Source organism: Coregonus clupeaformis, chromosome 12, assembly GCF_020615455.1.
Source record: "Coregonus clupeaformis isolate EN_2021a chromosome 12, ASM2061545v1, whole genome shotgun sequence".
In the NCBI taxonomy this organism is placed as follows: Eukaryota; Metazoa; Chordata; class Actinopteri; order Salmoniformes; family Salmonidae; genus Coregonus; species Coregonus clupeaformis.
Window position 1 is genome coordinate 27,468,813 of NC_059203.1, and position 144,179 is coordinate 27,612,991.

Below are 144,179 nucleotides of genomic sequence, written 5' to 3' on the forward strand. Positions count from 1 at the left end.
CTGATCTGTTGTAATTCTCGTTATGAGGAAGTTAATGCGAGAATTATGATAATATAAATATACATTCTGCCAGTGTCAATATGTGACAAGGTGAGAGTTTTAACTTTGAATGAAGGAACCAAGGTGACTAACTAAGAATTGTCATTCTAAAGTTGTTTTGGGTAATTAATTTGATTATGATTAGAAATTATAAGTGGACTGATTGATCTGAATAAGTTATTAATATTAATGCCTAATAATGTTGACATTGCAATTAATGGATTAGATATTTATATTGATTATTTTGATTGTAATAATACTTGTGATATGGGTGAAAAAGGTTATGTAAGCTAAAGATGTTGACACCATTCTTAACATGTCCTAGATATTATTGTTAAGACAAAGTTGCATATTTTGATGTGTTAGGATACTAACACATATATGGGAAATGCTATAACTAAACAAAAGTGGGGAGCAATGTTTACAAAGAAATACATCCAGTTCAGGGAGCTCCAGGACAGTATGTTAATAAATATGGGAAACCTTGTAATGTTAAAGGAGGACCAATGGACTGTCCATTCGGGAATCCTGAATGTCTGTATGGTGTTGTTCCTGGGGGTGGATGGGCCTGCCATGGTTACAAAGCTCAACAGAAACACTTGGAGGTTAATTTAGAGGAAAACCTTTTAGACTTGTATCCAATACCTGACTGGGCTCTGGGTCCTCATCAGGATGGGTCTAACAATGAGGAAGATATATTGGTTTAAAATATACATGTAAAGGTAACCACATGTGGCAAGGCTAAGAATAAGTAAATGCACAGGCTTACATTTTAAAGTTAATCTTTGTACTTTTGGGACTTTGTTGGAAGTCCCAAAGGGGGGAATATATATAAATATGTTATGTATCATTAAGGCAAAATGTTGGGAAATGTCAAAGGTAAAATATAGTAAACATGATTGATATTTTATAATCCAGATGCATGCCTAAATAAGGAATATAATCAATGCAGTGTTTAACCGTGCTTTAATGAATGTATGTATATTATTTTTTAAGAAAGTGTCTGAGCCACGCCACCAATATAATGAGATAAGGGAAAGAGGCCTCATATGGAAAAGTGCCCATGGCCTTTTGGAGTAAACCACATGTGACATCTGGACGTTGAAAGATAAGGGTAGAGTGGCACTAAAATAAGTTAATCATTTACCCTAAGGGGAGTAACTGTATATGCTATTGTCAAGTTGCGTCAATTCAAATCTGGTATAGGAACAAAAAGAGGTCAATACATGTCTTCTAAAATAGACTAATGTTTTAATTAATGCAAACACTTGAATGGTAAATATGATTTTCGTATATACGGGCCCACTGAAAAACCACGCAGGGCAGTCAGAGAACTGAGCTTTTATTATAAGTTCTTCTTTAAATACTCTGACAGAGATAGTTCCCGCTCCCTGCTGGGCCTGTCAGGATAGAGGCTGGGCGTGGTTTAATCTTACCCAGCCTATCGATGGCGCACAGGCTGGTCCCAGACCCTTGGCGCTTCACTGTTGCCAGGCATTAGTTGTTATCTTCACAACTTCTCTCGAGTCAGCAACCCCAGACACAGTTTTCTTCTTCATGTTGCAGTACTTTGTCCTTGAGCGGTTGAACAAAGAGGCAGTGTGTGTGTATGTGAGTCACAAGTCTGTCTCAGCCTACCCCCTAACGGTTCCTCACATTAATCACAGCTTGTTATGTTAAACAATCTATATCAGTACAGTACAAACCTATTATGTTTAATCATTAATATATTCTTTCTAAGCTAGGCATCACATCTAGTTGTAAGAAAATAGATCCCCACAATCTCGTTCTGTCTCCAGTCTCCATCGTTTCATCTGTTCATGTAGATAGGCAGCTGGATTCTCAGTTTCTCCCAGTGTCCCCCCTTTCAGTGACTTGGGGTCAATTCTTGCCGGATATTCCAGTCTCAGTGCTCGCCAGACTTCAGGGCGGTGTGAATCAAAGTCCATCCCATCTCCTTGTGGGTCACTCACTTCTCTCCTCAGGTCACTGTTCCCCAGTATATCCTCAATTTTTGCCTTTCCAACCACCCTTGCCAACAGTGCCTTCAGATCCCCCACAGCCAGCAGTTTCCCCATGGTTTGTTCCTCAAAAATCTTTATCCATTTTCCTGCCCCATCATGCAAATCTGGCAGACGGGCAACCAATCCTTCCAGGTCCTGTGATCGCCACGGAACATAGTGAGCCTGGGTACCTTTTATTAGAATTGAATATTGTCCCTTGTATTTTTCAGGTCTTCTCAATGTTCTCCTATTCCACAATCTTTCTTCCCTTACGCCTTGATTGCAATCTCCCCATATTTCAGCTGCTGCTCCTTCTTCCTCCTCTAGCTCTCTGCCTGTCCGCTGTCTTACCTCACTCTGCTCCCTCTCTATTTCTTCCTTTCCTCTCAATATTCTCCTCATCCTGTCCATTTCTTTCTCTATTAGTTCGTTTGTTGCTTCAATACCTGCCATTTCTTCATCTGAGAGTTCTTCATCATCTCTCTTCGTCACTTTCATTCTTCCCTATGCTTCCCTCAGCTCTACATAGCAGTCCAATCTGTTTGGCTTGATTTCTGCCCTTTGCTTGATTCCTTCTGTTTTCTTTTAGTCTTTTTCCATCCTTTGGGAGGATATAAACAAAGGTCTTTCTTCTTCCATTTCTATTTCTCCTTTTATTGATACTACTCCAGACACCTGGGGATATTGTCCACCAACATATGGTGGAGGTCCCACAGACCAATCTGCTTTCTTTTTGTTTGTTTTCTCATCATCTTTTCTCAACGTTTCTGGCTTCTCGCATGTTCTTTAGCAATCCTTCTCCTTCCATTTTGAACATGTTGAGTACTTATTTTTCTCTTTTTCTTTTGGCGCTTCTCTTCTTTCCTGTGTCTTTTGGTTTATGGTTCTTTATCAGTGTTTCCATTTCCTCACACACCGAGACATCAAATGTTCCTCCTTCTTGCCATTTGGTGCCCATTTTCCTGGTGCGTTTCTCCCATTTTTTAGATGTTTTCGCTATTTCTTCCTTGCCTAAGGGATACCTAGCACTCAGTATTTTACCACCGTTTTATTCATATTTATGGCCTATATTTTTTACTTCCTTTTTAATCTATTTTAGTATTCGTCCAATTTATTTATTTCTCCTTCTTAATTATTTTTATATTAGTATTTGCTTTTTATTGTTAAACTATTTGTGCTTCTTTGATTATTGTTTGGTCAGAACTTATTTATTATTAATGGATATTTGACAGTCTCTTTATGTAATAATAATATAATATCTCCTGATGTCCACTTTTCTTTTGTGTGGAACACCTCATGAATCTTTCGCTTGCTAGTGTTTTTTCTTAGCTTTAAATCACTCAGCTATATTCTTTATGTAATAATAATATAATATCTCCTGATGTCCACTTTTCTTTTGTGTGGAACACCTCATGAATCTTTCCCTTGCTAGTGTTTTTTCTTAGCTTTAAATCACTCAGCTATATGTGTGTTTCTACCCCTATGAGCATTCACACACCATTCAGTCTTCCTCTCCTGGTGCAAGACCGGGTGCATCCTTCCTACCAGGTTACACTTAAGTAACGGTCCAGGAAAGGTGCGCCAACCTTTCTCCACTAAAGACAGAAACTTAAAACTACCTCAAATACAGTTTCTCTCCTCAACACAGAAAAAAAGCTATTATCTGCAGTATTTCTTATTATTCTCATTCATACAGATGAGTAGCCACCTGCGCCCAAATGAATCAGACAGTTAAATGACTCACAGTAGCCCAAGCAAACCACTCATCCACATGAGATGATCAGACCTACTCTATCTAACACTTTCTCTATATTTTGAAGCCTTAGTGGCTGTTTAACTCGTTCACCTACTCAGGATGACCGGTGTTAACTCCAATTTATGTCACCTACTCCGGATGACCTATCTTTTTACCTGATCGACCCTTTCTGATTCACTTTCTTGACACAAGAAAGACGATTTTATACAGGATTTCTATCTACCTATATAGCCCTCTAGGTATTCACTTCCTCGACACACCCTTACTGGACTTCTATCTTACGCTTTCCTAAGTGACCTGTACATTTGGCCCTTTCTTCTGACACAGAAAAAAGCGGTATTACACAGGATTTCTGCCTACCTAAGCGGCCCTCTAAAGATACAATTCCTCGACACGTTTAGAGCGGTATCTGTAGGACTTTTACCTATTTATTCTCTGATCATTCAAACAGATGGACCGCCGCCCGTGCCGAAATGACCCAGACAAAGTGATCAGCAAGATGAATCAAATGAATCGACCGAATCGAACAGACACATCAGATGAGCAGCCGAGCGACCCCGATGACTGAATGCACGAATTGAGCAATCAAATCAAACAGATCGATCAGACCGTCCAGATGAGCACCCTGAATGAGACAGATGAATCATCCAACCCAACCACAACCAATTGAATCACATTGGCTTAAACAGAATGACCAGCAGGAGAAACAAATGAATCAGATGACCTGAACAGACGGTCCAGACTAACAACCGAGTGACATTTGACGGGTACAAGACACGTCAGACAAAACAGTCAAATTAGTCAAACAGATGCAATCACACTGACCGGATGATCAACCCAAACGAAACAGATAACTCACCCTACCCAACCACAATGAATGAACCACACCGACCCAAACAGAGTGCCCACCCACTCGGTCCGAGCAGATCTACTCTTACTATTTTCTATGTATTGCAACCCTCGGTTCTTAAATTTGGAGAGACCTACTGGTTCGATCCGGGCCCCGGATCGAACCACACAAACTTTATACTATATAAGTAAGAACTTGGCTTACCTTTTTAAATGTGGCCGCTTTTGTTTGTATGGTCCATCCAAGCCGTTTCACAACTGCAGATGTCCACCGTCTCTGGTCCCTGTTTTCAACTCCTGGCAACGCTCACCATTTATGTCGTAGAAATATTTGATTCAAAAGTAGTTAACTCAAAAATATCTCACAAGAAACTGGAGCTTGTGAATCCAAAAATTAGACTTTATTATTGCGTAACAAAGCCGAGCTGCTCCATGGAACACCCGCTTGCCCTTGGCTTAAAGATCTCCTTTTATACACATACAAATGCATAGTCATGCTTACATATAATATACAGTTACTCCCCCTAAGATAAATGATTAACATATTTCACTGTCAAGCCACTGTTATCTTTCAAAGTCCAATAACACATGTAGTTTACTCTTACAAGAGCTATGTGCGCTTTCCTGTTGAGGCTTCTTTCCCTTATCTCTTTATATTGGTGGCGTGACTCAGACACTTCCTTAAAAAATAATATACATACATACATTGATTAAAGCATGGTTACACACTGTATTGGCTATATTCCTTATTTAGACATACATCTGGATTATAAAAATGTCAATCATGTTTACTATATTTTACCTTTGACATTTCCATACATTTTGCCTTTTATATACATAATTTATTTCTATACCTGTTGTTGAAAAAACGTATTTGTTATGGCTTTTCAACCTCTGCCATATCATGGATTCAGAGCTATCTATCTAATAGAACTCAAAGGGTTTTCTTTAATGGAAGCTTCTCTAATGTCAAACATGTAAAGTGTGGTGTACTGCAGGGCAGCTCTCTAGGCCCTGTACTCTTTTCTATTTTTACCAATGACCTGCCACTGGCATTAAACAAAGCATGTTTGTCCATGTATGCTGATGATTCAACCATGTACGCACTAACCACAGCTAATGAAGTCACTGAAACCCTTACCAAAGAGTTGCAGTCTGTTTTGGAATGGGTGGCCAGTAATAAACTGGTCTTGAACATCTCAAAAACTAAGAGCATTGTATTTGGTACAAATCGTTCCCTAAGTTCTAGACCTAAGCTGAATCTGGTAATGAATGTTGTGGCTGTAGAACAAGTTGAGGAGACTAATTTACTTGCCGTTACCTTAGATTGTAACTTGTCATGGTCAAAACATATAGATTCAATGGTTGTAAAGATGGGGAGAGGTCTGTCCATAATAAAGAGATGCTCTGCTTTTTTGACACCACAATCCAAAAAGCAAGTCCTGCAGGCTCTAGTTTTCTCTTATCTTGATTATTGTCCAGTCGTGTGGTGGAGTGCTGCAAGGAAAGACCTAGTTAAGCTGCAGCTGTCCCAGAACAGAGCGACACGTCTTGCTCTTCATTGTAATCAGAGGGCTGATATAAATACTATGCATGTCAACTTACACACAGCTCTGACACACACACTTACCCCACCAGACATGCCACCAGAGGTCTTTTCACAGTCCCCAAATCCAGAACAAATTCAAGAAAGTATATCAAATCTAATCAAATTTATTTGTCACATGTGCCGAATACAACAGGTGTAGACCTTACAGTGAAATTATTACGTACAAGCCCTTAACCAACAATGCAGTTTTAAGAAAGAATACCAAAAAAGATCACACAAAAATACAATATAAAATAATACGAAATAAAAGTAACAAATAATTAAAGAGCAGCAGTAAAAATAACAATAGCGAGGCTATATACAGGGGGTACCGGTACCGAGTAAATGTGCAGGGGCACCGGTTAGTTGAGGTAATTGAGGTAATATGTACATGTAGGTAGAGTTTTTAAAGTGACTATGCATAGATAATAAACAGAGAGTAGCAGAAGTGTAAAAGATGGGGGGGCAATGCAAATAGTCTGGGTAGCCATTTGATTAGATGTTCAGGAGTCTTATGGTTTGGGGGTAGAAGCTGTTTAGAAGCCTCTTGGACCTAGACTTGGCGCTCCGGTACCGCTTGCCGTTCGATAGCAGAGAGAACAGTCTATGACTAGGGTGGCTGGAGACTTTGACCATTTTAAAGGCCTTCCTCTGACACTGCCTGGTATAGAGGTCCTGGATGGCAGGAAGCTTGGCCCCAGTGATGTACTGGGCTGTACACACTACCCTCTGTAGTGCCTTGCGGTCGGAGGCCGAGCAGTTGCCATACCAGGCAGTGATGCAACCAGTCAGGATGCTCTCGATGGTGCAGCTGTAGAACCTTTTGAGGATCTGAGGACCCATGCCAAATATTTTCAGTCTCCTTAGGGGGAATAGGTTTTGTCGTGCCCTCATCACGACTGTCTTGGTGAAGTATTATATAGAGCCATTATTACATGGAACTCCGTTCCATCTCATATTGCTCAAATGAACAGCAAACCTGGTTTAAAAAAACAGATAAAGCAACACCTCACGGCACAATGCCTCTCCCCTATTTGACCTAGATAGTTTGTGTGTATGTATTGGTATTGATATGTAGGCTACGTGTGCCTTTTAAAACAATGATGATTGTTTAAGAGAAAAGCAACAGCCACTCACTCACGGAAACACATTTTCCTTATAGCACGATGTTCAGTTAAATTCCAGTCAATTCAGGAAGTACACTGAAATTCAAACTCTTTTCAATGTTATGAATGAGGAAAATTTGGAATCAGATTTGGAATTTGGTTTGCTTTCTGAATTGACTGGAATTGTCACCTACTGTGTTGTTGCGTCACATATTGTTGATACATTTATAGGCTTCTTACTCTGCAATAATGTCAGTTACCCAGAAGACAAATTCTCACAACAACCCAGCAGCAGGACTGCTACCTCCGCCTTTGTGCAAGGAGGAGCAGTAGGAGCACTGCCAGAGCCCTGCAAAATGACCTCCAGCAGGCCACAAATGTGCATGTGTCTGCTCAAACGGTCAGAAACAGACTCCATGAGGGTGGTATGAGGGCCTGACGTCCACAGGTGGGGGTTGTGCTTACAGCCCAACACCATGCAGGACGTTTGGCATTTGCCAGAGAACACCAAGATTGGCAAATTCGCCACTGGCGCCCTGTGCTCTTCACAGATGAAACTAGGTTCACACTGAGCACGTGACAGACGTGACAGAGTCTGGAGACGCTGTGGAGAACGTTCTGCTGCCTGCAACATCCTCCAGCATGACCGGTTTGGCGGTGGGTCAGTCATGGTGTGGGGTGGCATTTCTTTGGGGGGCCGCACAGCCCTCCATGTGCTCACCAGAGGTAGCCTGACTGCCATTAGGTACCGAGATGAGATCCTCAGACCCCTTGTGAGACCATATGCTGGTGTGGTTGGCCCTGGGTTCCTCCTAATGCAAGACAATGCTAGACCTCATGTGGCTGGAGTGTGTCAGCAGTTCCTGCAAGAGGAAGGCATTGATGCTATGGACTGGCCCGCCCGTTCCCCAGACCTGAATCCAATTGAGCACATCTGGGACATCATGTCTCGCTCCATCTACCAATGCCACGTTGCACCACAGACTGTCCAGGAGTTGGCGGATGCTTTAGTCCAGGTCTGGGAGGAGATCCCTCAGGAGACTCCCGAGTGGCGCAGTGGTCTAAGGCACTGTGCATCGCAGTGCTAGCTGTGCCACTAGAGATCCTGGTTCGAATCCAGGCTCTGTCGTAGCCGGCCGAGACCGGGAGACCCATGGGGCGGCGCACAATTGGCCCAGGGTAGGGGAGGGAAAGGCGTTTGCAACGCCAGGGTTGTGGGTTCGATTCCCACGGGGGGCCAGTATGAAAAAATATATATATAATGTATGCACTCACTAACTGTAAGTTGCTCTGGATAAGAGCGTCTGCTAAATGACTAAAATGTAAAATGAGACCATCTGCCACCTCATCAGGAGCATGTCCAGGTGTTGTAGGGAGGTCATACATGCACGTGGAGGCCACACACACTACTGAGCCTCATTTTGACTTGTTTTAAGGACATTACATCAAAGTTGGATCAGCCTGTAGTGTGGTTTTCCACTTTAATTTTGAGGGTAACTCCAAATCCAGAACTCCATGGGTTGATAAATTAAAAAATTTTGTCAGCATATTCAACTATGTAAAGAAAAAAGTATTTAATAAGATTATTTCATTTATTCAGATCTAGGGTGTGTTATTTTAGTGTTCCCTTTATTTTTTTGAGCAGTGTATATTCACCCCCTTTGCTATGAAGCTCCTAAATAAGATTTGGTGCAAACAATTACCTTCAGAAGTCACATAATTAGTTAAATAAAGTCCACCTGTGTGCAATCTAAGTGTCACATGATCTGTCACATGATCTCAGTATATATACACCTGTTCTGAAAGGCCCCAGAGTCTGCAACACCATTACACAAGGGGCACCACCAAGCAAGTGGCACCATGAAGACCAAGGAGCTCTCCAAACAGGTCACGGACAAAGTTGTGGAGAAGTACAGATAAGGGTTGGGTTATAAAAAAATATCAGAAACTTTGAACATCCCACGGAGCACCATTAAATCCATTATTAAAAAATGGAAAGAATATGGCACCACAACAAACCTGCCAAGAGAGAGCCGCCCACCAAAAGGAGGGCATTAATCAGAGAGGCAACAAAGAGACCAAAGATAACCCTGAAGGAGCTGCAAAGCTCCACAGCGGAGATTGGAGTATCTGTCTATAGGACCACTTTAAGCCGTACACTCCACAGAGCTGGGCTTTACAGAAGAGTGGCCAGAAAAAAGCCATTGCTTAAAGAAAAAAATAAGCAAACACATTTGGTGTTCGCCAAAAGGTATGTGGGAGACTCCCCAAACATATGGAAGACGGTACTCTGGTCAGATGAGACTCAAATTGAGCTTTTTGGCCATCAAGGAAAACACTATGTCTGGCGCAAACCCAACACCTCTCATCACCCTGACAACACCATCTCCACAGTGAAGCATGGTGGTGGCAGCATCATGCTGTGGGGATGTTTTTTTATTGGCAGGGACTGGGAAACTGGTCAGAATTGAAGGAATGATGGATGGCGCTAAATACAGGGAAATTCTTGAGGCAAACCTGTTTCAGTCTTCCAGAGATTTGAGACTAGGACGGAGTTTCACCTTCCAGCAGGACAATGACCCTAAGCATACTGCTAAAGCAATACTCAAGTGGTTTAAGGGGAAACATTAAAATGTCTTGGAATGGCCTAGTCAAAGCCCAGACCTCAATCCATTTGAGAATCTGTGGTATGACTTAAAGATTGCTGTACACCAGCGGAACCCATCCAACTTGAAGGAGCAGGAGCAGTTTTGCCTTGAAGAATGGGCAAAAATCCCAGTGGCTAGATGTGCCAAGTCTATAGAGACATACCCCAAGAGACTTGCAGCTGTAATTGCTGCAAAAGGTGGGTCTACAAAGTATTGACTATGCATGAACTGCCAACATTATTACGCATATTAATTGATAATGATGGAAAATAAGATATGCAAGATATTTGAATAAATATATATTTTTAAATATCTCTCTCTCTCTCTCTCTCTCTCTCTATATATATATATATATATATATATATATATATATATATATATATATATATATATATATATATATATTGAGGTGAGAGGATTGGAAATGCTTTCGGCGGTTGACCTGCTTCTGTTTTGTGGGTGGCACTGTGTGCTGTTTTCGATGCATGGGTCCTGGCCTCTCGGGGCCCTAGGGATCCGGAGGGACGGGGGTGGTATGCCGAACACCGGGATGACGGCACAACTTGGGATGGGGAGGGGCTTCAGCGGGGGAATTAGTGGAGAACAATTGGAGGGTTACTTAGTAGCAATGCAAATATCATGGTACAGCTATTTGGAGACTCAATCACTATGGTATTTTTTATTTGAAACTTGTATCTCATTATGGTACAGTGGGGGAAAAAAAGTATTTAGTCAGCCACCAATTGTGCAAGTTCTCCAACTTAAAAAGATGAGAGAGGCCTGTAATTTTCATCATAGGTACACGTCAACTATGACAGACAAAATGAGAAAAAAAATCCTGAAAATCACATTGTAGGATGTATAATGAATTTATTTGCAAGTGATGGTGGAAAATAAGTATTTGGTCAATAACAAAAGTTTCTCAATACTTTGTTATATACCCTTTGTTGGCAATGACACAGGTCAAACATTTTCTGTAAGTCTTCACAAGGTTTCACACACTATTGCTGGTATTTTGGCCCATTCCTCCATGCAGATCTCCTCTAGAGCAGTGATGTTTTGGGGCTGTCGCTGGGCAACACAGACTTTCAACTCCCTCCAAAGATTTTCTATGGGGTTGAGATCCCGAGACTGGCTAGGCCACTCCAGGACCTTGAAATGCTTCTTACGAAGCCACTCCTTCGTTGCCCGGGCGGTGTGTTTGGGATCATTGTCATGCTGAAAGACCCAGCCACGTTTCATCTTCAATGCCCTTGCTGATGGAAGGAGGTTTTCACTCAAAATCTCACGATACATGGCCCCATTCATTCTTTCCTTTACACGGATCAGTCGTCCTGGTCCCTTTGCAGAAAAACAGCCCCAAAGCATGATGTTTCCACCCCCATGTTTCACAGTAGGTATGGTGTTCTTTGGATGCAACTCAGCATTCTTTGTCCTCCAAACACGACGAGTTGAGTTTTTACCAAAAAGTTCTATTTTGGTTTCATCTGACCATATGACATTCTCCCAATCCTCTTCTGGATCATCCAAATGCACTCTAGCAAACTTCAGACGGGCCTGGACATGTACTGGCTTAAGCAGGGGGACACGTCTGGCACTGCAGGATTTGAGTCCCTGGCGGCGTAGTGTGTTACTGATGGTAGGCTTTGTTACTTTGGTCCCAGCTCTCTGCAGGTCATTCACTAGGTCCCCCCGTGTGGTTCTGGGATTTTTGCTCACCGTTCTTGTGATAATTTTGACCCCACGGGGTGAGATCTTGCGTGGAGCCCCAGATCGAGGGAGATTATCAGTGGTCTTGTATGTCTTCCATTTCCTAATAATTGCTCCCACAGTTGATTTCTTCAAACCAAGCTGCTTACCTATTGCAGATTCAGTCTTCCCAGCCTGGTGCAGGTCTACAATTTTGTTTCTGGTGTCCTTTGACAGCTCTTTTGTCTTGGCCATAGTGGAGTTTGGAGTGTGACTGTTTGAGGTTGTGGACAGGTGTCTTTTATACTGATAGCAAGTTCAAACAGGTGCCATTAATACAGGTAACGAGTGGAGGACAGAGGAGCCTCTTAAAGAAGAAGTTACAGGTCTGTGAGAGCCAGAAATCTTGCTTGTTTGTAGGTGACCAAATACTTATTTTCCACCATAATTTGCAAATAAATTCATTAAAAATCCTACAATGTGATTTTCTGGATTTTTTTTCCTCAATTTGTCCGTCGTAGTTGACGTGTACCTATGATGAAAATTACAGGCCTCTCTCATCTTTTTAAGTGGAAGAACTTGCGCAATTGGTGGCTGACTAAATACTTTTTTCCCCCACTGTATATGGTGAAATAAGTAAAGCCAGTTATAATTGTAATGGTTAGCAGATAATAACAAAAGAAGAACAATATTTACTGTCACGCCCTGGCTCTGGGGACTCTTAAATGTTGAGCCAGGGTGTGTATATTTCGTGTTGTGTTTATTTCTATGTTTAGTTTCTAGATCATTTAGATGTATGTTGGCCAGGGTGGTTCCCAATCAGAGGCAGCTGTAGCTCGTTGTCTCTGATTGGGGACCATACTTAGGCAGCCTTTTGGCACCAGTCAGTTGTGGGATCTTGTTCCGTGTGAGGTATGTTATTTTGTCTACCTTGGACTTCACGGTTCGTTTGTTGTTTTGTCGTGTGTTCAGTACGTAAATAAATATGAATACATATCACGCTGCGCCTTGGTCCTTCTCGTTAATGAACGATCGTGACAGAAGATCCCACCAATCCTGGATCAAGCAGCGTGATGAGGAGAGAGGATGGACTTGGGAGGAGATGAGCGAGAGTCTGGCAAGAGGGATGGAGGCCATGATCACGGGGGAGAGACAAGCCCCAAAAAATTTTAGGGGGGGGCTCACGCCGTGGACGACGAGGCAGCAGGAGGCCGCGATAGAGCGGTTCAGCCGTTTAGCAGAGGAGGCCGCCAGATTAAGGGGGTCATTGGTGCAGAGGGAGCAGAAGGAAAGTGTAGAGGCACGGCGAGAGGAGCTGGTTAGGCAGCAGAAGGAGCGGGGGTTAATGAAGGAACCCAGTCCCGCTCCTCGCACCAATCGAGTGGTGCGTGTCGCCAGTCCGGTCCGGCCCGTTCCTGATTCCCGCACTAAGCCAGTGGTGGGTGTTCCCAGTATGGTCCGGCCTGTTCCTGCTCCCCGCACCAGGCCAGTGGTGCGCGTCGCCAGCCCGCCCGGCCTGTTCCTGCTCCCCGCACCAGGCCAGTGGTGCGCGTCGTCAGCCCAGTCCGGCCCATTCCTGCTCCCCGCACCAGGCCAGTGGTGCGCGTCGCCAGTCCGGTACGGCCCGTTCCTGCTCCCCGCACCAAGCCAGTGGTGCGCGTCGTCAGCCCAGTCCGGCCCGTTCCTGCTCCCCGCACCAAGCCAGGGGTGCGCGTTGTCAGCCCAGTCCAGCCCGTTCCTGCTCCCCGCACCAAGCCAGTGGTGCGTGTGTCCAGTCCGGCACGGCCCGTGCCTGTTCCACCGGTGCCTGGTCCGGCACCGGTCAGCTGTTCCACTCCGGAGCCAGAGCAATCCGCTCCACCGGGGTCCAGTCCAGCTCCGGTCAGCGGCTCCACTCCGGAGCCAGAGCAGTCCGCTCCACCGGTGCCTGATCCAGTTCCGGTCAGCGGCTCCACCCCGGAGCCAGAGCAGTTCGATCCACCGTCGTCGGGTCCAGCTCCAGTCAGCGGTTCCAGTCCAGACCCAGACGTCAGCCCCTCTCCAGGTTCGGGGTCTCCCACACCAGGGTCCAGACAGGGCGAGGTACTTCGTGGGAGGAAGGAGAGAGGAAGCAGCGCGCCAAGGTCCAGACCAGACCAGGGGCGCAACGGGGAGGTGGAGAGTAAGTGGTGGTTACACCCGGAGCCGGATCCGCCTCCGAGGCGGAATGCCCACCTGGCCCCTACCCTGTTAGGTTTATGTGGCGCGGTCGGAGTCCGCACCTTTGGGGGGGGGTACTGTCACGCCTTGGCTCTGGGGACTCTTAAATGTTGAGCCAGGGTGTGTATATTTCGTGTTGTGTTTATTTCTATGTTTAGTTTCTAGATCGTTTAGATCTATGTTGGCCAGGGTGGTTCCCAATCAGAGGCAGCTGTAGCTCGTTGTCTCTGATTGGGGACCATACTTAGGCAGCCTTTTGGCACCAGTCAGTTGTGGGATCTTGTTCCGTGTGAGGTATGTTATTTTGTCTACCTTGGACTTCACGGTTCGTTTGTTGTTTTGTCGTGTGTTCAGTACGTAAATAAATATGAATACATATCACGCTGCGCCTTGGTCCTTCTCGTTAATGAACGATCGTGACATTTACATGGCTCAAAGAGAAGGAATATAATATATATTTTTTACAGGAAACTCATTCAACAATTCTAGATGAAGTTGCGTGGAAAAAGGAATGGGGAGGCGAAATATACTTCTCCCATGGGCAAAGAAACTCAGAAGAGGTGATGATATTAATTAACAGTAATTTCAATCCGAATGTGCAAATTGTCCAAACAGATACGGAAGGTAGATGGATTATTTTAAATATGTTATTGGACCATAAACAGATATGGCTCATTAACCTTTACGGACCAAATAATGATGATCCACACTTCTTTGACAATATATATAATAAATTATTAACCCTGCAAGCAATTTAAAACTCTATTATTATGGTGGGAGATTATAATACCGTTTTAAACAGCTCAATGGACCGTAAAGGAAATCACACTACAAACAATCACCCTCATGCTTTTAAGGAAATCGTGAATGTCATGAATATACATGGCGGAGACTCAATCAAGCTAGTCGTCTATACTTCTTTCTTATGTCATTCTTGTTGGCACCAAAAGTTTAAAAAGTGTTGATAGGGGACAGAATGCGGTCGGACCATCATATTATTGGCATATACATTACTCTTACTGAATTTCCACGTGGGCGAGGATATTGGAAATTTAATCAAAGCCTATTGGATGATAACTTGTTTTTAACTAGGACAGAGGAATTTATAACTGATTTTTTTCCGACATAACGTAGGTACAGCAAATCCCCTTATTGTATGGGACACCTTTAAATGTGCCTTTAGAGGCCATACAATTCAGTACTCATCTCGAAAACAAAAGCAATTTAGATCAAAAGAGTCCATACTAACAAAGGAAATAGAAGGTCTAACAGAACAGATAGATAGCAATAAAAACTGTAACATAGAGGCTCAGAATAAATTAGAGGGAAAAACAAAAAGATATGGAGAAATGTATTCAAGAAAGATCAAGTGTGATATATTATAAAAAGTTAAGCAAACTGGATGGAATATGGGTAAAAATGCACCAAATTATTTTTTAATCTTCAAAATAGGAATGCTACCAAAAAGAATTTACTGAAACTGGTTACAAATGACGGAGTCACCCATGATTCACCAAATTATATTTTGAAGGAGGAAACAAAGTACTTTAAGCATATGTTTTCGTTTCAGTCGCCTCCATCTCCTCTAACTGAAGCTAATTGTAGAGATGTTTTTTCTATTGATAATGTAAAATTAACAGCCATACAGAAAGACTCATGTGAAGGTGAAATTACAGAGGAGGAACTTCTGGATGCAATTAAAGACTTTAAGTCATTATTACTGAAACAGGATACAAGTGGAAAATATAAAGATCCATTAAAAAAATTGGAGGCCCCTTACACTTCAGTGTTGTGATGCAAAAATTCTATCAAAATGTATAGCGCATAGAATTAAAAAGGTATTTTCTGACATTATTCATTCTAATCAGACAGGTTTTTTACATGGAAGATACATGGGAGATAATATAAGGCAAGTACTGGAAACAATAGAACACTATGAAAAATCTGGGAAACCAGGCCTGCTATTCATAGCAGACTTTGAAAAGGCATTTGATAAAGTACGACTGGGGTTTATATATAAATGCCTGGAGCATTTCAATTTTGGAGAATCTCTTATAAAATGGGTTAAAATCATGTACATTATAGTAACCCTAGGTGTAAAATAGTAAATAATGGCTATTTCTCAGAAAGTTTTAAACTGTCAAGAGGAGTGAAACAAGGTTGTCCACTATCGGCATATCTATTTATTATGGCCATCGAGATGTTAGCTATTAAAATCAGATCCAACAATAATATCAAGGGATTAGAAATCCAGGGCTTAAAAACAAAGGTGTCATTGTACGCTGATGATTCATGTTCTTTTAAATCCACAACTTGAATCCCTCCACAGCCTCATAGAGGATCTAGATACATTTTCTAACCTCTCTGGATTACAACCAAATTATGATAAATGTACTATATTACATATTGGATCACAAAAAAATACAATTTTTACATTACCATGTAGTTTACCAATAAAATGATCTCACTCCAATACATTTTTATAGAAAGTTAGAAAAATAGATAAGATCTTGCTACCATGGAAAGGTAAATACCTGTCAATTCGTGGAAAAATCCCCCTGATTAACTCTTTAGTATTATCCCAGTTTACCTATTTGCTTATGGTCTTGCCTACGCCTAGCGAACAGTTTTTTTAATTATATGAGAAAAAAATATTCCATTTTATTTGGAACGGCAAGCCAGACAAAATTAAAAAGGCCTATTTATATAATGAATATGAATTCGGAGGACAGAAATTATTAAATATTAAAGCATTAGACATATCACTAAAATCTTCGGTCAAATGGTTCTCTAGCACATTAGTAAGATTGTCTCACCCAATGTTCAAGAATGGCCTTTTTCCCTTTATTCAGATTACAACCTCTCACTTTCAGTTATTTGAAAAGGAAATAATCTCCCAAATATCACTATTTCTAAAACAAGCCATAGAAAGTTGGTTGCAATTTCAACTTAATCCTCCAGAAACAACAGAACAAATAATGCTACAAATATTGTGGTTAAACTCAAATATACTAAACTTTTTTGGGGACAAAATGTTTAAAAAAGGTATAATCTTCGTAAATGATATCATCGGTAGGACTGGTGGAATTATGTTGCACATGCAGCTAACAAAAACATATGGAAATGTCTGCTCTACCCAAAATTACAACCAAATAATTGCAGCATTACCGCAAAAATGGAAGAGGAAAGTGGAAGGGGGAAAAAGTAAGGAACTTGTCTGTCGGCCTTGCATTAAAGAACATAATTGGTTAAAGAAAACTGTGATTTTGCTGCGAAGAGACAGAATCATTAGATCATTTGTTTTGGTACTGTCCATTTGTAGCTTTATTTTTAACACAGGTCCAGGAATGGCTAAAGGATTGCAATATTTACCTGGAGCTAACCCTGCAGATAGCATTACTGGGTGATCTGAAAAGTCATAGTCAATCGATCAATAATAGAATAATACTTTTAGCAAAAATGTTTATTTTCAATTTACAATCTGTAGAAACAACTACTTTTGTAAAACATCACAGTACAGTTGAAAAATATATGGCAAATAGAAATCCAATATGGATGGTGTTAAGAGATAGATGGGTGGTGTTGAATGGAGTTGAAGGATTGGACTAATAACAACTAACAACAACTAATAACAACAAGATAACTAATAATGTAAGCATACTGTGTCCATAATAAGTATATAGGTTATAGGTTGAGAGCTTTTGTGAAAGAGCACAGTTAGAAAGATATGGCATATAGAAGCAAACCGGATGGACATCATGAAAATGATCGGAGAGGTTGAGGGTAGAGGAAGTTCAGGAGTAAAAAAAACAAAATATAATTATTGTATAATTGACTGTGTCCATAAAATGTATATAGTATGTATAAGCTGGAAGTAGAGGCCTAAGCATTGTTGTTCACTAGTTTACTCCAATTAGGGAATTTGGGGTACAAACAAACAAAAAAGTATTGACTTTGGGGGGAGTGAATAGTTATGCACGCTCGAGTCTTCTGTTTTTATGTCTTATTTCTTGTTTCTTTCACAATAAAAAATATTTTGAATCTTCAAAGTGGTAGGCATGTTGTGTAAATAAAATGATACAAATCCCCAAAAAATCAATTTTAATTCCAGGTTGTAATGCAACAAAATAGGAAAAATGCCAAGGGTGGTGAATACTTTCGCAAGCCACTGTAGAGAGTGCACTACTTTTGACCAGAGCTCTATATATGGGCCCTGGTCAAAAGTAGTGCACTATAGATGTAATAGGGTGCTGTTTGGGATGCAACCACATGCAGTTTTCTCAAGGCTGCTGGTTCCAGTCCCACGGGTGTCGGTGTGACAGGTGTCTGAAGGCTGAAGAATATTTCTGTCTTGTCCTACTGACTGTGTCATGAGGCTGTGTGTGTGTGTAGCGGGCATGAGCTGAGGAATAGTTGTTCATGGTCACGTGAAGGTGTAGCCCCGCCTGCGACTTCGTATCCTGCCTGTCGTGTGAGTGAATAGAGTTATGGAGCGTTATGTTCTGTGTGTGTGTGTGTGTCATATACTTACTGTTGAGCAATTACAATATCCTAAAGATTACATACACACAGACACACTCTTTGCCCCTTCTCACACTAATCTTCCTCATTAACAAAACATTTTAATGAGATCGGAGAACACATTGGGAGGGATCTTAGACCATTCCTCCATACAGAATCTTTTAAGATCCTTGATATCCTTTGTCTGTGTTTATGGACTGCCCCCTTTAATTCAAACCACATAATTTCAATGGGGTTCAAGTCCGGACACTGAAATGGCCATTGCAAAATGTTGATTTCGATGTGTGCTTGGTGTTATTTCCTTGCTGGAAGATCCACTTGCGGCCAGGTTTTTAGCTAAAAAGTCCTGGTACCAGGTAAAGTTCATGATGCCGTTGACCTTAACAAGGGCCTCAGGACCAGTGGAAGCAAAATAGCCACATAACATCAAAGATCCACCACCATATTTCACAGTAGGTATTGCGTTATTTTCTTCTTATGTATCTTTCTTTCAACGCCAACCACTGGTGTATGTGGACACAAAGCTATTTTGAAATCATCCAACAAATCTAAAACCCTGGAGATCGCTAAGCTGCATTGGCACTTGGACTGGAACCTGTCTGTCCGGCTCTGTTTGAATGTGGCTTGATGGGAAAAAAGTTGTTCCTCTTGGGGGTGGCCGGCAGCGTAGGAGACAGCGCTTGTATTAGTGTGTGTGTACTTGTGTTTGAGTGAGTGGGTGTTTACACACCGGGGCCATACTTGCAAACATAAGCAGGCATTTAGTTGTCAATGGCCCCACCATGTTTACCCACAGGGTTTCCAGTAAAAACATGCCCTGTTAAAACATCACATTTACATGTATTGATTTATTTGTATTACATTTTTAAAAGCAACATAAAGAGACAGCAACAACCACTCTTCCACAGTTACATTCTCCTAACAACATCAAGAAGAGCACACAGTAGCCTAATTTAGAGGTGACTTCTTAGAAACTCTTCTCAGAAACTCAGAAACAATGGGAAACTCAGCAACAAGCCCAGAGACGGCTGCATCAGCAGCAGTCACACAGATTTTCAACACCAATCCCTGAGATTTGGGAATCGACAATACTTTCCAGACATTCTTCAGCCCGAACGCCCTAGATAACCTGTACAAGCTGTACAATTAACAAAAATTGGAAGTAGGCAGCTATGCACCAATGTGGACTAAGGGCCTAGTGACAAACCTAGGGGGACTCACCCGTATACCAAAGGTAGCAGGCTTCGGGGCTTTAGTCATATCTATAGTGATAGACATAGTCACAGCTTCCATCAAGAACCTGATCGCAGAAGAGAACAGCACAGACATTCTGCGCCGCATGTTTGCAGAAGAGAAGGCGTCCACTGTGTACAATGAAATGGAGGAAGCCCTCAAGAGATGTACGATGAACATACATAATGAGGCAAAGATGAAGAGCGACATAGTGTATGTGGAGCGTAGACTTAGTTCTGCGCGGACAACTCTAAAGAACTCCATGCTAGATGGCCACATGAGGACTCGTTCTCTCAAGATCTGGGTCAACGGAGCAGCCTTCCATGTCCAGATGCTGATTCACCTAGCTCGACTGGAGGAGGGGGGTGACAGCAGCCAAGTGCTAGCAGCCATCTCAATCTACCAGAAAAACCTGGAGCAGCTGCTCCTTAAGTACAAGGAATCTACACTGAACAAAAATATAAAGGCAAAATGCAAGGATTTTTAAGATTTTACTGAGTTACAGTTCATATATGGAAATCAGTCAATTGAAATGAATTAATTAGGCCCTAATCTATGGATTTCACATGACTGGGAATACAGATATGCATCTGTTGGTCACAGATACTTTTTTTTTAAAGGTAGGGGCGTGGATCAGAAAACCAGTCATTATCTGATGTGACCATCATTTGTCTCATGCAGCGCAACAGATCTCCTTTGCAGTTGATCAGGCTGATGATTGTGGAATGTTGTCCCACTCCTCTTCAATAGCTATGCAATGTTGTTGGATATTGGCGGGACCTAGAACACGCTGTCATACACGTCGATCCAGAGCACCCCAAACATGCTCAATGAGTGACATGTCTGGTGAGTATGCAGGCCATGGAAGAACTGGGACATTTTCAGCTTCCAAGAATTGTGTACAGATCCTTGCTACATGGGGATGTGCATTATCATGCTGAAACATGAGGTGATGGCGGCGGATGAATGGGACTAAAATGGGCCTCAGGATCTTGTCACTGTATCTTTTTGCATTCAAATTGCCATCGATAAAATGCAGCTGTGTTCGTTGTCCGTAGCATATGCCTGCCCATACCATAATCCCACCACCACCATGGGGAACTCTGTTCACAATGTTGACATCAGCAAACAGACAGCCATACACGCTGTCTGCCATCTGTCCGGTACAGTTGAAACCGGGTTTAATCCGTGAAGAGCACACTACTCCAGCGTGCCAGTGGCCATGTGTTCTGCGGTTGTGAGGCTGGTTGGACGTACTGCCAAATTCTCTAAAACGATGTTGGAGGCAGTTTATGGTAGAGAATTAACATAAAATCATCTATCTGGCAACAGCTCTGGTGGACATTCCTGCAGTCTGCATGCCAATTGCACACTCATTCAAAACTTGAGACATCTGTGGCATAGGGTTGTGTGACAAAACTGCACATTTTAGAGTGGCCTTTTATTGTCTCCAGCACAAGGTGCACTTGTATAATGATCATGCTGTTTAATCAGTTTATTGATATGCCACACCTGTCAGGTGGATGGATTATCTTGGCAAAGGAGAAATGCTCACTAACAAGGATGTAAACAAATTTGTGCACACAGTTTGAGAGAAATAACCTTTTTGTGCGTATGGAACCTTTCTGGGATCTTTTATTTCAGATCATGAAACATGGGAACAACACTTTACATGTTGCAGATTTTTGTTCAGTGTAAACCTAAAACCATTGTGTCAAAAACGTGCCTAAACACAGTCCAGGCCCTATCATGTACAGTATTATGGATGAAGACATTGGTAAATCTTTTTGGAGTGGATCTTTTTCAACTCATCCATTTGATTCAAACCCTTGGCTTCATCCACAAGTAATACTAAAGGCATTGGTTGATTATATTTTTTTTAATCCACAAATTATACAGGTGCGAGAGCATTTCAGGGTGGTCAGGGAAAATCTGTCTGAAATAATCAGTCAGAGAGAATACTTCATTCAGAATACTTAATACTTCAAGACAGACAAGATGCGCAGCGGTCTAAGGCACTGCATCTCAATGCTAAAGGTGTCACTACAAACCCTGGTTCGATTCCAGGCTGTATCACAATCCGGCTGTGATTGGAATCCCATAGGGCGGTGCTCAATTGGCTAAGTGTCGTCCGGGGTAGGCTGTCATTGTAAATAAGAATTTGTTCATAACTGACTTGCCTAGTAAAATAAAAAATAATGTCTGACTCCGGATCTAAGGCCAGCAATCTACTGTCCAAATTGGAGATTTTTGGTTCCAACCACCGTGGCTTTGTGAGACGCGGCGTGGGAGAACGGATGATCTCCGCATGTGTATTTCCCACCGTAAAGCATGGAGGAGGAGGTGTTATGGTGTGGGGGTGCTTTGCTGGTGACACTGTGTGTGATTTATTTAGAGTTCAAGGCACACTTAACCAGCATGGCTACCACAGCATTCTGCAGTGATACGCCATCCCATCTGGTTTGGGTTTAGTGGGACTATCATTTGTTTTTCAACAGGACAATGACCCAACACACCTCCAGGCTGTGTAAGGACTATTTTACCAAGAAGGAGAGTGATGGAGTGCTTAGATGACCTGGCCTCCACAATCCCCCGACCTCAACACAATTGAGATGGTTTGGGATGAGTCGGACGGCAGAGTGAAGGAAAAGCAGCCAACAAGTGCTAAGCATATGTGGGAACGCCTTCAAGACTGTTGGAAAAGCATTCCAGGTGAAGCTGGTTGAGAGAATGCCAAGTGTGTGCAAAGCAATCATCAAGGCAAAGGGTGGCTATTTGAAGAATCTCAAATATAAAATATATTTTGATTTGTTTAACACTTTTTTGTTTACTACATGATTCCATATGTGTTATTTTATAGTTTTGATGTCTTCACTATTATTAAACAATGTAGAAAATAGTAAAAATAAAGAATAACCCTTGAATGAGTAGGTGTGTCCAAACCTTTGACTGGTACTGATATATATATATATATATATATATATATATATATATATATATATATATATATATATATAGAGAGAGAGAGAGAGAGAGAGAGAGAGAGAGAGAGATAGTTGAAGTCAGAAGTTTACATACACCTTAGCCAAATACAATTTAACTCAGTTTTTCACAATTCCTGACATTTAATCCTAGTAGAAATTCCCTGTCTTAGGTCAGTTAGGATCACCACTTTATTTTAAGAATGTGAAATGTCAGAATAATAGTAGAGATAATGATTTATTTCAGCTTTTATTTCTTTCATCACATTCCCAGTGGGTCAGAAGTTTACATACACTCAATTAGTATTTGGTAGCATTACCTTTAAATTGTTTAACTTGGGTCAAACGTTTCAGGTAGCCTTCCACAAGCTTCCCACAATAAGTTGGGTGAATTTTGGCCCATTCCTCGTGACAGAGCTGGTGTAACTGAGTCAGGTTTGTAGGCCTCCTTGCTCGCACACGCTTTTTCAGTTCTGCCCACACATTTTCTATAGGATTGAGGTCAGGACTTTGTGATGGCCACTCCAAAACCTTGACTTTGTTGTCCTTAAGCCATTTTGCCACGACTTTGGAAGTATGCTTGGGGTCATTGTCCATTTGGAAGACCCATTTGCGACCAAGCTTTAACTTCCTGACTGATGTCTTGAGATGTTGCTTCAATATATCCACATAATTTTCCTTCCTTATGATGCCATCTATTTTGTGAAGTGCACCAGACCCTCCTGCAGCAAAGCACCCCAACAGCATGATGCTGCCACCTCCGTGCTTCACGGTTGGGATGGTGTTCTTCGGCTTGCAAGCCACCCCCTTTTTCCTCCAAACATAACGATGGTCATTATGGCCAAACAGTTCTATTTTTGTTTCATCAGACCAGAGGACATTTATCAAAAAAGTACGATCTTTGTCCCCATGTGCAGTTGCAAACCGTAGTCTGGCTTTTTTATGGCGGTTTTGGAGCAGTGGCTTCTTCCTTGCTGAGCGGCATTTCAGGTTATGTCGATATAGGACTTGTTTTACTGTGGATATAGATACTTTTGTACCGGTTTCCTCCAGCATCTTCACAAGGTCCTTTGCTGTTGTTCTGGGATTGATTTGCACTTTTCACACCAAAGTACGTTCATCTCTAGGAGACAGAACGCGTCTCCTTCCTGAACGGTATGACGGCTGCGTGGTCCCATGGTGTTTATACTTGCATACTATTTTTTGTACAGATGAACGTGGTACCTTCAGGTGTTTGGAAATTGCTCCCAAGGATGAACCAGACTTGTGGAGGTCTACAGTTTTTTTCTGAGGTCTTGGCTGATTTCTTTTGATTTTCCTATGATGTCAAGCAAAGAGGCACTGAGTTTGAAGGTAGGCCTTGAAATACATCCACAGGTACACCTCCAATTGACTCAAATTATGTCAATTAGCCTATCAGAAGCTTCTAAAGCCATGGCATCATTTTCTGGAATTTTCCAAGCTGTTTAAAGCCACAGTCAACTTAGTGTATGTAAACTTCTGACCCACTGGAATTGTGATACAGTCAATTATAAGTGAAATAATCTGTCTGTAAACAATTCTTGGAAAAATCACTTGTGTCATGCACAAAGTAGATGTCCTAACCGACTTGGCAAAACTATAGTTTGTTAACAAGAAATTTGTGGAGTGGTTGAAAAACAAGTTTTAATGACTCCAACCTAAGTGTATGTAAACTTCCGACTTCAACTGTATATATATATATAAATATATATATATATATATATATATATGTATATATTGTTAGGGTGTTGGGGTAGATTTATGTCATCCTGTCTTCTGGAGATTTTATTATCTCTTTACTTTATTTAGTCTGATCAGTGGAGTAATTCTCATTATTAACAATGGCCTAAAATATAGGGTAATTACTGTGCTTGTCAGCAAGAACACTACTGTTATTCCCCAAACTTATTTTATTATTCCACTTCCCACTTGTGCCAGAGTAATAACATATTTGAAATCTGATATGCCTACTTGTGTCTTTGAAAATGAATGATATGAGCTGCAGCCATTCATGGACAGTTTTGAATAAGTAATACAAAGAAGTATTGGATATTAAATGCTCCAGGCCTCAAATATAATTTTTGACATTTTAGTTTTGTGCACATGCTAGGCAGATATGGTAGAGGGACTCACAACTGAAATTTCATCCCCCCCAAATCTCAAAGTAACAAAGTCGTTGAACTGTAAGTATTCATTTAATGTCCAAAGCATCATGAATACACCTGACCTGTTGTTTAAAAAAAAAGTATTCTCCACCCAAGTCATATGGCTAAACAATGTCAAAATACGTAGTATTGCAGGAAATTAGCTTTAATTTTATTGGGGGTGGTGCCTGGGGGCAATGAAATTCACATAGCAAATAGCTTTCTTGAAAAGTTGACAGCCCTGTATTTTAGTGCAATTTAGGGAAAATTGAATTCTAAGCATCACTCAAGTCAGAAGAGGCTCAGCGAAGGTTCGTGTCATTCATTTGCTATGTCATCGCCCTAGTGTTTTAGCCCAGCCAACGTTCTTTGGCGGTTTTTCAGCCTTGGATGAATTTTAACTCGTTCTATTGCATAGCCTACTTGTGTTGCGCAGCCAGGAGGAACCCGGCGCCGGCGGACGTGTTGCTCTCTTGTGGTGTGTGGAACATATATATATATATATATATTTAGTATTACTGGTAACTAATTAGCTTTATTCAATCATTTTGTTGTCATTGCGTTTGTATGTAAGGGTAAATCGTTAACTGGAAGTGAGGTGTGAAACGTCTTAGTTAGCGAGCCTCGTTGTAATCAGCCAGCTAACAGTAGCTAGCTAACTAACGTTAACAGCCAGACAGCTAGCTAGCTAGCTATCTAACGTTGGTAGCCAGGACAGAGTTTGGCCAGGCCTTTGAAGTGTAACGTTAGTTGCTTGCATCGACTCATTTTTAACCAGATTCGAAAGCTAGCTAGCTGTAACATTAAATTACAAGCTAACTAGTTAATGAAAATGACCACCCAGTTCATCTAACGTTAACTAGCTAATTACCAAACGGTGACAGAGTAACGGCAACTAGCTAGCGCTAACGTTAACTAACTTAGCTAGCTAACTATTTGCAATACAATGGCAAGTGACTATTGTTTTCTATTGTTTAGCTAAGCTAGTTAGCTTGTCAGGTAACTTGGCGTTGGCGTATGATAGTCAGCTAACGGTATCTTAGTTAAGTTATTTTGATGTGTGGCTAGAAACAGTTCATACAGTAACGTTAGCTAACTAACGTTATCTACAAATGCTAGGCCTGTTTTAGTGACCTGTGGTATCCTCATTTGGAACATTATTTAGTTTAAATCATTAATTTTGTGGGGTAAAAATAGTTAAGTAAATGTTCCAATACATTTAGTTTTTTCAGTAACTACCACGCACTGAAGATTAAAATCTTATTCGCACAGTTATTCTAGTAGCTAATTCGTCTTGCTACACTGAAAATATAAAGGCAACATGTAAAGTGTTGGTTTCATGAGCTGAAATAAAATATCCCAGAAATGTTCCATACACACAAAAAGCGTATTTCTCTCAAATTTTGTGCACAAATTTGTTTACGTCCCTGTTAGTGAGCATTGCTCTCTTGCCAAGATAATCCATCCACCTGAGAGGTGTGGCATATCAAGAAGATATAAACAGCATGATCATTACACAGGTGCACCTTGTGCTAGGGACAATAAAAGGCCACTCTAAAATGTGCTGTTTTGTCACACAACAAAATGCCACAGATGTCTCAAGTTGAGGGAGCATGCAATTGGCATGCTGACTGCAGGAATGGCCACCAGAGCTGTTGCTAGAGAATGTAATTTGGCAGTACGTCCAACCGGCCTCACAACCGCAGACCACGTGTAACCACGCCAGCTCAGGACCTCCACATCCGGCTTCTTCACCAGCAGGATCGTCTGAGACCAGCCAGCTGATGAAACTGGGTTTGCACAACCAAATAATTTCTACACAAACTGTCAGAAACCGTCTCAGGGAAGCTTATCCGCATGCTCGCCATCCTCACCAGGGTCTTAACCTGACTGCAGTTCGGTGTCGTAACCGACTTCAGTGGGCAAATGCTCATCTTCGATGGCTCTTCACGGATGAATCCCAGTTTCAACTGTACCGGCCAGATGGCAGACAGTATGGTGTCGTGTGGGCGAGCGGTTTCCTGATGTCAACGTTGTGAACAGAGTGCCCCGTGGTGGTGGGGTTATGGTATGGGCAGGCATAAGCTACGGACAACGAACACAATTGCATTTTAATGATGGCAATTTGAATACACAGAGATATTGTGACGAGATCCTGAGGCTCATTGTCGTGCCATTCATCCGCTGCCATCACCTCATGTTTCAGCATGATAATGCATGGCCCCATGTCGCAAGGATCTGTACACAATTCCTTGAAGTTGAAAATGTCCCAGTTCTTCCATGGCCTGCAAACTCACCACACATGTCACCCATTGAGTATGTTTGGGATGCTCTGTATCGACGTGTACAACAGCCTGCCAATATCCAGCAACTTTGCACAGCCATTGAAGAGGAGTGGGACAACATTCCACAGGCCACAATCCACAGCCCGCTCAACTCTATGCGAAGGGGATGTCTCGCTGCATGAGGCAAATGGTCACATCAGATACTGACTGGTTTTCTGTTCCACGCCGCCATAGCCGTGGGAAGGAGGGGTTGTCTTTCTTCTACTAGTCCTGTATTAGTGGACGGATATAACGGTCTGTAGCACATGCAAGGATTTCTTTTTCTTCCGATTTCCTTATATGAACTGTAACTCAGTAAAGTCTTTGAAATTGTTGCATGTTGCGTTTTATTTTTGTTCAGTGTAATTTCTTTAGTGTTTTATAATTTTATGTTTTAAGCTGGGATGCTGTATTAAGCTGTTTAGCTACTTACATTATTTGAAATGCCTGTCCTTGATTGTAAGATAAGAGTACAGTATGTTACTCCTCTGTTGCAAACCCATTTTGAGACCATCCAAGTTGACAAGATGTTGTGGGGGCCTCTGGACAGGTGTCAAATGATGCACAATATACAGTTTCACATTAAAATTCCAAATGTAGTACATTAAATGTGAAGGAATGGGTTGATATCCAAATGTATCAAGTAGTAAGCGCTGATTTTAGCTCCCAATAATGGATTATATAATACTCAGTTGTGTAGTTAGTCCGTTATGGTAAAATTCAGTTTGACCTATGCTCTATCACACGGTATTGTGGATGGTGTTGGCACATCCTTGTCATGTTCTACATTTCCTCTCTTGTTACACTTGGGTGAGAAACTGCAGTTCTGATATTTGACTGTTTGCAAGTCTCTGTCCTGTACTCAAACCAGTTTCTGTTCAGTTTTCCGGGGGAGTGTTTGTTTGATTTAAATCTAGGTTAAGAAGCAGCTTCTTGTCCATTCATTTAGATCTTTGGATGGGGGATAGAGTTTATTATAAAGAAAAGTAGATTCACAGAAGACATTTTTTTCATTCATTGTCGCCTGCTGGAATCCCTAGAAGCCCCACCCCACCTATATTTTTCTACATCATCCCTTGTGAAGAAGTTGACAATTTTTCTGAACCTATAGTTTTTTTATCTCCTGCCAGTTTTTTTGGATGATTTGCTGGGAGCGCAATCCCTCACTTCTCTCTCACATTTATTCCCCCCCATAAAAATAAAAAAAAGGACGTTCTTGCATCATCCATCTATAATGCTTAGCAGTCTGGCTGGAAGGAGTCAGAAGGAAGGTCATAGGACGACAAGTGTCTCTGGACCTCCCCTTTCCCTCTTATCTCACGGATCGAGTGTTCCTTCAGGACCATTATTGCCACAGAGACACCCTATTAGAAGTGCTTGAGGAAGTGAGGAATCTTCTCAGCCACTCCAGGTGAATTTAGCCGAACAAACCTCTGAAGCAGAGTCTAATTTCTCTGCAATTTATACTCTGGGTCACTTTCCTGTCGTGGACATATGTCACAATGGACCACAAAGGAATTCTAATTATTAAGAATTAAACTCTGTAGAGTTATGTTCAGTCCCTCCAGGATTCAGCGATTCTGTTGTCGCTAATTCTTTTGCAAAATCACCAATACCGCACATTATGCGAGGGCTTACAAATTTGACCAATCACTGCACTATTCCTCCATTAGACAGTCAAATCATCGCAATATTATTGCATAAAACTGACCCATCACTGCAGTACAAAGAAGGCTTGCAATTTCAACCAATCACCACACATTTACTGCATAATATGGTTCAATCAAGACACACGTCAACACTTTTTCCCTCGTCAGTGCATTTGTGACATTTGACAATCATTGCATATAGCCATGCAAAATGTCAGAATTACCACAGCAAAATCAAGCATTTTTGCCTGCAAATATCACAAAGAATCCCTGCGAAATCCTGGAGGGTCTGTTGCCGCCACAGTGAAGAAATCAAATCCACTCATGCCAGAGAAATGACCATGGCTCCTGTTTCACTGTTGCCAGCCCAGGGAGAGTCCTGTTGGCCCTGAAGAGAACACCCCTGACCCAGACGTGAATCCAGTAGACCAGCCTGAACATGACTAACCATAGAGATGACTGCTATTTCTTCTACTACTCCAACTGTGCTAAAGTAGGGGTCATAACAAAAACAGCATCGGGCACTAGCATTTTATTGCTTTTTAAATCTTTTATAAATGGCAGTAAATGCAGCTCAGATGTGTAAGTATTGACATGGTTGTGTTTGCATTTCCTGGTGCAGGGTGACCGCTGCCCCTTCAGACACTGTGATGCCGCCAAGGGCAGTGAGGTTGTCTGCAGCCTGTGGCAGGAGAGCCGCTGCTTCCGACAGGTCTGCAAGTTCCGCCACATGGAAATTAAGGTAAGGATCGGTCTCCTCACTCTGTCTCTGTGTGTGTGTGTTTAGACCATCTTTGCTCATTATTGCCTGAGTTGTCACACAAACAAAAACAAGTATATAGGGAATATCCCCTTCAGGTTTGGGCGGTATCCAGATTTTCATACCGTTTCTGTACCATACCGGGGTATACGGTATTACCGAATGTGCACACAAGGGGCGCTATTTCAAAAAACCCACAAAACAATTTAGGAAACAGGGATCTTGATCCAGAAGGGGATTGAATGTCTCTGCTGTAACCAAGAAGCTTGATCTTGACATCTAGCCACTTAGTTAGCAAACAAAATGCATAGCTGGAGCCCTGAGCTGGATATCATTTTTTACATCTTAGATTTCTTAGTTATACGTAACTTAGTTATAAGCAGTGGCATAGCACGCAGCCCCCCTCAAACTTTTTTTTAAACGGTATTGAAAATCCTACCGTTGGTAATTGGAAATACCCCAGTATATGGTATAAAGTAGGGATGTGACAAATGAACACATTTTCTTATCGTTTAAACTGCCATTTTGAAAGGTTATCCGTTAAAACACAAAAACATCATGAAATTCCAGGTCAATTCACAATGCAGAATAATGGTCCTATTACGTATGTATGACCTCTAGGACCGGGTTAATGAAGTTCTATCTACTGCGACCCTTTACAGACATAGAACCAGCTACAGCAACATGTCGATAACTTTTCAGACAATTAAATGTGCCGCGTTAGAAGCATCTGTACCCCTGCTGACCCAAAGATACTGTAACCCGGTCTAAGCTAGGTTATTCTACATTCAACAGACCGAAGACACATTCGTGTCATTAGCGAAGAGAAAGAGCAGGCAGGCCAGCGCGAGGGAGAGAGAGGGGCAGGCAGAACCGTGCGCATATGTCTTGGTAATCTGCATCTCGCAATGTCTTAATTGTCTTGCATGCCTCGTAAATTCACCAAAGTAGCCTAAAGTTCGCCTCTTCCTCTCTGGTTTTATTGAAATTACACAACTTTCCCCAGTCCTTTATAGTCTTGTTGGGCTATAACACGGAAAATAATGTTTTGTGATAACTGCAATATGATTTTAATTATGTGGGGGGGGAAGTGTTTTTCGGTAGACATTTTTCTTAAGGTTAAGGATCCCAACTCGTTTTAAACATTTTAACGTTTAAACGTTCACACCCTTACTATAACGGGTATATCGCCCAAGCCTAATCCTTTTAAAGCTTTTCCCGCTCTAAGCTGTGTCTCTCGAGTGGCCTTTACAGAGGAGTAGAGAAACACCCTCTCTTAAAACCTGGGTCAGGGGCTGTGCCTCTGGACCTGTCAGGTGGGACATTTGAATCTCTTGTTGGTCTCCTCACACCATGTTCTCCAGTTTTAGACCTGGGCATTTTGTCATAGAAAGGGTTGATCTTCATTTTATTGTTTTCTAAAGTAAGCGTTCACAAAGACTTGAATGTTTAATAATACAATTTTGTTGCAAGACATGCTACTACGTGTTCTGACATGCCCCCTCTCTACCTCTTCCTCTCATACAGAAAAACAGGAAGGAGATGGCATGTTACTGGGAGAACCAGCCTGCTGGCTGCCAGAAGCCTCACTGTGCGTTCCACCATGAGAAACCACGCTTCATAGATGGCAAATACGTACCGCCCAACAAAAGTGAGTAGGCACTCTGAAAGAACAGACTCTGACCCAGCCACCGTTAACTTGCTGATCTTCATCTCCTCAGCATCGCGTGACATGATTTTCACTTGACATGATATTGTGTATCAGCAGAACAAAAATATAAACGCAACATTTCATGAGCTGAAATAAAAGATCCCAGAAATTTTCCATATGCAAAAAAACGACTTATTTCTCTCAATTTGTGAACAAATCTGTTTACATCCGTGTTAGTGAACATTTCTCCTTTGCTAAAATAATCCATCCACCTAACAGGTGTGCCATATCAAGAAGCGGATTAACCTCTTAAGGATCAGACCTTTTTTGTCCAAATTTTCGCATAAAATGACATACCCAAATCTAACTGCCTGTAGCTCAGTACCTGAAGCAAGGATATGCATATTCTTGATACCATTTGAAAGGAAACACTTTGAAGTTTGTGGAAAAGTTAAATTAATGTAGGAGAATATAACACATTAAATCTGGTAAAAGATAATACAAATGCAAGAGAAAGGCCACAATATAATATTGCAGTTTAGGCGCAATCTATATTTTGGCCACTAGATGGCATCAGTGTGTGTGCAAAGTTTCAGATTGATCCAGTAAAGCGTTGCGATACTGGATTATTTTGTATCAAGTCTGCTCAAATGTGCCGAATTGGTCAATTGATACAAGTACATAACTATAGAGAACATACATTTTGTATTACCATATCATTTTTGTAAGTTTACACACTCCCAGGAATGTCATACATGATGGATCATTAGCTTATACACTAACTTTCACATATATAGTTGGCCGGGTGGGGTGGGTGTGGAGCCAGAGACAGCAAGGGTTCAAACTGTAAAACCCAGTTCCTACATTTGAATAAAAAAATGTATTTTATCAAACAAAACTGCTACATTTTATCTCTTGGACCCTCAGGATGACAAATCAGAGCAAGATTACTGAATGTAAGTACATTATTTACCTTCAGAGGTAAATGTATAAAATCAGTTGCCGTGATAAGTTTTTAGTTGTTGTGCACTCTCCTCAAACAATAGCATGGTATTTTTTCACTGTAATAGCTAATGTAAATTGGACAGTGCTGTTATATTTAAAATAATTTAAGCTTTCTGCCCATATAAGACATGTCTATGTCCTGGAAAGTTTGCTGTTACTTACAACAGTCATGCTAATCACATTAGCGCACGTTAGCTCAACCATCCCGTATACGGGACACCGATCATGTTGAGGTTAAACAGCATGATCATTACACAGGTGCACCTTGTGCTGGGGACAAAAGGCCACTAAAATGTGCAGTTTTGTCACACAACACAATGCCACGTGCGTCTCAAGTTTTGAAAGAGCGTGAAATTGAAATGCTGACTGCAGGAATGTCCACCAGAGCTGTTGCCAGAGAATTGAACGTTCATTTCTCTACCATAAGCCGCCTCCAACGTGTATGGCTTTGTGTGGGCGAGCGGTTTGCTGATGTCAACGTTGTGAACAGAGTAGTAGCGGTGGGGTTATGGTATGGGCAGGCATAAGCTACAGACATTGAGCACAATTGCATTTTATAGATGGCAATTTGAATGCACAGAGATACCGTGACGAGACCCTGAGGCCCATTGTCAGGCCAATTGTCCGCCGCCATCACCTCATGTTTCAGCATGATAATGCATGGCCCCATGTCGCAAGAATTTGTACACAATTCTTTTAAGCTGAAAATGTCCCAGTTCTTCCATGGCCTGCATACTCACCAGACATGTCACCTATTGAGGATGTTTGGGATGCTCTGTATCGACGTGTACGACAGCGTGTTCCAGTTCCCGCCAATATCCAGCAACTTCGCACAGCCATTGAATAGGAGTGGGACGACGTTCCACAGGCCACAATCAACAGCCTGATCAACTATGTGAAGGAGATTTGTCGCACTGCATGAGGCAAATGGTGGTCACACCAGATACTGACTGGTTGTCTGATCCACGCCCCTACCTTTAAAAAACAAAAAAGTTATCTGTGACCAACAGATGCATATCTGTATTCCTTATGATGTGAAATCCATAGATCAGGGCCTAATTAATTTATTTCGATTGACTGATTTCCTTATGAACTGTAAAATTGTTGAAATTGTTGCATTTTATATTTATATTTTTGTTCAGTATATATTCAGGACTGAGATGAATAGCATATTTGGGCTCACTTATGAACAAACCTATTCTTTATCAGAACCAGAGTTTATCAATAGTTTCTGAACTGGATGGTTTTGTCACTCAGGTTTTGCCCTGAAAGAGGAAGAGGAGCCTCATGAGGATCCTTTGCCTCCTGTCCCTGCCTCCATCCCAGCCAACCCCCAGCTCCGTGGGGTCATTAAGGCGGAGACACAGGAGAACGTTCCCAGCCCTACCCACCCGCCTGTGGTCATCAATCCGGCAGATGATGATGAGGATGAAGATGGTGAGAAACACACTGTTCTTACGTCTTCACTAGGACTATTTAATTTTTGTGTAGTGTACTTTCGTCATGTCAAGTTAATTTAAAGTGGAATCTACAAAGGTCACAACACACTTAACATAACCAAAAAGTTAGAGTAAAATATAAAGGCAATATAAACAACAAGAATAAAAAGCAATATCAAAATTAAGGAGCAAATAGTCCATAGGGCAAGAAGGAGCATGGCAGTGGAAAGATACAGAATGGAGCTGTTAAAGGGGCAGTAGCGCAGAGACGCGTGGAGCAGACCTTCAAGGTGATTAAAGTTCTAGGTGTAAATTACATTTGAAGGTGGAGAGGGTATTGATATTGTTAGGACATACAGTACTTTCTTTTGTTTGCGATTTAATTTGGGAACTACCATTTGACTAAGGGGGGTTCCTGTGTGTGTGTGCGCAGATCAGTTCTCAGAGGGGGAGGACTGCAGGTACGGCTCAGACAGATCCAGAGTGGTCTCTCCCAGGAAGATGGCTGTGGCCTCCAGCTCAGGTAAGAGGAGAACAAAGAAACAGAACACATAGAAAAGATAAACATCAACGCAGTGCCTGTTTTTAATGCGGCAATCAGCAGTTGAATCAATAACAAAGCGTATCTTCCCCCCACTGTTTCACTAAAAAGCTGAGTGATGGAGCTGGAGAAATGTAACCACTCAAATTCAGACAGAGCTATGGATGTTTTAACCATGGTTTGAGACTATACAGTATTTGTTTACATTTACTTTGTTTACAAACATTGGGGTAAAACAAGATAATATTTTGGGTTCTGATGGGGTACGACAGTTGAACTAAGCTCCTAGGCATTTAAGTTATATTCTTCAAGAATCAATGGATACATCTCAATAATTTATAGTCCAACTGCAGGAAGCCCCTTTTTTAAAGTAGATTTAGTTTCAAACCCCACGAGGACTGGACTCAAACTTGAATTGACCGCTTCGCTTTTGAACGCCTCCGTGACAACAGGGTTATATTTGAAAGGTCTTGTATTTGAAAGAACAATCCTCTTAAAGCTTTGCCCACTCAAGGCTGTGTGTCTCAAGTGGCCATTACAAGACCTCATTGTCTTTGAGCGGCCCCTGTGTCTCTCTGTGATTGGCTAACATTATTTTTGGGGAGGCACAGATGACTCGCTGAACTTTGGTGTCAGAACCTTGGAGGAGATCAGACTGAGGAAAGCCCTGAAAGCCAGTATGAGGATAGCTGGTGAGTTCATCCTTCCTCTCTCCTCCTAAATGCATCGACTATTGCCTTTTGTATCGTCGTCAATATTAGAAAAACTGTCATTTCAATGGAGCACTTATCTTTTCTGTTCTCCTACTGTTAGTGATACAGTGTGAGTTTATCAACTGTCCTTGTCTCTCAGGTTATCCAGTTCCTGGCCAGGGCTCAGACCAGAGAAACAACGGAGTGAGCAGCGAGAAGGAGAACATGAAATCCTTTATCCGACCATCTCCCTTCACAGCTAAGGATGGTAAGAATCATTGAACACTGATCTAGCTGAGCCCCCGTCGTGTATGCATTGATAAACAAGATTAGATGTTTTCCCAGTTTGAATATTGTTGAAGTGAATCCCACAAGTACATATGAACACACACTCGCTACATGTCATGTGTAACATATGCATGCTACCCCCTCAGACACTGTGGTGTTTGGTGAAGAGACTGGGAGACGCAACGTCGTGGAGAGAATAGTCAAAGGTACATCTGAGACTTCTGGAAACTCCAATGTCTTGTATTGTCGAAGTTAAAGAATGAATCAGAGGAAAGCGTGCATACAGTACCAGCTGAGAATCACTAACAATTACATTTGACATTTGTCATTTAGCAGAAGTTCTTACCCAGAGCGACTTACACTGCCAGTCCATGTACAGTGCCTTGCAAAAGCATTCATCCCCCTTGGTGTTTTTCCTATTTTGTTGCATTACAACCTGTAATTGAAATTGATTTTTATTTACATTTCATGTAATGGACATACAAAATAGTCCAAATTGGTGAAGTGGAATGAAATAAATAACTTGTTTCAAAAAAATTATACAAAATAAATAACGGAAAAGTGGTGCGTGCATATATATTCACCCCTTTGCTATAAAGCCCCTAAATAAGATCTGGTGCAAACAATTACCTTCCGAAGTCACATAATTCGTTAAATAAAGTCCACCTGTGTGCAATCAAAGTGTCATATGATCTGTCACATGATCTCAGTATATATACACCTGTTCTGAAAGGCCCCAGTCTGCAACACCACCAAGCAAGCGGCACCATGAAGACCAAGGAGCTCTCCAAACAGGTCAGGGACAAAGTTGTGGAGAAGTACAGATCAGGGTTGGTTTATAAAAAAATATCCGAAACTTTGAACATCCCACGGAGCACCATTTCAATCCATTATTAAAAAATGGAAAGAATATGGCATCACAACAAACCTGCCAAGAGAGGGCCGACCACCAAAACTCACGGACCAGGCAAGGAGGGCCATAATCAGAGAGGCAACAAAGAGACCAAAGATAACCCTGAAGGAGCTGCAAAGTTCCACAGCAGAGATTGGAGTATCTGTCCATAGGACCACTTTAAGCCGTACACTCCACAGAGCTGGGCTTTAAGGAAGAGTGGCCAGAAAAAAAGCGATTGCTTAAAGAAAAAAAATAAGCAAACACGTTTGGTGTTCGCCAAAAGGAATGTGGGAGACTCCCCAAACATATGGAAGAAGGTACTCTGGTCAGATGAGACTAAAATTGAGCTTTTTGGCCATCAAGGAAAACACTGTCTGGCGCAAACCCAACACCTCTCATCACCCCGAGAACACCATCCCCACAGCATGATGCTGCCACCACCATGCTTCACTGTGGGGATGTTTTTCCATCGGCAGGGACTGGGAAACTGGTCAGAATTGAAGGAATGATGGATGGCGCTAAATACATGGAAATTCTTGAGGGGAAACCTGTTTCAGTCTTCCAGAGATTTGAGACTAGGACAGAGGTTCACCTTCCAGCAGGACAATGACTATAAGCATACTGCTAAAGCAACACTCGCGTAGTTTAAGGGGAAACATTTAAATGTCTTGCAATGGCCTAGTCAAAGCCCAGACCTCAATCCAATTGAGAATATGTGGTATGACTTAAAGATTGCTGTCCACCAGCGGAACCCATCCAACTTGAAGGAGCTGGAGCAGTTTTGCCTTGAAGAATGGGCAGAAATCCCATTGGCTAGATGTGCCAAGCTTATAGAGACATACCCCAAGAGACTTGCAGCTGTAATTGTTGCAAAAGGTGGCTCTACAAAGTATTGACTTTAGGGGGGTGAATAGTTATCTTTTCTGTTTTTTTTCTTTTCTTATTTCTTGTTTGTTTCACAAGACAAAATATTTTGCATCTTCAAAGTGGTAGGCATGTTGTGTAAATCAAATGATACAAACCCCCCAAAAATCTATTTTAATTCCAGGTTGTAAGGCAACAAAATAGGAAAAATGATAAGGGGGGTAGCTACACAATTGTACAATCATGAGCTACAAAATCACACTGGGCATTATTAGTTGTCCTACCACCTACACCCTAAACTTCCATGACCATTAATCTTTGACCTTTTAGAAGTTCCTGCTGGTGGTGACCTGCCAATGAAACGCCGTCTGGCCGAGCGCCTCGGGAGGAACATGGAGGAGGATGAAATGGACCTGCCCCCTCGGAAAGGTGAGCAAGGGGAAACTAATATATCCACAGTGGATTTAATTACCTCAGACTAATAGGAATACTTGTTCTTAAGAGTATGTCATTGAAATTGTATATTTAGTCTTTGTTCTTTAATGTTATATGTTGTGTCGATGGGCTACAACGAAATATTCATGTTCATTAGGGCACGGAACTGATTTTTTTTAAATTATGTTTGGCAAGAGAAAACAAAAATGTGCGTTTCTTATTGGTAGTCCCTCCCTGTTTCAGTCTGTCCTCCGTGCCTAATGAAAATGACCCTGGTTGTACTAATTAGTTCAAGCCCCTGATTAGTGCTTTATCTGAATCAGGTGTGTCTGTGATGGAACAAAGGAATGCACACTAGTTTCTCTTTAGGGCCAGGGTTACCCACCTGTGCCACATGAGATACGCAATAGTTGTATTGTTTGTGATTTGTTGATACTAAGAAGTAAAACCATTGTTGATAGTCATTTTCTTGGAGAATTTGGACTGGTTTTCATGTTATTTTCTTCTCCAAACAGCTCTGAAACCTGTCAGGGACAGACTGGGATTACCTGTTGAACCCACTGCTGCATCTGAATCAGGTAATCATTAACTCACCTCCTCTCACAATTAACAAGTATCTCTTGAAATGTCTCTCTTAAAATTACTTATTAAAATCAAAATCATTAGAATGACTATTTTAATTTAGTTACTTTGTATATTCTTCTGTAAAGCGCTTTGGGTAGCTAATAAAATATGTTTAAATGGTTTAACAGTATCTGTCTGAACAGTATACAGCTATTCTCCTTTTGTCATAATGTTGATAACTAACCTCTCCCTCAGCTGAGAGCAACAGCAAGACTAGAGCGTCTGAAGTAATCCGCATCAAAACCCTGGAGGAGATCAGGCAGGAGAAGTTGGCCAAGACCCAGGCTCAGGGTCAGGGGGACGACCATCGCCCTTCAGTCCCTGATTCCACCGCTACCAAGGCCCCAAAGAGAAGCGCCGCTGTCAAATCTGCAGCTGGCCTTCACGTGAAGACCACCTTTGAGATCCTCCACGCCAAGAGGAAGCTGGAGGAGGACCAGGGGCCCAGCCTCAGGAAGGCCAAGCAGCCGGCTGTGGAAGCAGCTCCAGGGAACTCCCAGGGACCCCCAGAGCCAGTCATGCTCATGCGGGTGGCCCCTCCTGGGGGAAGAGTTAAGGTGAAGACCCTGGAGGAAATCCGCAGGGAGAAGGCAGCCAGGATGCAGGCCCTGGGACAGGAGGCATTTAACATGAAGATCCCAGGCTCCGACCCGGCCTCCGGAGAGGGAGGTGCCAAGAAGTCCTGCATACTGCGCATCAACAAACCAGCTTCTGGTTAAAACAATTTTTTCTTTGATTTGAGAACCCTTTTCCAATTGCTCATAACGACCACTAGCTGTAGTGTTTTGTATAATTCTAAGACATTATTTTGTTGTCCTTACAGCTGCCAGCACTACCACCCAGAAGACATCCGAGGTGACCGAGAAGAAGCCAGCTGAGCCTGCTGCTGTTGCTACTGAGGTAAGACTTCCATACCTTCTATCATGTGTGTCCTGTCTGAATACCTTAGATCCAGATATGTAGTTCTACTCTGAATCAGAGCGGGTAATCAATGAATAGCTCTGGTCTTTAGGCCACCCCTGCTAATGGTAGCAGCGTGAATGTGAAGACCTTCGAGGAGATCATGCATGAGAAGAGGCTCCGCAAGCAACAGCTGCAGAAGGAGCAGGCCTCGTCCACCAGCCACTCAGAGGGCTCCGTCAAGGCTGAATCTACCCATAAACAGGCCGCAGGCCCCGCCCCCCAGAGGGAGAACAGGGCGAGGGTGAGCCCCTCTGCCGCCCCCTCACCCCCCACCATCACCCTGGAGGCACCTGCCCAGGCGCCCAAGGCCCTCCTTCGCCAGCGCATCACGCTCAAACCCAAGGCAGCCTCCCCCCAGCAGGGGTCTCCACTGATGCAGGCCGAGCCAGACTCCCCCTCCCTCAGCCCCAGGAGCTCCAGCGCTGCCCCAGGCAAAAGGGAGAGAGGCTCCCCAGGAGGTTCCAGTCCCCCCAAGCAGGCTGCCTTAGCAGCAGCTGCCTCCCCTAGGCCCTCCGGGGAAGAGGCTCCAGTTGAGAAGGCTCAGGATGGAGCTCAGAAGAAATCCCCTGGGCAAGCTACTGAAGCTAAAGGTACGTGCCTGCAGAGAAGAAATCCCAAAATCTTATGCAAAGATCAACTCCAAAGTATTAGTCTTACCTCCTGTGTGCTGTTGTTTCAGTGAGGCCCAAGCTGAACGTGAGGCCTTCTGTGATAAAGCCAGGCCAGAAAAGGAGAGAAGCAGAAAGATCTGCTGTTGCTGCAGTCAAACCCCTCAACTGCACCTCCACAGCACAGGAAGAGCCACAGCAGGAGCTGCCCTGCAAATGGAGAGAGGTAGGTCTCAAAGCTCACGCTCTCTGTGACAGGATTCCTTTGTGATGTTATGGAGATGTACTTTATAAAACCACTGTTATTATAACCTGTGTTGATAACCTTGTGTGTTCTCGCCAGGTGTCCTCTCCCTCCTCCAGAATGCAGGCCCAAATAAGCCTGATGGTTCCCAGGAGTCCCCCCACCACCCTGGGCCTGGGCTGCAGCTCCAGTCCCCTGAGAGAGGAGTTCCAGGCGGTCCCTGTCAAACAGCACAGCCCAGCCATCACCACAGCAGCCCCAGACACCTGCATAGTCCCACAGAGGTAACACTGGCAAACCGCGCTACAGTTACAACTCACCTTTTTATACTGTCATATGGTTAAATCTAAAATAAACCCAAACTTCTATGGCTGAATGAGGTTAAATGAACTCTGCTCCTCTCGCTCTCCTCACCAGTCCTTTGGTGAAGACGCCCACCCAGCCCAAGGCTCGGCGGCCCACCGCTAGCACCTCCGCCATGGACGAATTTGACGAACTGATGAATGAGTTTACAGATGACCGTCTGGAAGATGACTTGGAGCTGGACCCCGGCAAGGGAGAGGATGACTACCTGCTGGAGCTGTCTGAGATGATTGACAGCTAACCCAATCATGACCCCTGGCCGACCCTTGACCTTGAGTAATGCAAATGTTAATGTAACCTGATACCCCTGACCGAACTAGAGTAAGTCCTACATTCATCACCACCAATAGAATTTCACCACCGGAACTAATCAACAACCCTCAGTCAACCACCTGAACTAAACACCAGTTGAACTTTAAGCTACTACCAGAGAAACTCACAGGGCATCACCTATCACTGCCATTAGAGTAGGGTTGATTTGACACATCTCCTCATTGATTTGGGGAAGTATGTTTTTATGTTACTGAAAATCCCCAACCACCTTCACCATCTCTCAGCCCATTAAATTGTAGTAGACTGGTTGCTAGCTCCAACATGTCAGAGGGGACTTGTGTTATTTTTCAATTAAAATGCATTGTATTTTACATTTTTAGATGGTACTGTTTTTACTCTTTACTATTTAATTCATGGTTGTTACCTTTTTGTCCTGGAAAAACAATCCTTTATGTATTTTAATTTCTGCACCTTGTTGATTATTTGATTTTTACATTTACATTTAGTCATTTAGCAGACGCTCTTATCCAGAGCGACTTACAGTTAGTGAGTGCATACATTATTATTTTATATATTTTTTCATACTGGCCCCCCGTGGGAATCGAACCCACAACCCTGGCGTTGCAAACGCCATGCTCTACCAACTGAGCTACAACCCTGCCGGCCATTCCCTCCCCTACCCTGGACGACGCTGGGCCAATTGTGCGCCGCCCCATGGGTCTCCCGTTCGCGGCCGGCTACGACAGAGCCTGGATTCGAACCAGGATCTCTAGTGGCACAGCTAGCACTGCGATGCAGTGTCTTAGACCACTGCGCAATTTGATGACACTAGTAGTGATATACTCGTCTAAGGGTTTTCTTTTTTTGGTCCCGAATGAGAACATGAAAAAGCAAACATTTGGTTGGGGAATGACATACAAATATTTTTCAAACGTCCTCAGTAATTACCATCTTGCATTGTAAAGACGAGCTTGTGGTCTTACCTGCCAAGCCTGTCACCCATGGTTGTTCAATCATGTATCATTGTTTGTTGCAGAAAGACTGAATCTGTGTATACTTATAAGACTGCTTTAAATGGAAGAGCTACAATAATTTACTGGTCTAGCAGGGTGTCGGACTGCTGCTACAATTACAATAGTTAGCCTGCTCCTGCCTCCTGTATTTGCCTTGGGCTCAGGTCTACTGTCGGACTGACGCTCCAAAAATCATGTACAACGTTTTATTCACCTCTAGTTCTGAACTGATATAACGGTAAATTTAAAGTGGTTGTGGGAACTTTGTATAAGCTATATTTGTGATTAACTAAATGGAAAGATGGGTTGAATAATGAAATGAATGTTTACCCTCAAAAGTAAGTATTTGGACCTACAAGTAAGATTTGTTTTTCAGTTTTGTATTACAGAAGCTAACTGTGAAATTAGTCCCTTTTTAAATACAACTACCATGTTCCTCTAGTTTTGGCTACCTATTGTTTTTTCCCCCTTTTTATTTATGAATTGTACACTGGTCAACAAATGTATGTTTGGAAGAAATGCCATTTTGTATCATGTTTTAAACCTATCCAATTACTTCTGACTGAACTCACACAGTTGAATATGAAACATTACTGTTTAACATCCAACCTGCTCGCTGTACAAACTTTTGTTACAAATAGTGTTTTCTAGTCTTAAAATTTGAAAAAGCAGCTTCTCAGGGACTACGAATCTGCTGTCTGACTTTGAATTCTACTGACACTTTCCACTTTCCTCTGCTACCATGTGACATTTGGCCTTAGTGGTTGGAGTACCTGTTGGTCCTGTCCCATGTCAACTGTGATCAGATATCTGCTGATCAGAGTTGTATGATCTTGGATGAGGAGCCTGTTGGTTGTGTATCTGTACCTGCTTGAGCCTGTTCTGATATTCATGATCTAAATGTCTAAAGGGTGTTGTACATAATAAAAAAGGCTTTCATGACAAGTTGCTATCCCCTAGTCTCTTTGTATTCCAGAGGTGTATGTCGAGGACTGAAGACATGCCAATCTAAGAAAGTGGTTCAGTTATCGCTACATTGGAAAAATCTGAGTGCCAGGGTCATGTATGAGTTCATTAGGTGGCCTAAATTTACCTGGAGCGATCAACTACTGTTGAATGTATAACTCTTGAAATTTGTATTTTTCAAGACAAATTATTGTTTTCCCCTCCGATACAGCAGATGGCGCACTTTAGTTTGGTCAGCGCTTTCTGAACAGAAACAAATCAGACTCATAGTAACCAAATATTTTTTATAAATAGCCTGCGTTTCCAATGGGAGCAAATGAATCAGAGGGCAGAACAAGCAAGGACGTAGGCAGAGCCAAGCACGAGCTAGCGAAATCCTATTGGCGCGTTCTAGCATGTATTTGCATATTTCTGTTAGAGAACGCCTACTCAGAAGTGCGCGTGTGCAATAACGCAATACTCCTAAAAAAACGCTATTTTAAAGAAACTTTGGCAAAGGGTAATGTTGGCCAAAGTCCATATCGCTCCCATCTTCTCCCACTGCCGGCCACTGGGCTCCCTTCATATTTGGTAGTAAGTGGATACACCAACCGGATGCTTCACATTTATACATCCGGTGAAATATCTGGCTCATTGTTCTATCTGTGTCGTCATATTCGTGAAACCAGATAGCTATAAACAAAGATGGTGGATTGTGAAAATACTAATATTACCTGAAAGATTATAAGTAACACCTTTCATCGGTGGTACTACTCTCACAGCAAACAAAATGTCAAAATTGGAATTGTTGAATATATTTCTCACTGAGAGATTAACCGCGGCTGCCGAGGAGATATTTGGGGTTGTGAAGGGGACGATAGTTGAGTACCAGACAGAAATCGTTCGCTCCAAGGAGGAGAACAATCGTCTCCGAAAGCTGCTGGATATCGCTGTCCAGCGCGTTCTACTCCAAACAGGTAGCTAGCTAAGTAACGCTAGGATATGTACCTACTTTTATTTTTCAAAACGAGGGAATTGTTTTGGTTGTTGCCAGACTCCACTAACTAATCTATCGAAAATACCAGAATTGTTCTATTGGACAAACGTTAGACTAGAGAATATGAAAAGCCTACCACAGGGCTGCCAACTTTGAAGAAAGCTTGGAGTGAGATTTTGCCTAGACGGGGCCTGGAAAATGTTACTGTTTTAAAGCTCATTTCCTGTAATTCTATGTATTTCGACATGGTTTAGGGATATGACCAGGGTAAAAAAAAAAAAAAAAACAGGTCAGCTTTATTCAGAATGCTTTGAACATTAAATGGACACTCAAAATTCGACGACTTTGTTACTTTGAGGTTTTTGGGGGATGACATTTAAAGTATGCAATTATGCAAATGTGGTTTGACACTTTATTCAGACAGTAATGAAATCAGTGCACCGGAAATACTAATATTAATGGTTGATTGCAGTGGCTAACCAAATCATAGATTGCAGTCTTCTTGTCTGTAGACTGCTTTATATATATTTTTATTAATTAATTAATTTTTTAGTCATTTAGCAGACGCTCTTATCCAGAGCGACTTGCAGCTAGTGAGTGCATACATTTTCAAGGTAAGGACACAAACATTTAGTATTTTGTAATTTTGGTGAACTCTCTTTAAAATAGTGCTGGAAGAAAATCCTGCTTGCTCTCCTGATCTATGTTTCCCAAGTGTTGGATGTTTGAAAATGTTCTTGTTATAACAATTCATTTCTCAAAAAAATGTCTCATGAATATCAATATGCAGGTGGTTTATATCAACTAGTTGAAGGTCATTGTCATCATCTTACACTACATAGACAAAATATGATGCGTTTATGAATTGTGAGTCCCCCTACCATCTCTGCCTAGCATGTGCATAATAGTAAAATGTCAAAAATGATATTTGAGGCCTGGAGCGTTTTAATATCCAGTGCTTATTTGCAGGACTTATCCAAAACTTTCTATGAATGGCTGCAAAAATAAATAGCCTCAAATCATTCATTTTCAAAGACACAAGTAGGCATATCAGATTTAAAATCTGTGATTACACTGGCAAAATTGGTAAGAAGTGAAATCAAATACTGTAAATGTGGGGAATAACAGTAGTGCTCTTGCTGACAAGCACACTAATTACCCTTTTTATTTCAGCCCATTGTTAAGAATGAGAATTGTTCAATTGATCAGACTAAGTAAAGTAAATTGATAATAAAATCTGCTCTAGAAAAGATGACAAATCTGCCCCTACACCCAAACCAATAGTTTTTTCTATTTATTGTCCCCCCTCTAGAATCAAACTTACACTTTTGAGTTCACAATCTGTTTGACCAAATGATTTTCATAGTTACAAATCAGGTCACCCTACCAAACTTCCCTGCTAAAACATACTGTAGGTCTGTCTGCTGCCTTTTCATTGTCAAAGCCTAAATGCCAATCACCAAACGAGGGGACTAATGCAAGTGTGGATTAAATCGACTTTAGTACGTGCTGTCAAAAAGCTGCATTCTGCAATAGGGACGGGAGTAACAGCAACCTAAATTTGTTAACAACATTGTATCTAAAAAAGCGCTACCGTGCTGCTCTTTTTACCGTTTTATAAACTCAGAAGAGAATGTTCTCTTTCTCCATTCACCTCCACTCTAATCTTGAGGAGCGTTTCTTGAAAACGCGTATCCAATTCCGTTTATCCCTTACATAACTAGTCCAATCATATGCTTCAATGTGCTGCGGTTCAGTTCTGTGGCAAGACAGGACAATGAGAGGTTCCGCACGTCATGTTAAATTGCAGTCGCGATGCTCTGATTTCAAAATTATATGGGGCACAGTTGAAAAGTTAACACTAAAATGAACTAATTAGACAAATAAAAGCAGTAATTTTCAATGCGTGATATGAGGTGTGTGAGCGTGAGAAGAGGGTCAAATTCGTGTCTCACGGCCAATGCGTGAGAGTTGGCAGCTCTGCTACCATGCAGGCTGAATCTGAATCTTGGTTTACAGTCGCGCAGGAAGCAGCCATTCAACTTGCCATTCACCAGCTTTCCAAGCTTATAATGTCAAAATACGTTCGGTACTTACCAAAGACTGGAGTTTCGCTGAGCAACTATTATTACTGCCGGTATGTACTTCCAAAAAAGGTCTAAATAAAAAGTTACATGCAACCGAAAAAATGCCTGTGTTTTAACAGGCAGACCAATTCAGATCTTTTTGTCCACTAATTGGTATTTTTTTTTACCAGTTAGCACCTTTTTATTTGTCGAGTCATGCGTCCTTCGAAACATGACCGGCTGCACCAATGTGTCAGAGGAAACACCGTTCACCTGACGACCGAGGCCAGCCAGCAGGCGCGCCACAAGGAGTTGCTGGGCCAATTGTCTGCCGCCCTATAGGACTCCTGATCATGGTCGGTTGTGATACAGCCCGAGATCGAACCCGGGTCTGTAGTGACGCCTCTAACACTATGATATAGTGATGCCCCACTCGGGAGGCCATATTATATATTTTTCAGAGCCGATCTGATTGGTCAAAAGACCAGTTAGTGAAAAAACATCAGAATTGTCTGACTGTCTAAATGCAGCCTAAGTATATTGTTTTTGGCCAAATCATCCACAGTTCTGCACCTCCAATAAAATCACTCATAACACACACAGGTCGGCTGATCCAGCAGCAGGAAAGGTAATTGATTTGATCACCTACAACAGTAGATTTATCAATCTGTTGTTTCACCCACATTACACAGAATGCAATAATATGTTATGTAAGTAGATTAAGTAGACAACAGGGTAAGTTTTTACAGTGATTGTATATTTGTAGATAGGCTGAGTGATTTTAGTGGATGTGCAGAAGAGGTAGATTTGGCGCATGCGCACATGGTCAAAAACTATTCTTAGATTCTTCCAGACAAGCCATTTTTTCAGTTGCATTTAACTTTTTATTTAGAACTTTTTTGGAAGTACTTACCGGCCGTAACGACTGCCACAGTCGTCTTTGGTAAGTGCTCGAACGTATGACATTTTAAGCTTGAAAAGCTGGTGAATGGCAAGTTGAATGGCTACTTCCTGGGCTTAAAAGAGAATCTCCATATTCAACATCTCCTGTAAACCCTAACTCTGGTTCACATGCAGGCTATACATGTCATACATGTACTGTAGTGCTAAGATAGAATTACCTTCACCTGACTTTCTTCCTTTCCTTTCCCTCTAGACCACCATGCTATCCATCTCACTGAAGATGCATCTTCCCCTGAGCAGCAGCACTGTGAGCAGGAGTGGAGCCCTGGTCTGGGCCAGGACCCAGAGCCCACACAGATTAAAGAGGAACAGGAGCTCAGAATCAGCCAGGAGGAAGAGCAGCTTCAGGGTCTGGAGTCTGATACCAAAGGAGAGTCAATATTAACTCCTCCCTTTGTTAAAAGTCACTGTGATCAGGACCCACCTCAGCCTTCACATCTTCCACATACCCAAACTGTGGACATCAGAGAAGGAGACTCTTTAGCCAGAACCATATCTTATAAACAGATCAAAATAGAGAATGAAGGAGAAGGCTACAGCACATCAGAACCAACCATTGACTTACAGCCCATCTTCACCATGAATTCAGACTGTCTTGCAGCTTCGAGTGAAAACTGTGCCCAACCCAATATCAACAATAGAATTCAGAGAGAAGGACTCCCAGTATATAAGGCCCCACAGCCACAGGGAACAAGCAGTGCATATGAAAGAGAAAGTATAGGTCTACACATAGATGTTAGAGGCCAGAACACCTTAAAGCTGCCTCAACAGAGATCCCCCTATCAACCCCAGGGCATACAGAGAGTGTATCGTTGCAGAGAGTGCGGGAAATGCTTCAGTTTCTCCTGTCAGTTAGAGGTCCACATGCGATGGCACACCAAGGAAAGACCATTCAGCTGCTCTGTGTGCAGAAAAGGCTTCACAACCATCAGCATGTTGAGGAGGCACCACCGCATTCACACTGGAGAGAAGCCCTTCCGCTGTCACATCTGTGGGAAATGTTTCAACCAGTCGGCTCACCTGAACACTCACTTTAAAATTCACCCAGGGGAGAGACCACACGGCTGGAAAATGGCTCGGTCAAAACGTTAACAGCAGAGACATCTACGCTCACTCTTGAAATTAAGTTCTTAGCACAGAAGGAGAGTAACATGTAAATCTGGGCAGTTTAATTATTGGCCAGGATTTAAAACACTAGAAGAATCAGTGATTGAACAATGCATTACAATACAGTGGGGGAATGGGAATACCTTTTGAGTAATGAAAACTGTTTTTCACTGATCCATGTGATTGTATTGCTGCATGCGTCATCATCTGAAGCCTTGCGTGCGGCCATGCTTGGTTCAGCGCGAACATGAGGATATGAATACTGCCAGTAGCTGTATATATGTTGACTGATGAGTGTTGTTCTTTTGTAATTACACTACAAATTTTACAGGAAGCAGAGGATAGAATCTGTCTTATTTAGTAGATGCAGACCAATCCATTTATTTGATCATCCTCATCTATTTCCCCTTAGGACTTGGACCTGACTGCTGGTCTGTGTGACTATCCTATTAGGGTCTTGACAGTTATCTCTGATGAAATTACTGTGTTAAAATGTGTTCCGTACTGAATGTTAACTGTTTTTTAATAAATAATTGGTCTAATGTTTTAAGGTCAGGATTGCTATGTATCTTCTACCATTCAGGCTGCAGCACCACGTGTGGGTGTAGTAAAATGTGTGGGTGTAGTAAAATATGTGGGTGTAGCACCATGTCAAGCGCCACGTACCGTGGTGGCGTCTTCATAAATAAGACTTTCCCTGTTATCCCATTCTCACAGTTACCATTAAGTCCAACCCAATTTCATTTCCAATAATGACATTTGACAGCAAGGGAAAAATACACTTTTTAAATGACATTTGTTTTATTAAATCATCAAATGTTGTGCAACATTGAGTCAAAATAGATTGTACATAGTTCAATATTTGAACAAAGAGCCTCATTCTCAAACCACACTTTCAGTTCAAGCAGTCACACATATTTTAAGTAAGATTAGCCGCTTAACAATCCAGTAACCGGTCTGTCTGTAGCTCTCCACAATGTTATGCAAGTTCCTGCATTCATGAGTGACTACCTTTTTCAACCTAAAGCAGTGCCTCTGATACAGTATGTACGTCTAGATATCAGTTAGCACCTTTCAATCTAGTTTAAACTGACACATTTCCCCCACGCAAATCATGATTCCTCCAGTTTGTGAATCAAGCTCATATGCCTTCTAAGTGATCCCATCTGATTGACGTGTTTGCTGCATTCATGGCATGGATGCGGTTTCTCCTCTAGGTGAGTCTTAATTTGCACGGTCAGAGCTTCACTCAGCGGAGACCTTGTCACATTCTTCACAGCGATGCGGTTTCAACCCTCTGTGACTCGTCATACTTGTGGTCAGGAATCTCTTCACAGGGAAGCTCTTTCCACAAATATGGCAACGATGCAGTGTGTGTGTCCTCGTGCATCTGCAAGCTTCCTTTTCGACTGAAATGGTTTCTTCCCAGTATGAATGACTTGGTGTGATTTTTAAATGAATGATGTTTGAAAGCGTTTTCCACACAGGACACTGGCATGAGTCCTCACAATTTGCACTTTCAGGTTAGCCTTATAACAGGTACAAGTGTTAGTCACACGCTCAGTTATATAAAATTTGGTTACAGTTGCTTATACAGCAGGTGACTGTTTTCATCCCACTGTTTTCATAAGAACTCAACTTTTTTTCTCCAAATCGTTTTTTTCCTCTTGTATCGTTTGCCTTCTTTCTTTCTAGTTTTGTTTGACCTCTTTAAATATTTTGGCAATTTCTCTCCCTTTCTTTTCCTCTGTTGCAATTTCTGTTCAACCCTCCATAGCTGTTTAACTAGAGTTTTCTTTTGCATTGTTTCTGCAATCTGCACTTTTCTTTGTCATGTGTTGAGACTGAGGACTACTCTGGTTGAAGGTCCCTCTTTGGTGCATGAGAGCATTTGAGACGATAGACTCTTCCTCTGTAATTAGAGTATCCTTAAAGGACACTGGAGTTAAGTACATCACAACTTTTTTCTTCTCTCTGCACTTTTGTTTTTGCTGCCCTCCACTGTTCCTTTTTTTGTGCCCTGGCTGTTTCGGGTATCAATTCTATTGGAGGTTGATCCTTCTTCCCTTGAGCCCTTCTTTGATAACTAAAATCAAAACAATAACTGATATCAGATGTGAATCACTCTAAATTGACTATACAATTAACTAAATAAGTTTAAATGTACAATGAAATTCTGAAAATGCTACCATGCTCTTCTCTTGGCAAAGTATTCCTCCTTTGCTAGAGGATCAGAATTGATCTATGCCCTGTGGCGTGCAGCCATCTCCTTGCTGGATGAACGCATCTGTAAAATAATAATAATAAAAGGCTGGAAATTAATGTATTATTTACTGTGTGGACAAGAGTGTCAATATTTGCAGTTTTCTTTTGAATGACACCAATATCACATTTTTGTTGTTCAAATTCAACCACGGACAGTTACCCAATATATTTTCACCCTTTGATATGTAAAAACTGTACAAATGTATGCTTTGTGATACATTGATACAGTGCCAAACAGAAGAGAACATGTAGAAATGTGCTATAACAAGTGTTTGTATTTATTGTTTTTATATATAAAATATTATCCTTGGACACATTGTCAATCATGTCAATTGCCCTCATACATCAATCAATACATTCGATTCAATCAACTAACAGTAGTGACATGAGGGGAATGTCCTACATTATTAAGCTGGTCCTTCAGATATTCTGACTGAATCATGTTTCCCTCACAGAGCACCTCCACCCTTGGGTCTTGTCTTCTTCATATGCTCTGTCTGATGGAAGCCTTTATGGCAAACACGGCAACAAAACATTTTTTACCATGTGTGTATCTTGTATGTCAATATATCCCTTCCTGGGGAAAGATTTGCTGCACACATTGCAGCTAAAAAGCTTCTCCCCTGTGTGAACTAGCTGGTGGATGTTTAGTCTACTCTGAGATATAAAGCTGTGGTCACACTGTGAGTATGTATATGGTGAGCATGTACACTCCCCTCCATATGTATTTGGACAGTGAACCTAACATTTGAATATCAGCTCCATACGCCAGCATTTTGTATTTGGGATTAAATGTTTCATATGAGATGACAGTACAGAATGTCACCTTTTTTTTTTGAGGGCATTTTCATATCTGTTTTATCATTTAAAAATGAAAGCACTTCATGGATCTAGTTCCCCAATTTGAACAACTAATAAGTATTTGGACAAATTCACTTATCGTGTATTAAATTAGTCAAAAGTTTAGTATTTGGTCCCATATTCTTTGTACTCAATGACTACATCAAACTTGTGACTCTACAAACTTGTTGGATGCATTTGCAGTTTGTTTTGGTTGTGTTTCGGATTATGTTTTGTCCAATAGGAACTAAATGGTGAATAATGTACTCTGGCATTTTGGAGTCCCTTTTATTGTAGGAAGAAAATACTGTAATGGTGAGAGGTTAGCATGTTTTGTTGTAGCCTCTTCATGATTCATTCATCATTTCTCTTAATCATGGCATTATTAGGATTATTTTAGAAGTGTTCAGAAACATTTGATCTACTTAGAAAGAAAATTACTCCAGTTATCATTAACCATTCAGTTCCTATTGGGCAAAGCATAACCCAAAACACAATGAAAAACTGCAAATGCATCCAACGAGAAACGAGTTTGTAGTCACAAGCTTAATGTATTCATTGCGTGCTAGGAATATGCACCCAAATACCACACTTTTTACTACTTCAATACACTAAGTGAATTTGTCCAAATACTTATGACTTCTTCAAATGAGGGCACTAGATACATAAAATGCTAGTATTTCTAATCGGTAAAACCGGTACGTATGAAAATACCCTCAAATAAAAAGGTGACATTATGTACCGTAGCCTCATGAAACCTTTGATCTCAAATTTGTTCTTTCCACGGCCCTAAATATTTCAAAAGCAGCTGCTTTAATTGCTCAGTAAGAAACACATTCAGCAGATGTCGTTTAGACATTATAATAGTATACAAAAAAGTCAATAGAAATGCTGTCCTGCGGAATCTGGAATCACGGAAGTAAAAAGTGTTCTTCTGCTGTGGGTTTTATGGCGGACTACATCCAAAAGTTGTATTGCCGCCACCTACTGGACGATTTGAAACCAAAATTAAAATAAATCCATACTTAGTGATTCTAACAATCCACCCTAATAAAAATAGTACATTGCCAAAACAAACAAGACTCCCACTTCTTCCAGTTCTCCATATCTCGCTTCTCAGACTCTACGACATGAGAAGGTTGTACAGCATTTGCTAATATTCCATGTAAATCCTTTGCTGTGAAATCTTTCAGCCCCAGAAACCCCCCGCAGTCACAATGATTTCAATCTTCCTAGATCTTTTCTCCATTGTGAAGAAGGCCACAAAGTCCACCTTTTTAACCTTTAAAATGTCAGGATCCTCTTGGTGTAAGACAAACCCTGCAGCCTGCAGTGAAGGCCTATCCACTACCATGGACTCTTCTGGTGCAACATTCAAACACTCAACCCTTTTCACAGCTTCTGCATATGAAATGCTCTGGACAGCCCTGACTTTGGCCACCTCATTCTCCTTTACCCTTGTGGGGCATTCAGAAGACGTGGCTTCATGATTCCCACCGCAATTACAACATGTCACATTTTCTTCACTTTTTATAATACATAATATGATATTTTCCACATCTTGTACATCTCGGCTTCTCCCTTCTACAAACACTTTCTACAAGACCAAAAGCTTTACAATGTTATTTATTTATTTTTTATTTTTTTGTCATTTAGCAGACGCTCTTATCCAGAGCGACTTACAGGAGCAATTAGGGTTAAGTGCCTTGCTCAAGGGCACATCGACAGATTTTTCACCTAGTCAGCTCGGGGATTAGAACCAGCAACCTTTCGGTTACTGGCACAACGCTCTTAACCACTACGCTATCACACTGCATTGTTCTTGGGATAAATGCTCTAACTCTGTAGTTAATATACCCTAACCTCACTTCATTATGGAGACTCATTTTCAAAAAACAAGATAAACTCTTCAATGTTTCCCCATTCACCACTCGATTCATCCGACGTGCTTCAATCACTCCAGGAATATTTTTCATATTTTCCAAATCAACTTCCCACGAAACGCCAGATAGAACCCCCTTAAGGGGTGCCCTGTTCCGAAGCGACACACACAACACTTCAAACGTATCAAATCGATGAAGACACAACGCACTTTCCTTTTGATCCGCAGAATCACAAAAAAATCTAAACAGCCCGCCTCTCGTGATCCTCACATCCTTCACTTTACCCAGCACTCTCTCCACCAGTTTGGATAACTCAAATGGTTTCTTCAAGATTGGTGCTCAGCTGCTCCTTATTAACAAACCGTATTCCTACTAGATACGAAGGGTCATTCTCATCAATGTACCCTACTTTGCTCCGTTTTCCATTCTTTTGAACAATACTCAAATTCTCCTTGATTGTACCGCCATTGTATTCAGATTCCACTTCATCTTCTGTCGCTCGACCTCAAAAACAGATAATTCCGCACAAGAGCCGTTGTCAGTAAACTGTGTTTGCGTCCTTATCGCTCTTTGTTCATTGATGCTATTGGTATACCGCCACCTGTTGGATTGGAGTGATATAAAGCCATAAACAAACCAACCACAGATTTTGGATGGATGCAGCTCTGAGTAATCCTAAATGTAATATGATTTAACCTTACTCTTAAATATTTACATATTTTTGACAGCACTTACGTTTGTAGACAACCATTCATTGACAGCAAAATGATCGTAATCAACCCACACAAAAGGGGGCGGTATTGCAATCACTGATAGCAATCTCTGCTACTTGTGACGTTCACACATTTTATTTTTTATAGTCTATGGTTCACGGTTTACACACACAACGGAAGAGTACTAATCCACGTGAGTTAAACAATACGAACTGATTCACTTTCATTCCACAAAATGTCCAAACTACATCTGCTGAATGTGTTTCTTACCGAGCGATTAACAGCGGCGGCTGTTGAGATATTTGGGGTCGTGGAAAAAACGGTATCAGAGTACCAGGAAGAAATCTCCCGTTCAAAGGAGGAGATCGATCGTCTACGGATGCTGCTGGATATCGTTACCCAACCGAAGATACATTTGCATAAAGCAGGTTTGTAGCCACAATCACAACAATCAGTCAAGCAGATTATGTAAACAGGCAAGCCACATTGCCAATAAACAACCAATTCACAAATTGTTTCTTGAAAAATGTCAGGATCGATTGTAATAATGATTTATTGATTGAATTACTTTACTTTTAGATCCCCAGCAGCTAATTATCCCAGTCCCCGAAGAGCAGGTTCCCCCTGAGCAGCAGCACCGTGAGCAGGAGTGGTGGTGTCCCAATCTGGGGCAGGAGGACCCAGAGCACACACAGATTAAAGAGGAACAGGAGGACTTTGGGACAGGTCAGGAGGAAGAGCAGCTTCAGGGGCTGGAGTCTGATATCAAAGACTTCATAAACAATCCTTCCTTTGTGAAAAGTGACTGTGATCAAGACCCATCTCAGCCCTCACATCTTTACCAAACCCAAACTGTGGAGAACAGAGAGAGGGACCATATGAGGACACACACTGGAGAGAAACAATATCAGTGCAGTGAATGTGGCAAATGCTTCAGTCAGAAGATATGCCTGGAAGAACATATGGTGACTCACAAAAGAGAGAAACCACATCAATGTGAAAACTGTGGTAAATTTTTCAGTCTCAAGCATAACCTGACAGTCCATATGAGGATACACACGGGAGAGAAACCGTATCAGTGCAAAGAATGTGGCAAATGCTTTGGTTACACCAAATCCCTGGCAAAGCATATGAGGAGTCATACAGGAGAGAGACCATATCAGTGTTGTTATTGTGGCAAATGCTTCACTCAGAAGTTTAGCCTGAAAGAACATATTAGTATTCACACAGGTGAGAAACCATATAAGTGCCCCATGTGTGTAAAATGCTTCAGGGCAGCACGGTTTCTAAAACAGCACCAACAGATTCACAGAGAACAACCATATTGCTGACTTTTTTGTGGTTAATGCTTCACTTGTAAGAACTGAGGATGAACACAGTGAGAAACATGACAGTGCTGCTTAGGGCAAAATCTTACTCTCACTTGTGCAATAAGACCTTTCCAAAGTAAAAAGCTGATGTTTCATAACCCCTCTGAGCATGGCACAAAAGTGGATAATGTGTTTTGTAGAACTAGTATTAGTTTTACTTAGTTTAGTTTACACAGTAAGCTTTTTAAGTTTCTCCCGACATATGAGTCTCTCCCCCACTTGGACTACACCTCAAAGTCACAGCAAAGTAGTACATTGGTGTTATCTAAATACATAAAGGATGTTTACATTTTGAGGGGAAAGTGCTTCAGATTTGAAGACATGCTACCTTATACCTGTAGTAGCAGGACAAACAAACCCATCAGGTCAATGATCTTGGTTAAATATATATTGTGAATGTATTGTGGAATTAACATGCACAACATTGTAGAAGCCCAAAATAGTGTGCCGAACAGAGAACCATACATTTTTAAGCATATGTAGTTACCATCTCATTTTGTTTAGAATTATACACAGCGCATTTCAATGACGGTCTTCTAGCTGTACTGAAAGCAGCACATCTTTTGTTTCAACAAGGCTCCTTGTTCAAATGTTGGAGTGCCACCTCACCAGCTCTAGTTTCATTACCTCGTATGTTAGTTTATTTAGTGGGTTTGACATCACTGCATGGTGTTCTTTCCCATAAACCTGACATAGAATGGCATTACATGGACTGGGGCTATGTTGTTGTGAGCATCTTAGAGTGGATTGGTATATTATACTTCTTGTAAATAAAGCTTTTTATTTGTAATCATTATATTTTATTTAAAACTTTGATAGAAGGCCTTTTTTTTAGCTCAAATAAATATAGTTTCTCAACCTTTATTTATTATTATAAATAATATCAGGTAGAGATGTATGATATTTCACATTACTTCATTACTTTTGCTGTGTGTTAGATTGGCATATCCCAAAAACATTCCTTATCCCAGATACTTCAACTGGTGACTATCCCCGGAGAATAAAGAAAAAGGAGCAATCTGTTTCTGCATAAATCTGATAGATTTATTGACGGTACAAACAAACAATCTTGTTACGTTTCAGCATGAACCGCCTTCATCAGAGCCTTAATTTCACGCAGAAACAGAGTGCTCCTTTTTCTTTATTCTCCGGGATAGTCACCAGTTGAAGTATCTGGGATAAGGAATGTTTTGGGGATTTTCAAGTCCCTCAAACTGGGCTGAAGCGCGTTTGGGTATACCTTTTTTTCTTTCGAGCGGCATATCTTTGGGACCAACACTATCCAGGAGATGGCGGTGTTTTGCGTGTAATTCTGCCATTAATTCATGTCACAATATTATATCATATCAGTTAGAAAACTATGTAAACAAAATAATTGATTGAGTTAATAAAGCAGCATACTCGACTCCTATGGTATTATTGAGTAAGGCAGAATGCAGCTGTTTCAGCCTCGTTCACTGCGTACTGTGGCGAACGGGAAGCTCTGGCTATCTACTCCGATTTTAGAGCACTCTCGTCTGAGTGTGCGAGAGCGCAGAATAACTGAGGAATTTACGAACGTTCAACACCATTGAATATGGCCGTTGTCAGTAAATGTCGGCAAAAAAGCAGAATTAAATTGTTTCCAGCAGCACAGTTACAGTCCAGTGTGCGCTCTGAACACTCCGAGAGCGAAACGCTCTGAATTTACAAACGGACAATCTGACAATACTCTGAAATTACGAACGCCAGAGCACACTCTGAGCGCTCTCTGGCACTCCAGAGTGAATTTACGAACGCACCCCTCACAATGGCAGTCAAGCACCCAAGCTAACTGGCTAAAGTTAGCTCAATCAATCAAATGTATTTATAAAGCCCTTTTTACATCAGCAGATGTCACAAAGTGCTATACAGAAATCCATCCTAAAACCCCAAACAGCAAGCAATGCAGATGTAGAAGTAGCTAGGAAAAACTCCCTAGAAAGGCAGAAACCTAGGAAGAAACCTAGAGAGGAACAAGGCTCTGATGGGTGGCCAGTCCCCTTCTGGCTGTGCCAGGTGGAGATTATAACAGTACATGGCCATTAAGGCCAGATTTTTCTCCAAGATATTCAAACGTTCATAGATGACCAGCAGGGTCAAATAATAATCACAGTGGTTGTAGAGGTTGCAACAGGTCAGTACATCAGGAGTAAATGTCACTTGGCTTTTCATAGACGGGCATTTAGAGGTTGAAATAGCAGGTGCGGTAGAGAGAGAGAGTTGAAAAGAGCAGGTCTGGGACAAGGTAGCATGTCCGGTGAACAGGTCAGGGTTCCATAGCCGCAGGCAGAAGAATTGAAACTGGAGCAGCCGCATGACCAGGTGGACTGGGGACAGCAAGGAGTCATCAGGCCAGGTAGTCCTGAGGCATGGTCCTAGGGCTCAGGTCCTTCGGGAGGGGAGGGAGAGAGGGAGAGAATTAGAGGGAGCATACTTAAATTCACACAGGACACCGGATAAGACAGGAGAATAACACCAGATTTAACAGACTGACCGCGGCACATAGACTATTGCAGCATAGATATTGGAGGCTGAGACGGAGGGTTGGGAGACACTGGCCCCGTCCGACGATACCCCTGGACAGGGCCAACCAGGCAGGATATAACCCCACCCACTTTGCTAAAGCACAGCCCCACACCACCAGACGGATATCAACAGACCACCAACCTACTACCCTGAGACAAGGCTGAGTATAGCCCATGAAGATCTCCTCCACTGCACGAGCCCGAGGGGGAGACAAACCGGACAGGAAGATCACATCAGTGACTCAACCCACTCAAGTGACGCACCCCTCCTAGGGATGGCATGGAAAGCACCAGTAAGCACCAGCACCCATAATAGGGTCAGAGGCAGAGAATCCCAATGGAGAGACGGAAACCAGCCAGGCATGGGCGGTTCGTTGCTCTTGTACCTTTCCGTTCACCTTCGCACCCCTGGGGCAGACTACACTCATCATAGGACCTACTGAAGAGATGAGTCTTCAGTAAAGACTTTAAGGTCGAGACTGAGTCTGCGTCTCTCACATGGATAGGCAGAACATTCCATAAAAATTGAGCTCTATAGGAGAAAGCCCTGCCTCCAGCTGTTTGCTTAGAAATTCTAGGGACAATAAGGAGGCCTGCGTCTTGTGACTGTAGCATACTTGTAGGTATGTAAGGCAGGACATAATCGGAGAGATAGGTAGGAGAAAGCCCATGTAATGCTTTTTAGGTTAGCAGTAAAACCTTGAAATCAGCCCTAGCCTTAACAGGAAGCCAGTGTAGAGAGGCTAGCACTGGAGTAATATAATCACATTTTTTGGTTCTAGTCAAGATTCTAGCAGCCGTGTTTAGCACTAACTGAAGTTTATTTAGTGCTTTATCCGGGTAGCCGGAGAGTAGAGCATTGCAGTAGTCTAATCTAGAAGTGACAAAAGCATGGATTAGCTTTTCTGCATCATTTTTGGACAAAACTTTTCTGATTTTTGCAATGTTACGAAGATGGAAAAAGGCTGTCCTTGAAATATTCTTCATATGTTCATCAAAAGAGAGATCAGGGTCGTCCAGAGTAATGCTGAGGTCCGTCACAGTTTTTTTTTAGACAACTGGGGATTTCTACTACTATCTGTACTCACAGGTGGCACAGACACCGTTTCATCCGTTCCTACAATTATATTGCCCTTGCCTAACGATTGCATCTGAAGCTGGGCTTGCAGCATGGCTCTCCTCACCATAAGGCGATGTTACTACTTATCTTCGGCTGGTGAAGGTCCTGTAGAACAATGTCCAGATAAAGCGTCCGGGGTGAAAAAGTTGAATGAAAAAAGTAGAGAGAGGAAAAAAATAACAAAGATGTTGGTAAAATGTGTTAAATTAAGATTGATTAAATGGTTTAAAAAAAGTAAAACCCGTAGGTTTGGCAGGTAGCCAAGTAACAGCAAACAGCACAGAGATAAGTGACGCGCTCACAACGGAAGCTACTTCCAGAAATAAATGAGAGAACACCTCACTCTGACCATTTTACATGCCCTAGCAGAGCTGGTAAGGCTGTTTTCATGTTATCCAGAGCGTTGGTGACTGTAACTGTGGTATTGGCAACAATTTAATAAAGTTTTTTTGCCAATGTTTACTGACACCGGCCATATTCAACGGATGTTGAGCGTTCTTAAATTCATCAGTTATTCTGCGCTCTGGCACACTCAGACGAGAGTGCTCTGAAATCGGAGTAGAAAGCCAGAGTGAATTTACGAACGCGCCCTAAATTTCAAAGCAAAAGAATCTCACCTGAGATTCAAACTTGCCGCAAACAGCGAAAATACACTGTGATCTTTCCATCAAGTTGAAATGTTGTTTTAGTAACTTTGATTAGCATATGGTGCCGTCTGACTTCTGTTAAGGACGCTCTCATGAAAACGTTTTCTATCACGTCCAACTACATCAACATTTGTAATTGGCTGATGCAGAATTTATTACAGGAAATAATCATGTCCAGCTGGTGTTGTTAGCATAGGGCTATTGGTGTGCCAGGTTATGTGATGGGAAAAGCTAACATTTAGCATTCTATCATGTGCGAGTACATCAATGATTGTAATTGGCTGATACATTTTCTGAGACTAAAAAAAGTTTGTTTAAACCTTTTCTAATGTTTGTCAGTATGGACCCACTGTGTTTAATAAAAGCCTTATTGCTTTACTCTTGTCACTTGAGGAGGCATAATAAAAACAGCGAAGTGATACTTTAAAATCGAACCTTAAACAATAATGTTTGTGTCATGCCCATGAGATATATATATATATATATATATATATATATATATATATATATATATATATATACACATACGACCAATCAGCATTCAGGATCCAATGTCCAATTATTTATAATGTCAGGCAAATCCCAACGAGCAGAGCTGGAGGCAAAGCTCATAAATCCAAAACCTTCAGATGGAACTCAGACAACAAGCAAATATTCAGAAACGTATTAAATCCACTTTTTGTACCAAGTAAGAATGCCTCTCACGTGTGTAGATCTTTGTGTTTCTTGGGTCGTGCAGTGTGACGTGCTGTCATCTTCTACACATGGCCATGGCCGTGTGGCTTAGAAATTGTTAGTTTCAGCAAAGATGTTGGGAAATGCAAGATGTCCAGCATCAAAGATGGTGAGGAACCTCCTCACGCAGTGCAACAAGTTAATTTAATATTTTTTCTGAATATTCTCTTTTTTTTTGTTCCACCTGCAACTGGAAACTGTAGTTTATAAGACACTGGTGCCTTCCAAATCGAGATTGAGGGACGTAAAGCTTGGTTGAAAATTGTTTTATATATTGTCAATGAACCGTAATCTCAACCTCAAGCAGAAGCTTTAGCTAAGCCGTTGGAGGTTTGCGTCTGCTCGGCTATGGCATTACATGCCATTCTCCATGAGTACTATCTGTTCCTCTACAATTAAGCTATTATAGCTGTATCTAGCTACCATTCTGCTAAATGTTGATGTCAGACTTTTTCTCAGTTTCACCTTTTCCCAGACAATAAACCTGAGGACAAACGGATATCCTGTCTCCAGTCTTAATGAGGGTGAGGTGCCTGTCAAATTATAATCAACTACGTCTAAGGACAACAGCCCAGGTACCAGCAATTGCACACTTACAGTGCCTCCGAAAGTATTCAGACCCCTTGACATTTTCCATGTTTTGTTACGTTACAGCCTTATTCTAAAATTGATTAAATAAAACAAATTCCTCAGCAGTCTACACACAACACCCCATAATGACAAAGCGATAAACAGGTTGGTAGAAATATTTGCAAAAAATAAATACATAACAGAAATACCTTATTTACAAGTATTCAGACCCTTTGGTATGAGACATGAAATTGAGCGCAGGTGCATCCTGTTTCCATTGATCATCCTTGAGATGTTTCTACAACTTGATTGGAGTCCAACTGTGGTAAATTCAATTGATTGGACATGATTTGGAAAGGCATACACCCGTCTATATAAGGTCCCACAGTTGACAGTGCATGTCAGAGCAAAAACCAAGCCTTGAGGTCGAAGGAATTGTCCGTAGAGCTCAGAGACAGGATTGTGTCAAGGCACAGATCTGGGGAAGGGTACCAAACAATTTCTGCAGCATTGAAGGTCCCCAAGAACACAGTGGCCTCCATCATTCATAAATGGAAGAAGTTTGGAACCACCAAGACTCTTTCTAGAGCTGGCTACCCAGCCTAAATGAGCAATCGGGGGAGAAGGGCCTTGGTCAGGGAGGTGACCAAGAACCCGATGGTCACTCTGACAGAGCTCTAGAGTTCCTCTGTGGAGATGGGAGAACCTTCCAGAAGGACAACCATCTCTGCAGCACTCCACCAATCAGGCCTTTATGGTAGAGTGGCCAGATGGAAGCCACTCCTCAGTAAAAGGGACATGACAGCCTGCATGGAGTTTGCCAAAAGGCACCTAAAGACTCTCAGACCATGAGAAACAAGATTCTCTTTGACCTGAATGCCAAGCGTCACGTCTGGAGGAAACCTGCTGAAGCATGGTGGTGGCAGCATCAGGCTGTGGGGATGTTTTTCAGTGGCAGGGACTGGGAGGCTTGTCAGGATCGTGGCAAAGATGAACGGAGAAAAGTACAGAGAGATCCTTGATGAAAACCTGCTCCAGAGCGCTCAGGACCTCAGACTGGGGCAAAAGTGCACTTTCCAACAGGACAACGACCCTAAGCACACAGCCAAGACAACGCAGGAGTGGCTTCGGGACAAGTCTCTGAATGTCCTTGAGCCCGGACTTGAACACGATCGAACATATCTGGAGAGACCTGAAAATAGCTGTGCAGCGACGCTCCCCATCCAACCTGACAGAGCTTGAGAGGATCTGCAGAGAATAATGTGAGAAACTCCCCAAATACAGGTGTGCCAAGCTTCTAGCGTCATTTTACATTTATTTACATTTACATTTTTGTCATTTAGCAGACGCTCTTATCCAGAGCGACTTACAGTTAGTGAATACACTTTTTTATTTTTATTTTATTTTATACTGGCCCCCCATGGGAAACGAACCCACAACCGTGGCGTTGCAAACGCCATGCTCTATCAACTGAGCTACATCCCTGCCGGCCATTCCCTCCCCTAACCTGGACGACGCTGGGCCAATTGTGCGCCGCCCATGAGTCTCCCGGTCGCGGCCGGCTGCGACAGAGCCTGGATTCGAACCAGGATCTCTAGTGGCACAGTTAGCACTGCGATGCAGTGCCTTAGACCACTGCGCCACTCAGGAGCTCATACCCAAGAAGACTTGAGGCTGTAATCGCTGCCAAAGGTGCTTCAACAAAGTACTGAGTAAAGGGTCTGAATACTTATGTAAATGTAATATTTCTAAAAACCTGTTTTTGCTTCATCATTATGAGGTATTGTGTGTAGATTGATGAGAAAAACCACAACTATTTAATCAATTTTAGAATAAGGCTGTAACCTAACAAAATGTGGAAAAAGTCAATGGGTCTGAATACTTTCCGAAGGCACTGTACATTTATTTTGTAGTGAAATTCGACAGTTTGGTGAAATTCACACTGGTTAATAACACTATCGCAGAACCATTATTTATGGAACATAGACAACCATCTCAGACTGACATATGTCCGTTTTAATACAAAAATAAGCATGAATACACACATTAATAAATATTCCTTTCAGGTAAACTTATCTCATCAAAAACATTATATGTGCTAACAAAAATGTAACATATCACCTGTACTGCAACATTTACATATTTTAATATAAACATACAAACATACAGTGTGTTATCTGTCTGTGTGGAGGTGCTTGTGTGAGTTGTGTGTGAGCTCTTCCAGCCAGTCCAGTAGAGAGTCCAGCTCTCCTATAGCCTTTACTGCTGCCTGGTAGATCTCCAGCTACAGGATGGAGAGATGAGGGGGAGAGGATGGAGAGATGAGGGAGAGAGGATGGAGAGATGAGGGGGGGTAGGATGGTGTGGGGGAGAGGAGGGAGAAATGAAGGGAGAGGATGGATGGATGATGGTAGGAGGAGTGAGAAAGGAGGGAGAGATGAGGGCGAGAGGATGGAGAAGAGGCGGAGAGGGGTTAACATTGGCATGGATCTTATTGATTAATCTCCTCTCTCTCACTCTCCTCTCTTAGGCTGTCTAAGCCTCTTTCACCATACACTCTCCAAACAGTATTTTCTCTATTTTGCTCTCTCTCTGTATATGCCTATTTATATGTCAGTGTGTGTAGTTACCTTGTCAAACTGGGCCTGTAGGGAGTCCATTATTGTCCTGGTGTCTTCTCCACAGTGGCAGTGCTGGAGGACATAAAGAGATATCATTAGATAACGATAGTAGTAGCTTTGTTTGTGTGTGAGTTGTGTGTTAATATGTGTGTGAGTGTGCATGCCTGCATGAATGTGTGCCTGTGTGTGTCTACTTACACATTGCCTCAAGTGCTTGTTGATTGTGAGGAAACTATTAGCGAGAGCGCTGGTTGAGCGTCGGTGCAGTGGCTGAGACAAGCCGTGGCTAACAAACACTCTCTCCACATAAAAACGCAGCAATAGACGCAGGAAACAGCAGTACTCCCCCTCCTGAAAGGGAGCACACACTACATGTTACATTTACTGCAGCACGTTGTTAAATAAATGTTTCAAATTCTATCATGCTGCCAGATTATGAGGGTTTACTGTATTTTTTGTACAGATACAAATATGTGCTTTTTTGCACCAGGAAAATGTATCCCGTAATGGACAACACTAGACTGAGTGCCTTTTAAAGGACATTGATATGCAGGTTAAGGTAGTGAGAACAACTCACCTGTATGTTCCTCATCACGTCTCCCCTCAGCAGTCTCACTCCCATTTCACTGTCTGCTGCTATCTGCACACATTTAGCCAACAACAACACAATCAATACAAAATTCAATTCACTCTAATAAAATATATGTAAAACAGACTGTGTGACAGAGAGTGAGAGAGAGAGAGAGTAAAAGAGAGGTAGAGACTGAGAGCCTCAGGGTAGGTTTCTTGTTCTTATACAGCGACATGGAAATGACGGTGTGTGTTTGTGTGCTCACCACAGCGCTCCGTATCTCTGTGTAGTGCTTGCGTAGTTCGTGTGTGTGTACAGTGACAGAGCAGGTTCCCAGGTGTAGCCCATGGCCCAAGCCACACCCACTGAGACATGCTAACAGGAAGAGGAGCCTGGGAAGGGCGGGGCTTAACAGCAGCTTCATCTCTATGTCAAGCTGGAGACAGACAGAGCATCACTTAGAAAGTAAACTCGCACACCTTACGTACTGGTGGCACATAGCCTAGCGGTTAGAGCGTTGGGCCAGTAACCGAAATGGTTGCTGGTTTGATTACCTGAGCCGACAAGGTAAAATATCTGCACTTATCAAGTGTATGTGACAATATATATATTTATTTATTTATTTTACTGATAGGTGCATGGAGAAAAAGGTATACTTGATAAAAGGAAAAGTCCAACTTTTAGATAGAGCATCACTGACATCACAACATACACATTCATGTTAAGTCTTCTCAGTCTAAGTTAGCTAGAGTTATTAAGTACATTCATTCACAGTTAGTTAGCTATTGTTCCAAGAATCTGTTGCTTGCCACAGTAACGCTGCTTCAAGCCTCCAAAAATGACTTTGTGACATATCCATGTTTATAGCGTATTGTCAGTTCAGTGCAGCATCCAGTAATCAATTTAAAAAGTCTTCCCCGCATCCAAGTCAACATCTCCCCCGGCCTCTACGCCATGCCCCCCCTTGGACCCCAGGCCCCCAACAAATGTGTGGCAGGTGTTCCAACTCACCTGTCTGTGTGTGTGTCCTCTATCTCTCTGATGAGCAGTCCTCTGTTGTGTGTGTCCATGTTGGCTCTCATGACTGGCTCTTATAGGGCAGAGAGGGGAATTTCACACGCACAGTCACACAGAAACAGGTAGGAGGAAATACACCAGCATATGAAGGAATAACAGCTCATCTCTACAAGAGCGATTTTAATGAAGAGGAAGGAACTGACGAGAGTTCTGGGATTTAATGTGAAGGCTTACGTAATATATCCTCGTCAGTTAACGATATATATTGGCAGCCTGTATGGGCAGCCTGTAGGCTAGTGGTTAGAGCGTTGGGCCAGTAACCGAAATGTTGCTAGTTTGAATCCCTGAGCCAACAAGGTGAACAATCTCTCGATTTGCCCTTGAGCAAGGCACTTAACCCTAATTGCTCCAGGTTCGCCGTTGATAATGACAGATCCTGGTTGTGACTCCACTCTCCGAGTTGGGATATGCAAAATATGCATTTCCAATTCACACATCTGTTTAATACACACTTGTACATGTGTGAACTAGAACAAATATAAACACCCACATTATTGCAGGCCTTCACCACTAACCACTGTAAATTACTGTCAATATCAAAATCATTTCACTTTGAGAATTCTGTTCACTGCTATTCCCCCCCAATTTCACCTCTGCTTACGGTAACTTTCCATGTTGTTGCCTAAATAGAATACATCCATTAAGCACACAACAGTACACTGCCCCAGTGAGGTGCTTCCCTAACTTTCTTTGACCTTCCAACAAGGTCAAGGGTCTGGGTGTGGGGCTGAGGCTGGGGCTGGGGCTGGGGCTGGGGCTGGGGCTAGGGCTAGAGAGCTCTGGCTCCATCTCTGCTGTATTTTCAGAAAATTTCCCAGCAGCATCTCTTTCCTCCATGAACTGACAATGGTATTGTTGAATCATTGTCATCGCATCATCTTGTGACAGAAATATGTACGGAATCTCCATCCACCCCCAGCAGAGCTCTCTGTATGATGTCATACCCTTCCGCCTGTAGCTCTCTACGTGTGTGTTCTCCCACCAGACAGGTGGTCATGGGAAGCCATCACCTGCTCAGGCATGTGGGATGAGAAGAAGTGTATAGGAAGTAGGCTGCAGGTCCAGGAAATCAAAGCACACAGCGGAACCAGAATATGCTGCTGTAACAGAAAAAAGTACTTCCTCTCTGACTATAAAGAAGTGACTCAGCGCTCCTCTAGGAAATGTAGGGCAGAACACTTGATGCATGTTTGGTGTAATACATGTCCTAAGCAAAGAAAAAAGAAAGTTGCAGACTCGTCTCTCCTTGCCGGTTTGGCTCAATAGCCATCATCCCATCGTAAATCCACATGCAAGGAAAACTTAGGGTAACACTTTGCTTGACACCCAGCATAATATGTCATACCAGCTGACATAACTTGTCATTAACTGTCATAATATAGTCATAACACTGTCATGACACATATATTGCGTTATTTTATGGCTGGTTATGACACCTACATAAGAGTGTCAAAACCCACAAAACAAAACATGACACCATAAACTACTTCTCAACAGAATGTTTGTTATATAACATTTTCTGAAATAGACCATATTAAATTATCATTGTAATTGCGCACACATTGATGTCAGACATGCACCTACCCCAATGCTCTGCTGCTGATGACTGGGAATACAGGAGCAGATTTCTGACTGATGACTGACATAAGGGCATCCGAGTGGCGCAGCGGTCTAAGGCACTGCATCTCAGTGCTTGAGGCTTCACTACAGACCCCCTGGTTCGATTCCAGGCTGTATCACAACCGGCCGTGATTGGGAGTCCCATAGGGCAGCGCACAATTGGCCCAGCATCGTCCGGGTTTGGCCGTTGTAGGCCGTCATTGTAAATAAGAATTTGTTCTTAACTGACTTGCCTAGTTAAATAAAGGTTAATGAATGTATGATGATGGTCATAATGCTTTTTGACAGTGTGATAAAGTGCATTTTCTTAGTCCAAGTGACACAGGATGTTCATAATGCTTTATGACAGTGTCATAAACTGCATTTTCTACAAGTCATTTAAAATATGATGGAAACATGACTGTAAATAATTCATTACAACAACAACAAAGGACCTAAGAAACAAACTTTCAAATTAAAGTAAACTTCTTGGCAGGGAAAAACACATTTGAATAAATGTGAGTTTTGACACTCTTATGTAGGTGTCATAACCAGCCATAAAATAACGCAATATATGTCACATCAGGTCTAAATATATGGGTCATGACAGTGTTAGGACCATATTATGACAGGTTATGAGAAGTTATATCAGCTGTTATGACATATTATGACATGGTTATGACTGTGTCATAACGTGTTATGATATTGGGTGTCAAGTAACGTGTTACCAAAATTAGTGTACAACTTTATTTTTTCATTGCATAGTTTGTCTTCAATTAGCCAGCACCTCACTTTGAGGGTGTGCTGTCTTTCTTTCCTTTTTCATTGATGTAATACATGTCCTAACCATAGGAGGTCAGCATTACTGTGTTTATGGGAACGAGTTTTGGTTCCCTTTAATAAAAGCTCCTAGGCCCCTCAGTGTATTGTTGCCCATTGCAGCTGGGTGAGATTGAAAACTTCTGATTAGAACGCTCTAGGCCAGTTTTGCAGAACCCAGATTAATTAAGACTACTCTTGGACTCTAAATCACTTTGGTTACACTTTATTTGACAGTGTCACTGTGACATGAACATGAAGGTTTACAACGCTTTCATTAATTTACTCCATTGAAAGTGCTTTTTAGTCCAAGAATAGGTTTACCGTAATGTGTCCCTACAAGAGTCTTCCTCTCTAAACCACTTCCTGGCAGCAGATTCTGATCTCATAGTTCCAGAAACATATAAGGTTGGGCTGTTGGGCTGATGGTATTTAAGCCCTAAGGCCAAGGTATACAGGATTCCTGGAGTGAACAAGATGCTTACAGTTACTGTTGTAGAACGTGTTATTTCCAGGACTCAAATCAAATCAAATCAAATGTTATTTGCCACATGCGCGAATACAACAGGTGTAGACCTTACAGTGAAATGCTTACTTACAAGCCCTTAACCAACAATGCAGTTTTAAGAAAATAAAAAAAGTGTTAAGTAAAAAATAGATAAGTAAAAAATAAATATAGCAATTCATTAAAGAGCAGCAGTAAAATAAAATAACAGTAGGGAGGTTATATACAGGGGGTACCGGTACAGAGTCAATGTGCGGGGGCACCGATTAGTCTAGGCGTCACGTCTCCTCCCGTTGCTCCCCTCCGGCGCTCTGATTCGCCAGTCTACTCAGCCTCCGGTCTGAGCACACCACCTCGGCAAACACAGGAATGGAAACCCAACGCACCCTAATTACCTCCAGCGCACCTGCACCTCATCATCTCATCACCACCACTATAAAGCCCTGGACTGATCGTTCATTGTTGTGTGTAACCTTTAGCGTCGTGTCGTTTACGCGCTCTTTGTTATTCTCTTTCTTATTGTTAAGTAAACCTTTCCCTTGTTAATTCCTGCGTCTGCGTCCTGCCTCTTCATATACTCAGTATTCGTCACACTAGGTAATTGAGGTAATATGTACATGTGGGTAGAGTTAAAGTGACTATGCGTAGATAATAAACAGAGCAGCAGCAGCGTAAAAGAGGGGGTGTTCTGGGGTGGCAATGTAAATAGTCCAGGTAGCCATGATTAGCTGTTCAGGAGTCTTATGGCTTGGGGGTAGAAGCTGTTAAGAAGTCTTTTGGACCTAGACTTGGCGCTCCGGTACCGCTTGCTGTGCGGTAGCAGAGAGAACAGTCTATGACTAGGGTGGCTGGAGTCTTTGACAATTTTTAGGGCCTTCCTCTGACACAGCCTGGTATAGAGGTCCTGGATGGCAGGAAGCTTGGCCCCAGTGATGTACTGGGCCGTACGCACTACCCTCTGTAGTGCCTTGTGGTCGGTCGGAGGCCGAGCAGTTGCCATTCCAGGCGGTGATGCAACCAGTCAGGATGCTCTCGATGGTGCAGCTGTATAACTTTTTGAGGATCTGAGGACCCATGTCAAATCTTTTCAGTCTCCTGAGGGGGAATAGGCTTTGTCGTGCCCTCTTCACGACTGTCTTTCTGTGTTTGGACCATGTTAGTTTGTTGGTGATGTGGACACCAAGGAACTTGAAGCTCTCAACCTGTTCCACTACAGCCCCGCCAATGAGAATGGGGGCGTGCTCAGTCCTCTTTTTTTTACTGTAGTCCACAATCATCTCCTTTGTTTTGATCACGTTGAGGGAGAGGTTGTTATCCTGGCACCACACGGCCAGGTCTCTGACCTCCTCCCTATAGGCTGTCTCATCGTTGTCGTTGATCAGGCCTACCACTGTTGTGTCGTCGGCAAACTTAATGATGGTGTTGGAGTCGTGCCTGGCCATGCAGTCATGGGTGAACAGGGAGTACAGGAGGGGACTGAGCACGCACCACTGAGGGGCCCCCGTGTTGAGGATCAGTGTGGCAGATATGTTGTTACCTACGCTTACCACCAGGGGGCGGCCCGTCAGGAAGTCCAGGATCCAGTTGCAGAGGGAGGTGTTTAGTCCCAGGGTCCTTAACTTAGTGATGAGTGTTGAGGGCACTATGGTGTTGAACGCTGAGCTGTAGTCAATTAACAGAATTCTCACGTAGGTGTTCCTTTTGTCCAGGTGGGAAAGGGCAGTGTGGAGTGCAATAGAGATTGCAATAGAGATTGCATCATCTGTGGATCTGTTGGGGTGGTATGCAAATTAGAGTGTGTCTAGGGTTTCTGGGATAATAGTGTTGATGTGAGCCATGACCAGCCTTTCAAAGCACTTCATGGCTACAGACGTGAGTGCTACGGGTCAGTAGTCATTTAGGCAGGTTATCTTAGTGTTCTTGGGCACAGGGACTATGGTGGTCTGCTTGAAACATGTTGGTATTACAGACTCAGTCAGGGACATGTTGAAAATGTCAGTGAAGACACTTGCCAGTTGGTCAGCGCATGCTCAGAGTACACATCCTGGTAATCCGTCTGGCCCTGCGGCCTTGTGAATGTTGACCTGCTTAAAATTCTTACTCACATCGGCTATGGAGAGCGTGATCATGTAGTCATCTGGAACAGCTGATGCTCTCATGCATGCTTCAGTGTTGCTTGCCTCGAAGCGAGCATAGAAGTGATTTAGATCGTCTGGTAGGCTTGTGTCACTGGGCAGCTCGTTTTGATCTTCCCCTTGTAGTCTGTAATAGCTTTCAAGCCCTGCCACATCTGACGAGCGTCAGAGCCGGTGTAGTACGATTCAATGTTAGTCCTGTATTGACTCTTTGCCTGTTTGATGGTTCGTCGGAGGGCATAGCGGGATTTCTTATAAGCATCCAGGTTAGAGTCCCGCTCCTTGAAAGCGGCAGCTCTACCCTTTACCTCAGTGCGGATGTTGCCTGTAATCCATGGCATCTGGTTGGGGTATGTACAGTTGAAGTCGGAAGTTTACATACACATACAGTGAGGGAAAAAAGTATTTGATCCCCATGCTGATTTTGTAAGTTTGCCCACTGACAAAGACATGATCAGTCTATAATTTGAATGGTAGGTTGATTTGAACATTGAGAGACAGAATAACAACTAAAAAAAACGAATGTCAAAAATGTTATAAATTGATTTGCATTTTAATGAGGGAAATAAGTATTTGACCCCTCTGCAAAACATGACTTAGTACTTGGTGGCAAAACCCTTTTTGGCAATCACAGAGGTCAGACGTTTCTTGTAGTTGGCCACCAGGTTTGCACACATCTCAGGAGGGATTTTGTTCCACTCCTCTTTGCAGATCTTCTCCAAGTCATTAAGGTTTTGAGGCTGACGTTTGGCAATATAGAAATAAATTATGTATCATTAAGGCAAAATGTTGGGAAATGTCAAAGGTCAAATATAGTAAACATGATTGACATTTTTATAATCCAGATGCATGTCTAAATAAGGAATATAGCCAATACATTGTGTAACCATGCTTTAATGAATGTATGTATATTGTTTTTTTTAAGAAAGTGTCTGAGTCACGCCACCATTATAAAGAGATAAGGGAAAGAGGCCTCAACTGGAAAGCGCACGTAGCCCTTGTAGAGTAAACAACATGTGTTATTGGACTTTGAAAGATAATGGTGGCGTGACAGTGAAAGATGTTAATCATTTATCTTAGGGGGAGTAACTGTATATTCTATGTAAGCATGACTATGCATTTGTATGTGTATAAAAGGAAATCTTTAAGCCAAGGGCAAGCAGGTGCTCCATGGAGCAGCTTGGCTTTGTTTACGCAATGATAAAGTGTAATTTTTGGATTCACAAGCTCCAGTCTCTTGAGAGATATTTTTGAGTTGACTACTTTTGAGTCAAATATTTCTACGACATAAATGGCGAGCTTGCCAGGAGTTGAAAACAGGGACAGATAGAATACAGATAGAAATCCTGTATAAAATCATCTTTCTTGTGTCGGGGAAGTGAATCAGAAAGGGGCGATCAGGTAAAAAGTTAGGTCATCCGGAGTAGGTGACACAAAAAATTGGAGTTAACACCCGTCATCCTGAGTAGGTGAACGGGTTAAACAGCCACTAAGGCTTCAAAATATAGAGAAAGTGTTAGATATAGTAGGTCTGATCATCTCATGTGGATGAGTGGTTTGCTTGGGCTACTGTGAGTCATTTAACTGTCTGATTCATTTGGGCGCGGGTGGCTACTCATCTGTATGAATAAGAATAATAAGAAATCCTGCAGATGATAGCTTATTTTCTGTGTTGAGGAGAGAAACTGTATTTGAGGTCGTTTGAAGTTTCTGTCTTTGGTGGAGAAAGATTGGCGCACCTTTCCTGGACCATTACTTAAGTGTAACCTGGTAGGAAGGACGCACCCGGTCTCGCACCAGGAGAGGAAGAGTGAATGGTTTGTGATTGCTCATAGGGGTAGAAACACACATATAGCTGAGTGATTTAAAGCTAAGAAAAACACTAGCAAGGGAAAGATTCATGAGGTGTTCCACACAAAAGAAAAGTGGCAACAGGAGATATTATATTATTATTACATAAAGAATATAGCTGAGTGATTTAAAGCTAAGAAAAACACTAGCAAGGGAAAGATTCATGAGGTGTTCCACACAAAAGAAAAGTGGACAACTGGAGATATTATATTATTATTACATAAAGAATATAGCTGAGTGATTTAAAGCTAAGAAAAAACACTAGCAAGGGAAAGATTCATGAGGTGTTCCACACAAAAGAAAAGTGGACATCAGGAGATATTATATTATTATTACATAAAGAGACTGTCAAATGCCCATTAATAATAAATAAGTTCTGACCAAACAATAATCAAAGAAGCACAAATAGTTTAACAATAAAAGTGAATACTAATATAAAAATAATTAAGAAGGAGAAATAAACAAATAGGCCGAATACTAAAATAGATTAAAAAGGAAGTTAAACATATAGGCCATTAATATGAATAAAACGGCGGTAGAAATACTGAGTGCTAGGTATCCCTTAGGCAAGAAAGAAATAGTGAAAACATCAGAAAAATGGGAGAAACGCACCAGGAAAATGGGAACAAATGGCCAGAAGGAGGAACATTTGATGTCTCGGTGTGTGAGGAAATGGAAACACTGATAAAGAACCATAAAGCAAAAGACACAGGAAAGAAGAGAAGCGCCAAAAGAAAAAGAGAAAAATAAGTACTCAACATGTTCAAAAAGGAAAGAGAAGAATTAATGTTATGTGGATATACATTTACCAACTGAGTGGAAAATTCACATTATTAGGAGGGGTATGAGAAATCCTGTTGGAAGAACAGGTCACGTGTATAGGTGTGATCATATGACGTCTATGCATTGTATTTTGGTCAATCTTTTAGGGTGTGTTTCTGACATTATATTTGGAAACTTTAGAGGTGATGTAGTATTGTGATAAATTGACTACAGTAAAATAATAACTGCGATAGGGTTAACATTCCAAATTTGGGCCCTTTGATAGAATAAAATATTCCTGTAGGTTATACAAATAGTAATTAAGCGCGTTTGAGAACAACATTGTGTGAATGTGGAATGAGAGTAGTATAATGGTGTAAATGAGTCGCACTCTGAAGTTTGAATGATGAGATATAGAGGTGGGTATGATAATTATATATACGTTTGAATAATACGATTTTCATATAAATGATATCTTGGAGTTTCGTACAACAATGCCTGTCATAGAATTTTGTAAGATCAGTGAATAGTGACCAGCCTATACGATTCTGGGAGGATTCTATGACTGAGGGGAAGGATTTGGGTAATTAGTTGTTGTTCCGCTGAGACTAGATTATGATTAACTGATTTGTGGTAATAAAGAATCATTAGAAACATGAATGGTTTGGTTGATGTGAATATATTAGAATATAATTAATTTTATATGAGTGTAATTTATTACGAGGGATTGGATAAAATAATAGGAGCTGACTTGCACACCCCAAAACGTAGACGTACGTGAGGGGTGGGAGAAAGTACATAGATCATTGATAGAAATAAGAGTAGGCATTATGATAACTATCTATCATTTTGAAGCAGAAGTGAGAAAGTAAAGGAATTTTAGTATAATAGGGGGAAAGAACATAATCCATTTGATTGAATTCGTTAGATCTGTTTCCAAATTAATGAATGTAGATTTGACTCGTTGACTGTTAAAGCTTCCAGCTTGTGAAATCTTAGTCCTGTAAAGCTATTTTCTGATAAAGGGTAGTATGTGCCAGATACTAAAACTACTGACCATTAACATTGGAATAAAGGAGGATTTACTTGTCATTTCAATAAAGCATAGATTCTGCATCGCTGATTACAGTCTAGGTTTTCTAAGTATAGTTCAACTATGGTTGTGGGTTGTTTATGGGTTGTTTAGATTGACGGAACAGTCAGGATAAGACTGGACGATTTAGCAGCCTGCGTCTTTTCAGACTGAAGGACTCACTTATTCAACGGGAAAGAGGGAGGAGTGACTATAGTCTAATCAGATAGGACAGTTACATACATTTGAATAGCGGACTGGCAATTGCGATAGAGTTGTGGCCATAATTTGAATTGTTTAGGTAGACTGGAATGAAAGTAAGGTCTTTTAATAATATGAATACAAATATACTATTAGTTATTGTTGGGTTGTGAATAGACTTTACGAATGCCATGATCTAGTTCTCGGGTAAAAGAGAGTCGTACTTGCTTGACTGTATCTGTCACGCCCTGGCTCTGGGGACTCTTAAATGTTGAGCCAGGGTGTGGATTTTCTATGTTTTGTTTTCTATGTTTTTGGTTCTAGTTCGTTTTGATCTATGTTGGCCAGGGTGGTTCCCAATCAGAGGCAGCTGTAGCTCGTTGTCTCTGATTGGGGACAATACTTAGGCAGCCTGTTGGCATGTTACTTTGTGGGATCTTGTTCCGTAGGGTGTATAACCTAGGACTTCACGTATCGTTTGGTTTATTGTTTTGGTTCGTGTGTGTACTGAAATAAAGAATGTACGCTTATCACGCTGCGCCTTGGTCCGCTTCATCTCATAACGGGCGTGACAGAAGATCCCACCACCAGAGGATCAAGCAGCGTGCCCAGGAGGAGAAGAGGGCGATGGCTCAGGTGGGCGAATGGTGGTCATGGGAGGACATATTCGCGGGCAGAGGGCCATGGGCAAAAGTAAATGCCCAGGCAGGAGAGGAGAAACGGCGCCAACCGTGCCGACGACGGACATGCGAGAGGCAACCCCAATAAATGATTTTGGGGGGCACACGGCGTGGACGACGGGGCTGCTGGAGGCAGCTACAGGGCGAATCGGCGGACTAGGAGAGGAGGCCACCAGGTTACGGGGGCTATTGGTCATGAGGGAGAAGGAGAGTGTAGAGGCACGGCGAGAGGAACTGGTTAGGCAACAGAGGGAGCAAAGTGTTATGAGGAAACCCAGTCCCGCTCCTCGCACCAAGCAAGTGGTGTGTGTCACCAGTCCGTTCCGGCCCGTTCCTGATTCCCGCACAAGGCCAGTGGTGTGTGTTCCCAGTCCGGCCCGACCTGTTCCTGTACCCCGCACCAAGCCTGTGGTGCGCGTCGCTAGCCCGGTCCGGCCTGTTCCTGTTCCCCGCACCAAGCCAGTGGTGCGCGTCACCAGCCCGGTCCGGCCTGTTCCTGCTCCCCGCACCAAGCCTGTGGTGCGTGTCGCCAGCCCGGTCCGGCCTGTACCTGCTCCCCGCACCAAGCCAGTGGTGCGCGTTGCCAGCCCGGTCCGGCCTGTTCCTACTCCCCGCACCAAGCCAGTGGTGCGCGTCGTCAGCCCGGTCCGGTCCGTTCCTGCCCCTCGAAACAAGCCAGTGGTGCGCGTCGTCAGCCCGGTCCGGTCCGTTCCTGCCCCTCGAAACAAGCCAGTGGTGCGCGTCGTCAGCCCGGTCCGGCCTGTTCCTGCGCCCCTTACCAAGCCAGTGGTGCACGTCGCCAGCCCGGTCCGGCCTGTTCCTGCTCCCCGCACCAAGCCAGTGGTGCGCGTCGTCAGCCCGGTCCGGCCCGTTCCTGCTCCCCGCACCAAGCCAGTGGTGCGCGTCGTCAGCCCGGTCCGGCCCGTTCCTGCCCCACGCACCAAGCCAGTGGTGCACGTCGTCAGTCCGGCACGGCCCGTGCCTGTTCCACCGGTGCCTGGTCCGGCACTGGTCAGCTGCTCCACTCCAGAGCCAGAGCAATCCGCTCCACCGGTGTTCAGTCCAGCTCCGGCCAGCGGGGCCAGACCAGACCAGTGGCGCAACGGGGTGGTGGTCACGCCCGTAGCCGGATCCGCCTCCGAGGCGGAATGCCCACCCGGCCCCTACCCTGTTGTGTTGGTGTGGCGCGGTCGCAGTCCGCGCCTTTGGGGGGGGGTACTGTCACGCCCTGGCTCTGGGGACTCTTAAATGTTGAGCCAGGGTGTGGATTTTCTATGTTTTGTTTTCTATGTTTTTGGTTCTAGTTCGTTTTGATCTATGTTGGCCAGGGTGGTTCCCAATCAGAGGCAGCTGTAGCTCGTTGTCTCTGATTGGGGACCATACTTAGGCAGCCTGTTGGCATGTTACTTTGTGGGATCTTGTTCCGTAGGGTTTTGTGTATAACCTAGGACTTCACGTATCGTTTGGTTTATTGTTTTGGTTCGTGTGTGTACTGAAATAAAGAATGTACGCTTATCACGCTGCGCCTTGGTCCGCTTCATCTGTCGACGATCGTGACAGTATCGAGCTGAAAAATATATTTGTCTGAATAGTTGGATGGAAAACATTTATTTGACAAATTCTAATTGTTATTACTTTATTCTATAGTTTGCGTGACGCCAGAGATGTATGCAAATAGTTAATTAATTCTAAAACGATAATTTGTAGAGTGTAGGTAGATTTAACTATTATGCTGATGGGATAGTACCGACTTAATGTAGGTTCTAGATTTGTTCAACAACAAGTTTGTATTTTAAACTAAATTAATGCAATAGACTACAATAACAACATTATCAGAAAAAGGCACAATCTAATGCGAAACAGTTATTACATATGTCATTAATCCAGTAATGATACAAAGCTAGAAGGATAACAATAGAGGGAGAGTGAACCAAAAAGGACTAAAAACAATGCAACAGGTTGAAATTATTAGATTACTGGAAAGTGGTTATGGGTTTGTTATGTTAAAGGTGTATATTCCACTTAATGAAACATGATAAATGTCTGATGTGTCTTAGTTGGGAGTCTTTTCTGGGATTGATGGAAATCCCCTACAGAATGAATGATGAAGGAGATGTAGGAGACCCACGTCTCAAACAATATTTTAATAGATATTTGGGATCAAAATATCACTGATTCCTTACAAAGAGAAATTGACTGTATTTGTGGTTACGGAAAAGCCTCTGGGTAAAATGTTTTAAAAACATTTTAGTCATTTAGCAGACGCTCTTATCCAGAGCAACTTACCGCTAGAGAGTGCATACATTATTTTTTCATACTGGCCCCCCGTGGGAATCGAACCCACAACCCTGGCGTTGCAAACACCATGCTCTACCAACTGAGCTACATCCCTGCCGCCCATAGGTCTCCCAGTCGCGGCCAGCTACGACATAGCCTGGATTCAAACCAGGATCTCTAATGGCACAGCTAGCACTGCGATGCAGTGCCTTAGACCACTGCGCCACTCGGGAGACAAGTAAAAGTTATGGGACTTTATGTCGTTTTATGTGCACTGGATTGTGGAATTCATTGGGGAAGGGAGCAGTCACAAGTGATGTTCTTGAGGGATTTCTGAGCAGGAGAATTAGGAGATGTGGGAATAGAGAGTGAGAATTTTGAAATTAGATTGTTTGGATTGGTTAGGAGGTATCAAAATGTAAACTAACTAAATGTGTACTTTTTCTTCCAGGAGAAAGGGGGGAGTGATTTTCTCTTTTCTTTGAAATAATTTCCGAGACCATAAATAGGGCCTGGCCATTTTTTGTTTGTTTATTGTTTTACTATATGGTGTTTAAATATCCACAAACAACCCACTTAGTATGAAATGTAAGCTGTATAGGATTTTTATTTGTATTTTAGGTTTTTTCACGGGATAGAAGTGAAATATCTTGAAGGGGCAAACACATGTCATTTGGGTTTTTATTTACTGAGGGATAAGTAAATACGTGTGATTTATTTTGAAAAGAGCTGTACTAAGGACTTACTGTACACTCGGGATACAACATTTATGAAAATTTTGATGGTTGTTAATGAGTAGTATATTTTTGGATGGAACAATTCATTGAATGATTTCAATGACCTCTGCAATCTGTCCTGGCTTTATAGTGTGACCTGATCACCCACACTGTAAATCCTAGAGGCATGCTGAATTGGGGGTTAGATATAATAAGGATAATTGTGAAGAAGTTTATAATTTGGAAAAAATCCTATATATTAGTTCAAACAGGACAAGGATGTAGTGAGAGTTAGTCCTGAAGGAGAGGTATTCTTTGAATAGTGTTATGGGATACAGTTAAGTAAAGATATGCTCAAAGGTTGTCATTTTAAGTTTAGTTATTATTTTTGGTTTGATAGGCAATATTGTTGTTGTTTTGATTTTTGAACACATGAATCACGATGTGATGCATGTGTCCACGGGGGGAAGTTGGGCTTACAGAGGTTTTAATGTTTTATAATGGTTTTGTGGGGAAATATGCAAGGTGTATTAAGGATATGAGCAGTAGTAATAATGTGTTATGGGTTAGGTTACATCTTTTTTGTTTTTGTGATAGGAGGCATGGTGTAGAGGTGGTCTGTCTATGAAATGAGTGGACTACAACAAGCTGGAAGGAGGTGCGCTTCATAATCTCAAGGCTTCTCTTGACGGATGAGAGGACATAAGTAGCATACGGTGTCTCACCTAACCTAACAATGTTCTTAAGATTTTATTTTCATGGGTGAAGATAACTCTGACCAACTGAGTAGGAGAATCTGAGTATTTTCTGCGCCCTGGAGACTATGTGATGGCAAAATAATACAGAATAAAGAGCTGGAAAGACCCTATGTGGAGGGGCCCATACCAGGTGTTGTTGGCTACCTCAATGATGGTAAAAGTGGGAGAGACCGATACTTAGATCCATGTTTCCCACTAGAGGAGTGTTCCAACCCCAGGAGAGGAAGACGGCCCCCCATTGGGTAGCATTGTTGTCTTTTGTGTTTGTCTGTGCTTGTGTGTCTTTGCAGCAGTAACTCTGAGCTTCTCTATGGGTAGGCTGGTAGAAGGACACTCTTCGCAGACCGATGTCAATAGATTGAGAGGGACTCTGGCTGATCTGGAGACCCTAGTGAAGGAAGAAGGTTAACAGCTAAAGTGACCATACATCGTCGTCCAGGTTACACCAACGGCGGTACGGATAGAGGGGAGTGTGACTTGGGATCATCTAAACCATTGTACCAGTGAGAGAACCGATGACCGAGAGATGAGAGAGCTGAGGATGCTGGCAAGAATCAGATGGGTCAGGATGGCAATTACTGATGAGCTACGTGTTCTTGCTGATTCCCTCGGCGGAGGGGCAGATCTTCGAGATCTTCGAGACCTTCGAGACTTTCGAGACCTTCAAGACCTCCTAGATCTTCGAGATATTCCAGACATTCAAGATGCACCAGATATCCCCATCATTGATTTCTCTGCACTCGACTAGTTCCCTGAGAATAAGGGGAATGGGGTACTGATAATAGTAAAGAGCAGAAGAACAAGACATAGAAGGGATATAGACAGGATTAAAATGTATATTCTTGCACAGGCAGGAACCATAACTAAAATACAGGAAGGGATCACTATTAAAATGCAAGGGTTAAATTATTATTGGTGTGGGAGGAACCAGCACAAAGAGTATGGGGAAGTCACATGGGGTAGTGTGACCTTAAGATAATGAAAGAAAGAGACAGGTGAATCATAGACATAAGGAGAAGAGCCCAAGACTTAGAAAAACAATTTGATGTGGTATTCAGTGTTAGATTTCCAGGGGGAAGTGTTGTTGGAGTAGTAATTCCTTGGGAAAGTGCAATAAACCCTGTACATGTTAGAGTAATACCAAATACAGAAGAAAGGGAATGGAAGGAGCCATTAAATAATGATTGGTATAGATGAGTACAATATATTGCATTAAAATTAAATAAAGAAAATAGTATAATATGCACCACATCTCCGTTTTAAATAATTAACAGTAGTTCAACATCTCCACAGTTACTAGGACTGTGGTATGATTCAACCACAACTTTTATCATATAAGGAACTCGGAAAGACCATATTGGCCAGCAGAATATTTGTAATATTTAGAAAATCCTAAATATAAACAATTTTACAATCAACCAGGATGGGGAGAGAAGGGTAAGCAATTAGTGGTTAGAATAGGAACAAGGAAAAGGAAAACGCCAGAGTAATGTCAAATAGACTATGAGCAAATATATAGCAGTGGTACAATAAAACAATTGGGTTATAGAATTTGGAAGAATACAAGGGATAATGTGAAATATGTGGCATTTATACAGATAGTCTTTGGAATACAGGGACCCCTCAAGGAAAAAATGTATCAGGCAGCAGGATCAAGTATTAGAAATTGGTATTAAGAATGATTGGTGAAACATAATAACTTGTCATGTAGTCAATGCTTATAGGGATGTTTTGAATTGGAAATGAACTCAACTAAATTGTTATGATTTGTCCTTTCTCGAGGTTGCAACGGATGGTGTCTTGATGCATAGCAGAGATAATTCGGTCCAGAACGGTGTGAACCTCAATAAACCCCCCCCCCAAAAAAAAAAAAAACTCTACCCGGCTGAAGAGGAGCAACAAAGGCGTTGAAGATGTTCCTGTCCAGCATCACCTCTACCAGAAGACCTGAATCAGAACCAACATCCAATCGAAGCAATCTTTTCTCTTATGCCTTTTCTCTCAGAAGTGTGACAGGAGTCCATTTGGAGAGGGCATGAATAGAGATTTATTCAAATATAACATCTCTGATGGTGCTGGTATACTGGTTGGCAAATGGACAAAACATAATGGGGTAGAGGTGAGGTGGTTCAGGTGTGACATTGGAATTGGGACATTGCCATGGGCAATCCAAGATTAACTATGAAGCTATCTGAAGAACATAATGAAGACGCCAGAAGATTGAATGCCGGTAGAGGAAGGGTGTGTTAGTTGAGGTAGTATGTTGATTAAGGAGGTATTATACACTGCTAAATTTATAGTAATTTAGACTAGGAATGCATTAAGATACTGATCTGTTGTAATTCTCGTTATGAGGAAGTTCATGCTAGAATTATGATAATATAAATATACATTCTGCCAGTGTCAATATGTGCCAAGGTGAGAGTTTTAACTTTGAATGAAGGAACCAAGGTGACTAACTAAGAATTGTCATTCTAAAGTTGTTTTAGGTAATTAATTTGATTATGATTATAAATTATAAGTGGACAGATTGATCTGAATAAGTTATTAATATTAATGCCTAATGATGTTGACATTGCAATTAATGGATTAGATATTGATATTGATTATTTTGATTGTTATAATACTTTTGATATGGGTGAAAAAGGTTATGTAAGCTAAAGATGTTTCACACCATTCTTAACATGTCCTAGATATTATTGTTAAGACAAAGTTGCATATTTTGATGTGTTAGGATACTAACACATATAGGAAATGCTACAACTAAACAAAAGTGGGGAGCAATGTTTACAAAGAAAAACATCCAGTTCAGGGAGCTCCAGGACAGTATGTTAATGAATATGGGAATAATGTTAAAGGAGGACCAATGGACTGTCCATTCGGGAATCCTGAATGTCTGTATGGTGTTGTTCCTGGGGGTGGATGGGCCTGCCATGGTTACAAAGCCCAACAGGAAAACATGGAGGTTAATGTAGAGAAAAACCTTTTAGACTTGTATCCAATACCTGACTGGGCTCTGGGTCCTCATCAGGATGGGTCAAACAATGAGGAAGATATATTGGTTTAAATATATGCATATAAAATGTAACCACATATGGCAAGGATAAGAATAAGTAAATGCACAGGCTTACATTCATTTAAAATTAATCTTTGAATTATTGGGACTTTGTTGGAAGTCCCAAAGCGGGGAATATATAGAAATAAATGATGTGTCATTAAGGCAAAATGTTGGGAAATGTCAAAGGTCAAATATAGTAAACATGATTGACATTTTTATAATCCAGATGCATGTCTAAATAAGGAATATAGCACATACAGTGTGTAACCATGCTTTAATGAATGTATGTATATTGTTTTTTTAAGAAAGTGTCTGAGTCACGCCACCAATATAAAGAGATAAGGGAAAGAGGCCTCAACTGGAAAGCGCACGTAGCCCTTGTAGAGTAAACAACATGTGTTATTGGACTTTGAAAGATAACGGTGGCGTGACAGTGAAAGATGTTAATCATTTATCTTAGGGGGAGTAACTGTATATTCTATGTAAGCATGACTGTGCATTTGTATGTGTATAAAAGGAGATATTTAAGCCAAGGGCAAGCAGGTGCTCCATGGAGCAGCTCGGCTTTGTTTACGCAATGATAAAGTCTAATTTTTGGATTCACAAGCTCCAGTCTCTTGAGAGATATTTTTGAGTTAACTACTTTTGAATCAAATATTTCTACGACAGCAACTCAAACCTTCAGCTCCCTCCAAAGATTTTCTATGTGATTAAGGTCTGGAGACTGGCTAGGCCACTCCAGGACCTGAATGTGCTTCTTCTTGAGCCACTCCTTTGTTGCCTTGGCTGTGTGTTTTGGGTCATTGTCATGCTGGAATACCCATCCAAAAGCCATTTTCAATGCCCTGGCTGAGGGAAGGAGGTACTCACCCAAGATTTGACGGTACAAGGCCCCGTCCATCGTCCCTTTGATGAGGTGAAATTGTCCTGTCCCCTTAGCAGAAAAACACCCCCAAAGCATAATGTTTCCACCTCCATGTTTGACGGTGGGGATGGTGTTCTTGGGGTCATAGGCAGCATTCCTCCTCCTCCAAACACGGCGAGTTGAGTTGATGCCAAAGAGCTCGATTTTGGTCTCATCTGACCACATCACTTTCACCCAGTTCTCCTCTGAATCATTCAGATGTTCATTGACAATCTTCAGACGGCCCTGTATATGTGCTTTCTTGAGCAGGGGACCTTGCGGGCGCTGCAGGATTTCAGTCCTTCACGGCGTAGTGTGTTACCAATTGTTTTCTTGGTGACTATGGTCCCAGCTGCCTTGAGATCATTGACAAGATCCTCCCGTGTAGTTCTGGGCTGATTCCTCACCGTTCTCATGATCATTGCAACTCCACGAGGTGATATCTTGCATGGAGCCCCAGGCCGAGGGAGATTGATAGTTCTTTTGTGTTTCTTCCATTTGCGAATTATCGCACCAAGTGTTGTCACTTTCTCACCAAGCTGCATGGCAATGGTCTTGTAGCCCATTCCAGCCTTGAGTAGGTCTACAATCTTGTCCCTGACATCCTTGGAGAGCTCTTTGGTCTTGGCCATGGTGGAGAGTTTGGAATCTGATTGATTGATTGCTTCTGTGGACAGGTGTCTTTTATACAGGTAACAAGCTGAGATTAGGAGCACTCCCTTTAAGAGTGTGCTCCTAATCTCAGCTCGTTACCTGTATAAAAGACACCTGGGAGCCAGAAATCTTTCTGATTGAGAGGGGGTCAAATACTTATTTCCCTCATTAAAATGCAAATCAATTTATAACATTTTTGACATGCGTTTTTCTGGATTTTTTTGTTGTTATTCTGTCTCTCACTGTTCAAATAAACCTACCATTAAAATTATAGACTGATCATTTCTTTGTCAGTGGGCAAACGTACAAAATCAGCAGGGGATCAAATACTTTTTTCCCTCACTGTAGGTTGGAGTCATTAAAACTTGTTTTTCAACCACTCCACAAATCTATTGTTAAAAAACGATAGTTTTGGCAAGTCGGTTAGGACAGTGGGTCAGAAGTTTACATACACTAAGTTGACTGTGCCTTTAAACAGCTTGGAAAATTCCAGAAAATGATGTCATGGCTTTAGAAGCTTCTGATAGGCTAATTGACATCATTTGAGTCAATTGGAGGTGTACCTTTGGATGTATTTCAAGGCCTACCTTCAAACTCAGTACCTCTTTGTTTGACATCATGGGAAAATCTAAAGAAATCAGCCAAGACCTCAGAAAAATAATTGTAGACCTCTACAAGTCTGGTTCATCCTTGGGAGCAATTTACAAACGCCTGAAGGTACCACGTTCATCTGTACAAACAATAGTACGCAAGTATAAACACCATGGGACCACACAGCCGTCATACTGCTCAGGAAGGAGACGCATTCTGTCTCCTAGAGATGAACGTACTTTGGTGCGAAAAGTGCAAATCAATCCCAGAACAACAGCAAAGGACCTTGTGAAGATACTAGAGGAAACAGGTACCAAAGTATCTATATCCACAGTAAAACGAGTCCTATATCGAAATAACCTGAAAGGCCGCTCAGCAAGGAAGAAGACACTGCTCCAAAACCGCCATAAAAAAGCCAGACTACAGTTTGCAACTGCAGACCTCTGGTCTGATTAAACAAAAATACAACTGTTTGGCCATAATGACCATCGGGGGGTGGCTTGCAAGCCGAAGAACACCATCCCAACCGTGAAGCACGGGGGTGGCAGCATCATGCTGGGGGGGTGCTTTGCTGCAGGAGGGACTGGTGCACTTCACAAAATAGATGGCATCATGAGGAAGGAAAATTATGTAGATATATTGAAGCAACATAATAATAATAATATGCCATTTAGCAGACGCTTTTATCCAAAGCGACTTACAGTCATGCGTGCATACATTTTTGTGTATGGGTGGTCCCAGGGATCGAACCCACTACCTTAGCGTTACAAGCGCCGTGCTCTACCAGCTGAGCTACAGAGGACCACATCTCAAGACATCAGTCAGGAAGTTAAAGCTTGGTTGCAAATGGACAATGACCCCAAGCATACTTCCAAAGTTGTGGCAAAATGGCTTAAGGACAACAAGGTCAAGGTATTGGAGTGGCCATCACAAAGCCCTGACCTCAATCCTATAGAACATTTGTGGACAGAACTGAAAAAGCGTGTGCGAGCAAGGAGGCCTACAAACCTGACTCAGTTACACCAGCTCTGTCAGGAGGAATGGGCCAAAATTCACCCAATTTATTGTGGGAAGCTTGTGGAAGAAACGTTTTACCCAAGCTAAAAAATTTAAAGGCAATGCTACCAAATACAAATTGAGTGTATGTAAACTTCTGACCCACTGGGAATGTGATGAAAGAAATAAAAGCTGAAATAAATCATTCTCTCTACTATTATTCTGACATTTCACATTCTTAAAATAAAGTGGGGATCCTAACTGACCTAAGACAGGGAATTTTTACTAGGATTAAATGTCAGGAATTGTGAAAAACTGAGTTTAAATGTATTTGGCTAAGGTGTATGTAAACTTCCGACTTCAACTGTATGTAGTTCCCACTGTAAAGCATGGAGTAGGAGGTGTTATGTTCTGGGGGTGCTTTGCTGGTGACACCATCTGTGATTTATTTAGAATTCAAGGCACACTTAACCAGCATGGCTACCACAGTATTCTGCAGCGATACGCCATTCCATCTGGCTTGGGCTTAGTGCGACTATCATTTGTTTTTCAACAGGACAATGACCCAACACACCGCCAGGATGTGTAAGGGCTATTTTACCAAGAAGGAGAGTGATGGAGTGCTGCATCAGATGACCTGGCCTCCACAATCCCCCTGACCTCAACCCAGTTGAGATGGTTTGGGATGAGTCGGACGGCAGAGTGAAGGAAAAGCAGTCAACAAGTGCTCAGCATATGTGGGAACTCCTTCAAGAATGTTGGAAAAACATTCCAGGTGAAGCTGGATGAGAGAATGCCAACGAGTGTGCAAAACAGTCATCAAGGCAAAGGGTGGCTATTTGAAGAATCTCAAATATAAAATATTTGTTTAACACTTTTTGGGTTGCTACATGATTCTATATGTGTTATTTCATAGTTTTGATATCTTCACTATTATTCTACAATGTAAAAAATAGTTTAAAAAATTATAAAACCCCTTGAATGTGTGGGTGTGTCCAAACCTTTGACTGATAGTGTATATTGTTTGTTTGTTTGTACTGTATGTGTTGGGCTGTATAGGTTGTTTATTTGTATATGTTTGTCACGCCCTGGCTCTGGGGACTCTTAAATGTTGAGCCAGGGTGTGGATTTGCTATGTTTAGTTTTTCTATGTTTTTGTTCTAGATCGTTTGATCTATGTTGGCCAGGGTGGTTCCCAATCAGAGGCAGCTGTAGCTCGTTGTCTCTGATTGGGGACCATACTTAGGCAGCCTGTTTTGCACTAGTCTTGGTGGGATCTTGATCCGTAAAGGTTTGTTGTGTTATAACCTCAGGACTTCACGTATCGTTTGTTTGTTGTTTTTGTCGTTAAGTACGTTAAATAAAAGTATGTACGCTTCTCACGCTGCGCCTTGGTCCGTGTCTTCAGTCAACGATCGTGACTGTCAGGGTTGAGTGTAGAGGTGGTGTAGAATCAGGCGCAGGACACACAGAGGTTACGAACAGCGTCTTTAGTAAAGTCCAAAATGAGCCAAACACGGCAACAGGCTACAGGCGAACTTTACGCACAACAGTAAAGTATGCTAAGGCGCACAAAGTGCGGAACTCTCTCTCAAAACACAAAATACAGAGAGAACAGAAAATGTCGAACTAGCACACAACGTGACACGGAAACAATTACACACAACACCTGACCAAACTCAAGAGAACTAAATAGGACACCTAATAAACACTAATAAGGAACAGGTGTAGCAACACAGACAAAACCAATCAAACATAGAAACATAGAACGGTGGCAGCTAGTACTCCGGAGACGACGACCGCCGAAGCCTGCCCGAACAAGGAGAAGGCGCAGCCTCGGCCGAAACCGTGACAGTACCCCCCCCTTGACGCGCGGCTCCAGCCGTGCGCCGACCCCGGCCTCGGGGACGACCAGGAAGACGCGGAGCAGGGCGCGTGGGATGACCACGATGGAACTCGGTCAGCAGAGACGGGTCTAGGATGTCCCTCCTCGGCACCCAGCACCGCTCCTCCGGGCCGTACCCCTCCCACTCCACGAGATATTGGAGACCCCCCATCCGGCGTCTCGAATCTAGGATGGACCGAACAGTGTACGCCGGAGCCCCTCGATGTCCAACGGGGGCGGAGGAGTCTCTTCTATCTCATAGTCCTGGAGTGGACCAGCTACCACCGGCCTGAGGAGAGACACATGGAACGAGGGGTTAATATTCTTGTAATCAATGGGCAGTTGTAACCTGTAACACACCTCGTTCAATCTCCTCAGGACTTTAAACGGCCCCACAAACCGCCGACCCAGCTTCCGGCAGGGCAGGCGGAGGGGCAGGTTTCTGGTCGAGAGCCAGACTCGATCTCCAGGTGCGTACACTGGCCCCTCACTGCGGTGGAGATCGGCGCTCGTCTTATGTCGACGGATGGCCCGCTGCAGGTGGACGTGTGCAGCGTTCCACGTCTCCTCCGAGCGCCGCACCCACTCATCCACCGCAGGGGCCTCGATCTGGCTCTCATGCCAAGGTGCCAGAACCGGCTGGTACCCTAACACACACTGGAAAGGGGTTAGTTTAGTGGAGGAGTGGCGGAGAGAGTTCTGTGCCATCTCTGCCCAGGGAACATATCTCGCCCACTCCTCCGGCCGGCCCTGGCAATACGACCTCAGAAACCTACCCACATCCTGGTTGACACGTTCGACCTGCCCATTACTCTCCGGGTGGTAACCCGAGGTAAGGCTCACCGAAACCCCCAACCGTTCCATAAACACTCTCCAAACTCTGGAGGTAAACTGGGGGCCTCGATCAGACACTATATCCTCGGGTACCCCGTAATGCCTGAAGACGTGGGTAAATAGAGCCTCAGCGGTCTGTAGGGCAGTGGGAAGACCCGGCATGGGAAGGAGACGACAGGCCTTCGAGAACCGATCCACAACGACCAGGATGGTGGTATTCCCCTGGGAGGGGGGAAGGTCTGTAACAAAATCCACCGAGAGGTGAGACCAGGGTCGTTGTGGAACGGGCAGGGGTTGTAACTTACCCCTGGGCAAGTGTCTGGGTGCCTTACACTGGGCACACACCGAGCAGGAGGATACATAAATCCTCACATCCCTGGCTAACGTTGGCCACCAGTACTTTGTGCTAAGGCAGTGCACTGTCCGGCCAATACCTGGATGCCCAGAGGAGGGTGACGTGTGAGCCCAATAAAGGAGTCGATCCCCGGACCTCGAGCGGGGACGTACGTCCGACCCACCGGACACTGTGGAGGGCTAGGGGTCGGTGCGCAACGCCCGCTCGATCTCAGTATCGACCTCCCATACCACCAGTGCAACCAGACAAGACTTAGGTAGTATGGGGAGTGGGCTCTACGGACCTCTCCTCCGTGTCATATCGCAGAGACAGGGCATCTGCCTTCCCGTTCTGGGACCCAGGGATGTAAGTGATCTTAAACACGAACCGGGCTAGAAACATAGTCCACCGAGCCTGGCGAGGATTCAGTCTCCTAGCTGCCCGAATGTATTCCAGGTTACGGTGGTCAGTCAAAATGAGAAAAGGGTGTTGAGCCCCCTCAAGCCAATGCCTCCACACCTTTAGGGCTTGTACCACGGCTAACAACTCCCTGTCCCCTACGTCATAATTACGCTCCGCCGGACTGAGCTTCTTCGAATAAAAAGCACAGGGGCGGAGTTTAGGTGGTGTGCCGGACCGTTGTGAGAGAACGGCCCCGATACCGGCTTCAGACGCGTCCACCTCCACTTGGAATGGTAAAGCGGGATCCGGGTGCGCCAGCACCGGAGCCGAGGTAAACAGGTCCTTCAGTCTCCCAAAGGCCCTGTCCGCCTCAGCTGACCACCGCAAGCGCACCGGACCCCCCTTCAGAAGGGACGTTATGGGAGCTGCCACTGTCCAAAACCCCGGATAAATCTCCGGTAGTAATTCGCAAAACCCAAGAACCGCTGCACCTCTTTAACCGTGGTTGGGGTTTGCCAATTACGCACGGCTGACACACGGTCAACCTCCATCTTCACCCCTGACGCAGACAACTGATAACCGAAAAAAGGAGACCGACTCCTGGAAGAACAGACATTTCTCTGCCTTGACATACAGGTCATGCTCCAACAACCTCCTCAACACTCGGCGCACCAGGGCTACATGCTCGGCTCGGGTAGAACTGTACACCAGAATATCATCTATGTACCACGACTACTCCCTGCCCCTGCATGTCCCGGAAAATCTCATCTACAAAGGATTGGAAGACTGATGGAGCATTCATTAACCCGTATGGCATGACGAGATACTCGTAATGACCGGAGGTAGTACTAAATGCTGTCTTCCATTCATCGCCCTCTCTAATGCGCACCAAGTTATATGCGCTCCTGAGGTCCAATTTTGTGAAGAACCGTGCCCGTGTAATGACTCCGTCATAGTCGCAATCAGAGGGAGTGGATAACTATATTTTACAGTAATCTGATTGAGACCGCGGTAATCAATACACGGGCGCAAACCTCCATCCTTCTTCTTCACAAAAAGAAGCTCGAGGACGCGGGCGAAGTGGAGGGCCGTATGTATCCCTGTCTCAGAGACTCGGCAATGTATGTCTCCATCGCCCTCTTCTCCTCTTGTGACAAAGGATACACATGGCTCCGCGGGAGCGCAGCTCCTGCCTGGAGGTCTATCGCACAATCCCCCTGTCTATGAGGCGGCAACCGCGCCGCTCTCGTCTTGCTAAACACGAGTGCTAAATCCTCATACTCGGAGGGAATGTGCAGTGCGGGCATTTGGTTTGGACTCTCCACCGAGGTCGCCCCTACGGAAACACCCAGACATAGCCCCTCACACTTGGCAGACCACCCCTTAAGAGCCTTCTCTCGCCACGAAATAGTAGGATCATGGGTAATCAACCAGGAAGCCCCAGTACCACCGGATACGCAGGAGAGTCGATCAGATAGAGCTGAATCGTCTCCTCATGACCCCCCTGCGTCTCCATCCTAAGTGGCACTGTGACCTCCCTAATCAACCCGGATCCTAACGGACGGCTATCTAGGGCATGTACTGGGAAAGGATTATTGACCGAAAGAAGAGGGATCCCTAACTCTACACAGAATTTACGATCTACAAAATTCCCAGCTGCGCCTGAATCTACTAGCGCCTTATGCTGGGAACGAGGTGCAACCTGTGGAAAACAAACAGGTATAGTTATGTGTACGACAGAAAGCTCTGGGTAAGTGGGGCGCTTCCTCACCTGGGAGGACTCCCCAATGCGTGGCCTGCCTTCTCTTCCACCAGGAGACCCTCCCCAGCACCTAGCCACGGTGTGCCCTCCACGGCCACAGTTGGTGCAGGGGACGGCCCCCCTCGGGCTCCTTCTCCTCTGTTCTCTAGCGCCAGCACCTCCGAGCTCCATAGGACTCGGCTCGGAGGCGCTGGAGGGTGGAATGGGCGACCCCCACCCGGGACGCCCGCGAGTAGCGAGCAGGGTGTCCAGCCGAATGGCCATGTCAACCAATTGGTCAAACGAAAGCGTGGTATCCCTACACGCCAACTCTCGCTGGACGTCCTCCCGGAGACTGCAGCGGAAGTGATCTATGAGGGCCCGCTCATTCCACCCTGCATCTGCCGCTAGAGTCCGGAACTCCAGTGCAAACTCCTGAGCGCTCCTCATCCCCTGCCGGAGGTAGAATAGACGCTCCCCCGCCGCCTTCCCCTCTGGTGGATGGTCAAACACTGCACGGAAGCGGCGGGAGAACTCCGCATAGGTGATAGTAGCGGCGTCTATTCTCCTCCATTCGGCGTTGGCCCACTCCAACGCCTTGCCGGTGAGACAGGAGATGAGGGCGGAAACGCTCTCGTGTCCCGAGGGTGCCGGGTGTACGGTGGCGAGGTAGAGTTCCACTTGCAGCAGGAACCCTTGACACCCGGCAGCGGTGCCGTCGTACGCCCTCGGGAGCGAGAGCCGAATCCCACTGGGTTCCGGAAGTTGGACAGGCGGACTGATCGATGGTGATGGTGTGGTAGGTGGAGGCGTGGGTACCCCGCTGGTCTCCCATCGATGGAGGGTGTTCATAACTCTATCCAGAGCGTGTCCGATTTGATTGATCCTGTCCTCCTGTCCACGAAGACGCTCCTCGATAATTTCACTGGGTGCGGTAGCTCCTGCTGATTCCATGATCGGTGTGTAATTATGTCAGGGTTGAGTGTAGAGGTGGTGTAGAATCAGGCGCAGGACACACAGAGGTTACGAACAGCGTCTTTAGTAAAGTCCAAAATGAGCCAAACACGGCAACAGGCTACAGGCGAACTTTACGCACAACAGTAAAGTATGCTAAGGCGCACAAAGTGCGGAACTCTCTCTCAAAACACAAAATACAGAGAGAACAGAAAATGTCGAACTAGCACACAACGTGACACGGAAACAATTACACACAACACCTGACCAAACTCAAGAGAACTAAATAGGACACCTAATAAACACTAATAAGGAACAGGTGTAGCAACACAGACAAAACCAATCAAACATAGAAACATAGAACGGTGGCAGCTAGTACTCGGAGACGACGACCGCAAAGCCTGCCCGAACAAGGAGAAGGCGCAGCCTCGGCCGAAACCGTGACAGTACCCCCCTTGACGCGCGGCTCCAGCCGTGCGCCGACCCCGGCCTCGGGGGACGACCAGGAAGACGCGGAGCAGGGCGCGTGGGATGACCACGATGGAACTCGGTCAGCAGAGACGGGTCTAGGATGTCCCTCCTCGGCACCCAGCACCGCTCCTCCGGGCCGTACCCCTCCCACTCCACGAGATATTGGAGACCCCCATCCGGCGTCTCGAATCTAGGATGGACCGAACAGTGTACGCCGGAGCCCCTCGATGTCCAACGGGGGCGGAGGAGTCTCTTCTATCTCATAGTCCTGGAGTGGACCAGCTACCACCGGCCTGAGGAGAGACACATGGAACGAGGGGTTAATATTCTTGTAATCAATGGGCAGTTGTAACCTGTAACACACCTCGTTCAATCTCCTCAGGACTTTAAACGGCCCCACAAACCGCCGACCCAGCTTCCGGCAGGGCAGGCGGAGGGGCAGGTTTCTGGTCGAGAGCCAGACTCGATCTCCAGGTGCGTACACTGGCCCCTCACTGCGGTGGAGATCGGCGCTCGTCTTATGTCGACGGATGGCCCGCTGCAGGTGGACGTGTGCAGCGTTCCCACGTCTCCTCCGAGCGCCGCACCCACTCATCCACCGCAGGGGCCTCGATCTGGCTCTCATGCCAAGGTGCCAGAACCGGCTGGTACCCTAACACACACTGGAAAGGGGTTAGTTTAGTGGAGGAGTGGCGGAGAGAGTTCTGTGCCATCTCTGCCCAGGGAACATATCTCGCCCACTCCTCCGGCCGGCCCTGGCAATACGACCTCAGAAACCTACCCACATCCTGGTTGACACGTTCGACCTGCCCATTACTCTCCGGGTGGTAACCCGAGGTAAGGCTCACCGAAACCCCCAACCGTTCCATAAACACTCTCCAAACTCTGGAGGTAAACTGGGGGCCTCGATCAGACACTATATCCTCGGGTACCCCGTAATGCCTGAAGACGTGGGTAAATAGAGCCTCAGCGGTCTGTAGGGCAGTGGGAAGACCCGGCATGGGAAGGAGACGACAGGCCTTCGAGAACCGATCCACAACGACCAGGATGGTGGTATTCCCCTGGGAGGGGGGAAGGTCTGTAACAAAATCCACCGAGAGGTGAGACCAGGGTCGTTGTGGAACGGGCAGGGGTTGTAACTTACCCCTGGGCAAGTGTCTGGGCGCCTTACACTGGGCACACACCGAGCAGGAGGAGACATAAATCCTCACATCCCTGGCTAACGTTGGCCACCAGTACTTTGTGCTAAGGCAGTGCACTGTCCGGCCAATACCTGGATGCCCAGAGGAGGGTGACGTGTGAGCCCAATAAAGGAGTCGATCCCGGACCTCGAGCGGGACGTACGTCCGACCCACCGGACACTGTGGAGGGCTAGGGTCGGTGCGCAACGCCCGCTCGATCTCCGTATCGACCTCCCATACCACCAGTGCAACCAGACAAGACTTAGGTAGTATGGGAGTGGGCTCTACGGACCTCTCCTCCGTGTCATATCGCAGAGACAGGGCATCTGCCTTCCCGTTCTGGGACCCAGGGATGTAAGTGATCTTAAACACGAACCGGGCTAGAAACATAGTCCACCGAGCCTGGCGAGGATTCAGTCTCCTAGCTGCCCGAATGTATTCCAGGTTACGGTGGTCAGTCAAAATGAGAAAAGGGTGTTGAGCCCCCTCAAGCCAATGCCTCCACACCTTTAGGGCTTGTACCACGGCTAACAACTCCCTGTCCCCTACGTCATAATTACGCTCCGCCGGACTGAGCTTCTTCGAATAAAAAGCACAGGGGCGGAGTTTAGGTGGTGTGCCGGACCGTTGTGAGAGAACGGCCCCGATACCGGCTTCAGACGCGTCCACCTCCACTTGGAATGGTAAAGCGGGATCCGGGTGCGCCAGCACCGGAGCCGAGGTAAACAGGTCCTTCAGTCTCCCAAAGGCCCTGTCCGCCTCAGCTGACCACCGCAAGCGCACCGGACCCCCCTTCAGAAGGGACGTTATGGGAGCTGCCACCTGTCCAAAACCCCGGATAAATCTCCGGTAGTAATTTGCAAAACCCAAGAACCGCTGCACCTCTTTAACCGTGGTTGGGGTTTGCCAATTACGCACGGCTGACACACGGTCAACCTCCATCTTCACCCCTGACGCAGACAACTGATAACCGAAAAAGGAGACCGACTCCTGGAAGAACAGACATTTCTCTGCCTTGACATACAGGTCATGCTCCAACAACCTCCTCAACACTCGGCGCACCAGGGCTACATGCTCGGCTCGGGTAGAACTGTACACCAGAATATCATCTATGTACACGACTACTCCCTGCCCCTGCATGTCCCGGAAAATCTCATCTACAAAGGATTGGAAGACTGATGGAGCATTCATTAACCCGTATGGCATGACGAGATACTCGTAATGACCGGAGGTAGTACTAAATGCTGTCTTCCATTCATCGCCCTCTCTAATGCGCACCAAGTTATATGCGCTCCTGAGGTCCAATTTTGTGAAGAACCGTGCCCCGTGTAATGACTCCGTCATAGTCGCAATCAGAGGGAGTGGATAACTATATTTTACAGTAATCTGATTGAGACCGCGGTAATCAATACACGGGCGCAAACCTCCATCCTTCTTCTTCACAAAAAAGAAGCTCGAGGACGCGGGCGAAGTGGAGGGCCGTATGTATCCCTGTCTCAGAGACTCGGCAATGTATGTCTCCATCGCCCTCTTCTCCTCTTGTGACAAAGGATACACATGGCTCCGCGGGGAGCGCAGCTCCTGCCTGGAGGTCTATCGCACAATCCCCCTGTCTATGAGGCGGCAACCGCGCCGCTCTCGTCTTGCTAAACACGAGTGCTAAATCCTCATACTCGGAGGGAATGTGCAGTGCGGGCATTTGGTTTGGACTCTCCACCGAGGTCGCCCCTACGGAAACACCCAGACATAGCCCCTCACACTTGGCAGACCACCCCTTAAGAGCCTTCTCTCGCCACGAAATAGTAGGATCATGGGTAATCAACCAGGGAAGCCCCAGTACCACCGGATACGCAGGAGAGTCGATCAGATAGAGCTGAATCGTCTCCTCATGACCCCCCTGCGTCTCCATCCTAAGTGGCACTGTGACCTCCCTAATCAACCCGGATCCTAACGGACGGCTATCTAGGGCATGTACTGGGAAAGGATTATTGACCGAAAGAAGAGGGATCCCTAACTCTACACAGAATTTACGATCTACAAAATTCCCAGCTGCGCCTGAATCTACTAGCGCCTTATGCTGGGAACGAGGTGCAACCTGTGGAAAACAAACAGGTATAGTTATGTGTACGACAGAAAGCTCTGGGTAAGTGGGGCGCTTCCTCACCTGGGAGGACTCCCCAATGCGTGGCCTGCCTTCTCTTCCACCAGGAGACCCTCCCCAGCACCTAGCCGCGGTGTGCCCTCCACGGCCACAGTTGGTGCAGGGGACGGCCCCCCTCGGGCTCCTTCTCCTCTGTTCTCTAGCGCCAGCACCTCCGAGCTCCATAGGACTCGGCTCGGAGGCGCTGGAGGGTGGAATGGGCGACCCCCACCCGGGACGCCCGCGAGTAGCGAGCAGGGTGTCCAGCCGAATGGCCATGTCAACCAATTGGTCAAACGAAAGCGTGGTATCCCTACACGCCAACTCTCGCTGGACGTCCTCCCGGAGACTGCAGCGGAAGTGATCTATGAGGGCCCGCTCATTCCACCCTGCATCTGCCGCTAGAGTCCGGAACTCCAGTGCAAACTCCTGAGCGCTCCTCATCCCCTGCCGGAGGTAGAATAGACGCTCCCCGCCGCCTTCCCCTCTGGTGGATGGTCAAACACTGCACGGAAGCGGCGGGAGAACTCCGCATAGGTGATAGTAGCGGCGTCTATTCTCCTCCATTCGGCGTTGGCCCACTCCAACGCCTTGCCGGTGAGACAGGAGATGAGGCGGAAACGCTCTCGTGTCCCGAGGGTGCCGGGTGTACGGTGGCGAGGTAGAGTTCCACTTGCAGCAGGAACCCTTGACACCCGGCAGCGGTGCCGTCGTATGCCCTCGGGAGCGAGAGCCGAATCCCACTGGGTTCCGGAAGTTGGACAGGCGGACTGATCGATGGTGATGGTGTGGTAGGTGGAGGCGTGGGTACCCCGCTGGTCTCCCATCGATGGAGGGTGTTCATAACTCTATCCAGAGCGTGTCCGATTTGATTGATCCTGTCCTCCTGTCCACGAAGACGCTCCTCGATAATTTCACTGGGTGCGGTAGCTCCTGCTGATTCCATGATCGGTGTGTAATTATGTCAGGGTTGAGTGTAGAGGTGGTGTAGAATCAGGCGCAGGACACACAGAGGTTACGAACAGCGTCTTTAGTAAAGTCCAAAATGAGCCAAACACGGCAACAGGCTACAGGCGAACTTTACGCACAACAGTAAAGTATGCTAAGGCGCACAAAGTGCGGAACTCTCTCTCAAAACACAAAATACAGAGAGAACAGAAAATGTCGAACTAGCACACAACGTGACACGGAAACAATTACACACAACACCTGACCAAACTCAAGAGAACTAAATAGGACACCTAATAAACACTAATAAGGAACAGGTGTAGCAACACAGACAAAACCAATCAAACATAGAAACATAGAACGGTGGCAGCTAGTACTCCGGAGACGACGACCGCCGAAGCCTGCCCGAACAAGGAGAAGGCGCAGCCTCGGCCGAAACCGTGACAGTGACAATGTTAAGCTTTAGCTGGTATTATTCTTTACAGAGTCAAATGTATTTGTCCAGGCCTCAATTGTTCCTTGACTAGCACCATTCATTCTCACTGTCGATAATTCTAACATTATAATTTCTAATAGTAGCTGTATCCACTAGTGAATTGGGTGAGAGTGAGGTAATTGCCATCTAAGAACCAACATCTTTTTTTGCTGCAGTGCTGCCTGCCAGCAGTAATATCACTGATTAATTGAGAAATGCAAAGAGCTATCATCATTAAGTACAGTACTGCAGATGCAAAGAATTGAATATTTACATTCATGCACTTCTAAATGAATTTTGTAACTTTGTCCCAGAAGCATTTAACTGCAGGGCTCTCCCACATCATATGAAGGAATGTGCCTACCTGATTTAGGGGACACTGAACAGCTTGGATTTGGGTCCAATTTCATCATAAAACGTTTCCTTGGTGTTAAATACAGTCTGTGAACAAATGTAAAATGTGTAAATTGATGGCTCGGATTACAGGATGCCAAGGTCCTTATGGAGCAGGTGTGTTTCTTGGAGCGTTGCTACAGTATATCAATACAGTTTCTTGCTTGGATATCAAGACAGCTGTAACGTTTGAGAGGAAAATTTAGTCCTTTTAAATTCCAAGACAGAATAGCTAGTGTTGCCATTGTTTTTCAGAAAGGAATGTTAAATTAATGATAAAGTTGTTCTCTTTAGTGTTGATAAGCCCATGGATGCGCATCAAAAAGCAGGACCCACAGGGAAACTCACATCTGTTTCTAAAAGACAACAAACTGACTAATTCTCCTGTGTGTACATCTGTGTGAGTGTGCACATACGTGTGTGTGTGTGTGTGTGTCTGTTTATATATTCTGCACATACAGTATGGTTCTTCAGACAGACAGGCAGATAAGCAGATAATAATTCACTTCACATGGCCAATTGTCTGTCTCTAACCTGCAGCCCATTATGCTCTCTCCCTGCCTCTATGGCTGGCTCTCTGGCTGGCTCTCTGGCTGACTCTCTCCCTGCATCTCTGGCTGGCTCTCTCCCTGCCTCTCTCGCTGGCTCTCTCCCTGCCTCTCTTGCTGGCTCTCTCCCTGCCTCTCTCGCTGGCTCTCTCACTGCTTCTCTCCCTGCCCCTCTCTCTGGCTCTCTCTCTGGCTCTCTCTCTGCGTCTCTCCCTGCCTCTCTCGCTGGCTCTCTCACTGCCTCTCTGGCTGGCTCTCTCCCTGCCTCTCTCCCTGGCTCTCTCTCTGCTTCTCTCCCTGCCTCTCTCGCTGGCTCTCTCCCTGCCTCTCTCCCTGGCTCTCTCGCTGGCTCTCTCGCTGCCTCTCTCCCTGCCCCTCTCTCTCTGCCTCTCTCTCTGGCTCTCTCGCTGCCTCCCTATAACAGCAGCAGTCATATGAATGGGTTTGCCAGACCATATAGAAAGAATGGGTTGCCAGGTACAGGGATGACAGTGATAGCAGGGCTGCCCAACCCTCTTCCTGGAGATCTACCGTCCTGTGGGTTTTCAGTCCAACCCTAATTTAACACAAATTAGTGCTGGACTGAAAACCTACAGGACGGTAGATCTCCAGGAAGAGGGTTGGGCAGCCCTGGATTATAGCTTCATGGTCGTGAGGAGGTAGTGGAGACTGTGCTTTCAGACAGCTCCAGCAGAGGGCGACAATGAACACACACTCAGAAGGACAGGAATGATGTGGCTAGGAAAGGATACATGATTAGCCCAAGAGCGCATTTTATTTATTTTATTTGTACAGAACTGCTTTATACAAAACAAACAGGGATACAATTACTTTTATACAAAGTACCTCAAAAACACAGATACACCGAGGACATTTTAAACTACATGGTAGTCACGTTTTTAACCTGTTTTTCATTCACCAAATGCCTTACCTGTGTATTGGCCATTGTTATGCTCCTCTCCTACCCCAGATGTGGTGTTACAGTACATTCATAATGTGCAAAGAGTAATCATACCCTAATCGTAACTACACTATATTTGTAGCATGTCAGTCAATGTACCTTTATTTTTCATCCGCCACTTGTTCCATTATTCTATGGTACTTATACTGCCTTAATATTATAAACACAACTTACAGATAAAACAACTCCTATCTTACTGTAACTGCAGATACATCCATGCTCCAAAGACGTAGTTTTATAAATATTTGTATTGACGCTTTAAAATCTTTCAGCTGTGAAATATTCCTGAAGTTGTCAAAGCCATACAGTTAGCATTTTACTCAGGTTATCTGGCACCATTTCACCCATCTAAAATACTAGTGTGTGTGTTATGTGGTTGTGTGTGTGCGTGTGTTGTTGTGCATGTGCGTGTGACTGCCTTTGTGCACGCATGTCTGTTTGTGTCCAATTCAGCGTGTTTGCGTGTCTGTGTGTGGCCTTGCGTGCATCTGCATGCGTTTGCTGCCATTTGCTGACTGTGTGTGTGTGTGTGTGTGTGTGTGTGTGTGTGTGTGTGTGTGTGCGTGTGTGTGTGTGTGTGTACTAAGTCCAGGCCTGACTCTAGATGACGATAGACTTGAGGTGTCTGAAACACATGATGATGTCCAGAGGGACAGGAGGACTCAGATGGTTCCCATCCAGACGCAGGTACCTGTTGGGTATCAATCAATCAATTGATCAATCATTCATTCATTCATTCATTCAATCAATCAAACTGTGTTGTGAATATTATATTACCTGAGTCTGGGCATAAGAGCCTCATCAGTCAGACTCTCAGAGGACAGACTGAACGGACACAGCTGGGTCCCGTTAATACCTGACACATGAAAACACACACACACACACACACACAAGTCACTCAATGCTGTCGTGGTTATGTTACTTATGGTTGCATCTCCATTGTGTGTTACTTATTCTCAATGCTGTTATGGTTGTAATGTGGTCATGCTACAGACCTATTACGGCCTTATGTTAGGCTACTCACTCTCAATGCTGTTGTGGTTGAGATGCAGGTGCTCCAGCTGGGGGTTGAACAGGGGGACGGAGGTGAGCTGGTTGTGGGCCAGGTGAAGATCTAGCAGGGTGGAAACGTTGAACACAGCCTTAGGTACTCCCTTATCACTTAGCTGGTTGTAGTTGAGCCTCACAAACGCCAGGTTGGAGAAGCCTTGGAAGTAGTCCCTGCATTGGGAAGACAAGTGGGTTACTGTAAATAGTGGGTTGTTGCAGTATTTCGAGGTTGTTGAAATAAACGTTTGTAATTCCAAGTGCTTAGAGGATAGAGAGTTCAGCACACTGTCATTCTTGTGTGCTTTACTGGATCTCAAATCAACGTTTTGGATCTCACACCAATGTTTTGGTCAATAGATCATGTGTGTATGCGTACGTGTGAATACCTGCATCGTGCATGCATGTGTGCTTACTTAGGGATGTCGTCGATGTTGTTCCTGTCCAGGAATAGTTGTGTGATGCCGTTGGGGATGTTAGCTGGCATCTTCTTCAGGATGTTGTGGGCCAAGTTCAGCTGAACCAGGTTCTTCAGGTCTTTAAAAGTGTTCTTCCCCATGTCACTGTCACTCAACTAAACACAACAGAGAAATACACAGGGATAATTAACATTGAGTGAGTGTGTGAGAGTGTGTGCGTTTGTGTGTGCATGCATGTGTGTGTGTGTTTGTGCGTGTCCGTGTGCATACATGCCTGTGTGCATGCGTTTGTATGTGTGTGTGTGCATGCATGCGTGTGTATGTTTGTGCATTTGCATGTGTGTGTACCTTGTTGTGGTGCAGGTCAAGCAGAGCGAGGTGCTCCATCTTGCCGAAAGCTCCAGAGGGGATCTTGGAGATCTGGTTGTGGCTGAGTCTGAGCTGCTCCAACCCAGCTGGCAGGTCATGAGGAACCTCCTTCAACTGGTTCCTATCCATGTAGAGAAACAGCAGACCGGGTACCTTCTCAAACACCTGGAACACAGAGAGACAGAGAGAGAGACAGAAGGAGAGACAGCGACATAGACAGAGAGACAGACAGTGAGTGATAGAGAGAGAGAGACAGAGAGAGACAAATAGCTAAATAAAAAAGAAAGATGGGATAATGAAAATAAGTGAATGCATGACTAACTAAATAAACAAAATAAATAAATAGAAAAAAGCTCCCACCTGCTTGTCCACTTTTTTTATGCGGTTGTTGGCCATGTCAACCCATCGCAGCTCGGTGGCGTTGTTGAAGGGTTCCGCTGTTACCACAGAGATGTAGTTGTTCTGCAGGTAAAGGTAGTGGACTCTCGACGGGATCACTGGGACTGTACGGAGGTTCCGGTTCTCACAATAGAGGGCGTTGGGGAAGGAGGGGGGGCAGAAACACTCACGGGGACAGTCAGGGAACATGGAGGGGGGGCCAAGGATGGGAGGGGGGAAGTCTGTGGGCTCCTGGGGTTCCAGTTCATCAGGTGGCGGGTCAGGCTTGAAGGAGGGGCGCTTGGTGGCCTTAGGAGGCTTAGGAGGTTTCTTAGGTCGTGGTCTCTGGGAGAACACTGCCCCCATCAGGAGACAGAGCACCAGGGCAGAGTAGAGTCCCACACCTGCCTTCATTGTTCTGGATGGATGGATGGATGGATGGATGGATGGATGGATGGATGGATGGATAGATAGAGAGAGAGAGAGAGAGAGAGAGAGAGAGAGAGAGAGAGAGAGAGAGAGAGATAGGAATTGAGAGAGAGAGGAATTGAGAGAGACATTTAATTGAATTGAGAGAGAGACAGACAGACAGACAGACCCGAGACAAGGCAAAAAGGGCCTTCTACGCCATCAAAAGGAACATCAAATTTGACATCCCAGTTAGGATCTGGCTTAAAATACTCCACTCAGTTATAGAACCCATTGCCCTCTATGGTTGTGAGGCCTGGGGTCCACTCACCAACCAATAATCCACAAAATGGGAAAAACACCCAATTGAGGCTCTGCATGCAGAATTCTGCAAAAATATCCTCAACACAAAACCCAAATAATGCATACAGAGCAGAATTAGGACTATACCCTCTAATTATCCAAATCCAGAAAGGAGCTGTTAAATTCCACAGCCACCTAAAGGAAAGTGATGCCCAAACCCTTCCATCACAAAGCCCTAACCTACAGAGAGATTAACCTAGAGAAGAGTCCCCTCAGCCAGCTGGTTCTGTGGCTCTGTTTACGAACACAAACAGACTCCACAGAGCCCCAGGACAGCAACACAATTAGCCCCAACCAAAACTACTTGACACATTGGAAAGAATCAACCAAAAAAACGGAGCAAATTGGAACGCTACCTTGCCCTAAACAGAGAGTACACAGCGGCAGAATACCAGACCACTGTGACTGACCCAAAACTAAGAAAAGTCTTGACTATGTACAGACTCAATGAGCATAGCCTTGCAATTGAGAGAGGTCGCCATAGGCAGACCTGGCTCTCAAGAGAAGACAAGATATGTGACCACTGTCCATAAAATTAGGTGAAAACCGAGCTGCACTTTCTAACCTCCTGCCAAATGTACGACCATATGAGACACATCCCTCAAATTAAACAAACCCACAAAGAATTCGAACACAAATCAAATCCCAGCAGCAAAATGTGTGACCCCCGTTACTCTCTTGAAACTTTTTGCTTGTGTAGTAATGTTTACTGTTAATGTCTGATTGTTTTTGTCTTTGTGTTGTTTAATTTCCTTTGTTGGTTTTTGTTGTTGTTGTATTGTTTGAGTTTTTTCACTTGCTTTGGCAATGTAAATACGTTTCCCAAGCCAATAAAGCAACTTTGAAATGAATTGAATTGACAGAGAGACAGAGAGACAGAGCGAGACACACACAGACAGAGAGACAGAGACAGAGAGACAGAGAGACAGAGACCGCGAGACAGCGAGACAGAGAGACACAAGACAGAGCGACAGTGAGACAGAGACAGAGAGACAGAGCGACAGAGCAACAGAGAGACAGAGCGACAGAGAGACAGAGACTGAGTGACAGAGAGACAGAGACAGTGGGACAGAGAGACAGAGACAGAGCGACAAAGAGACAGAGACAGAGCGACAGAGACAGAGCGACAAAGAGACAGACAGAGTGACAGAGAGACAGACAGAGCGACAGAGAGACAGACAGAGCGACAGAGAGACAGACAGAGCGACAGAGAGAAAGAGCGACAGAGAGACTGAGCGACACAGAGGGAGACTGAGTGACAGAGAGACAGAGACAGTGTGACAGAAAGACAGAGACAAAGCGAAAGAGAGACAGAGACAGAGCGACAGAGAGACAGAGACAGAGCGACAGAGAGACAGACAGAGTGACAGAGAGACAGACAGAGCGACAGAGAGACAGACAGAGCGACAGAGAGATAGAGAGAGCGACAGAGAGACAGACAGAGCGACACAGAGACAGAGCGACAGCGAGACAGAGACAGAGCGACAGCGAGACAGAGACAGAGAGACAGAGAGACAGAGCGACAGAGCGACAGAGACAGAGCGACAGAGACAGAGCGACAAAGAGACAGACAGAGTGACAGAGAGACAGACAGAGCGACAGAGAGACAGACAGAGCGACAGAGAGACAGAGCGACAGAGAGACTGAGCGTTACAGAGAGAGACAATGACTGAGTGACAGAGAGACAGAGACAGTGTGACAGAAAGACAGAGACAAAGCGACAGAGAGACAGAGACAGAGCGACAGAGAGACAGAGACAGAGCGACAGAGAGACAGACAGAGTGACAGAGAGACAGACAGAGCGACAGAGAGACAGACAGAGCGACATAGAGACAGACAGAGCGACAGAGAGACAGACAGAGCGACACAGAGACAGAGCGACAGCGAGACAGAGACAGAGTGACAGCGAGACAGAGACAGAGAGACAGAGAGACAGAGGGACAGAGCGACAGAGAGACAGAGACAGAGCGACAGAGAGACAGACAGAGTGACAGAGAGACAGACAGAGCGACAGAGAGACAGACAGAGCGACATAGAGACAGACAGAGAGACAGACAGAGCGACACAGAGACAGAGCGACAGCGAGACAGAGACAGAGTGACAGCGAGACAGAGACAGAGAGACAGAGAGACAGAGTGACAGAGCGACAGAGAGACAGAGCGACAGAGAGACAGAGCAACAGAGAGACAGAGACTGAGTGACAGAGAGACAGAGCGACAGAGAGACAGAGACAGTGGGACAGAGAGACAGAGAAAGAGAGACAGAGACTGAGTGACAGAGCGACAAAGAGACAGAGACAGAGCGACAGAGAGACAGAGACAGAGCGACAGAGAGACAGAGACAGAGCGACTGAGACAGAGACAGAGCGACAGCGAGACAGAGACAGAGAGACAGAGAGACAGAGAGACAGAGCGACAGAGCGACAGAGCGACAGAGCGACAGAGACAGAGCGACAGAGACAGAGCGACAGAGACAGAGCGACAAAGAGACAGACAGAGTGACAGAGAGACAGACAGAGCGACAGAGAGACAGACAGAGCGACAGAGAGACAGACAGAGCGACAGAGAGACAGACAGAGCGACAGAGAGACTGAGCGTTACAGAGAGAGACAATGACTGAGTGACAGAGAGACAGAGACAGTGTGACAGAAAGACAGAGACAAAGCGACAGAGAGACAGAGACAGAGCGACAGAGAGACAGAGACAGAGCGACTGAGAGACAGACAGAGTGACAGAGAGACAGACAGAGCGACAGAGAGACAGACAGAGCGACATAGAGACAGACAGAGCGACAGAGAGACAGACAGAGCGACACAGAGACAGAGCGACAGCGAGACAGAGACAGAGTGACAGCGAGACAGAGACAGAGAGACAGAGAGACAGAGCGACAGAGCGGAGGAGACAGAGAGACAGAGCGACAGAGAGACAGAGCAACAGAGAGACAGAGACTGAGTGACAGAGAGACAGAGCGACAGAGAGACAGAGACAGTGGGACAGAGAGACAGAGAAAGAGAGACAGAGACTGAGTGACAGAGCGACAAAGAGACAGAGACAGAGCGACAGAGAGACAGAGACAGAGCGACAGAGAGACAGAGACAGAGCGACTGAGACAGAGAGACAGAGAGACAGAGACAGAGCGGCAGCGAGACAGAGACAGAGCGACAGCGAGACAGACAGAGCGACAGAGAGACAGACAGAGCGACAGTGAGACAGTCAGAGCAACAGAGAGACAGGCAGAGCGACAGAGAGACAGACAGAGCAACAGACAGAGCGACAGAGAGACAGAGAGAGCGAAAGAGAGACAGACAGAGCGACAGAGAGACAGAGAGAGACAGAGCGACACAGAGACAGAAAGACAGACTGAGTGACAGAGAGACAGACATAGGGACCGAGACAGTGCGACAGAAAGACAGAGACGGAGAGCTAGAGACAGAGATACAGAGACATAGCGACAGAGAGACAGAGAGACAGAGACAGATCGACAGAGAGACAGAGACAGAGCGACAGAGAGGCTGAGTGACAGAGAGACAGAGAGACAGAGACAGAAAGACAGAGACAGCGCGACAGAGACAGAGCGAGAGAGAGACAGAGAGACAGAGACAGAGCGACACAGAGACAGAAAGACAGACTGAGTGACAGAGAGACAGAGTGACAGAGAGACAGAGACATAGGGACCGAGACAGTGTGACAGAAAGACAGAGACGGAGAGATAGAGACAGAGATACAGAGACATAGCGACAGAGAGACAGAGCGTCAGAGAGACAGAGAGACAGAGTGACAGCGAGACAGAGACAGAGAGACAGAGAGACAGAGTGACAGAGCGACAGAGAGACAGAGAGACAGAGCGACAGAGAGACAGAGCAACAGAGAGACAGAGACTGAGTGACAGAGAGACAGAGCGACAGAGAGACAGAGACAGTGGGACAGAGAGACAGAGAAAGAGAGACAGAGACTGAGTGACAGAGCGACAAAGAGACAGAGACAGAGCGACAGAGAGACAGAGACAGAGCGACAGAGAGACAGAGACAGAGCGACTGAGACAGAGACAGAGCGACAGCGAGACAGAGACAGAGAGACAGAGAGACAGAGAGACAGAGAGACAGAGAGACAGAGCGACAGAGCGACAGAGCGACAGAGACAGAGCGACAGAGACAGAGCGACAGAGACAGAGCGACAAAGAGACAGACAGAGTGACAGAGAGACAGACAGAGCGACAGAGAGACAGACAGAGCGACAGAGAGACAGACAGAGTGACAGAGAGACAGACAGAGAGACAGAGAGACAGACAGAGCGACATAGAGACAGACAGAGCGACAGAGAGACAGACAGAGCGACACAGAGACAGAGCGACAGCGAGACAGAGACAGAGTGACAGCGAGACAGAGACAGAGAGACAGAGAGACAGAGCGACAGAGCGACAGAGAGACAGAGAGACAGAGCGACAGAGAGACAGAGCAACAGAGAGACAGAGACTGAGTGACAGAGAGACAGAGCGACAGAGAGACAGAGACAGTGGGACAGAGAGACAGAGAAAGAGAGACAGAGACTGAGTGACAGAGCGACAAAGAGACAGAGACAGAGCGACAGAGAGACAGAGACAGAGCGACAGAGAGACAGAGACAGAGCGACTGAGACAGAGAGACAGAGAGACAGAGACAGAGCGGCAGCGAGACAGAGACAGAGCGACAGCGAGACAGACAGAGCGACAGAGAGACAGACAGAGCGACAGTGAGACAGTCAGAGCAACAGAGAGACAGGCAGAGCGACAGAGAGACAGACAGAGCAACAGACAGAGCGACAGAGAGACAGAGAGAGCGAAAGAGAGACAGACAGAGCGACAGAGAGACAGACAGAGACAGAGCGACACAGAGACAGAAAGACAGACTGAGTGACAGAGAGACAGAGTGACAGAGAGACAGACATAGGGACCGAGACAGTGCGACAGAAAGACAGAGACGGAGAGCTAGAGACAGAGATACAGAGACATAGCGACAGAGAGACAGAGAGACAGAGACAGATCGACAGAGAGACAGAGACAGAGCGACAGAGAGGCTGAGTGACAGAGAGACAGAGAGACAGAGACAGAAAGACAGAGACAGCGCGACAGAGACAGAGCGAGAGAGAGACAGAGAGACAGAGACAGAGCGACACAGAGACAGAAAGACAGACTGAGTGACAGAGAGACAGAGTGACAGAGAGACAGAGACATAGGGACCGAGACAGTGCGACAGAAAGACAGAGACGGAGAGATAGAGACAGAGATACAGAGACATAGCGACAGAGAGACAGAGCGTCAGAGAGACAGAGAGACAGAGCGACAGAGAGACAGAGCGACAGAGATAGAGAGACAGAATAACAGAGAGACAGTGCGACAGAGACAGAGAGACAGAGTCAGAGCGACAGAGCGACAGAAAGACAGAGAGACAGAGAGACAGTGACAGAGCGCCAGAGACAGAGAGGGGGAGGAAAAGGAGATGTTGTCAAAAGTGTTATGGGAAATATGACATTTGGTAAAGAACCAGATATAAGCACCTTTTATATATGCCCCTTTATGTACTATGACTTTGCTTCTAAATCATTTGTTATGCAGTTTAAATGGGAGTTGTGAATGCGTCGTTAAACTTAAAAGTTTAAAGTGGATTACTTGCTAGCAGCCACTACAGTAAATGTTTTCCTCTAGCCTTTTGCAGGGGTTTGGTAATCTGCTTATATAAAGGCTGAGTTGAGAGCAGTGACCTGTGCAGGCGAAGCATGCAGACATGGTTCTCTTTAATGACTGGGTGAAGCATTAGCTTATCCTTTACAGCTGTACAGAGAGAGAGGTGAAGGGTGAGTTTTAAGAGGGAGGGAAGTGAAGGGTGAGTAATAGAGGGAGCTAAAGGATAAAGCCTCCATTGTGTGTTTTGGGGCTCTATTCAATCTGTAAAACTGAAGCATTACAGATTCCACGCTATAAATGTTAAGGTAATTTCAGATTGAGCTGACACATGCAGCATTTACCGTGAATGCAGTCTCCGGTAAAGCGGGAACATTGCCTTTCAATCACGCTGTAAAGCTGAACTTCCGTGATGCGGATTGAATAGAGCCCTTGGTCCAGTGTGAGTGGATCCTAACGAGGGGGAACAGAGGGGCTGGAGATCTGAGACGCCCAGCCTAGCAGGGGACCCTAAGTAGTGAGCTACAGTATCTTTCTATCTCTATCTCTCTCGCTCTCTATTTTTCTCTATGTCTCCCACTCTGTCTTCAGCTCTCTCTCTCTCTCTCTCTCTCTCTCTCTCTCTCTCTCTCTCTCTCTCTCTCTCTCTCTCTCTCTCTCTCTCTCTCTCTCTCTCTCTCTCACACAGCCTAGCATACAGGAGACCACATCAAACCAGTTGTTGGGCAGAGTTCCCAAGATACAACAAGTGACTACTCACAAAAATACAAGGTGTTATGGATCAGCATCTTACAAAAGTGTGGGATTGACTATGTTTTTCTGTGCTTTGTTTGTTGTGAGAAAGGCTTCTGTTGAGTCTGATAAATAGCTGAGAGTCATTGCAAAACTATTCTCCCAGCCAGAGTCTGTCCAGGCCAGGATAAACAGCTCTGAACTCCCCTTCCTCCCAAACTAATCGTGTTCCTGGCAATGCCACTCAGCCCAGAGTGTGATTTCACTTTTCCTCTCTCAGTAGTCCAGAACTCCAACAGCTATCATCAAGATGTTACGACTTAAGGACAGAGAGTTAGGGCTGTTGGTAGACAACGAGAGAGATTACATTCTGGAGTTCTGCACATCTATACTATAGTAACAGCTATGTGTCTGTGAGTTAGGGTTGTATATATGTATATATAAAGTAGATAGATAGATAACACATATAGATAGATAACACTCCAATACTCCGGGTTCAGCACATCTGAGTAAGAGTTGCCCACTTGCTCCAAGTTCATCCTGGAAAGATTATTAGAATCCTTCAACTTTATTAACTTTTCCATTGTCTATTTAATTGAGTCAATATAACATCTCCCGGGATTTATCTTTACTGCTCCACTGGAGTAAAGGGTTGGCAACTCTATTGAGTGGAGATCTAAAGTCTAGTCAGAAATGTGACTGGTAACACGTCAACCTTACTGGTTTACCTTACAGGCTATAGCTCCATCCCAAGAGGGCTTGGCTGTGACACACCATTTGGAAAATACTGAGACAGAAAGAGGAGGTTCTGCAGACAAGCAAGGAAAATCTTTGGACTGTCTGCATTGTTAAGCCTGCTTGAGATGGCAGGCAGATATATAGCCTGGCTGTCTAAACTCCTGGGTGACCCACATTCTAAAGGACATTTCGCCAAATGTCAAATAAGAAACTATGTTTTGGCAGAATTATATAGATGTTTTATAGCAAGTGTTAGACAATAGATAGATGTTGTATGATCAACAATGATCCATTTTCACAATGTTTCCGATGCAGCCTGCATTCTTGTCAATAATTAATTCAATTGACAGTTTTATTGCTGTGTAAAAACACAGTGATCCAATTCAACAGAACCAGTCCAGACCACAGCGCATTTTGACCAGACCACAGACCATTATGAAGGAATGAACGTTCCTCAGATGTTTCTGGAGATTTCAGAAAGCTTCTCCTCTCTTTTCAAAGACATTGATCAACAATAATCTGTATATAATTGTGACCTACCAATCCTAGCAGCTATAATTAGTCTATACATGTCAGAACAGTTCTCTGATGCACCTCCAAACAGACAGACAGAAAAACAGAGACAGACGCACAGACAGACTGACGTCTTGACAGACACCTGTACAGTTGTCAAGCCCTATGTGATTTAAATCTTAGAGCTGTAGAGGGTAGCGCGATATAGCCAAACACAGCAAAGCAATGTTTTCATAAGTCTGACTGTGAAAAATAACTTCACTTTCAGTTCAGTCTTTTAGCCACCAAGTACTACACTTCCATCAACTTGCAACAAGAAAGCAGCATGTTTAGCTTAACGAAATGGATAGGTGTGTCACTATTTATCTGAATGTCGCAGAGCAGCAGCGTTCTAGAATCTGCTTTGTGAGAGAACTTTAGCAGAAGGAACAAGCATTCCAGAAGCAACAAGCGTTCTAGAGCAAGCTCTCTCTTTGGGAGGAGAGGACAGTACCACTCTCATTCAGCATCTCTATAGAAACACACAGGCTCTGTTCACGTCAGCCTCTCTGCCAAGACACGTACACACAAACACACACTTCTCGTCCCACATACACCTCACACACTGTAAGACACACACACTCTCTCCTGGTCTTGCTCTGTTTACATGCTGTTATCGAGCGTGTCACATCTAATAGCGTCCCCCCTTGAGGAAAGAAACAACAAATATTGTCTTACCTGCCAATGGTACCTGCCCTCTTTTATCAAGTCGAGAGTTTTCTGTCTCTCTGCTCTCTGTCTCTCTTACCCTTACCTCTCTCTTCCTCTTCTCTCTTCCTCTCCCTCCCTCTCTCCTTCTCAGTGGACAAGCCTCCTATTGGGTTGGTTCCCTGGCTATTTTTCCCTCTGAAAGCCAGTGTTTCCCCCTCTCCTCCACAACCTCCCTCTCTCCTCTCCTCTCCCCTCCCCCCTCTCTCTGGCTCTCCACAGCAGAGATCAACAATTAATCTCGGTCACACTTTATTTGGATAGTCCGGATTTTCCATCTGTAGATGCTCTACAGATGATCATACTATCCACAAATGATCTGTTGATAAATAGGGTTAGGTTAAGAATAAGGGTTAGGGCAAGGGTTAAGCTTAGGGTTAGAGCTAGGGTTAGTATATAGTTAGTTTGTAGACTATCCAAATAAAGTGTTACCATCTCCACTGTTGAAGGATGTTTTCTCACTATACTCTATGTGTGAGTGTGTGTGTGTGTGTGTGTGTGTGTCTTTGTGCGCGCATTGGTTTAAAATAACTAGGTACAAATACTTTGAAGTATTAATTAAGTTGTTTTTAATTTACATGACAACCTGGGGAATAGTTACAGGGGAGAGGAAGAGGGATGAATGAGCCAAATGGAAGATGGGGATGATTAGGTGACCATGATGGTATGAAAGCCAGATTGGTAATTTAGCCATGACACCAGGGTTAACACCCCTACTCTTACAATAAGTACCATGGGATCTTTAGTGATCACAGAGAGTCAAGACACCCGTTTAACGTCCCATTCGAAAGACGGCACCCTACACAGGGCAATGTCCCCAATCACTGCTCTGGGGAATTGGGATGTATTATTTATTTTTATTTTGACCTGTTATTTACTTTACTATTTATATTTTTGACAACTTTTTAATTTACTCCACTACATTCCAAAATAAAATATGTATTTTTTTTTTGGCCTGACAGCCAAAAGCACTCGTTACATTTAGAATGCTCAGGCAGGACAGCAATATGGTCCAATTCATGCACCTATCAATATAACGCGTTGTCATCCCTACTGCCTCTGATCTGGTGGACTCACTAAACACAAATACTGCATTTGTAAATTATGTCTGAGTGTTGGAGTGTGCCCCTGGCTGTCCGTAAATAAATACAAATACAAGAAAATTGTGCCATCTGGTTTCCTTAATATAAGGAATTTGATGTGTAGCATTTACTTGTACTTTCTACTTTTAGTATGACAACTGAGTAACCAGATACTTTTAGACTTTTACTCAAGTAATATTTTACTGGGTGACTTTCACTTTTACTTGAGCCATTTTCTATTAAGGTATCTTTACTTTTACTCAAGTATAACAATTTAGTACTTTTTACACCACTGAGTGTGTGTGTGTTTGCGTGTGTGCTTGTGTATGTGGCTGGGGCAGGTGTCAATCATAACCTTAAACAGAACTCTGACCACCAAAAAAGCCCTCTCCCATTCAGCATGTTTATTACTCATTGAGCGCTATTGTTTTATGCTGAGTGCTGTTAAAGGGATAGTTCACCCAAATTACAAAATGACACATTGGTTTCCTTACCCTGTATGCAGTCTATGGACAAGGTATGGCAGCAATCCATGCTTTGGTTTAGTTTCCCTGGCAGTGTTGGCACTATTTCCAAATGCTAACGTTTTAGCATTTGTGGCACAAATCTCATTCAGTCTATTCCAGAGGCTGGGGGCATAGTAACTAAAGCATGCCTCTCCATGCCTCTTGGTCCTAGGCTTTGGGATAGTTAAAAGGCCAGCACCAGAGGACCTGAGGGACCTACTGGTTACATAACTTAAAATAATGTCTGACACACATGTATTGGGATGCACAATCGTGGATTGATTTAAAACAAACAGAATAATCTTAAAATGAATTCTAAAACTCACAGGCAGCCAGTGCAGAGACCTTAAAACCGGTGTAATGTGTGCTCTCCATCTGGTCTTGGTCAGTACCCGTGCTGCAGCATTCTGTATGTTTTGCAGTTGACCAATGGCTTTCTTGGGTATACCAGACAGGAGAGCATTACAGTAGTCAAGCCTGCTTGTAATAAAAGCATGGATGAGTCTCTCTGTATCAGCCTGAGAGAGAAACGGCCGCACCTTGGCAATGTTCCTCAGGTGGTAAAAAGCTATTTTGGTCACATTCCTAATGTGTGATTCGAAACTGAGTTCAGAATCTAAAATAACACCTAGGTATTTTACCTGGTGTTTTATCTTTATTGTCCGTGAATTAAAATGTGCTGCCAGATTCTCTCTCTGTGCTTTGGCTCCAACAATAAGTACCTCGGTCTTGACTTGGACAAGATGTGCAAAAAAATCCCATTCAGGTCCCATGACTTGAATGGGATTTGTGCATTTGTTAGCATTTGGAAACAGTGCCAGGGAAACTAAACCAAAGCATGGATTGCTCTCATACGTTGTCCATAGACTGCTTACAGGGTAAGGAAACCAATATGTAATTCTGTAATTTCTGTGAACTATTCCTTTAAGCTTTGTATTATGTGATGTGCTTTATCGCACAGAGCAGCTGTGTGGTTACAGCAATGGGGAGTCTTATTAAGTGTGTGTGTATGTGCGCGTCTCTGTGTGTGTGCGTGTATGTGTGTGTAAGGTGGAGGTTACAGACACGTTAGCAGCACATTCCTGCAGAATGAGCAGCATGCAGCTCAGGGTAACGAGGAGAACACATGTGGAGAACTCTTTCCCACAGCCCGTTCTCTCCCTCACTCTCTCAAATCCCTCAGGTCCTCCCCCTCTTTCACTCACTCACTCACTCACTCCCTCTCTCCTCCTTTCTTTCAACCCTCCATAACCCCCACTGTTACTGCACCCTACACCCATATCTCAACTATAACCCCTACTGTTATTGCACCCTACACCCATATCTCAACTATAACCCCCAATGTTACTGCACCCTACACCCATATCTCAACTATAACCCCCACTGTTACTGCACCCTACACCCATATCTCAACTATAACCCCCAATGTTACTGCACCATATACCCATATCTCAACTATAACCCCTACTGTTACTGCACCCTACACCCATATCTCAACTATAACCCCTACTGTTACTGCACCATACACCCATATCTCAACTATAACCCCCACTGTTACTGCACCCTACACCCATATCTCAACTATAACCCCCACTGTTACTGCACCCTACACCCATATCTCAACTATAACCCCTACTGTTACTGCACCCTACACCCATATCTCAACTATAACCCCCACTGTTACTGCACCCTACACCCATATCTCAACTATAACCCCCACTGTTACTGCACCCTACACCCATATCTCAACTATAACCCCCACTGTTACTGCACCCTACACCCATATCTCAACTATAACCCCCCACTGTTACTGCACCCTACACCCATATCTCAACTATAACCCCTACTGTTACTGCACCCTACACCCATATCTCAACTATAACCCCCACTGTTACTGCATCCTACACCCATATCTCAACTATAACCCCCACTGTTACTGCACCCTACACCCATATCTCAACTATAACCCCCACTGTTACTGCATCCTACAACCATATCTCAACTATAACCCCCACTGTTACTGCATCCTACAACCATATCTCAACTATAACCCCCACTGTTACTGCACCCTACACCCATATCTCAACTATAACCCCCACTGTTACTGCACCCTACACCCATATCTCAACTATAACCCCCACTGTTACTGCATCCTACACCCCTATCTCAACTATAACCCCCACTGTTACTGCATCCTACACCCATATCTCAACTATAACCCCCACTGTTACTGCACCCTACACCCATATCTCAACTATAACCCCCACTGTTACTGCACCCTACACCCATATCTCAACTATAACCCCCACTGTTACTGCATCCTACACCCCTATCTCAACTATAACCCCTACTGTTACTGCACCCTACAACTAAATCTCAACTATAACCCCCACTGTTACTGCACCCTACACCCATATCTCAACTATAACCCCCCACTGTTACTGCACCCATATCTCAACTATAACCCCCACTGTTACTGCACCCTACACCCATATCTCAACTATAACCCCCACTGTTACTGCACCCTACACCCATATCTCAACTATAACCCCCACTGTTACTGCACCCTACACCCATATCTAAACTATAACCCCCACTGTTACTGCACCCTACACCAATATCTCAACTATAACCCCCACTGTTACTGCATCCTACACCTATATCTCAACTATAACCCCTACTGTTACTGGACCCTACACCTGGACCCTACACCCATATCTCAACTACAACCCCCACTGTTACTGCACCCTACACCCATATCTCAACTATAACCCCCCACTGTTACTGCATCCTACACCCCTATCTCAACTATAACCCCCACTGTTACTGCACCTTACACCCATATCTCAACTATAACCCCCACTGTTACTGCATCCTACACCCATATCTCAACTATAACCCCCACTGTTACTGCATCCTGCACCCATATCTCAACTATAACCCCTACTGTTACTGGACCCTACACCCATATCTCAACTATAACCCCTACTGTTACTGCACCCTACACCCATATCTCAACTATAACCCCCACTGTTACTGCACCCATATCTCAACTATAACCCCCACTGTTACTGCACCCTACACCCATATCTCAACTACAACCCCCACTGTTACTGCACCCTTCACCCATATCTCAACTATAACCCCCACTGTTACTGCATCCTACACCCCTATCTCAACTATAACCCCCAATGTTACTGCACCATATACCCATATCTCAACTATAACCCCTACTGTTACTGCACCCTACACCCATATCTCAACTATAACCCCTACTGTTACTGCACCTACACCCATATCTCAACTATAACCCCCACTGTTACTGCACCCTACACCCATATCTCAACTATAACCCCCACTGTTACTGCACCCTACACCCATATCTCAACTATAACCCCTACTGTTACTGCACCCTACACCCATATCTCAACTATAACCCCCACTGTTACTGCACCCTACACCCATATCTCAACTATAACCCCCACTGTTACTGCACCCTACACCCATATCTCAACTATAACCCCCACTGTTACTGCACCCTACACCCATATCTCAACTATAACCCCCTACTGTTACTGCACCCTACACCCATATCTCAACTATAACCCCCACTGTTACTGCATCCTACACCCATATCTCAACTATAACCCCCACTGTTACTGCACCCTACACCCATATTTCAACTATAACCCCCACTGTTACTGCACCCTACACATCTATCTCAACTATAACCCCCACTGTTACTGCATCCTACAACCATATCTCAACTATAACCCCCACTGTTACTGCACCCTACACCCATATCTCAACTATAACCCCCACTGTTACTGCACCCTACACCCATATCTCAACTATAACCCCCACTGTTACTGCATCCTACACCCCTATCTCAACTATAACCCCCACTGTTACTGCATCCTACACCCATATCTCAACTATAACCCCCACTGTTACTGCACCCTACACCCATATCTCAACTATAACCCCCACTGTTACTGCACCCTACACCCATATCTCAACTATAACCCCCACTGTTACTGCATCCTACACCCATATCTCAACTATAACCCCCACTGTTACTGCACCCTACAACTAAATCTCAACTATAACCCCCACTGTTACTGCACCCTACACCCATATCTCAACTATAACCCCCACTGTTACTGACCTACACCCATATCTCAACTATAACCCCCACTGTTACTGCACCCTACACCCATATCTCAACTATAACCCCCACTGTTACTGCACCCTACACCCATATCTCAACTATAACCCCCACTGTTACTGCACCCTACACCCATATCTAAACTATAACCCCCACTGTTACTGCACCCTACACCAATATCTCAACTATAACCCCCACTGTTACTGCATCCTACACCTATATCTCAACTATAACCCCTACTGTTACTGGACCCTACACCTGGACCCTACACCCATATCTCAACTACAACCCCCACTGTTACTGCACCCTTCACCCATATCTCAACTATAACCCCCACTGTTACTGCATCCTACACCCCTATCTCAACTATAACCCCCACTGTTACTGCACCTTACACCCATATCTCAACTATAACCCCCACTGTTACTGCATCCTACACCCATATCTCAACTATAACCCCCACTGTTACTGCATCCTGCACCCATATCTCAACTATAACCCCTACTGTTACTGGACCCTACACCCATATCTCAACTATAACCCCTACTGTTACTGCACCCTACACCCATATCTCAACTATAACCCCCACTGTTACTGCACCCATATCTCAACTATAACCCCCACTGTTACTGCACCCTACACCCATATCTCAACTACAACCCCCACTGTTACTGCACCCTTCACCCATATCTCAACTATAACCCCCACTGTTACTGCATCCTACACCCCTATCTCAACTATAACCCCCACTGTTACTGCACCTTACACCCATATCTCAACTATAACCCCCACTGTTACTGCATCCTACACCCATATCTCAACTATAACCCCCAATGTTACTGCACCCTACACCCATATCTCAACTATAACCCCTACTGTTACTGCACCCTACACCCATATCTCAACCAATACCCCCACTGTTACTGCACCCTACACCCATATCTCAACTATAACCCCCAATGTTACTGCACCCTACACCCATATCTCAACTATAACCCCTACTGTTACTGCACCCTACACCCATATCTCAACTATAACCCCCACAGTTACTGCACCCTACACCCCTATCTCAACTTTAACCCCCACTGTTACTGCACCCTACACCCATATCTCAACTATAACCCCCACTGTTACTGGACCCTACACCCATATCTTGACTATAACCCCTACTGTTACTGCACCCTACACCCATATCTCAACTATAACCCCCACTGTTACTGCATCCTACACCCCTATCTCAACTATAACCCCCACTGTTACTGCACCCTACACCCATTTTTCAACTATAACCCCTACTGTTACTGCACCCTACACCCACATCTAAACTATAACCCCCACTGTTACTGCATCCTACACCCATATCTCAACTATAACCCCCACTGTTACTGCACCCTACACCCATATCTCAACTATAACCCCCACTGTTACTGCACCCTACACCCATATCTCAACTATAACCCCTACTGTTACTGCACACTACACCCATATCTCAACTATAACCCACACTGTTACTGCACCCTACACCCATATCTCAACTATAACCCCTACTGTTACTGCACACTACACCCATATCTCAACTATAACCCCCACTGTTACTGCATCCTACACCCCTATCTCAACTATAACCCCCACTGTTACTGCACCCTACACCCATATCTCAACTATAACCCCCACTGTTACTGCATCCTACACCCATATCTCAACTATAACCCCCAATGTTACTGCACCCTACACCCATATCTCAACTATAACCCCCACTGTTACTGCACCCTACACCTAAATCTCAACTATAACCCCCACTGTTACTGCACCGTACACCCATATCTCAACTATAACCCCCACTGTTACTGCATCCTACACCCATATCTCAACTATAACCCCCACTGTTACTGCACCCTACACCCATATCTCAACTATAACCCCCACTCTTATTGCACCCTACACCCATATCTCAACTATAACCCCCACTGTTACTGCATCATACACCAATATCTCAACTATAACCCCCACTGTTACTGCACCCTACACCTAAATCTCAACTATAACCCCCACTGTTACTGCACCCTACACCTAAATCTCAACTATAACCCCCACTGTTACTGCACCCTACACCTAAATCTCAACTATAACCCCCACTGTTACTGCACCCTACACCCATATCTCAACTATAACCCCCACCGTTACTGCATCCTACATCCATATCTCAACTATAACCACTACTGTTACTGCACCCTACACCCATATCTCAACTATAACCCCCACTGTTACTGCACCCTACACCCATATCTCAACTATAACCCCCACTGTTACTGCACCCTACACCCATATCTCAACTATAACCCCCACTGTTACTGCATCCTACACCCCTATCTCAACTATAACCCCCACTGTTACTGCACCCTACACCCATATCTTGACTATAACCCAAACTGTTACTGCACCCTACACCCATATCTCAACTATAACCCCCACTGTTACTGCACCCTACACCTAAATCTCAACTATAACCCCCACTGTTACTGCATCCTACACCCATATCTCAACTATAACCCCCACTGTTACTGCACCCATATCTCAACTATAACCCCCACTGTTACTGCACCCTACACCCATATCTCAACTATAACCCCCACTGTTACTGCACCCTACACCCATATCTCAACTATAACCCCCACTGTTACTGCACCCTACACCCATATCTCAACTATAACCCCCACTGTTACTGCATCCTACACCCCTATCTCAACTATAACCCCCACTGTTACTGCACCCTACACCCATTTTTCAACTATAACCCCTACTGTTACTGCACCCTACACCCACATCTAAACTATAACCCCCACTGTTACTGCATCCTACACCCATATCTCAACTATAACCCCTACTGTTACTGCACACTACACCCATATCTCAACTATAACCCACACTGTTACTGCACCCTACACCCATATCTCAACTATAACCCCTACTGTTACTGCACACTACACCCATATCTCAACTATAACCCCCACTGTTACTGCATCCTACACCCCTATCTCAACTATAACCCCCACTGTTACTGCACCCTACACCCATATCTCAACTATAACCCCCACTGTTACTGCATCCTACACCCATATCTCAACTATAACCCCCAATGTTACTGCACCCTACACCCATATCTCAACTATAACCCCTACTGTTACTGCACCCTACACCCATATCTCAACCAATACCCCCACTGTTACTGCACCCTACACCCATATCTCAACTATAACCCCCACTGTTACTGCACCCTACACCCATATCTCAACTATAACCCCTACTGTTACTGCACCCTACACCCATATCTCAACTATAACCCCCACTGTTACTGCACCCTACACCCCTATCTCAACTATAACCCCCACTGTTACTGCACCCTACACCCATATCTCAACCATAACCCCCACTGTTACTGCACCCTACACCCCTATCTCAACCAATACCCCCACTGTTACTGCACCCTACACCCATATCTCAACTATAACCCCCACTGTTACTGCATCCTACACCCATATTTCAACTATAACCCCCACTGTTACTGCACCCTACACATCTATCTCAACTATAACCCCCACTGTTACTGCACCCTACACCCATATCTCAACTATAACCCCCACTTTTACAGTTTCTGCACCTTATCCCGACTATTTCAGTGGTCGACACTACACCAGCTGTTTTCCAACTGTAGGCCAGCCATAATCAGGTCAGCCAGGATGAAGTAAATTGGGTAAAAGTGCTGCAGGAATGTTCTGTTCTGTCATTTAGAAAATGATTGGGATGGTTCTACTGTTTAGATCTCAGAGCTGGAGAACAGTCTGTCCTAAATGGCACACTATTCCCCATGTAGTGTACTTGTTTTGACCAGTGCCCATAGGGGTAGGGAATAGGGTGCAATTTGGGAGTCTTAGAGTCTGGTGGGTTACAGTTAGAGGCGTTCGAGATGCTTGTTTATGGAAAAACACACTGACTGATCGACTACAGCCAACACCGCAAGATTTATTCCACATTTTGTTGTGTTACAGCCTGAATTCAAAATGGAATCTACACACAATAACCCATAACGACAAAGTGAAAACATGTTTTTAGACATTTTAGCAAATTTATTGAAAATTAAATACAGAAATATCTCATTTAGGTAAGTATTCACACCCCTGAGTCAATACTTTGTAGAATAACCTTTGGCAGCGATTACAGCTGTGAGTCTTTCTGGGTAAGTCTCTAAGAGCTATCCACACCTGGATTGTGCAACATTTGCCCATTATTATTTTCAGAATTCTTCAAGCTCTGTCAAATTGTTTGTTGATCATTGCTAGACAACCATTTTCAGGTCTTGCCATAGATTTTCAAGCAGATTTAAGTCAAAACTGTAACTCAGGGACTCAGGAACATTCACTGTCTTCTTGGTAAGAAACTCCAGTGGCCTTGTGTTTTATGTTATTGTCCTGCTGAAAGCTCCATTCCATTAATTTTTTATCCTGAAAAACTCCCCAGTTCTTAACGATTACAAGCGTACCCATAACATGATGCAGCCATCACTATACTTGAAAATATGGAGAGTGGTACTCAGTAATGTGTTCTATTGGATTAGCCCCAAACATAACACTTTGAATTGCTTTAGCAAATGTTTTCCCTTGATGCATGTTTTGGAATATTTTTATTCCAAAACATACAAACATCTTTTCACTGTCAATTAGGTTAGTATTGCTAGAGTAACTACAACGTTGTTGAACCATCCTCAGTTTTCTCCTATCACAGCCATTAAACTCTGTAACTGTTTTAAAGTAACCATTGGCCTCATGGTGAAATCCCTGAGCAGTTTCCTTCCTCTCTGGCAACTGAGTTAGGAAGGACGCCTGTATCTTTGGAGTGACTGGGTGTATTGATACACCATCCAAAGTCCAATTAATAACTTCACCATGCTCAAAGGGATATTCAGTGTCTGCTCTTTTACCCATTGAGGAACCTTATAGATAATTGTATGTGTAGGGTACAGAGATAAGATAGTAATTCAAAAATCATGTTAGACACTATTATTGCACACAGAGTGAGTCCATGCAACTTATTATGTGACTTGTTAAACCCATTTTTACTCCTGAACTTATTTAGGCTTGCCATAACAAAGGGGTTGAATACTTATTGACTCAAGACATTTGTAAAGATTTTGAAAAACCAAATTCCACCTTGACATTATGGGGTGTTGTGTGTAGGCCAGTGACAAAAAAATCTCAACTGAATCCATTTTAAATTCAGGCTGTAACACAACAAAATGTGGAAAAGGTCAAGGGGTGTGAATACTTTCTGAAGGCACTGTAGCAATCTGATACCCGACTGAACAGTTGATGACGTGGCATTCAACCAATGGTTGATGCAGTGCAACGTCCTGCTCATCTAGTCGGACAGGGATTCAACATGTGTGTCTGCAAGATCGGTGATCCTCTGCTGAGCCTGCTGTAATAGACCGTAGGACCTCCCACTGCAGCTCATCTATGCCACAGCCAAACAGAGGGGCCAGCCATGTAGGATGACAGCTCAAGCCTGTAACTGACTCACTTAATCCACCTCATTCCTGGAGGAACATGGGGCTGTACTAAAGTTTTCCAATGCTGCTGGTCTTTCTGGCTGCTTTCTTTGCCTCTGGCCAAAGAGACGATGACAAGTGGATTGTCTTGAGTTCTGCATTTAGACATCTGCGACAGGTCTTTTGTTGAAGGCTGTAAGACAGAACAGAACTCACCTGTCAGTAGCTCACCAGACATCATCCATCAGCCCTCATAGTTATTTTAGTATAATCTGTTCCCCAAATAAACATGGTTATTGACCTGTCTCTAGCTTACCAGAGTAAAACATTAACTTGGTGCACAGAATCATCGTAACACTTACGAGCTAAAAACTCTGTTTTCCTTTGTTCATATTTCCCACGGTGTGTCGGAGCTTTGTGTGTCTGTGTCTGTCCCTGTCATTTGAGTTGTGTCACCCCTTTACTTTTTCCACATTTTGTTGTGTTACAGCCTGCATTTACAATTGATGAAATTTAGATTTTGTGTCTGTCACGGTTTCGGCCGAGGCTGCCTCTCTTCCTTGTTCGGGCAGGCTTCGGCGTTCGTTGTCTCCGGAATTCTAGCTGCCATCGTTGCATGTTTCTATGTTCGTTTGCTTTTGTCTGTTTGTTGTGACACCTGTTATCGTTTAGGTTAATTAGCGTCCTATAAGTTACTCGTTGTGTTTGTCCAGTGTTGTGTGTGATTGCTTTATTGTCTGTCGTGCGTTACTGGACGTGTTTACATTATTCGCTCGGTTGAGCTATCTCTCCACTGTGTTGGAGCGTTTTACGCACCTGTGTAGTGCGCCCGTTTGTTTTGTCCGCCTACGTGCGGAGTTTCGCCTTCGGGCCAGTTTGTTCATTTTTCCCTAGTGGAATTTCACTAAAGTCTTTTGGACTGTACTTCGGTGTCCTGCGCTTGATTCCACCACTACACCCACCTACAGCATCACTGACAGTGTCACTGATCTACACACAATACTCCATACTGTCAAAGTGGAATTTAGTTTTTACAATTTAATAAAAAATGAAAAGTTGAAATGTCTTCGGTCAATAAGTATTCACCCCCTTTGTTATGGAAAGCCTAAATAAGTTTAGGATTAAAAACGTGCTTAACAAATCTCATTCTGTGTTCAATAATAGTACATTTCAAGCACAGATTCAACCACAAAGACCAGGGAGGTTTTTCAAGAGCAGATGTGTATATATATATTTTTAAAGCAGACACTGAATATACTTTGAGCATGGTGAAGTTATTAATTAGGCTTTGGATGGTTTATAACTACACCCAGTCACTACAAAGATACAGGCGTCCTTCCTAACTCAGTTGCCGGAGAGGAAGGAAACTGCTCAGGGATTTCACCATGAGGCCGATGGTGATTTTAAAACAGTTACAGAGTTTAATTGTTGTGATATTAGAGAACTGAGGATGGATCAACAACATTGTAGTTACTCCACAATACTAACCTAATGTACAGAGTGAAAAGCAGGAAGCCTGTACAAAATAAAAATATTCCAAAACATGCATCCTGTTGGCAACAAGGCACTAAAGTAATACTGTAAAAAATGTGGCAAAGCAATTCACTTTCTGTCTTGAATACAATGTGTTATGTTTGGGGCAAATCCAATACAACATTTTACTGAGTAGCACTCTCCATATTTTCAAGCAGAGTGGTGGCTACATCATGTTATGGGTAGACTTGTAATCGATAAGAACTGGGGATTTTTTCAAGATAAAAAAATTAATGTAATTTAGCTAAGCACAGGCAAAACCCTAAATGAAAACCTGATTCAATCTGCTTTCCAACAGACACTGGCAGATGAATTCACCTTTCCGCAGGACAGTAAACTAAAACACAAGTCCAAATATATATACACTGGAGTTGTTTACCAAGACAACGCTGAATGTTCCCGAGTGGCCTAGCTACAGTTTTTACTTAAATTGGCTTGAAAATCTATGGCAAGACTTGAAAATGTCTGTCTTGCAATGATCAACAACCATCTTGACAGAGCTTGAAGAATTTCTTAAAGAATATTGGGCAAATATTGTACATTTCAGGTGTGAAACGCGCTTAGAGACTTACCCAGAAAGACTCACAGCTGTAAATGCTTCCAAAGGTGTTTCTAACATGTATTGATTCAGGGGGGTGAATACTTATCTAATGAAGATATATATATATATATATTAGTGTTTTATTTTTCATTAATTAGTAATACATGTTAGATTTTTTCTACCACTTTGACTTTACAGAGTATTTTTTGTAGATCGTTGACAAAAACTGACAATTAAATCCATTTTAATCCCACTTTGTAACACAACAACATTTTGAAAAAGTCAAAGGGTGTGAATACTTTCTGAAGGCACTCATTTTGGAGATCAGTTCAGTCACCACAGGGGCGGATGGCTGATGGAAAAATTAATTAATGTAGTCGAAATGATTATGAGATGGAGATACGTTGGGATGCCGCTGGGCCGCCAGCAAAGCTGGGAGAAGAGGAATATTGGTACAGTGACACGGAACGGTGGATTTTGGAGGAGGAATGGAGGAGGAAAAAGAGGAAGAAGAGATCAAAGAGAATGATGAAAGCAGAGGTTGAATTTGATGAAGATGGCAATACAAAGGGAGATGGTGTGTCAAAGAAGACTGGCGTCAAGTACAAACAGATTAAGATGTAAATCAGACTGAGTTCTGGAGGTGAAATTGAAGTGAATGAGGGAGATTTAAGTGAGGTGGAAGGTGTGGTGAGGAGCTTGGAGCCTGAGCCTGAGCCCATTCTTCTCAGCAGATCCTCTCAAGCTCTGTCAGGTTGGATGGGGAGCGTTGCTGCACAGCTATTTTCAGGTCTCTCCAGAGATGTTAGATCAGGTTCAAGTCCGGGCTCTGGCTGGACCACTCAAGGACATTCAGAGACTTGTACCGAAGCCACTCCTGCGTTGTCTTGGCTGTGTGCTTAGGGTCGTTGTCCTGTTGGAAGGTGAACCTTTGCTCCAGTCTGCGGACCTGAGTGCTTTGGAGAAGGTTTTCATCAAGGATCACTCTGTACTTTGCTCCGTTCATCTTTGCCTCAATTTTGACTAGTCTCCCAGGTTCTCCCATCTCCCCAGAGGAACTCTTGAGCTCTGTCAGAGTGACCGTCGGGTTCTTAGTCACCTCCCTGACCAAGGCCCTTCTCCCCTGATTGCTCAATTTGGCCGGGCGGTCAGCTCTTGGATGAATCTTGGTGGTTCCAAACTTCTTCCATTTATGAATGATGGAGGTATTGTGTTCTTGGGGACCTTCAATGCTGCAGAAATGTTTTGGTACCCTTCCCCAGATCTGTGCCTCGACACAATCCTGTCTCTGAGTTCTACAGACAATTCCTTTGACCTCAATACTTGGTTTTTGCTCTGACATGCACTGTCAACTGTGGGACCTTATATAGACAGGTGTGTGCCTTTCCAAATCATGTCCGATCAATTGAATTTACCACAGGTCGACTCCAACGAAGTTATAGAAACATCTCAAGGATGATCAATGGAAACAGGATGCACCTGAGCTCAATTTCGAATCTCATAGCAAAGGGTCTGAATACTTATGTAAATCTACACACAATATTGTTTTATTTTTAATGAATTAGCAAAAATGTATTTGACAATGTTGCTTTGTCATTATGGGGTATTGTGTGTAGATTTCTGATGATATATATATATTTTTAATCCATTTTAGAATAACGTATCAAAATGTGGAAAAAGTCAATGGGTCTGAATACTTTCCGAAGGCACTGTATGCTTCAGTAAGGTTGGCTTCTTTTCTTCTTATTATTATTTTTTCTCTTTTTTTTGGGGGGGTAGATCAGCTTTAATATTGCAGATAGATTGTAGCTTCCATCAATGTAATTGTCTGCATCATTACCAATCCCCCATATATATTTTTTGTAAATTATTGTAAATATTTGTTCCTTTATTATTTTCCCCTTACCCTACCACCCCTCCCCTAATTGGAGTCAACTAATGAACAACAACACTTAGGCTTCTACTTCCAGCTTATACATAATATATACATTTTACGGACACTGTATTTTACAATACTTCTCTTTTATTTGTTTTTAATCCCATCCTTCAGCTACCCTCTATCCCTCCCATCTATCTCTGAAGACCATCCAGTTTGATTTCTATTTGCCATATATTTTTAACTGTGATGTTTCACAAAAGTTCTGAACCTTTCTACCTCATAGTTTATACAGATTATAAATGAAAGATAAATAATATTGCTAAAAGTATTATTATATTATTGATCGATTGACTATGACTTTTCAAATCACCCAGCAGTGCTATTTGCAGAGTTAGCTCCAGGTAAATGTTGCAATTCTTCAGCCATTCCTGAACCTGCGACCAAAAACAAGCTACATATGGACAGTACCAAAACAAATTATCTAATGATTCTGTCTCTTCGCAGCAACATCTGCAGAGCTGGGATGGTTGTGTCCCCCATATCTATAACATTCTATTGGTTGCAAGAATTTGGTATAATAATTTAAATTAAAAAAGTATAAGTTTTGAATCCGGTGTCGTTTTGTGTATCAGTTCATAAACCATGTGCCATGGAATCGGTACATCGAAAATCTCTTCCGAACTATTTTGCAATCTATATGGCATAGCTGTCCATTTTTTGGTCCTTAAATTAAACTGGTAGACTTTTTCATTTTGTTCTTTAACCAATTTTGGTCTTCAATGCAGGGCCTACAGACAAGTTCCTTACTTTTCCCCCCTTACACTTGCCTCTTCCATTTTTGCTGTGATGCTGCCATAAAATGGATGTAATTTTGGGTAGAGCAGACGTTTCCATATATTTTTGTTAGCTGCATGTGTGACATAATTCCACCCATCCTATTTATGATATAATTTACAAAGATTTCCAAAAACAAATTATTAAATCAATTATTATATTTGAGTTTAACCATAATATTTGTTGTATTATTTTTTCTGTCTTTTCTGGTGGATTAAACTGAAATTGCAAATTGTTTTAAAAATAGCGATATTTTGGAGATTATTTCATTTTCAAATAACCGAAAGTGAGAGGTTGTAATCTGAATAAAGGGGAAAAGGCCATTCTTGAACGATTGGAATGATTGGATGAGATATTCTTACTAATCTGCTAGAGAACCAGTTTGAATTTAAGTATAACTTTTGTATGACTGAAGCCTTTAGTGAGAGGTCTAATTCTTTAATATTTCATCATTTCTGCACTCCGAATTTATATTCATTGTATAAATAGGCCCATTTAATGTTGTCAGGCTTGCCGTTTCAAATAAAATTGAACATACAGTGCCTTGCAAAAGTATTCATCCCCCTTGGCGTTTTTCCTATTTTGTTGCATTACAACCTGTAATTTAAATTGATTTTTATTTGGATTTCATGTAATGGACATACACAAAATAGTCCAAGTTGGTGAAGTAAAATGAAAAAAAATCTTTTTTAATGAATTCTAGAAAAATAAATAATGGAAAAGTGGTGCGTGCATATGTATTCACCCCCTTTGCTATGAAGCCCCTAAATAAGATCTGGTGCAACCAATTACATTCAGAAGTCACATAATTAGTTAAATAAAGTCCACCTGTGTGCAATCTAAGTGTCACATGATCTCAGTATACATACACCTGTTCTGAAAGGCCTCAGAGTCTGCAACACCACTAAGCAAGGGGCACCACCAAGCAAGCGGCACCATGAAGACCAAGGAGCTCTCCTAACAGGTCACGAACAAAGTTGTGGATAAGTACAGATCAGGGTTGGGTTATAAAAAATATCCGAAACTTTGAACATCCCACGGAGCACCATTAAATCCATTATTAAAAAATGGAAATAATATGGCACCACAACAAACCTGCCAAGAGAGGGCCACCACCAAAACTCACAGACCAGGCAAGGAGGGCATTAATCAGAGAGGCAACAAAGAGACCAAAGATAACCCTGAAGGAGCTGCAAAGCTCCACAGCGGAGATTGGAGTATCTGTCCATAGGACCACTTGAAGCCGTGCACTCCACAGAGCTGGGTTTTACAGGAGAGTGGCCAGAAAAAAGCCATTGCTTAAAGAAAAAAATAAGTAAAACACATTTGGTGTTCGCCAAAAGGCATGTGGGAGACTCCCCAAAAATATGGTGGAATGTGCTCTGGTCAGATGAGACAAGAATTTAGCTTTTTGGCCATCAAGGAAAATGTCTGGCGCAAACCCAACACATCTCATCACCCTGAGAACACCATCTGTGGGGATGTTTTTCATCGGCAGGGACTGGGAAACTGGTCAGAATTGAAGGAATGATGGATGGCGCTAAATACAGGGAAATTCTTGAGGGAAACCTGTTTCAGTCTTCCAGAGATTTGAGACTGGGACGGAGGTTCACCTTCCAGCAGGACAATGACTATAAGCATACTGCTAAAGCAACACTCGCGTAGTTTAAGGGGAAACATTTAAATGTCTTGCAATGGCCTAGTCAAAGCCCAGACCTCAATCCAATTGAGAATATGTGGTATGACTTAAAGATTGCTGTCCACCAGCGGAACCCATCCAACTTGAAGGAGCTGGAGCAGTTTTGCCTTGAAGAATGGGCAAAATCCCAGTGGCTAGATGTGCCAAGCTTATAGAGACATACCCCAAGAGACTTGCAGCTGTAATTGCTGCAAAAGGCGGCTCTACTAAGTATTGACTTTGGGGGGGGTGAATAGTTATGCAAGCTCAAGTTTTCTGTTTTTTTTGTCTTATTTCTTCTTTGTTTCACAAGAACAAATAATTTGCATCTTCAAAGTGGTAGGCATGTTGTGTAAATCAAATGATATAAACCCCCCCAAAATTTGAATTCCAGGTTGTAAGGCAACAAAATAGGAAAAATGCCAAGGGGGGTGAATACTTTCGCAAACCAATGTAATTTTTTCTCATATAATAAAAAAAACAAGTCACTAGGTGTAGGCAAGGCCATAAGCAAATAGGTAAACTGAGATATTACTAAAGAGTTAATCAGGGTGTTTTATCCACAAATAGACAGGTATTTTCCTTTCCAATGGTAGCAAGATCTTATTTTTTTTCTATTAAAATGTATTGTAGTGAGATAATTTATATCTTTCGGGATATGAATACACAATATGTCCACATCACCGTCAGAACATTTTATTGGTAAACTACACGGTAATGTAAAAGTTGTAATATTTTGTGATACAATACATAAGATAGTACACGTCATAATTTGGTTGTAATCCAGAGAGGTTAGGAAAATTATCTAGATAGTCTATGAGGCTGTGCAGGGATCCAAATTGTGGATTTAAAAGAAAACATGAATCATCAGCGACATATGACACCTTTGTTTTCAGGCCCTGGATTTCTAGCCCCTTGATATTAGTGTTGGATCGGATTTTAATAGCTAAATTTTCGATGGCCATAATAACTACAGTAGATATGCCGATAGTGGACAACCTTGTTTTACTCTTGACAGTTTAATACTTTCTGAGAAGTAGCCATTATTTACTATTTTACACCTAGGGTTACTATATATAACCTTAACCCATTTTATAAGAGATTCTCCTAATTTAAAATATTCCAGGCATTTATATATAAATTCCAGTTGTACTTTATCAAAAGCCTTTTCAAAGTCAGCTATAAATACCAGGCCTGGTTTCCCAGATTATTATTATTATCTCCAATGTATCGTCCATGTAAAAAACCTGTCTGATTAGGATGAATAATATCCAACAATACCTTTTTAATTCTATGCGCTATGCATTTTGCTAGAATTTTTGTATCACAACACTGAAGTGTAAGGGGCCTCCATTTTTTAAAATGGACTGGATCTTTATATTTAACACTTGGGTCCTGTTTCAGTAATAATGAAATCAGACCTTCTTGTTGAGTATCTGATAATTTACAATTTTTATAGGAGTGGTTAAAACATGCTATTAATGGTCCTCTGAGTACATCAAAAAAAGGTTTGGTATACCTCAACTGTTATGCCATCCAGCCCTGGAGTTTTCCTGGACATACAGTGGGGAAAAAAAGTATTTAGTCAGCCACCAATTGTGCAAGTTCTCCCACTTAAAAAGATGAGAGAGGCCTGTAATTTTCATCATAGGTACACGTCAACTATGACAGACAAATTGAGGGAAAAAAATCCAGAAAATCACATTGTAGGATTTCTTATGAATTTATTTGCAAATTATGGTGGAAAATAAGTATTTGGTCACCTACAAACAAGCAAGATTTCTGGCTCTCACAGACCTGTAACTTCTTCTTTAAGAGGCTCCTCTGTCCTCCACTCGTTACCTGTATTAATGGCACCTGTTTGAACTTGTTATCAGTATAAAAGACACCTGTCCACAACCTCAAACAGTCACACTCCAAACTCCACTATGGCCAAGACCAAAGAGCTGTCAAAGGACACCAGAAACAAAATTGTAGACCTGCACCAGGCTGGGAAGACTGAATCTGCAATAGGTAAGCAGCTTGGTTTGAAGAAATCAACTGTGGGAGCAATTATTAGGAAATGGAAGACATACAAGACCACTGATAATCTCCCTCGATCTGGGGCTCCACGCAAGATCTCACCCCGTGGGGTCAAAATGATTACAAGAACGGTGAGCAAAAATCCCAGAACCACACGGGGGGACCTAGTGAATGACCTGCAGAGAGCTGGACCAAAGTAACAAAGCCTACCATCAGTAACACACTACGCCGCCAGGGACTCAAATCCTGCAGTGCCAGACGTGTCCCCCTGCTTAAGCCAGTACATGTCCAGGCCCGTCTGAAGTTTGCTAGAGTGCATTTGGATGATCCAGAAGAGGATTGGGAGAATGTCATATGGTCAGATGAAACCAAAATAGAACTTTCTGGTAAAAACTCAACTCGTCGTGTTTGGAGGACAAAGAATGCTGAGTTGCATCCAAAGAACACCATACCTACTGTGAAGCATGGGGGTGGAAACATCATGCTGTGGGGTTGTTTTTCTGCAAAGGGACCAGGACGACTGATCCGTGTAAAGGAAAGAATGAATGGGGCCATATATCGTGAGATTTTGAGTGAAAACCTCCTTCCATCAGCAAGGGCATTGAAGATGAAACGTGGCTGGGTCTTTCAGCATGACAATGATCCCAAACACACCGCCCGGGCAACGAAGGAGTGGCTTCGTAAGAAGCATTTCAAGGTCCTGGAGTGGCCTAGCCAGTCTCCAGATCTCAACCCCATAGAAAATCTTTGGAGGGAGTTGAAAGTCTGTGTTGCCCAGCGACAGCCCCAAAACATCATTGCTCCAGAGGAGATCTGCATGGAGGAATGGGCCAAAATACCAGCAACAGTGTGTGAAAATCTTGTGAAGACTTACAGAAAACGTTTGACCTGTGTCATTGCCAACAAAGGGTATATAACAAAGTATTGAGAAACTTTTGTTATTGACCAAATACTTATTTTCCACCATAATTTGCAAAAAAATTTATTAAAAATCCTACAATGTGATTTTCTGGATTTTATTTTCTAATTTTGTCTGTCATAGTTGACGTGTACCTATGATGAAAATTACAGGCCTCTCTCATCTTTTTAAGTGGGAGAACTTGCACAATTGGTGGCTGACTAAATACTTTTTTTCCCCACTGTAAAGGCTTTAATTGCATCAAGAAGTTCCTCCTCTGTAATTTGGCCTTCACATGAGTCTTTCTGTACAGCTGTTAATTGTACATTATTAATAGAAAAAAATCCATACAATTAACTTCCATTAGTGGATATGGAGGAGACTGAAATGAAAACATATGCTTAAAGTACTTTGCTTCCTCTTTCAAAATATCATTTGATGAATCATTGGTGACTCCATCATTTGTAAGTTTCAGTAAATTATTTTTGGTAGCTTTTCTATGTTGGAGATTAATAAATAATTTGGTGCATTTTCCCCCATATTCCATCCAGTTCACTTTATTTTTACAACATATTACACTTGATATTTTTTGAAAAAGTTCCTCCATATATTTTAGTTTTTTTCTACTATAAATAGAAAGTTGAATACTAATCATTTTACAACAATCCCCATCTTGAATGGAATAGTGTATTTGTAGTTTATTTCTTCATCAATTGTTGTATTTTATTGTTGTCCTGTTTCTTTTTTATTACAATCCCTACCATGGATACTATTGGGTGTTCCATTATTCGACTTCTCTATGGGAACTTGGTATTATTCAGAACAGCCATGGAGTGGTTTTGGTGTCTCGGAACAGTTGGTTATCAATATGCAGTTTATCGACTACGAGAGCTACACGTTTCCCTTTTAATCTATTCACCTTGAAGAGTGGGTACAGTACTTTGTGCCGTTCTGCAAATGCCCAGGCTTTTAACCATTATTTTATCTTTAAAGAATGCAAATTTGAAAACGATTGGGCACGCATATCTCTGTCCTCTCTGTCCGAAACGGTGTACACGTTCAAGTTCGATTTAGTCTATAGTATCACTTGGGATCTGTAGCGCTTTAAGAAATAATGATTTCACCACACTCAGGATCTTCACCCTCATTTTCTTTGATACCAGTAAGTACCATATTTTCAAGTAAGGCTTCTCTCAGAAACAAGTTCTCCTTTTACATTTTTTAAACGTTCGTTTAAATAATATTGACTGTACCTTTTGGCTTGTTTCTTTCTTTCTCCATTGTCGCAGCTTTTTCGTCACTCATCTCAAGGCTCGCCTTCAACGTTATATACTGACTAGTTTTAGTATGCCCAGTTTATCATTTATTGACTTTAGCAAGTCGGTTTCTACACTTACCATTCCCGGTGGTGAAAAGCATAGATCGTCTGTGTCCGTCGAGGAGTCTCGTTTTCTTTTGGGGATTGGTTCTCCATGCTTACTCTCCGACATGTTTGGGTGTTGATTGTATTGGTGATATTGGTCGATTAATTTTTCTAGCCTTATCATTTGTTATGTGTTGTTATCCAGATTGAAGGTTATTGGCCACGAGTATGTGGAGTGAAGTGCTAATATTTAGTCAAACAGATATTGAATATTCCGTTTTTATCTTGAGGCATTCTGCACCGCTGTCTTCAGTCCGCCATTTCCTGTTAACCACAGACAGAAACAGCTTGGCCTCTTAGCGTGCATAGCAATAGTTATCAACTGTACCCCAGAAATGGAACGTAAATCACAGAAAATAGATGTTGTGGTGGCAGCGACAGAGAAGTACTTGGGTGTACGAGATTTGACTTCAGAAGAGTTACAGAGTGTGCTGAGTGGTGGTGTCCCATCCTCCCAGTGGGGTAGGAGCAGATAGGGTCAAAGTAGTGGAATATGGTAGTGGGTTAATAATGAGTGTAGGGTTAGTCGGAAGGGTGTTTTTTTGTAATGGATTTACACTCCAGTCCAGTTGGTGGCGGTAATGCACCTTGTGATTGCCAACCACCATTTAAAAACCAAAGAAGAAGAAGAGCAGCAAGTGGGGAGGCTGCGTGAGCCAGGTACACCCCCCAACCTGTAATAGCTATGGAAGCTACAGGGTAAGCCTGTTTTAAGTGTGGTTTGTTATTTTGTTTGAGAAGTCTATTGTCTAACTGTTCTGTAAATATTAGTCGCCGGCTATCACTATTGAACACTGAATAAATATGGACACCTTTGCACCAGAACTTTCTGCCTCCTGAATATCTGCCCCTAAGACTGCATCTCTACATTACACATCGAGAATGGATGAATTCTTAAAAATTGCTGGAACTGGTCTCTCTCACACAAATCGCGTGTACACGCACACACACATGGATGCACGGACGCACGGTTGACGCGCACACAACCACGCATGGATGCATGTACGCATGGCCGACACACACAAATGCATGGACGGATGAGCACACGGAGAGTGAGGGAGTTGTGTTCTGAGCTGTGTCTCCTGCATAGCATGACCCGTCCTCTTCCGTGTGTGTCTGTGTGTGTGTGTGTGTTGTGTGTGTGTGTCTTACTGTAAGCCACATGTGGTCAACAAATGAGATCATGCTCCGGAATACTGTCCGGCATGCCATTCACTCACACACCACAACGCCCTGCCGCAATCCTCACTATATAATCAAAGGAATTGTAGAATGTAATCAGAACATTGCGAATGTTATTGACAGAATTAATCATGTTGGGAAATCTGGGATGTTTCTCATCACAGGTCTTTAACGTCATCCAACAACGTCCAAACAAATCCAAACTTCAGAGAAGTTTACAGTAAAGGGATAGATGAGATCAGATTAAGCCATTTTAAAATGAGATCATTTTTAGGGTGCAGCGGTAGCCTCGAGGTTAGAGAAGCAGTTTGAATCCCAGTGCTGGTGGGGGGTTGGGACACACACACACCTAACCACCGATGTTCCATTGAACAAGGAGTGTTCCCCGTAAACTGCTCATTGGGTGCTGCACTGCGGCTGCCCTCTACTCCAGCCTCTCCAACCTAATGTTTGTGTGTGGGTGTGTTAGTGTGTGTATTTGTGTGTGTGTGTGTGTGTGTGTGTGTGTGTGTGTGTGTATCAGGGGATTGGATTAAAGCAGAAGACACATTTCCATCTCGTGGACTAATAAAGTATATACACTACGGTTCAAAAGTTTGGGGTCACTTAGAAATGTCCTTGTTTTCCATGAAAACATACATGAAATGAGTTTGAAGAGGAAATATAGCAAAATGCATAGGAAATGTAGTCATTGACAAGGTTAGAAATATTGATTTTTAATAGAAATAATAATTGTGTCCTTCAAACTTTGCTTTCGTCAAAGAATCCTCCATTTGCAGCAATTACAGCCTTGCAGACCTTTGGCATTCTAGTTGACAATTTCTTGGGGTAATCTGAAGAGATTTCACCCCATGCTTCCTGGAGCACCTCCCACAAGTTGGATTGGCTTGATGGGCACTTCTTACGCACCATATAGTCAAGCTGCTCCCACAACAGCTCAATAGGGTTGAGATCCGGTGACTGTGCTGGCCACTCCATTATAGACAGAATACCAGCTGACTGCTTCTTCCCTAAAGAGTTATTGCATAGTTTGGAGCTGTGCTTTGGGTCATTGTCCTGTTGTAGGAGGAAATTGGCTCCAATCAAGCGCCGTCCACAGGGTATGGCATGGCGTTGCAAAATGGAGTGATAGCCTTCCTTCTTCATGATCCCTTTTACCCTGTACAAATCTCCCACTTTACCACCACCAAAACACCCCCAGACCATCACATTGCCTCCACCATGCTTGACAGATGGCATCAAGCACTCCTCCAGTATCTTTTCATTTGGTCCGCGTCTCACAAAATGTTCTTCTTTGTGATCCGAACACCTCAAACTTCAATTAGTCTGTCCATAACACTTTTTTCCAATCTTCCTCTGTCCAGTGTCTGTGTTATTTTGCCCATCTTAATCTTTTTATTGGCCGGTCCTAGAAGGTCAGCATCCCGGAGTCGCCTCTTCACTGTTGACGTTGAGACTGGTGTTTTGTGGGTATTATTTAATGAAGCTGCCAGTTGAGGACCTGTGAGGCGTCTGTTTCTCAAACTAGACACTCTAATGTATTTGTCCTCTTGCACAGTTGTGCACCGGGGCCTCCCACTCCTCTTTCTATTCTGGTTAGAGCCAGTTTGCGCTGTTCTGTGAAGGGAGTAGTACACAGCATTGTACGAGATCTTCAGTTTCTTGGCAATTTCTCGCATGGAATAGCTTTCATTTCTCAGAACAAGAATAGACTGACGAGTTTCAGAAGAAAGTTATTTGTTTCTGGCCATTTTGATTCTGTAATCGAACCCACAATTGCTGATGCTCCAGACACTCAACTAGTCTCAAGAAGGCCAGTTTTATTGCTTTTTTAAACCAGCACAGTACAGCTGCTCTCTGCCAGGGATTCCTCCTCCAACTGGAGCTTTACTATTCCAGCATCAGCCCGGCCCTCGTCTCCTGCCTCTCGGGGAAAGCCCTGGAGTGGGCCAACGTGGTCTGGAGTGAAGGAGGAGCCACGTTGGACAACTACGGGGAGTTCGCTCACCTCTTTCGGGCCATCTTCGATCACCCGCCCAAGGGTCGAGAGGCGGGCGAGCGGCTGGTCCACCTGAGGCAGGGGACGAGGACTGCGCAGGACTTCGCCCTGGAGTTCCGGACAGGTGTGGAGATGGAGGGAAACGGGGTGCAGCACTTTATTGGCTTTGCCAACTACTATCGGAGGTTTATCTGGGGCTTTGGCAAGGTCGCAGCTCCCATCACATCTCTGTTGAATTGTGGGCCATCCCGGCTCCGCTGGTCTGCTGAGGCTGACAGGGCCTTCAGTAACCTGAGGCGTCTGTTCACCTCAGCCCCTGTACTGGCCCACCCCGATCCATCACTACTGTTCGTAGTGGAGGTGGATGCGTCCGAGGTAGGGATAGGCATGGTCCTATCTCAACGCTCGGGCACGCCACCCAAGCTCCACCCCTGTGCCTTCTTCTCCAAGAAGCTCAGCCCGGTGGAGCAGAACTACGACGTTGGTAATCGGGAGCTGTTGGCTGTTGTCCGAGCCCTGACCGTGTGGAGTCACTGGCTCGAAGGGGCGAAACACCCTTTCCTCGTCTGGACGGATCACCGTAACCTAGAATACATCCGGGCAGCGAGGAGGCTGAACTCTCGCCAGGCCAGGTGGGCCCTTTTCTTCACCCGGTTTGATTTTACACTATCATACTTCCCGGGTACGAAGAAGGTGAAGGCAGACACACTGTCATGGCTGTACGACACAGAGGAGAGGCCCAGAGACAACACCCCCATACTCTTGGCCTCCTGCATTGTGGCGCCGGTAGTATGGGCGATGGACGCAGATATAGAGCAGGCGTTACGCACAGAGCCATCTCCACCTCAGTGTCCAGCTGCGCTGCAGTACGTGCCTGCTCTTGTCCGTGACCGTCTGACCTCCTCTGGTCACCCAGGTATCGGTCGTACAGTGCGCTGCCTGAGCGGAAAGTACTGGTGGCCTACCTTGGCTAAGGATGTGAGGGTGTATGTCTCTTCCTGCTCGGTGTGCGCCCAGAGTAAGGCACCTAGGCACCTCCCAGCGGGTAAGTTACAGCCTTTACCAGTTCAACAACGGCCATGGTCTCACCTGAATAGTGATTTCCTTACTGATCTTCTTACTGATCTTCCCCTGGTAACACTACCATCCTGGTCATTGTGGACCGCTTTTCCAAAGCCTGCTGCCTCCTTCCTCTGCCCGGTCTCCCCACGGCCCTGCAGACTGCGGAGGCCGTCTTCCGGCACTACGGGGTACCAGAGGACATAGTGTCTGACCGGGGTCCCCAGTTCACATCCAAGGTCTGAAAGGCGTTCATGGAACGTCTGGGGGTCTCGGTCAGCCTGACCTCTGGTTTCCACCCCAAGTCTAATGGGCAGGTGGAATGGGTGAATCAGGATGTGGGTAGGTTCCTGCGGTCCTACTGCCAGGACCGGCCGGGGGAGTGGTCTGTGTTTTTGCCATGGGCCGAATATCCTGACCGTCACAGTGAGGCCCCGGTCTCTCAACCCGGAATCTGCACATCCGCCTGCCTTGCCGGAAGCTGAGCCCGCGATTTGTGGGGCCGTTTAAAGTCCTGAGGAGGATAAACGAGGTTACCTGTAGGTTATTACTCCCACCAGATGATCGTATTAACCCCTCGTTCCATGTGTCTCTCCTCAGGCTGGTGGTGGCTGGTCCGCTCCAGGAGTCTGAGGTGCGGGAGGTACCTCCACCCCCTCTGGACATCGAGGGGGCCCTGGCGTACTCCGTCTGTGCCATCCTGGATTTGAGGCGTCGGGTGGGGGGCCTTCATTACCTCGTGTAGTGGGAGGGGTACGGTCCGGAGGAGTGGTGCTGGGTCCCGGTGAGGGATATCCTCGATCCCTCCCTGTTGCGGGATTTCCACCGTCGCCATCCAGCTCGCCCTGCTCCGCGTCCTCCTGGCTGTCCCCGAGGCTGGTGTCGACGCGCTGCTGGAGCTGCACATCAAGGGGGGGAGGGGGGGGGGTACTGTTGAGACTTCCTCCGAAGCTGCCTCCTCTCCTGGTTCGGGCAGGCTTCGGCGTTCGTCGTCACCGGCCTTCTAGCCACTGCCGCTCCTCATCTCATCATTCCATTTGTTTTGTCTTGTTTATTACACACACCTGGTTCATATCCCCTCATTAGTACTTGTATAAGTGTTCCCTTTGCCCCCTTGTCCTTGTGTGTGATTGTTTATTGTGAGGAGAGTGTAGCTCGGTTGAGCTCCGTGTATTTTGTATTGCCAGGGTATTTTTCCCTGTGTGCCCGTTTGGTTCCAGTGTGCCTGTTTTGCGCACTGGACTGTTCAACGCATTTCTGCGTAACTCTGTGTTCCAGAATAAATTCTGTATTCTGTGATTTACCCTCCTGCGCCTGACTCCTTCAAATCACCCATCACAGAAATAAAGCCTTTGTGACTCCAGTAGGGCGAGGAAGCACAGTAAAATGAAAGGATGGTTTCATAATGAAACCAATATGATTTGAGTGTGTATTCTCAGTCAGAAAGACTCCTCTGTGGCTCTGGCTGAATCTAGGGATTTAAATGTATTTCCCCTCCTCACATTCAAAAGTCCCAATGTAGTATACCAATGTTGTGAATCATGTTTTAGTTTTATTTAGTAGACTAGTTTTATGTTGATGCATAATACTTCAGAAGATGTGGGTTTTTAAATTACACTATATTGTATTTGTTGAAATAGAGAAAAGTTGATAGATGTCTGTTCTTGTGGGCAGAGCTAGAATGTTTTTCCTTCTTTACCACCCAGACTTTATGATGTACACCAGCGGAGGTTCCTCAGAGGAGGAAGGGGAGGACTATCCTCCTCAGTGAATTTCATTAAATTATTGAAAGAGTTATCCTTTTTAGATTTACATTTACATCATTTAGCAGACACTCTTATCCAGAGCGACTTACAAATTGGTGCATTCAACTTATGATAGCCAGTGGGACCACCACTTTTTTTTTTATGGGGGGGTGGGGGGAGGGAGGGGTAGAATGATTACTTTTATACTATTCCAGGTATTCCTTAAAGAGGTAGGGTTTCAAGTGTCTCCGGAAGGTGGTCAGTGACTCCGCTGTCCTGGCGTCATGGGGGAGCTTGTTCCACCATTGGGGTGCCAGAGTAGCGAATAGCTTTGACTGGGCTGAGCGGGAACTGTGCTTCCGTAGAGGTAGGGGGGCTAGCAGGCCAGAGGAGGATGAACAAAGTGCCCTCGTTTGGGTGTAGGGTCTGATCAGAGCCTGAAGGTAAGGAGGTGCCGTTCCCCTCATAGCTCCGTAGGCAAGCACCATGGTCTTGTAGTAGATGCGAGCCTCAACTGGAAGCCAGTGGAGTGTGCGGAGGAGCGGGGTGACATGAGAGAACTTGGGAAGGTTGAACACCAGACGGGCTGCAGCGTTCTGGATAAGTTGTAGGGGTTTAATGGCACAGGCAGGGAGCCCAGCCAACAGCGAGTTGCAGTAATCCAGACGGGAGATGACAAGTGCCTGGATTAGGACCTGTGCCACTTTCTGTGTGAGGTAGGGTCGTACTCTGCGAATGTTGTAGAGCATGAACCTGCAGGATCGGGTCACCGCTTTGATGTTAGCGGAGAACGACAGGGTGTTGTCCAGGATCACGCCAAGGTTCTTTGAACTCTGGGAGGAGGACACAATGGAGTTGTCAACCGTGATGGCGAGATCATGGAGCGGGCAGTCCTCCATAGAGAAGAGCAGTCTCAGTTGAATGACCAGTCTTGAAACCTGACTGGTTTGGATCGAGAAGGTCATTCTGAGAGAGATAGCAGGAGAGTTGGCTAGAGACGGCACGCTCAAGAGTTTTGGAGAGAAAAGAAAGAAGGGATACTGGTCTGTAGTTGTTGACATCGGAGGGATCGAGTGTAGGTTTTTTGAGGAGGGGTGCAACTCTCGCTCTCTTGAAGACGAAAGGGACATGGCCAGAGGTCAAGGATGAGTTGATGAGCGAGGTGAGGTAAGGGAGAAGGTCTCCGGAAATGGTCTGGAGAAGAGAGGAGGGGATTGGGTCAAGCGGGCAGGTTGTTGGGCGGCCGGCCATCACAAGTCGCAAGATTTCATCTGGAGAGAGAGGGGAGAAAGAAGTCAAAGCATAGGGTAGGGCAGTGTGAGCATGACCAGCGGTGTCATTTGACTTAATAAATGAGGATCGGATGTCGTCAACCTTCTTTTCAAAATGGTTGACGAAGTCATCCACAGAGAGGGAGGAGGGAGGGGGAGGAGGAGGAGGATTCAGCAGGGAGGAGAAGGTGGCAAAGAGCTTCCTAGGGATAGAGGCAGAGGCTTGACATTTAGAGTGGTAGAAAGTGGCTTTATCAGCGGAAACAGAGGAAGAGAATGTAGAGAGGAGGTAGTGAAAAGATGACAGGTCCGCAGGGAGTCTAGTTTTCCTCCATTTCCGCTCGGCTGCCCGGAGCCCTCTTCTGTGAGCTCGCAATGAGTCGTCAAGCCACGGAGCAGGAGGGGAGGACTGAGCCGGCCGGGAGGATAAGGGACATAGAGTCAAAAGATGCAGATAAAACTATACTATATTTTAATCACCAAGTAATTGATTAAAACACACTGTAGGGTAGCACCATGGTGTAGCCGGAGGACAGCTAGCTTCCATCCTCCTCTTGGTACATTGACTTCAATACAAAACCTAGGAGGCTCTTGGTTCTCAGCCCCTTCCATAGACTTACACAGTAATTATAACAACTTCCGGAGGATGTCCTCCAACCTATCAGAGCTCTTGCAGCATGAACTGACATGTTGTCCACCCAATCAAAGGATCAGAGAATGAATCTAGGACTGAAAGCATAAGCTACAGGTAGCTAGCACTGCAGTGCATAAAATGTGGTGAGTAGTTGACTCAAAGAGAGTGAAAGACAATAGTTGAACAGTTTTCAACTAATTAAATTGAAGGAGAAGCATGAGAGAGATGGTCGTTTTTTTTCACTTTCAGTTTCACTTACTCAGCTAGCAAATGCAGCTGGCTAGTTTAGTTACTCAAACACCCGGCTCAAACAGAGGGATGCTATGTTAGCTTGCTGGCTATGACTATCCAACACAACACTGGAACTCTTCCAAGTAAAGGTAAGCTTTTGGTTTTATTAATTTATTGCCACCGGGGCCTGCCGGTGTAACTGCTTACAGACTATACACTGTAACGTTACTGCATGATTGTAGCGGGTTTACTAACGCATTAGTTCTAGTAGCTATGTTGACTAGGATGTTACTTTAGCTAATATGGGGACAATGATGTAGGCTGTGTGTAGCGTTTATGACATGGTTTGGCTTGGAAAGGTTTTTTCGCCTGGTCACATACAGCTGATGTGTTGTTCATTAAAGTCCACAAACGAAGGGAAAAGGTGAGAGGAGGAGAGTGCATAGAGACAAGAAGGAATACAACGTGGCTGCTATGAAAGTGAACTGTGTTTATGCGTGATCAGGGGTGTATTCATTTAGCCGATTCTGTTGAAAAACGTTTCTTAAACGGAAGCAAACGAAACAGGGATAAAAATACCTGAATTTGTACAATAGAAACTCTCGTTTTCAACTGTTGGACTAATGATTACACCCTAGATAAGCTACATGCAGGCAAGAGTGTGCAAGGCGGTATTGAATGTGTCACTGTCTTTCAATGTGTCACTGTCTGTCATCTCAAATTTTTCTCTCGACCTGTGTTCACCTACATTGTAAACTTTCATTCATAGGCTAGGTTGTAGCAAACTCATGATGGGTATAGGGAACATTTGAGTATCATGTAGTAGCCTAAACCTATCGATGTTACATTGAACTGGGTGAATGGAATATGAATGACATCCAACATGCTGTAATAGAAATAAGGCCATGCTCATGAAAAACAAAATCGTTGTATGGTAGTAGTTGCCAGGTGCACCGGTTAGTGTCAAGAACTGCAACGCTGCTGGGTTTTTGACACTCAACAGTTTACCATGTGTATCAAAAATGGTCCACTACCCAAAGGACATCCAGCCAACTTGACACAACTGTGGGAAGCATTGGAGTCAAAATGGGCCAGCATTCCTGTGGAACGCTTTCGATATGTTGTAGAGTCCATGCCCCAACAAATTGAGGCTGATCTGAGGGTAAAAGGGAGGGGGAATGCAAAGGCCAGGCTAGGAGGAGGAAGGGAGGGGGTGAAGGGAGGGCGGGGAGAGAGAGGACAAAGTGGGATTGGGGTGAGGGAGGGTTCAGGTGTCTGGAGTAAGGAAGGTGGGCGTTTCTTTAACGTCTCCAATTTGTAAGTCGCTCTGGATAAGAGCGTCTGCTAAATGACGTAAATGTAAATGTACTATATTAGTTAAGGAAAACAGGAGCTAAACATTCACTAACTAACTCTGCAAACCAGAGAACAGCAACGTCAGGGCTCTACACATGCCAACACTACAGGGCCAGGGAATGCAAAACCAGGGGGTGTGGAAATATATCTCCGTTCTGGTCCAGACAACAGGAGAGGCTGCTAACCGGGTCCGGGTATAGGTCCAGGTCAGGGAGACAGTATCTTAACATTCACTAACTCAGCTAAGCTAGAACAGCTAAGCTAGGCCTTTATGTACTCCAATACCACCGGGCCATAAACCTGATGGAAATATGCCTCTGTCCTGACTTGGACAACAGGAGAGGTGAGATGTGGAAAGTCAGTGTAACGTAGCTGTGATGACGTAGTGTTTTAGGGAGTGTGTAGGAAACGGTGATGGAACCAGAGAGTTTCCTAACACAGCCCTCTTCACCGAAAGGCTGCTAGTTTGAATCCCCAAGATAACAAGGAGAAAAATCTGTTGATGTGCCCTTGAGCAAGGCACTTAACCCTAATATACTGTAGGACAAATATACTGTAAGCACCCACCAAATTATTACATGTTTTATTAGCTGTTTGAAAAGACTGCCTGAAATGTTTGCCTGTTTTGGGGTGATGGATTTTTGGCCTGCCTGGTGACATCACCAGGCGATAAATTAGTTAATAGACCAATAAGACAGATAGTTCCAAACCTCTGCCAATAACAGCTAGTTTTACGTTTTCCCCTCCCAACTCAGACCACCGACAGTCCTAGCAAAATTCTTGCTTGAGAAATGGCTCTTTGCTAATAAGTTCTTTGTTCTTTGGTCCTCTGTAGCTCAATTGGTAGAGCTTGGCGCTTTTAACGCCAGGGTAGTGGGTTCGATCCCCAGGACCACCCATACGTAAAAATGTATGCACACATGACTGTAAGTCGCTTTGGATAAAAGCGTCTGCTAAATGGCATATTATTATTATTATATTATAAAAAATAAAAAAAATAAAAAATCACAGTAAGGTACTACATTATTCCCCAGAAATGATTGATATTCAGATAAAAATGGCTGCATTAGACCTTGAATCCCTACTAGACTGCAGTCACTGCTGGCACAGGCCTAGCACAACTATGTCCCAAATGGCACCATATTCCCTATATAGTACACTACTTTTGACCAGGGCCCATAGGGCTCTATGTAGGGAATAGGGTGCCATTTGGGACAGAGCCACAGGTTTTTATGTTGAATTTCTGTCTTGAATAAGCGATGATACATGTCTTTGATCAGAACACAGACTCGTCTCTAGTCTCTCTGACGATACCACCACTGGTAAGTGTGGTGGAGAGGAGAAAATTAACATGTGATTAGTGGTGTCTGTACGTGTGCGGTGAGTGATGAATGTTCTAGTGGGAGATGATCAACTCAGGAAAATTGTAGTCTGGTACATAGCAATTTATCACAGGTTTTCCACAAACACACACAAACACAGACACACACACATACTCAGCCACATAGTTTCCATTGCATGTATGCTGGTCCAGATTTAGTGCCCCCTGAATGGCTGGGTCTGCAAAAAATGCAATATCACCTGGAAAATTATGGTATTGACATTAGTACACACACACTTTCCCCTATAGGTTCAGAGGTATGGTAAAGTACTTGGAACACAGTATGTTAAAATGCCACTCACGGGAAGACCAATACCTCTACTAACGTGTAGGGATAGGGTTACATGTGTGATTTCTAGGTCTGTGAAGCTGATATTCAGGAATAACAAACAGTGGGTTTCCATGGAGATAACAGCAGGTCATTATGGGCTGTGGTCATAGCGAATGAATGTTTTTGTGTGTCTCAGACAGAGAGCTAGCTACCTGTAGAGCAACAGGACCAGGATCTAGACTAATTAATATAACAGGGTTTATAGTGACTGATGCTCTGGAATGGACAACAGTTTTGTTTGACATAAAACAGGTATTCCTTCATGTCTACATCAGTAGTGTCTGTTCTAAAATATTAGTTGAGAGAGAAAAACTATGATAATAGTGTATATTTTATTGTTCTATTCATTTGCAAAAGCAATAAGATACAGTCATGCATCATCCAATACAGCACGTATAATTTGACCTTAGCTAAATGTAGTGAATATTGTAAAACATTACAATAACCAATGTTATATAATGTGCACATTTATATGTGTGTGTTCGATAAATGCAACTCCAAGATGACTCTACAGTACTGTGATATATGAAGAAGCCTTGGTGGAAGATGTTCTCAGGTAGAGACAGAGTTGAATGAATACTGTTTCATACACTGATCAGACTATGTGTTATAGATGTCAAGGATATGTGTAGGATCTAAATTTGAGCCAGTTTGCTACAGTAGGAAAATAATCCTGCAGCAACAGGAAATGTGAATTATTATGTGGATTATAATTAATGGATATTTTTGTAGGGGTTGATAAATGGCTACTGTGAAACTAGCAGACCAGCGCTATATAAGCCTTAGCTCTACTCTTGGAGGATTTCATTGAAATTGTATTGTGTCTCAATTGTTTTTTATTGAGTCTAGAAGACCTGTTCTGAGACCATGCGAGCATGTGCTTGTGTTTGTGTGTGACCTAGCATGTGTCCGAAAGTGCATCAGTGACATGTGTTTGAGGAATGTGCATTTGATTGACGTGCTTGTGTGCATGTGTGTGTGTGTTTATTTCTGAATGTTTGGACCTGTGGAATTTGACAGAATCTTGCTGAGGTAAGCTTCAAAGCAGAGTTGTAGTAGGGTCAGGGGGTTAGAGTTCAGAGGTCAGGGTTAGATGTACAGTATTTGTGGTGCAGAACTCTGAGGCAGTACACCCATTCAGGTGGTAGGACATCTTGTTGCCGTCCAGACAAAGGATCCTCATCCTGGGGTAGGACAAAGGACCCACCTCCCGGCAGAAACTAGACACATCAAACTCTGCAGGGGACAGAGAGGACAGAAAGGATTGAGGGGAAGACAGAGGGGACAGAAAGGATTGAGGGGAAGACAGAGGGGACAGAGGGGACAGAGGAGACAGACAGGACAGAAAGGAGAGGAGGACAGAGAGGCCAGAGTTGACAGTATGGTATTACATACACTATGCACAGCAATTCTATTTTTTCCCATATACTCTTACTTCACATAACATGTTTATACCATAAACCGAACCCCATTTCCTTCTATTAAAAGTTGCCATATTTTGAATGCACCACCATCATCTTTGCTGAAATGGCTGACCGTATGAGAATGACTCCCCTGAACAGATGCTGGGCACAGCATCACTTTTCTTTTAGGAGCAGAATCTAGTCAAACCCCAACATCTCCAGTTAATGCCAGATCCTAAAACAGAAGGCGAGAGAACATTACACATTCTCCTTGTCTCTCCCTCCTGTTCCTGCCTATAGCTGTTAGCAGAAGGGTAACGGTAGCTAGCTGTCCGGGTGCTCTACTGTGAAGGGAGTGCCTGCTGTTTAGCTCTTTGTCAGACATACCAGCTTATGGTCCTGTCTCCTGGAGAGCCCAGAGGAGAAATCTCCCTCCCTCCCTCTCTCTCTCCCTCCCTGTTTATCTACCTCTGTTTCTCTCTCGTCATTCTCTATCCCTCGCGCCCCCTCCCACCCAAACATCCTCTTTTCCAGGGGGAACAGGAATCCAGGAATCTTAACAGTGTTTTGTCCAGGAGACACAGCTGAGCGACCAAGCGGCCAAGCAGTGTCTGACTGTTTGTGAGATTCACAGGTTCGTTGTTGAAGATGAGGCAGGAAGATAAATCCACTCTCCATGTGCTGATTTGCAGTCCAAGAGAAGCGTTCAGGAGTTCATAATTCTATCAGCTTTCGTCATTTGAAAATATTTGGAGGCACAGCATGAGGAGTGTTTTTCTCAGAGAGAAACGAACTGAGCATAATTTTGGCTGATCATATTCCC

The 144,179-nt window shown here is 43.9% G+C and overlaps 5 protein-coding genes across 8 annotated transcripts; 3 read left to right on the plus strand and 2 right to left on the minus strand.

Annotated features, from left to right (window-relative positions):
- Positions 1–25,126: 25,126 nt before the first annotated feature.
- Positions 25,127–40,469, plus strand: LOC121578147 (zinc finger CCCH domain-containing protein 11A). Of its 3 annotated transcripts, XM_041892296.2 has the most exons (17): positions 25,127–25,255; positions 29,117–29,243; positions 29,373–29,492; positions 31,038–31,161; positions 33,424–33,603; positions 34,039–34,128; positions 34,758–34,838; positions 34,999–35,106; positions 35,273–35,332; positions 37,216–37,314; positions 37,836–37,898; positions 38,140–38,658; positions 38,768–38,844; positions 38,957–39,497; positions 39,587–39,741; positions 39,859–40,043; positions 40,177–40,469. In XM_041892296.2, exons 2-17 carry the CDS (start codon positions 29,190–29,192, stop codon positions 40,361–40,363), a joined length of 2,643 nt encoding a protein of 880 aa, XP_041748230.2. In that variant the 5' UTR covers positions 25,127–25,255; positions 29,117–29,189; the 3' UTR covers positions 40,364–40,469. The 3 variants fall into 3 exon arrangements, with proteins under 3 accessions (XP_041748230.2, XP_041748231.2, XP_041748232.2); XM_041892297.2 differs by lacking the exon at positions 29,117–29,243 and having other exon boundaries at positions 25,129–25,255; XM_041892298.2 differs by lacking the exons at positions 25,127–25,255; positions 29,117–29,243; positions 29,373–29,492 and adding an exon at positions 32,089–32,117 and having other exon boundaries at positions 31,100–31,161.
- A 2,538-nt stretch (positions 40,470–43,007) lies between these two features.
- On the plus strand, positions 43,008–48,030 carry LOC121578148 (zinc finger protein 624). Its single transcript, XM_041892300.2, has 2 exons — positions 43,008–43,330; positions 46,573–48,030. Exons 1-2 carry the CDS (start codon positions 43,144–43,146, stop codon positions 47,469–47,471), a joined length of 1,086 nt encoding a protein of 361 aa, XP_041748234.2. The 5' UTR covers positions 43,008–43,143; the 3' UTR covers positions 47,472–48,030.
- A 5,087-nt stretch (positions 48,031–53,117) lies between these two features.
- On the plus strand, positions 53,118–55,944 carry LOC121578647 (gastrula zinc finger protein XlCGF7.1-like). Its single transcript, XM_041893020.1, has 2 exons — positions 53,118–53,615; positions 53,767–55,944. Exons 1-2 carry the CDS (start codon positions 53,423–53,425, stop codon positions 54,516–54,518), a joined length of 945 nt encoding a protein of 314 aa, XP_041748954.1. The 5' UTR covers positions 53,118–53,422; the 3' UTR covers positions 54,519–55,944.
- A 6,288-nt stretch (positions 55,945–62,232) lies between these two features.
- Positions 62,233–63,791, minus strand: il19l (interleukin 19 like). The gene is made up of 5 exons (XM_041893021.1): positions 63,633–63,791; positions 63,374–63,436; positions 62,995–63,147; positions 62,806–62,868; positions 62,233–62,459 (listed from the first exon to the last, which is right to left on the minus strand). The coding sequence occupies exons 1-5, from the start codon at positions 63,789–63,791 to the stop codon at positions 62,349–62,351; spliced, it is 549 nt and encodes a 182-aa protein (XP_041748955.1). The 3' UTR covers positions 62,233–62,348.
- Positions 63,792–97,079: 33,288 nt separating this feature from the next.
- On the minus strand, positions 97,080–108,791 carry LOC121578149 (proline/arginine-rich end leucine-rich repeat protein). Of its 2 annotated transcripts, none has more exons than XM_041892302.2 (7): positions 108,705–108,791; positions 99,485–99,920; positions 99,104–99,289; positions 98,753–98,910; positions 98,314–98,510; positions 98,067–98,145; positions 97,080–97,980 (listed from the first exon to the last, which is right to left on the minus strand). In XM_041892302.2, exons 2-7 carry the CDS (start codon positions 99,914–99,916, stop codon positions 97,890–97,892), a joined length of 1,143 nt encoding a protein of 380 aa, XP_041748236.2. In that variant the 5' UTR covers positions 99,917–99,920; positions 108,705–108,791; the 3' UTR covers positions 97,080–97,889. The 2 variants fall into 2 exon arrangements, with proteins under 2 accessions (XP_041748236.2, XP_041748235.2); XM_041892301.2 differs by having other exon boundaries at positions 108,629–108,715.
- Between the last annotated feature and the right edge of the window lie 35,388 nt (positions 108,792–144,179).

Bases quoted from the DNA above. Each gene is read 5' to 3' on its own strand.
- LOC121578647 (XM_041893020.1), top strand. From the start codon at position 53,423: ATGTCCAAACTACATCTGCTGAATGTGTTTCTTACCGAGCGATTAACA. The intron at 53,616-53,766 runs GTTTGTAGCCAC...CTTTACTTTTAG, and splicing joins GATACATTTGCATAAAGCAG to ATCCCCAGCAGCTAATTATC.
- LOC121578148 (XM_041892300.2), top strand. From the start codon at position 43,144: ATGTCAAAATTGGAATTGTTGAATATATTTCTCACTGAGAGATTAACC. The intron at 43,331-46,572 runs GTAGCTAGCTAA...CTTTCCCTCTAG, and splicing joins GCGCGTTCTACTCCAAACAG to ACCACCATGCTATCCATCTC.
- il19l (XM_041893021.1), bottom strand. From the start codon at position 63,791: ATGAAGCTGCTGTTAAGCCCCGCCCTTCCCAGGCTCCTCTTCCTGTTA. The intron at 62,869-62,994 runs GTAAGTAGACAC...TATGTCCTCCAG, and splicing joins ACAAGCACTTGAGGCAATGT to CACTGCCACTGTGGAGAAGA. The intron at 62,460-62,805 runs GTAACTACACAC...TCCATCCTGTAG, and splicing joins TACAGGCCCAGTTTGACAAG to CTGGAGATCTACCAGGCAGC.
- LOC121578149 (XM_041892302.2), bottom strand. From the start codon at position 99,916: ATGAAGGCAGGTGTGGGACTCTACTCTGCCCTGGTGCTCTGTCTCCTG. The intron at 98,511-98,752 runs GTAAGCACACAT...TTCCCAATGCAG, and splicing joins AACATCGACGACATCCCTAA to GGACTACTTCCAAGGCTTCT. The intron at 98,146-98,313 runs GTGAGTAGCCTA...TTCATGTGTCAG, and splicing joins CAACCACAACAGCATTGAGA to GTATTAACGGGACCCAGCTG.
- LOC121578147 (XM_041892296.2), top strand. From the start codon at position 29,190: ATGACTAACCATAGAGATGACTGCTATTTCTTCTACTACTCCAACTGT. The intron at 39,498-39,586 runs GTACGTGCCTGC...CTGTTGTTTCAG, and splicing joins GCAAGCTACTGAAGCTAAAG to TGAGGCCCAAGCTGAACGTG. The intron at 40,044-40,176 runs GTAACACTGGCA...TCTCCTCACCAG, and splicing joins ACCTGCATAGTCCCACAGAG to TCCTTTGGTGAAGACGCCCA.